The sequence below is a fragment of the Erpetoichthys calabaricus genome, chromosome 15, assembly GCF_900747795.2.
Source record: "Erpetoichthys calabaricus chromosome 15, fErpCal1.3, whole genome shotgun sequence".
In the NCBI taxonomy this organism is placed as follows: domain Eukaryota; kingdom Metazoa; phylum Chordata; class Cladistia; order Polypteriformes; family Polypteridae; genus Erpetoichthys; species Erpetoichthys calabaricus.
This window is the reverse complement of record NC_041408.2, coordinates 91,843,259-91,955,758: the sequence shown is the minus strand read 5'-3', so window position 1 is coordinate 91,955,758 and position 112,500 is coordinate 91,843,259. Positions and strand designations below refer to the sequence as shown.

At 43.1% G+C, this 112,500-nt stretch overlaps 2 protein-coding genes across 2 annotated transcripts in view; both read right to left on the bottom strand.

Moving 5' to 3' along the window:
- The window catches only part of LOC114665862 (myelin and lymphocyte protein-like), a 31,969-nt gene extending 29,495 nt beyond the window's left edge, over positions 1-2,474 (bottom strand). Inside the window, exon 1 of the mRNA XM_028820514.2 lies at positions 1,763-2,474. The gene's annotated coding sequence lies outside the window, so the exon portion shown is untranslated. The remainder of the gene's footprint in view (positions 1-1,762) is intronic.
- A 21,684-nt stretch (positions 2,475-24,158) lies between these two features.
- Positions 24,159-99,248, bottom strand: gclc (glutamate-cysteine ligase, catalytic subunit). Its single transcript, XM_028821113.2, has 16 exons — positions 98,866-99,248; positions 78,022-78,134; positions 75,658-75,840; positions 57,660-57,773; positions 56,217-56,275; positions 54,256-54,392; positions 51,922-51,996; positions 50,059-50,175; positions 46,125-46,263; positions 44,587-44,699; positions 43,248-43,340; positions 40,684-40,788; positions 37,313-37,394; positions 29,663-29,766; positions 27,796-27,916; positions 24,159-25,962 (listed from the first exon to the last, which is right to left on the bottom strand). The coding sequence occupies exons 1-16, from the start codon at positions 99,013-99,015 to the stop codon at positions 25,784-25,786; spliced, it is 1,884 nt and encodes a 627-aa protein (XP_028676946.1). The 5' UTR covers positions 99,016-99,248; the 3' UTR covers positions 24,159-25,783.
- Positions 99,249-112,500: the final 13,252 nt, after the last annotated feature.

Sequence of the window (112,500 nt, the reverse complement as noted above, 5' to 3'; positions counted from 1 at the left end):
AGCTAATTAAAAGAGCAGCAAACGTCATGGGACACACTCTGGACCCCCCGGAGGGAGTTGTGAAGGAGGGAATGAAAACAAAACTCCGTGCCATTATGAACAATACTGCACATCCTCTCTGGGACACGCTGAGGACTTTCAGCCAATGAATCGTGCAGTAATCGTGTGTCAAGAAACGTGAGTGGGGGGTCCTTCATGCCAACAGCAATACACCTGCAGAGTGCCTCGCTGCAAATGTGACAGACAAGTCAGAGCTTTTCTTTCTTTTTAATTTTCTTGCTTTACAGTCATTCTGACGTGTGTTCAGAGCAAAGTGTGTGTGTATATATTTATATATTTACTCACTTACTTACATATCTATGTATGTAGGTGTTTGTGTATTTAAAGAGCTACTGTGAAAAGACAAATGTCACCCTGGAGACAAGTCCTATCTATCTATTATGTAGTGTCTTTCATATCTGTCTATCTATTATATAGTGCCTTTCACCTACAGTATCTATTATAAAGTGTCTTTCATAACTATCTATTATATAGTGCCTTTCACCTACAGTATCTATTATAAAGTGTCTTTCATATCTGTCTATTATATAGTGTCTTTCACCTACAGTATCTATTATAAAGTGTCTTTCATATCTGTCTATTATATAGCGCCTTTCACCTACAGTATCTATTATAAAGTGTCTTTCATAACTATATTATATAGTGCCTTTCATCTATCTATCTATCTATAGCAGGGGTCCTCAATCCCAGTCCTGGAGGGCCGCAGTGGCTGCAGGTTTTTGTTCTAACCCAGTTGCTTAATTAGAAAGCAATTCTTGCCAATAATTTAATTTCATGACTTGTTAGTGCTGTAACTCTGCTATGTCAAGTAATTCTTATATCCTGGATTTTCTTTCCCTTTCTAAGGATTTCATCCAAATGATTTGAAGGCTAAAACAGAGGAGTAATTCTCAGTCCTTCACTTTTTCCTCTTCAATTTCCTTCCAAGTATTTAATTTAACCCAATAGTGCATGATAAATACACACAGGTGTAAATGGTAACAAGCTAAATGGAGAAATGCTGGTCTCTTTTGTCATTTGCATGTTACTGCTAATTAGGAGCAAATTAAAAGCCAAGAATATGGCTGTTTAAGACTAAAATAAGCAATAAGGGTTCACAATCTTAACAAGCGAGACAACTAAAGTGAAACAGAACTGTTACTTGCGCAATAAGGGCTTCTTATTAAGAAATTGGGTTGGAGCAAAAACCTGCAGCCACTGCGGCCCTCCAGGACTGGGATTGAGGACGCCTGTTCTATAGAGAGGAAAGACACCTACGTAATAGATAGAGAAGGTGATAAATTATATGATAGGTAAATAGGAAAAGCACTATATAATAGAAAAGTTGGTATATGATAGAGATAGATATTTAGTAAAAATACTATGTAATAGTTAGGGAAGGTGATAAAGTATTTGACAGATAGAAAAGACACCACATAATAGGTAATGTGTTATATGATAGAGATAGATAGAAATTCTAATAGTTTGAGAAGGTGCTGTATGCTAGGTAGACAACAAAGACATATAATAGAAAAGACGTTATAAATAGTTGGGTAGATAGGAACGACAATATGATAAACTGATAGGGAAGACACCATATAACACAGAAGAGTTTATACGAAGACAGAGGTATATATATTGACGGAAAAGACGCCATATAACCGAGAAGATGCGGCGGTACGTGACAGATGTGCAAGTCGCTCGCGTTTATGGCGTTACTCACTTGTGCTGTCGCTCCCTTTGCTTCTTCGTTCGAAATTTACAAACTTCAGACGGCACGGAAGCACTCGGGTGTCCGCTGTTTAAGCTTCGTGTCTTTAATTTTCTTTTCTTTTCCTTCCTTCTTTTTTATATTTTCGTTTTTACTTTTCTTTTTTTATTCGTCAGTGGGTGGGTCCGCTCCGCTCCGCCGCCCTCTCTGTGCCTTTTTTTTTTTATAAATTTGCGCTCCGAGGTGTTCTTCTGTTTTTTTCACTGGGCCGGATGCACCATGCAGGTTGTGTTTCTTCGTTTTATTTTTGTGTCTCTGCCCTGCTCTGTGTCTTTTTTTTTTTTTAATTATGCCTCAGACGTCCCCTCGCATTGCTTACTTGAACGTTTTCTTCGTCCACGAAGTGATTTGGAAGTAACTTTGGAGTCCAACACCTGTTTACTGAGCAGGTGTAATTCGACACGAAGCGGCCGACCAGGGAGGCGCCGACTGCAGTTGGATGTTTCACAAGACACCTGCCCACTCCCCGGGACCTGAGGAGGATCAGACTGAGGTGGCCTTCCGTGATCACTGAATTGAGGTGCTCCAGGTCATTTAGAAAAGTGTCGCAAAGCGCCTGCGCTCCTCTCTTGAGACTTTCACACTTGTGGCCCCGTTCAGGCAAGTGACACGGTCACTAAGTAAACGACCTGGGATGCGATGATTATTCGACGATGGTCAATTTTGTAAAACACACTGATGTCGGCTGCGACTGACTGTCCATTTTTAACGAGCGTAAACTAAAGCCGAATTATCACACAAAAGTCCTGAACCTTGCATGGCTTTACCTGCACGCACGTGAACGGCTTCATGTACCGTAGTTTCCAGAGGAGATCGGTTTACGACGAAGGGTTTCAGGAAACTGAATTTTTTGACAATGAGGGAACTGTATTATTAGAGATTCTCAACCCAGTTGACATAGTCTGGATTTGCATTATACCAAGTCGTAGATCGGTACATGTAATTTGCAGAGCACCATCTCTCCCTGAAAGAATGCGTTCTTGTGTTTCTCATCCACACTATCAAGACCACACCCCTCCGCTCCATCGAGCCACGCCCCTTAGTCTCGACATTCGCTAGGCCCCATTTTGACTGTGCCCTTCCCCACCCATGTTAAATAAATGCGGGTTAAAGTTCACCTGCAGTACCAGTAGTACCAGGGTGTTGTACCGTGTTAGCCATTATGAATGGAGAGAAAAGCCAAGCAAAATGACACCTTTTATTGGCTAACTAAAAAGATTACAATATGCAAGCTTTCGAGGCAACTCAGGCCCCTTCTTCAGGTAAGCATGTAATCAATGTTTACATCTTGCCTGAAGAAGGGGCCCGAGTTGCCTCGAAAGCTTGCATATTGTAATCTTTTTAGTTAGCCAATAAAAGGTGTCATTTTGCTTGGCTTTTCTCTACCTGCAATACCAGAGAGCGGGTCTATTCAATAAGGGCGCGCACAAAAAGGCGACCTCAATTGGGCGCGGCGAATAAAGGCAAACGCAACTATGTGCAATGCCACGTAGATATTTTATTATTGTCTAAATTATCTACGAACGCCTTTATTCGCCGCGCTCAATTGAGGTCGCCTTTTTGTGCGTGCCCTTATTGAAGGATACCCCAGAGAAGCATGGTGGTCTAAATCAGGGGTAGGCAAAGTCGGTCCTGGAGTGCCACAGTATGTGCAGGTTTTTGTTCCAACCCAGTTCCTTAACGAGAACTCAATTATTGCTGATGAAGCACATATTGCTTAAGTGACATTTTAATGCTTCATTTTAGTGGTCTTGCTTGTTAAGGTTCTCCAACCTTAATTGCTTATTTCAATCTTAAACTGCTGCATTCAGTGTTTTAATTGCTCCATAGCAATAAGATGTAAAAGACAAAGCAGCCAGCAGTTCTCCAGCTAGCTTTTTTCCAATTACATTTGTGTGTGTTCATCATGCACGGTTTGATTTAATAAAACACTTAATAGAAAAATGTGACAGACTGAAAATGATCTGTTTTAGGCTTCAAACCATTTGGATGATATCCTTGGAAAGGAAAAAAATCTACGATATAAAAGCCTTACATTGCACAGAGTAACAAGCCATAAAATTAAATAAGGTCTGAGATTGGCAATGATTGGTTTCTAATTAAGCAATTGGGTTGGAATGAAAACCTGTAGACACTGCGGCTCACCAGGACCGACATTGCCTACCCCTGTTTTACATCTTATTGCTAATAAGGAGCAATTAAAACACTGAATGCAGCAGTTTAAGATTGAAATAAGCAATTAAGGTTGGAGAACCTTAACAAGCGAGACCACTAAAATGAAGCATTAAAATGTCACTTAAGCAATATGTGCTTCATCAGCAATAATTGAGTTCTCGTTAAGGAACTGGGTTGGAACAAAAACCTGCACATACTGTGGCACTCCAGGACCGACGTTGCCTACCCCTGGTCTAAATCCCCACTTACCAGAAGATGGTAGTAACGCACCACAGAGTGTATAGATTTTATTCTAATTTGGGAGCGCAGGGTGTAAAATACCTTGGATTTGTAATCCGAATTCAAGGCTGGAGAATCACTCATTTGAATCGGGAGGATTGGCGAAACAGAGCAAACACCTCATTAGTAAACGAATGAATCGGAGACCCACACAGGCATTAGCGATTGCCGAGATTGTAGTACCTATAGCGCAGGTGTCGAACTCCAGGCCTGGAGGGCGCAGTGGCTGCAGGTTTTCATTCTAACCCTTTTCCTGATCAATGACCAGTTTTCACTGCCAATTCACTTTTTCCCCTTCATTTTAATTCATTCATTCATTCATTTTGTTTTTAAGGATTCAGTGCTCTGAATTGATTCGTTTCCTCATTAAATGACAGACAAACAGAAATGAGATGTGAAACGAGCCAACAGATGACCAGCTAAACTGGGGCTTCAGACTCCAACCAGTTTCTTAATGAGAACCCAATGCTTGCTGTTAATTAAACCCGTTATTTAATGATTCTTTCTCATTTCTAAAACTGATGATTTTATGTTTTTTTTCTAAGCACACCGTCAAGATGTTTTGATGACCTGAGAGATCAGACTTACTGAGACCTCCACCTTTCTCTGTTTTCAGATATTGTGTAATGGGCACTAGTGATGTGTCGTTCGCGAACGAGCCGGCTCTAAGAGCCGATGCCCGTCGAGCAGAGCCGAAGCCTCAGTCGCTCCTGCTCAGCTCTGCTGAAAATCCATTCGGCAGGGGCGGGACTTTACTTATATGGGCGCACAGAACATTGGCTCATAATGCCGGCTCGTTCACGAACAACACATCGGACTAGGATCGTACCATTATGTGAAAGAAGGAAGGGGGGCAGACGCTCCGAAGACAGCGAGTGTTGGTACAGGCCAGGTACACCGAGTGACACTGTCGCTCTGTGTACCTGTCGCTGCGACAGACGAGGAGCCAGATTTAAATGCAAGCGCATCGTGAAGAAAAAAAGACGAGTGAAGAAATGAGTGAAAGCCGAAAAAGAAGCAGCATCTGGCTGCATTTCAGTGATATTGGAGACTGCAAAGCTAAGTGCAGAATTTGTAATATGAAAATATCCGTTAGAGTAGGGTCAACAACAAACCTGCACAGACATATAAGAACCACCCACCCATCCGTGCAACTGGAGGACAGCGTGCCCTCTCTCCTGCCATCCACTGACCCTGGAAAAGAGCCAAGTACTTCTGCTGCAGCATCCACTGTCTTACCGAAAACTGCAGGTAGATAGATAGATACTTTATTAATCCCAATGGGAAATTCACATTCTTCAGCAGCAGCATACTGATACAATAAATAATATTAAATTAAAGAATGATAATAATACAGGTGAAAAAACAGACAATAACTATGTATAATGTTAAATATTAACGTTTACCCCCCCCCCCCCCCCCCGGGTGGAATTAAAGAGTTGCATAGTGTGGTGGAGGAACGATCTCCTCAATCTGTCAGTGGAGCAGGACAGTGACAGCAGTCTGTCACTGAAGCTGCTCTTCTGTCTGGAGATGATACTATTAAGTGGATGCAGTGGATTCTCCATGATTGACAGGAGTCTGCTCAGCGCCCTTCGCTCTGCCACAGATGTTAAACTGTCCAGCTCCATGCCAACAATAGAGCCTGCCTTCCTCACCAGTTTGTCCAGGCGTGAGGCGTCCCTCTTCTTTATGCTGCCTCCCCAGCACACCACTGCGTAGAAGAGGGCGCTCGCCACAACTGTCTGATAGAACATCTGCAGCATCTTATTGCAGATGTTGAAGGACGCCAGCCTTCTAAGGAAGTATAGTCGGCTCTGTCCTTTCTTGCACAGAGCATCAGTATTGGCAGTCCAGTCTAATTTATCATCCAGCTGCACTCCCAGGTATTTATAGGTCTGCACCCTCTGCACACAGTCACCTCTGATGATCACGGGGTCCATGAGGGGCCTGGTCCTCCTAAAATCCACCACCAGCTCCTTGGTTTTGCTGGTGTTCAGGTGTAGGTGGTTTGAGTCGCACCATTTAACAAAGTCATTGATTAGGTCCCTATACTCCTCCTCCAGCCCATTCCTGATGCAGGTATAACACGGTCTTCAGTTCAAACCAAAATAAGCACATTTATTCCAAAACAAATGACGCCAAACAAACAAATAAGTGTCGATGAGGAGCTGGCTAAAATGATAGCTAGCGACTTTCAACCATTTTCCATTGTGGAGGACAGAGGATTTACATCTTTTGTACAGGCCTTAAACCCCATGTATGTTCTCCCTAGCAGAAAAACTTTGTCCCAAACAATTATTCCATAACTATATATCTGAGGATGGAGTACAACACTGTGCTTTCAGAAACCACTGCTCTGGAAAAAAGGTAGCATTTAATGACAACGGCGCTGTGGATGAGGCATTTCAAAGAATAAGTGCAGCAGCAGCAAGATGCAACCCCAGCAGCCTGTCTGCTCCTCCATCAGAGGGCCAAGAGGAAGAAATTGGAGCAGGGCCGTGTTCACAGGAACCACAAGCTAATGCTGGGTGGAGGCTCTTTGACGAAAGAGCAACAGGAGACACTGCAAGGAGAAATCCCACAGCTTATGCTATGCTGGAGTTGAGGTCCTATCTTGAGGAGCCCCTCATCCAAAGAGCTGAAGACCCACTGAGCTGGTGGGAGGCCAAGGCTGCGGTCTACCCACGCCTGGTTAAGGTAATGGTAGGAAGACTTTGCATTGTCGCTACATCGGTTCCCTCAGAAAGAGTCTTCTCAAAAACAGGACAAATAATCACGGAGAGGAGAAATCGCATCAGCCCATCTAAGCTGAGGCATCTGGCATTTCTGAATGCCAACCTGGCCTAAAAACTTTTATTCAAAGAGTCATAGTGTTGTGTTGTTGTTGTTGAGTTTGGCCTTTATTTAATTTGTTTGCTGTGTTTGCTGTGGTTTTGTGTTAAGTTGTTCATTTAAAGCTTTTATTAAAATGTTAAACAATAGTAACTGTATTTTTTGTAATGAAAAAAAAATACATAAAATACGTAATGTCTGAAAACAATGAATAAGAAATTGCTTATACACAAACCATTCATAATTGCTTAATTAGGCTAAAATATAAGCATCCAAGTGATACTAAACGAAGAGCCATTCGGGAGCCGTAAGAGCCGGCTCTTTAAAGGGAGCCAATCCAAAAGAGCCGAAGCTTTGAAAAGAGCCGGAGTTCCCATCACTAATGGGCACAGCTGAGATGGTCGTGTGGCCGCTCGTTTCATGTCTCATTATTGTTTGGCTGCTAATTAAGGAAAAAGAAACAACTAAGGGGCCTGAGTCAAGTTAATTAAAAGAAGTAATTATCAGCAAAAACTGGTCACTAATTAAGAAGATGGTCAGAATGAAAACCTGCAGCCACTGCGGCCCTCCAGGACTGGAGTTCGACACCCCTGACCGATAGTGTTCAGGTTGGAAACTGATGAAGCGAAATCGTCGGGGCTAAAGACACACCCAAAGGTCTTCGCCTGAAATGAAGGCTCTAGGAGTCAGTGGATAGGCAAACAGAGTAATTAGCTTTATTGCAATAAAACACTAACGCGGACTCAACCCAGTTAGGCCAAACTGAGCTGAGCCCCGAACAGGCCAAAAATCACAATTTATATAATAATTTCTTATCATCCTGACCTCACTCGAAGCTGCTCATTTGCTGCTTTCCTCCCCGACTCCTTTTCTGCAGCTGGTCTAATTAACTTTTATTAGAACCACTAATATTTCTTGTTTTCTGTCAATTATCTTTATTTTTCTGCTTCGCTTATTTTTAGGTTGGCTGAGAGCCAACAGGTGTTTTCCCTTCTTCGTCCTTTCATTGTTACGCAGATGACACCCAGTTATATATTTCAACTTCACCATCTGCATCGCTTCCATCATCCTCACTTACTGATTGCCTTGCTGAGATCAAGTCTTGGTTATCTTCTAACTTCTTGCAGTTGAACTCTAATAAAACTGAGGTGCTTCTTATGGGCACGAAATCTGCAATAGCGAAGGTATCAAAGATCTCAGTATTAATAGACAACACATCTGTTACCTGTACAGATCAGATAAAAAGCCTTGGTGTGATCCTGGACAGTACGTTGTCTTTCCAGTCTCACATCAGTTCTGTTACTCGAGCAGCTTACTTTCACCTGCGAAACATTAATCGCTTGCATCCATTTTTGTCAAATCACTCTACTGCCATTTTAGTCAACAGTTTGGTCACCTCCCGCCTGGACTATTGCAACTCACTTCTCTTTGGTCTGCCTCAAAAATTACTACATAAACTTCAACTTGTTCAAAATTCGGCTGCTCGTATAATTACTAAAACACCCTATTCTGATCACATTACACCCGTTATTCAGCAGCTTCATTGGCTGCCAATAAAGTTTAGGGTCAACTACAAAATTTTAGTCCTTACATATAAGGCCATTCATAATCTTGCCCCCACATATCTCTCACAGCTCCTACAAGTCATTAAACCCTCTCGTATGCTCAGATCCTCTTTTTCCATTAACTTAAATAATCCACCAGCACGTCTTGTTACGATGGGATATCGCGCATTTAGTAGATCGGCACCTTCCTTATGGAACTCATTACCTGTTTATCTTAGGAATATGACTACCCTTCACCAATTTCAGGCTAATCTTAAAACTTATCTGTTCAAAATTGCTTATTCACTGTAACTGTTATTGGTGTTTTATCTGATGTTTTATTTGGATTTTAAATTTTCTAGTCATTGAATGTTTATTTTTTAACCTGATTGTACAGTGACCTTGAGGTTTTTGAAAGGCGCTTCAAATAAAATGTATTATTATTATTATTATTATTATTATCCTTGAGCTGTCTTTATCGCATCATCCTCCCTTGCTGGGTCCTCTAGCTCGGTTATATTGGTAGCTAGAGATAAGCTTTAGTTAAAAAGAAATATGGCATGTGCCTTTATTTAACCATTTGTTTAGCGGGCCTAACTTGTATTAATATTTGCACTAAGGTTTATCCTCTTTAATAAAACCCCTTTGTGCGTCCAGGTGTCCGTGTGTGTGTGTCTTCTGGTGAAGTGCGCATGCGCGGGGCATGGTGCGATGCGTGATATTACTGTCAGAGAAAGTTAGAGGCGTTTTACGGAAATACAAACCAGTATTACTTGGAGAGGAAATTAAAGGTACACAATACAGTGACGCATATTACAGCCACATACAAGCCAGTATTACTGTCAGAGGAGATTAAAGGCATATTACCGACACGCACGCCTGTATTACCGCCACAGAAAATTAAAGGTATATTACGGACATACAAGCCAGCAGACATACAAGACGGTATCCTTCAATAAGGGTGCGCACAAAAAGGCGAGCCTCAAAAGGGCGACCTCAATTGGGTGCAGCGAATAAAGGCGCACGTAAATAAAGATCTGCACCTTTGTTGCTTTCCACATATTCCAGAGCCATTTGAACTAAATTATCTACGAACGCCTTTGTTCACCGCGCTCAATTGAGGTCGCCCTTTTGAAGCTCGCCCTTTTGTGTGCGCCCTTATTGAATAGAGCTGTACAAGACAGTATTACTGTCACAGAAAATTAAAGACACACAATACACGGCGGCAGCCCACGAAGAACGGTCAGCTCAGCAAATAAACATCAACAACAGAAAGGCTGAAAGAAAGAAAAATACGACCAACAAAAAGAATGACGTCAAAGTCCCCTGCCATTTAATATAGACTGTTCCTACTAATGTTCATGCACTACTGTTCTAGCGCCCGTTATTGTAACGGGCTTAATGACTAGTGCTTATATATTTTTCTATATTTATTTATGCTAATAGGTTAGGTTTAGGTTTATTTGTCATATATACAGGGTAGGATTCAAAAGTAATGAGCCTCATTTTGTTCTGACGCGAACGTACCTCGCCGCGCACCCCACTTGCCAGCGACAGCGACGGTGGGTGTTGGCTTCACAACGCAATCAGCCTTGACGGGAACCCCTGTGCGGTAGTGCGTTACACAGCGGAATGGAAAGTTCGTTAGAGCAACGGTACGCGTTGAAGACGAAGACCATGCTCATTGCCTTCTTCGGAGTGAAGGGGATCATCCACTACGAGTTTGTCCCGCAAGGACAGACCGTGAATGCTGCTTACTACTTGGAAGTCCTGAAAAGGCTGAAAAGAAGCGTCGCGCGCAAGCGAAGGGACATCAAGGACAGCTGGAAGCTTCACCACGATAACGCGCCCAGCCACACCGCCTTCATCGTGAGCGCCTACCTGGCCCGGGTGAACGTTCCGGTGGTCCCCCAGCCTCCCTACAGTTCCGGACGTGTCGCCTTCTGACTTCTTCTTGTTTCCGCGTGTAAAATCAGCGCTGAAAGGAAAACGCTTCGACTCGATCGAGGACATCCAAGCAAATGTCAAGGCAGCCCTTGCAGCCATCCCGGAACAGGCCTACGTGGACGCCTTCGAGTCGTGGAAAAGCCGCCTACAAAAGTGTATTGATGCAGCAGGTGCCTATTTTGAAGACTATTAATTAGTTGTACCGATTTGCTCAATAAATTTGTCTTTTTGAACAAAGGCTCATTACTTTTGAATCCTACCCTGTAGGTTAACACAGGGTCAACATACAATGAAATGTGTATGACGAGAAAAACAAGTCACTCAGCCTCGATCTAATAAAGCTAAAAAAATAATTAAAAAAAATTACAAGTTAAAAATAGACAAGCCATATAAAATCAAATATGTACATTTAGAAGAAGTTATAGAGCAATATGAGTTGAATGAGCAGCAAGTACAAATGACAGTTATTGCCCAGATAATGTTTTATGAGTACAGTATGGTACAGTTTGTGTGTGAGTAGTGCAATGTAGATGTAATGTAAGTGTATGTAAGTGTTCAGGTGTTGCTGTTGAGGAGTCGAATGGCCTGGTGGTAAAAGCTGTTCTTAAGTCTTGTAGTCCGAGCAGCCAGACTCCTGTATTGTCTGCCAGACGGTAACAAGGAGAACAGCTGGCGTGCTGGATGGCTGTGGTCCTTTATGATGCTGCTTGTCTTACGTAAGCACCGATGGAGGTAAATGTCTTCAATGGCAGGGAGACTCTTGCCCGTGATGTGCTCTGCTGCCTTCACCACTCTCTGTAGTGATTTCCGGCTGCTGGCAGAGCAGCTCCCATACCAGACGGTAATGCAGCCCATCAGCAGACTCTCGACCACACTCCTGTAAAAGTTTGAGGTGATGTTGGCATTCATGCCAAACTTCCTCAGCCTCCTCAGGAAGTAGAGCCGCTAGGCGAGCTTTCTTGACCACAGTGTCTATGTGAAGGGTCCACGAGAGATCTTCGGTGATGTTTACTCCGAGGAACTTGAAGCTGTTAACCCTTTCAATTTCTACGCTGCTGATGTAGATGACCTGGTGTTCTCTGCCTTGTTGTTTCCGATAGTCCACGATCATCTCCTTGGTTTTGCTGACGTTAAGAGACAAGTTGTTATCCAGGCACCAATTACTCAATGCCAGCACCTCCTCTCTGTACGTCGTCTCATTGTTGTCAGTGATAAGGCCTATGATGGTTGTGTCGTTTGCAAACTTGATGATGGTGTTTGTGCCGTGTTTTGCAACACAGTCGTGGGTGAACAAGGAATACAAGAGGGGGCTAAGCACACAGCCCTGCGGCGCTCCTGTGTTTAAAATGAGTGACGAGGACGTGTGTTTGCCGACTCTCACCACCTTGGGGCCTGTTTGTGAGGAAAGAGAAAATCCATCTGCAGATGGTCGTCCCCAACCCAAGGTCGTCAAGCTTCAAGACGAGTTTTGAGGGGATGATGGTGTTGAATGCCGAGCTGTAATCTATGAACAGCATTCTGACATATGTATTTCCTCTTTCCAGGTGGGTGAGGGCAGTGTTTATTGTTAGCGCAATGGCATCCTCTGTCGATCTGTTTGCTCTGTAAGCAAATTGGAGAGGATCCAGTGTGTCGGGGAGGGAGGAGCAGATGTAACCTTTGACTAGTTGCTCGAAGCACTTCATAATGACCGATGTCAGTGCAACCAGGCGATAGTCATTCAGACAGGAGACCACTGGTTTCTTTGGGACAGGAATGATGGTGGATGCCTTGAAGGACGTGGGGACCACTGACTGCCTCAGGGAGAGATTGAAGATGTTGGTGAACACACCTGCTAGCTGGTCAGCACACGCCCTGAGGGCACGGCCTGGGATACCATCCGGTCCCGGAGCTTTGCGAGGATTGACCTTTTTGAAGGACCTTCGCACGTCAGACGTTTCAAGGATCACAGTGACAGACTCACTGCCCCCTTGAGGATATAGCACCTGTCCTTTGTTGGCTGCATCAAAACGAGCATAGAAAGTGTTGAGCTCGTCCGCAAGACATGCAGTGGGCTGAACACCGACTGTGTTTTTCTTTTTATAGTCAGTGATGCAGCACAGTCCATTGCACAGGCGCTTGGTGTCAGAGCTGTGGTAGCTTGACTCCACTTTGTCCCTGTAGTCCCATTTGGCCTTCTTGATGGACCTCCGGAGGTCATATCTGGCTGCTTTGTATGCACCAGAGTCCCCTGAGCCAAAGGCAGAGGTCCGCGCCTTGAGCTTAGCCCGAACCTCCCTATTTACAATTAATATTATTGGCATGGAGCTGGACAGTTTGACATCTGTGGCAGAGCAACGGGCGCTAAGCAGGCTCCTGTCAATTATGGAGAATCCACTGCATCCACTAAACAGGATCATCTCCAGACAGAGGAGCAGCTTCAGCGACAGACTGCTGTCACCGTCCTGCTCCACTGACAGACTGAGGACATCGGTCCTCCCCCAAACTATACGACTCTTCAATTCCACCTGGGGGGTAAACGTTAATATTATACAAAGTTATTGTCTGTTTTTACCTGCATGATTATCAATCTTTAATTTAATATTGTTTTTTGTATCAGTAAGGTGCTGCTGGAGTATGGGAATTTCCCCTTGGGATTAATAAAGTATCTACAGAGCATCCAGAAAGTATTCACAGCGCTTCATCACGTTTTCCACATTTTGTTATGTTACAGCCTTATTCCAAAATGGATTAAATTCATTTTTTTCCTCAGATTTCTACACACAACACCCCATAATGACAACGTGAAAAAAGTTTACTTGAGATTTATGCAAATTTATTAAAAATAAAAAAACGGAGAAATCCCATGTCCATAAGTATTCACAGCCTTTGCTCAATACTTTGTCGATGCACCTTTGGCAGCAATTCCAGCCTCAAGTCTTTTTGAATATGATGCCACAAGCTTGGCACACCTATCCTTGGCCAGTTTCGCCCATTCCTCTTTGCAGCACCTCTCAAGCTCCATCAGGTTGGATGGGAAGCGTCGGTGCACAGCCATTTTAAGATCTCTCAGAGATGTTCAATCGGATTCAAGTCTGGGCTCTGGCTGGGCCACTCAAGGACATTCACAGAGTTGTCCTGAAGCCACTCCTTTGATATCTTGGCTGTGTGCTTAGGGTCGTTGTCCTGCTGAAAGATGAACCGTCACCTCAGTCTGAGGTCAAGAGCGCTCTGGAGCAGGTTTTCATCCAGGATGTCTCTGTACATTGCTGCAGTCATCTTTCCCTTTATCCTGACTAGTCTCCCAGTTGCCCACAGCATGATGCTGCCACCACCATGCTTCACTGTAGGGATGGTATTGGCCTGGTGATGAACGGTGCCTGGTTTCCTCCAAACGTGACGCCTGGCATTCACACCAAAGAGTTCAATCTTTGTCTCATCAGACCAGAGAATTTTCTTTCTCATGGTCTGAGAGTCCTTCAGGTGCCTTTTGGCAAACTCCAGGTGGGCTGCCATATGCCTTTTAATATGGAGTGGCTTCCGTCTGGCCACTCTACCATACAGGCCTGATTGGTGGATTGCTGCAGAGATGGTTGTCCTTCTAGAAGGTTCTCCTCTCTCCACAGAGGACCTCTGGAGCTCTGACAGAGTGACCATCTGGTTCTTGGTCACCTCCTTGACTAAGGCTCTTCTCCCCCGATCACTCAGTTTAGATGGCCGGCCAGCTCTAGGAAGAGTCCTGGTGGTTTCGAACTTCTTCCAGTTACGGATGATGGAGGCCACTGTGCTCATTGGGACCTTCAAAGCAGCAGAAATTTTTCTGTAACCTTCCCCAGATTTGTGCCTCGAGACAATCCTGTCTCGGAGGTCTACAGACAATTCTTTTGACTTCATGCTTGGTTTGTGCTCTGACATGAACTGTCAACTGTGGGACCTTCTATAGACAGGTGTGTGCCTTTCCAAATCCGGTCCAGTCAACTGAATTTACCACAGGTGGACTCCAATGAAGCTGCAGAAACATCTCAAGGATGATCAGGGGACACAGGATGGATCTGAGCTCAATTTGGAGCTTCATGGCAAAGGCTATGAATACTTATGTACACGTGCTTTCTCAATTTTTTTATTTTTAATAAATTTGCAAAAATCTCGAGTAAACTTTTTTCACGTTGTCATTATGGGGTGTTGTGTGTAGAATTCTGAGGAAAAAAATGAATTTAATCCATTTTGGAATAAGGCTGTAACATAACAAAATGTGGAAAAAGTGATGTGCTGTGAATACTTTCCGGATGCACTGTATCTATCTATCTATCTATCTATTATATAGTGTCTTTCATATCTATCTATCTATCTATCCATTATATAGTGCCTTTCATATCTATTTATCTATTATATAGTGCCTTTCATATCTATCTATCTATCTATTATATAGTGCCTTTCATATCTATCTATCTATCCATTATATAGTGCCTTTCATATCTATCTATCTATCTATTATATAGTGCCTTTCATATCTATCTATCTATCTATTATATAGTGCCTTTCATATCTATCTATCTATCTATTATATAGTGCCTTTCATATCTATCTATCTATTATATAGTGCCTTTCATATCTATCTATCTATCTATCTATCCATTATATAGTGCCTTTCATATCTATCTATCTATCCATTATATAGTGCCTTTCATATCTATCTATTATATAGTGCCTTTCATATCTATCTATTATATAGTGCCTTTCATATCTATCTATCTATTATATAGTGCCTTTCATATCTATCTATCTATCTATTATATAGTGCCTTTCATATCTATCTATCTATCTATCTATTATATAGTGCCTTTCATATCTATCTATCTATTATATAGTGCCTTTCATATCTATCTATCTATCTATCTATCTATCTATCTATCTATCTATCTATCTATCTATCTATCTATCTATCCATTATATAGTGCCTTTCATATCTATCTATCTATCCATTATATAGTGCCTTTCATATCTATCTATCTATTATATAGTGCCTTTCATATCTATCTATCTATCCATTATATAGTGCCTTTCATATCTATCTATCTATCTATCTATCTATCTATCTATTATATAGTGCCTTTCATATCTATCTATCTATCTATTATATAGTGCCTTTCATATCTATCTATCTATCCATTATATAGTGCCTTTCATATCTATCTATCTATCTATCTATCTATCTATCTATCTATTATATAGTGCCTTTCATATCTATCTATCTATCCATTATATAGTGCCTTTCATATCTATCTATCTATCTATTTACCCAGGGTTTCTGGTTAGGATATATGCAAATGGAGGTTTTAGTGACAACATCGTCAATGCACTTGCTGATATATCCTGTGACAGAGTCTGTGAATTCATTGATGTTGCCATCAGCTGCATCCTCAAACATCTCCCAATCAGTTGTTTCAAAGCAGTCCTGTAAGACCCCCTCAGCTTCACTGTCCCATTTGTAGATGTCCCTGTAAACTGGTTTTTCCTGTTTAAGTCTTTGTTTATATGCAGGCAGCAGCAATATAGAGCAATGGTCTGCTTTTCCAAAAGCTGGTAGAGGGAGAGGTTTGTAGGAGTCCTTGAATAAGGTGTAACAATGATCCAGTGTTTGATCACCTCTTGTGGGGGGAGAGATGTGCTGATAGTATTTAAGGAGAACTTTCTTCATGTTTGCTCTGTTAAAGTCTCCCAACACAATAAATGCTGCTTCAGAGTTAGCGTTCTCTGGTCCACTGATAACATCATACAGTTCATCCATAGCCGAAGCGTTATCAGTTTGTGGGGGGATGTAAACAACTGAAAGGAGAACTGAACTCCCTCGGGAGGTAAAAGGGTCTAACTTTAATGGTCAGCAGCTCGAGAACCGGTGAGCAGTGCGTTTTTAAGACACACACATCCGTAGCCCACGAAGAGTTAACCATAAAGCACACACCCCCTCCCCTCGACTTGCCTGAGTCCTTCGTTCTGGCTCCCCGATAAACTGTGAACCCGTCTGGTGTGACTGCGCAGTCGGGTACGCTGGGCTCCAACCACGTCTCTGTGAACGCCAAAACGCAGCAGTTCGTGATGTCTTTCTGGTGCTTTATCCGTGTGCGCAGCTCATCTAATTTGTTGTCCAGAGACTGAACATTAGCGAGCAGGATGCTAGGCAGAGGAGGCTTATTGTTTCTCTGTCGGGTTCGGCACAGAACTCCGCCGCGTTTCCCTCTCTTTGTTTTTCTTCGGCGTCGCGCAAGTAAGCAAAAGACTGCAGGCAGTACAGTGTCCGCGATATCAAAAACTGTTGTAAAATCCGAACTGGCTGATGAACGTAATTCCAATAGTGTCTGCCGTGTGATAAAGTAGTACGCACAAACAGAGCGAGTAATAAGAAAATAAATAATAACTTTTTGCTGAGATGACTCGGAGCTCTCGTTGGTGCAGCCATCTTACTATTTTTATTTTCCATAAAACAGCCTAAGCCAGACATTTTTTTTCCTGCTGGTTCATATCGGTTTTGGGGATACCGTAAGGGTAATAAAGTGCAGTGTTGCAGTATATTGTTGTTGTATAAAGAAGTCCTTTATTGGGCTGGAGACGAGGCCGCGCTACCAACAGAACTTCAATTCCCAGCAGCCAGCAGGGGTGCGCAGGGGCCGACGGGAGATTGGCGCGCATTTTAGTCGGCTTTCAGAGGACACGTCCAGTCTGAGCGAAGCTGGCGCGCTTTTTGACAGTCGGTGTATTAGTGCGAATGTGGCACGAAAGTTGGCCTTTCTGCGTGGTCACTGGGGTGGCGTTTGTGTGTGCGTGCAGGCAGACTGCTTGTCAGTGTATAATGCAACTCCTCTCTTTAAACTATACAATTGAGTGGGAGCTCAGTATTCAGCCAGCTCGACCCCTGATTACCGCGGAGTATTTCGTGCAAGTGTCGTGCAGTGGACAGGACAGACTTCCGCACACAGCCGTTTTATCGGACGACTGGGGAGGACAAACCAGACACATGCCGAGAGAAGGGGCAGACCCCATCCATGCAACGGCTTGGTGTGGGGTTGTAACTTCTGTGCCACCTCACGGCTGAGGATATACCGATGACAAACGCCACCTTGTGATGTAAAGGACATTCTAAAATTGGGCCACGGCAGGTTTGCAGTGCTCTAGTAGTCTGAGCCCGAGATATCATATGAGTGAGGAGTCGACCGGCAGAAATCTAAATAATATCTAAATAAAAGTGGGCAACAAAGAGGAGCAGGATTGTCAGAACTAATATGAGGCCGACACCAACCAGGACCATGTGACAGGTCAGAATCTACCAATCAGGTGTCAGTTTCACTGTCCACGTCAACATCTGATGACCAATTGACATCGCCATCTCCGTCACTGCAGAGCTGCAGCACCACGCATCTCCACACTTTCTGGACAGAAGTTTTCGACAGTTGTGTACCACCTTGCGTTTTGGTGAGCCGCATTATGTTCATTACTTTTAATCTTTCCTTTTTATATTATTTAGTTATTCTCAAAGACAAAAGTTCTACCAAATGCTAAAGTTCTAAAATTACGTGAACGTGACCTGTGCCCACCTGTAAACGACCATTCAGAAACTGCTGCCGTGTCGTCTGCCGCTGCGGTCTGCAAATGGATACAGCTCTGAGAAAGGCTGACAATCTACCAGCAGATGGCGCCGATCTACAAAAATTAAACAAATAGCAAATTCACCCCACCTCACCTCACTGTGTGTAAAGCTGGGAAGAGGTGACCCCTAGGGGGCCTGGTGCTTTCTTCTGCGGCAGGACTCGCTGCGCCCCTCATCAGCCGCTCCACCTCGCGCTCCCAGCTGGTTTATTTCTGAGGCCTTCTCACCTCACTGTGCTCGCCCGTGGTCAGATGAGACCCACGCACCATAAAATTCCCCAGTTCGGTCAGCCGACCCAAAGCCAGGGTCCAAACCAGAGACTCGCCAGCAGGCAGGCAAACATAGCAGTGGAAGACCCCGACCCTCCCACCTGCTTTTATCGCCGGCTTATCCAGGTAGCCCCGCCCCTTCTGACAGTCCTCGGCTACCTGAAGTGCGTGTGCCCCGAAACCCTACCCCCCCCCCCTTCGTTACATTGTGTGCGTAGACTGCTGAGATATCGCACCGCCAGCTGAGGGGTCGCACTGCTGCTGTGCTCCGATGGCACTCGGGCGTCACTTGAAGTTTTGACAGTACACGCCCCGTGGTCGTCATCTCAGTTTGTTAGATAGAGAGGTAGGAAAGGCACTATATAATTGGTAGATATATATGAAAGTCAGTATATCAGATATCCATCCATTTTCCAACCCGCTGAATCCGAACACAGGGTGCCAACCCACCACAGGACACACACAAACACACCCACACACTAGGGCCAATTTAGAATCGCCAATCCACCTAACCGTGGACTGTGGGAGGAAACCGGAGTGCCCGGAGGAAACCCACACAGACACGGGGAGAACATGTAAACTCCGGGTCTCCTAACTGCGTGGCAGCAGCGCTACCCACTGCGCCACCGTGCCGCCCCTATATCAGATATGAAAGACCATATAAGTGGTAGATAGGAAAAGCACTATATAATAGACAGATATGATAGACACAATAAAACTGGTAAATAGAAATATATGAAGGACACTACGAGCAGAGTAGAAACAAAGAAAAGTTCTTTCTTATGTGCCGATGGAGCCGCGGACATGACAGCCTAATTTAAGCGTCTGATCGTATGTAGATGCGATCGCAGATCAAATGTAAATCAGACGCCCCCGGATTCTTTGGTAGCTTTTATAAGATTGTTTTTTCTGAGCTTTAATGATAATGTACATTTAGCTTAGTAGGGTGACGCAGTGGTTAGCCACTTGTATGCCACATGAACTGGCGATGCCGGTGTGCCAGTGGCTCTACAACGGGATGGCACCCTGTTCCTTTGCCATTATGGGCCGACTTAACCCCTGTGACTCTGAAGTGAATCGAGCCGATCCGAGCATGTGCTGTACGTTAAGTTTCGAGGTGTCGAATTCATTCCGGAGTTGAATTAAATGCTCTTTGAAGGAACAACCAGCAGATGGCAGCACAGCCTCAGTTTAGAACACGCGGCTGCGCACAGAGCAGTTTATGGCGAGTGCGGAGTTGGCTTCGTCGTGCGTCTTTCCTGTCACCAAACCCCCCCCACCTCTTCACGACTGCGCTCGTAAAGCTGAAGGTGGTAAAATGGTTTTTACATCCCAAAATCCACATGAAGGTTCTAGAGGGAACCATTCAGTATAAATCGATTTGTGAAACACCAGTAGGTTCCTGATTTTAAAAGGTCTCCTGCCCTCAGTTCAGGTTTTGTTGATCTGTTAGTACCCTGATTGATGGATTGACAAGTGTGAAGGGTACTCTATAATAGTTACACAGCCTTTTCTACGAGATCATTTTCTATTTTGTCTATATATTAAGCACTTTTTCAAAGTCCGAAGTAACCACTTCGTTTGCAAAGAATCCTTCCCAGAATGCACTGCTTCTTGGTCAAACAAGGACTCTACGAGGAACCACTAAACCCAGTAAAGTGGCATTACAGTCCCAGTGTCTGCAAAAGTGCATCCGTGTTAAGGTAAATTGGTGACTCCATGTGTGCCCAGCGTGACTGGATGTGCCAACTGCCCAATGCGTTCAAAAGTGACTCTCGGTAGCCTTACAAGCAACAGAATTCAGTGGATTTAAAAATTGAGTCCTGGAGGTCAAAAAAGATCCCAGAGCATCCTTTGGCGAATCAATTGTTATATATCAGTATAAGTGTGCATTTAAGTTCAGCTATTAATGTCTGATTGTGGGTTGACACCTAGTGATATGATTGGTAAAGCCTAGCACGTTTTGTTAGTTGTTGTTCTATAAAGACGAGAAACAAAAAGACGCGCGCTGTCTGCTTGTCCATTCTTATCAAAGGAAAAGAAAGGCTACGATAGTGTACTGCATTACAAATACTGTACATGACACCGTACAGTTTGTTTCCAATATCCTGGCATAATGGCCCAACATGGCTTTGCCATTCTGGCCGCTTAATCATCCCCTGCCCCTTATTGGCTCTCTCACCCCTCCAGCACCTCATCGCTAATGTGTGGTACACAGACTGGCACAAAACGGCTGCTGTTGCGTCAGTCAGGTGGATGCCGCACAAGGGTGGCGGCTGAAGCGGGCAAAAGGCAAATCTAAAACAGTGACATGAAAAAGTGCAGTGATATACACACAGACACACGAGTCCTTAAATGTCAGTGTTTTATTTTGGCTCAATGATAAACTTACCTACACTTGTTATTGCAGGTTTGATTTCGAAATGGCCTTGTTTGTACAAAGTGTTTTAATTCATCAATGCGACTTTTCCAGACGTCTCCTCCTCTTCCTCTGTATATTGCCCCATTGCTGCCATCTGCTGGAACCAAATTCCTCTTTTAAGAGCAGCGTGTCTGTCTGTCTGTCTGTCTCATGAAGGCTTCATCGCTCGTCAATCAATTCAAAGCCTAACAGGCCCGAGTGTCTCCATCTGTTTAACCCTTTCCTTCGATCGCTGACTAACCCTATTGGTGAGCCGCACTTCTGCTCACTTCCTTCTTTGAAACTCCCATTTCAGTGAATCGAGTCTATTCACTCATTTAATTCAATTTTAGAATCAGATGCTGGATCAGATGTAAAGTCCTTTTCCTCCAATTGCTTCACAAATGTATTACTTTCTACACTTTATATAAATTCATTATACATGTTGTGAAAGGGTGCTCCCGGACACAGGCAGGCAGACACATTTGAAGCCATTACCACACGTTTATTTATACAAAGTATTTACAAGTCTTAAGTGCACCACACAAATAAACCCCAACCATCACCCAAAGTCCTGGCTCTTCACTGAGCCGTCTCTTCTCTCTTCCAAACAACACTCAAGGCCTCTCCTGCCGCCTCCTCTGACCTCGTCCACCTCCTCACCCGACTCCAGCCTTGATTGCAGGGAGGCAGCTCCTTAAATAGGCAGGTGGCTGCGGACCACACCCGGCCACCTGCCACAATGCAACACAATGACAATTCATATTCCATTGTCCTATTTCAGATTTGTGTTTCAGAGACATGAGAACACTCTAGATGAGAACAGGCCATTCAGCCCAATAAAGCTCGCTAGTCCTCTCCACTTATTTCTTCCAAACAAACATCAAGTCGAGTTTTGAAAGTCCATAAAGTCTTACTGTCCACCACACTACTTGGTCGCTTATTCCAAGTGTCTGTCGTTCTTTGTGTAAATAGATAGATAGATAGATAGATAGATAGATAGATAGATAGATAGATAGATAGATACTTTATTAATCCCAATGGGAAATTCAAGAAAATCTTCCTTATGTTTGTGCAAAATTTCCTCTTAATAAGTTTCCAGCTGTGTCCCCGTGTCCTTGATGAGCTCATTTTAAAATAACAGTCTTGATCCATTGGACTAATTCCCTTCATCATTTTGCACCCTTCACTCAGGTCTCCTCTTCATCTTCTTTTGCTTAAACTCTTTTCATTTTTCCTCATCACTCATCCCCTGTAGCCCTCAATCAGCCTCGTCGCTCTTCTCTGGACCTTCTCTGGTGCTGTTATGTCCTTTTTGTAGCCTGGAGACCCAAACTGCACACAGGACTCCAGATGAGGCCTCACCAGTGTGTTATAAAGCTTGAGCAGAACCTCCTGTGACTTGTACTCCACACATCAAGGCGCTATATAACCTGACATTCTGTTAGCCTTCTTAATGGCTTGTCTGGAAGTTGATAGCTTAGAGTCCACTATGACTCCTAACTCCTTCTGTTAAGGTGGACTCTCTTTTTCCTGACCGCCCATGGTGTATTCCAGGGGTCTCCAATCACGGTCCTGAAGGGCCGCAGTGGCTGCAGGTTTTTGTTCTAACCCAGTTCTGCAGGAGAACCCAAAGACGTCAAGGCCACGTCCCGTCTGATGACTTGTCCCGCGTCTTCACTCACACAACCCCAGTGAGTCGGGCACAGAAGTCGGTGCTCTCCTGGGAAGGCCAGTCACCTTGTCCGACAAACCCAGCAAGTCCACGACTCTCCCCTCAAACAGATTTCGATTTTGTCTTTTATCGTAGTGGCGTGACAGCCGACAAACACTGAGCGCTCATCTAGGAGTACAACAAGGCAGTGACAAGAAATAAGGAACATGGGCGACACAGGCAGAGGAGAAGCCCACCTGTGTGAGGTCTCCTATTTTACACAGCAGAATGGGGGGGGGTTAGAGATTACAGCTCACAGTACCTGTTAACTCTTCGTACACCACTGGCTGTGTCAGGCAGCAGGTCACTTACTGGCTGTCACCCAGCTGTGCTGGGAGGTTGGCACTCCTTCGCTAAACGTCAACACACACACTTAAGAGATTTTCAGTCTTATAAAGTGACAGGGTCCGGCGATGAGAACAACTGCAGTCAGCGGTTCTGACATACCCTCCAACTTAGAAGTCACGTGATGTGATCGGCTTTGGTTGTTTCATGTTGGGTGATCTGATAACAAGGTAAAACACGGACAATCTCCCTGAGCAGGATCGATGAGCTTGTTGGACTGAATGACTTGATCTCGTCCTCAGGTCCGCTATGGATGCGGCCACACCACCCCCACTTCAGAAGAGCTCACCCACCTGAAGCTCAGCCTGTTCAGGCCCGGCCAGTACTTGGATGGGAGACCATTTAGGAACTCGATACTTGGGTGGCTGCTAGTGGAGGTGTTGGCAAGGCCAGCAGGGGTCGCCTATCCCATAGTCTGTGGTTCCCAATGCCCCCAATCCTGACTCTCTGTGGTCACTAAAGATCCCTTGGCATCCTTCTAGTTGGGTGTATCCTGATATCCCGGCTAAACTGCCCACCATGGCCGAGTCATTCTGGCCCCCTAATCATCCCTAAGTGGCTATCTATTGAATTGGACTCGCTACTCACTTAAAGCACTTTGAGTAGTGAGAAAAATGCCACACAAATGTAAACAATTATTATTAGGACTACTTTCCAGGTGTAGACCACCAAGGTGGGCACCACCAGCCCAACCTGACAGACTGGCATGGGACACAAGTTCAAGGCACACGTTATTTGATTTTATTCTTCTTTTTCTCGTGGGAAATGCCTTCCCCGTTTCCCACAAGCACAATCCAAATTTCTCTCCTTCTTCCTTCTCTCTTCTCCTCCTCGTCAAGCTTCATCTCCCACCTCCAGACTCTGGCTCTCAGACTAGGGGCTGCTGGCCCCTTTTATATGGCACCCAGAAGTGCTGCCTATAATGGCTCAGCAGCTACTACAGCACCCCCTGGTGGCGCCCACAGAACCCCACAGGGCTGTAAGCACACTCCAACTCCCATGGAGCCCTGCAGCACCGCTGCAACCCAGGGGGGGCTGCCACCTAGCGCTTCGAGGACAGGTAACGCTCTGGATACGCTCCCTCTCCCCGGTCGTCCCTGCCAGGCAGGGGCCACATGATGTCCTTCACCTTCATTTTAGCTGCTAGTCCCGGGGTCGCGTCGATCCCACTGAGATGTCAGTTAACGCGGTGACGGATAATAAAGCAGGAAACTGAAGTGACACAGAAGGCCTTCGTTTATTTCGACACCAACTGTAAATCTTTAAACAATGATTAGTTCAAGTTCATAACTGGCCTGCACAAGAAATCAATACTTAAAAAAAAATTAAAAAACAAAAAAAGCAGCTCTGCCAAATTTCTTGTTCTTCATAGACACCACAGCTAGCAAACAGGAAAACAGAAATGGAAACAAAACAAAAAGGAGGAATTCTGAGACAATCTCAACAACGAAAAGAATAATCAAGCAGACTGTCGACATTTTTCGATCAAAACTTCTAAACAAAAACATCAACATGTAATCACGTAACAGGATTAGAGCCGTAAAATGAAACAAAATAATTAAAAAGGCAAAAACAGAAACAGCTCCAAAACCCCTTCCAGATATCACAGGTAAAGCACGTTTCATAAAAACTGACTGCCCACCCCACTTACGGAACCCCCCCCCCCTTGCTTATAAAAGTCCACTTTGGCTCAGAAACAGGAAAACTCTGGAAGGCCTGGCCCACTTAACCCGCCTGCACTTCTCCTCTGTTATTATTACACGTGTCTGGCCTGGCAAGCGCCTTCAGATGGCGGGTTCGTCGCTGCCACGATCGAGACACGGAGGCCTCCCGCCAATTACAGCCTCCCAGGTGTTTATTTTTCCTTCCATGTCACTTCTTCATTATGTGAAACGTGCCCATCTGCCTGCACTTCTTTCCATGTTCATTTCCGACTGGCACGACGGCAGCACGAGTTACAACTCCGTAATCTTGAAGCCTCAACAGAAGGAGTCGGATGGTGTTCAGGGTACAATGTCAGGAAGAGGCCAAGTTTGGTGAAACTTCCAATTTCTACACCGCTAAACTATATTAAAAATAAAAAAATCACTCCAACGCCAACCGAGCTTTTTGCTATCTCAGGGATAAACGGTCAGTCGGCTTAAACGAGATCCCATTGGTGGGGGGCAAGCAGCTCCGATCATAAAACTAACTACGCAGAATTAGGCAACTTAACCGAAACGAGTTCAATCAACTAAGAACGCTAACACGCCGCACGACATTCGTCTCCAATGCGCTAAACGTGTTCGGCGATCTTCGTTTTTGGTTTTTTTTTCAAGTTTGCTACATCCATTCATACGTCTTTTCAAACTTTTTCACCATAAAATAAATAGCATTTGCTTCTTCTGAAGGATTCCTATCTCACCAAAGCTACCAACAGCTGTAGATTCGACAAATCGACAAGTGCTCAGGGTTAACACTGCATTTACACGCTCAGTCCTGCTTTATAACGTCACGAACAAACAGAAAGGGCTTCATTATCCAGATGAATACAAAAAATATATACAAAGATATTAGGCAATAGGAACTTTGCTATTAAAATAATTTGTCACTCATAAAAATCTGATATTATATACAAATTCGATAAGAAATCTCTGTCAAGTACTTGTCTTCAGTCATTTCAAGGGGGCACAGTGACTCTACCACAGCAGCTCCTTTTCCTTGTGCAACAAAACGTATTTGGTCTTGACACCATGCAAAAGGGGGGCACACATCACAGTAACTAAGAGACATTCCTACTTTAGTAGTTACGCAACTCAAAAAACACATTGCATCGGTCAAACGCAGTGCAAATGTCGACCTGATTAGGCTCGACTGACGGGCTCCCCGATAAGCTCCGGACACCGGCGTGTTCCCTTGGCGATCTCGTCACACGTCACGATGAAGTCGTAATTGATTCTGTCCGTCACGACGCTATCCTGCTTGTACTCAGGGTGCTTGGCAACAAACTCGCGCATCCAACGTGCCATCGTCATCAGCTCCCCTGAAACGAGAGTGCAAGAGAGTTTGTTAGCAAAGCAGTTTATGGGACTTCACTTCTTGAGGATTCTGCCGTCGTCGATAGCTAAAACTTGGCTCTGCTGACTAAACGGTGGATTTAAAGAACTTTACTAAACAAGTTCAAGCAACTTCACATGCTTCAACACACTTCATCCAGTCCAGGGCCACAGGATGCCAGGGCCTACCCAGGCTGCTTCAGGTGCAAAGTCGGGACAAAACCTGAACGGGGGATCAGCCCATCTCAGAAAATGCAAACAAATCTGAGCAAAACATCAAAATTCTCAAACCCACTTAATCTAATTCTGATCATAGGAGACCTGGGGGGGACCACCCAGGGAACATTCAAAGCAAATTAAGAAAGGGAATCTGCTATTCTTACAATGCAAATAAATCATAAAATACAGTGGACTCCAAAAGTATTCACTTTCTACACACTTCATTGTGTTGCAGATTTCTTTTTACATGGTGTCATGTATGTGCGCCAGAGGGTCACCTGCCAGGTTCGTCTACAGCAAGTAGTACCACCCCGGCACAAGAGGGGGCACTGTCGCTAACAGCCTGGTCTCCTCTTCCCCCCTCACAGCCTTGAGAATAAATCCATTTGGAGCAGTGAAGCCAATGAAGCCCCACCCATTGAGGGCAGTGAAGCCAATGAAGCCCCACCCCTTGAGTTGCAGTGAAGCCAAGGAAACCCTGACCGTTGAGGTGCAGAGAAGTCAAGGAAGCCCTGCCCCTTGAGAGCAGTGAAGCCTATGAAGCCCCACCCCTTGAGGGCAGTGAAGCCCCGCCTCTTGAGGTGCAGTGAAGTCAAGGAAGCCCAACCCCTGGGAGGCAGTGAAGCTAAGGAAGCCCCACTCCTTCCAGTCTGCATGATATAAAAGGAGGGGAACACTCCCAAGAGGCGGTGTCTCACTCCGATGTTGACCTAAGCCAGAAAGGCCCATTAGAAGTTCCAGAGAGGTTTAATTAAGTTTGATTTGATTGTATGGATTGTTATTTGCTCTTAATTAAAATTAATAAAATTAAAGTTCCAGAGAAAGACAACTATATTCTTTAAGGCGGCACATCATTTTAGTTTCATTTCTTGCTTTTTTTGTGTTTAATTATTAAACAGGGTTTTTGCCCGGTTGGCACCCCTGCCATTAGGCTTTGTCCTGGATCTTCATTCGTAGAGAAATTTTTGGTTCTCAATTTACGGTACACTCAACAACCCATGATGCCAAAGTGACGACATGTTTTCAGAAAGGGTTGCAAACGTACTAAAAATCCAAAGCTGAAATCTCTCAGTCACAGAAGTGGTCAGACCCTTTGCTGTGCCCACCCCCCCCAAATCATGGTCAGGTGCATCCCGTTTGCTTTAAATTGTCACTTGAAGGAGCAAAGCAAATGAAATTACTGTAAAGCTTATAAAAGCAGACTCTTTTGACATCAGCCCATTTACCAATCAGCGATCGGCCGATCCATCAGAGCTCCACTCCAATGACGTTCAGTTTTATTTGTACTTAGCGTTTCTTTTAAATTGGAGGAAGTTGATTTGTGTTTCCATGAATTAAGATGACGCTCTTAACACCTCCTCGTTTATCACTGTCTGTGAGGCTCAGCACGTTATGATCACCGGCGACTCAAAATTTACTCTCTAAGCTATCAGTGAGGGTGAGGAGGAGTTCATGAGTGGACCCTGCTCTAAACCGAAGGCTTGTCCAGGGTTGCCTTCCTTCCCTGCACTCAATGATGCTTCTATGACACTTAACCAGATTAAGTGGGTATGAGAATATCAGATATTTTTTTATAAAGCATAAAAAAATAATAGACTTACCTGAAGCTCTCATTTTAATAAGTTTAAGGTACTTTAAGATAGTACATCTGGTTTCTACATCCACTTCCATGTTTTCCAGGTAGCAGTTCAGGATTTTGATTAAACCATCAAAGACACCTTCCTGAAAAGAAGAAACAGCCCAGTTGAAACAAGCACCCTCTAGTGGCCACGGCTTACTAGAATTCAAAAGCACACCCACCTGAGACTAATAATAATTCTTTACATTTATAGAGCGCTACTCTCACTACTCCAAGCACTTCACACAGTGAGTGGGGAGCCATATCTACCACCACTAATTTGCAGCAGCCATTTTGTGCCAGTGTGCTCACCACACATGAACTGTTAAGTGGTGACGGGGTGAGAGAGAGAGAGAGAGAGAGAGAGAGAGAGAGAGAGAGAGAGAGAGAGAGAGAGAGAGAGAGACAGCCATTCAGAGACAGGGGGGATGACCAGGCTGTGGTGGGCAGTTTAGCCAGGACATCGGGACACACCCTGCTCTTTACAAAGGATGCCCAGGGATCTTATATGACCACAGAGGGGCAGGACCTTGGTTTTACGTCTCATCAGAAGGAAGGCGCCATTTTTACAGCATAGTGTCCCCATCACTGCAATGGTGGCATTGAGATACACATTCAGAGCACAGCCTCATCAACACCTCGTCCAGCTGCAACCCAAGCTTTTCCTAGATGGTCTCCCATTACAAGTACTACCAAAGAATGATTTCAACTCTAATGGAAATTATGATTAAAGCAGCATATATTTTTGATGTTTGTTACTTTTTTACTTGCACTGTCCTTGTATTCTGTTTAGAGTTTTAAATTAAACGTTATCTCATTTTTATGTATGTAAATTCATAGACTGCGGTGGGCTGGCGCCCTGCCCGGGGTTTGTTCCTGCCTTGCATCCTGTGCTGGCCTGGACTGGCTCCAGCAGGCCCCCATGACCCTGTGTTAGGATATAGCAGGTTGGACAATGAATGACTGACCACACTTATATTAAGTTAAAAAGTGTACTAAAAAGTAAAAAATAAGTCTGTCATACATCACTCGTAAAATAAAAGGTGGGCACTTTTTTAAGAAGTGTTTTTTGAATGTTGATTAATGAAAAGGGCCCACGGTTTTATTTTACGAGTGATGCATGACAGACTTATTTTTTACTTTTTAGTACACTTTTTAACTTAATATAAGTGTGGCATTTAAAAAGTATTTTTTATATATATATTTTCAACATTTTAGTCTTGGGTTTGTTTTAGTAAAATTTTGTATTGATATTTTAATACCTCCTTTAATATTTCTATCAGTTACTAGTGCCATCTATTGGTGAAATCTTGAACTATTCTTCATATGAAAATTTCATTTCTTAATTAACATGGATTAATTGATCAATTGGTGAAAGTGATTATTGATTCACGTATTGTCAACGGAAGTGAGTAAGTGTGCAAAATTTCAAGCCATTTGGACAATAGGAAGTGGGTTAAATATCGATTACAAGATTTGTACCAGACAACAAACAGGTGAAGTTAAAATAAGTGTGGTAACAATAATAAAAAGAAGTGACTTTTGTGATCAAGGTTTTATTCTATTTTTCATATTCAGCACTGACAATGTAGTGTAGGATTTCACGTAATGCTTCTGATTCAGGACAGCGTGTTATCACAGACACTTCTACTTTTCAAGTTTTCACATACTGAAAACACAAAACTCCACTCCATAGTTTGTGTGTTACCATTACACATAAATAAAGTGAGGCAGCACTAACTGACTGGACTGAGTCATCTGAATTATGGGTAGTGCCCACAACATTTAACAGACGGCATTAATGTGTTTGACGGTGACATTAAAAAAAAATTGCAGACTCCAATATTTACCTTCCCATTAATAATGGTGTCAATGCTCATCAGCGTATACTCCTCAGTATCACCGTCTAGGCCATTCTGAGCAGTCGCACATCCATCAGCCACTGGATTACAACCTACATTTGAGCCAAAATGAAGAAAGAAAGAGAAAAATACTGAAAAGTTTGATCTTAAACACAACACTTCTTGATAGATAGATAGATAGATAGATAGATAGATAGATAGATAGATTGATAGATAGATAGATAGATAGATAGATAGATAGATAGATAGATAGATAGATAGATAGATAGATAGATAGATAGATAGATAGATAGATAGATAGATAGACAGACAGACAGACTATTAATCCCAAGGAGAAATTCACAATAAACGTAAAGGTGTTTCATAGCTAAAATGTGTGGAGTGAGCACCACAGTAAATACTTTTCACACATCCTCGTTAATAAAACCCGTGTGTGCGTCCATGTGTGTGTGTCTTCTGGTGAAGTGCGCATGCACGGGGCACGGTGCGATGCTGCAATGCAGATGCTTCAAAGGCCGCCTGACGCGTCACACAAGACAGAGTGGGCGGGACCTATTTAAAATTGTGCGGCCGATCCAATCAGATTTTGGTAAATGAGGTAAGACCTAAAACATAAGGCACGAAAAATCCAATCGCAAGACAGAAAGGGCGGGACCTATTAAATATTGCGTGGCCGATGCAATCGGATTTCAGTAAATGAGGTAAGACCTAAAGCGCGGGGCATGGTGCAATGCTTCAAAGGCCGCCTGACGTGTCACACAAGACAGAGAGGGCGGGACCTATTAAATATCGCACGGCCGATCCAATCGGATTTTGGTAAATGAGGTAAGACCTAAAACATAAGGCACAAAAAATCCAATCGCAAGACAAAGAACTCTGATGTTAATACCATAAATGAAGAGGTGCTAAATATTTTGGAAGGAGATACTGTGATATTCCTCAGCTCAAACTCAATTGATGACTCAACTGAGGAAGATATGCAGAACTATCCTATTGAGTTTCTTAATGAGCTAACTCCAACAGGAATGCTGAGGCATAAACTGAACCTTAAAAAGGGATCAATAATTATGCTCCTTAGGAATATAAACACTAAAAGAGGATTGTGCAATGGAACCCGCCTCTTTGTTGAAGACTTGAAATGAAACATCATCATTGCTCAAGTAATAACAGGTTCAGCTGAAGGGGACATGGTCTTTATTCCCCGTATTGATTTGGCTCCATCCTCTACTAATCTATCCTTTACCTTAAGAAGGTGACAATTTCCAGTTACATTAGCCTTTGCCATAACATAAATAAAGCTCAGGGGCAAACCTTAGAAAAAGTTGGCATTTACTTTCCAGAACCAGTATTCAGCCACAGTCACTTATATGTTGCATTATCAAGAGTTAGACGTTTTTAAGATGTTGTTGTCAAGGTTGTAGATGGTCCTGAACAAGGCAAACTGTTGCCAGACTCAGACAGAATATTTACAAGAAATGTTGTCTATAATGAAATTTTATAGAAAAATTTCATGAGGTAAAAAAACAGAAAATTTTTCCTAAATATCTTCTTCAGATATTGTGTATTACAGATTGTTACAAAGTTTTACACTAAGGCAATATTAATTATACTTACTGTATTGTCATATACATTTCTATTTTATTTTTTATTATTTTACTTTGCACTACTGTTCTAGCGCCCGTTATTGTAACGGGCTTAATGTCTAGTTTTTAATAATTTTCTTATATAATATGCTACCGTGGCTGTCCGTTTGTCTGTCCAGGATTTTAAATCACCTGTAGCTTGCAAACCGTTTGATTAATTGACCTGAAATTTCGTACACATATACTACGTGACGTCTATGTCCGCTTTCGGGGTGAGAATTGACCTCCAAGGTTATTCCTCTATTTATTTTATTTTGAATCAACTCTCGACAGCAGCCAGCAGGGCGGCCATGTGGCGCATGCGTACAGGCGCCGTTCTCATCCCTATCACCTTCGCCGTCACTTCCCCTACCTCTTCATATCTTAAATTATTCTTGAGGCAGATTGAAGACTTAAGTCCCAGCTTAAGTGAAAAATTAAAGAAAATGTACTAAGTAATTGCAACACAAACACTGACTTAATCAATCAGTTTTAACGTGAAAAGATTCCCGATGAAAGAAGAGAAGAAGCAGGCCGCTAGGGTGGAGAAAAGAAGAGCTGCTCAGGAAGCAGCAAACGAATGGTAAACGTACAGAGAAGGAGGAGGAAAACTAGGAATGCTCAAGTCAAGTGGATTCACTGCATGTTACTGGTTTTGTATAACACGTTAGTCATCATGGTTTGGGTTCTTGTGTATGTTGAATATTGTTCCGTTTATTAATAAGAGCTGTCCGCCGCAGCTCTACCCACATAGCAGTGAAATAGGGCAAACTTTAAAAAAAAAAAAAAAAAAATGTAATAATTTGTATTCAGAAGAATTTATATTGATAGCTTTCGTATTTGAGGGCCTCATATAATACTCTACCGTGGCTGTTTGTTTGTCTGTCCAGGATTTTAAATCACCTGTAGCTCGCAAACCGTTTGAACTATTGACCTGAAAGTTGGTACACATATACTACGTGACGTCTACTATCCACTTTCGGGGTGATGATTGCTCTCCAAGGTTATTCCTCTATTTATTTTTATTTTATTTTATTTTATTGTAGAATCAGCTCTCAGTAGCAGCCAGCTAGGCGGCCATGCGGCGCCATGTGTTCTCATCCCTACCACCGTCGCCGTCACTTCCCCTACCTGTTCATATCTTAAATCATTCTTCAGGCAGAGTAAAGACTTAAGGGCCAGCTTAAGTAAAAAATTTAAGAAAACGTACTAAGTAATTGCAACATAAATACTGACTTAATCAGTTTTAATGCGAAAAGATGCTGACGAAAGAAAAGAAGAAGCGGGCCGCTAGGCTGGAGACATGAAGAGCTGCTCAGAAAGCAGCAAGCACATCAACCTCTGAGCACACAAATACTAAACGTACAGAGAAAGAGGAGGAAAACTAGGAATGCTCAAGTCAAGTGTATTTACTGTATGTTATTGTGCAGTGCGCCCATTACTGGTATTAATAATAATAATAACTTCATTTATATAGCATCCTATCATACATTTTTATACTAAGTTACAGTGTTTACATATAATTTTTGAGAATGGAAAAATAAAGTGACTTAAAGAATTGAATTCAAACACTATATACAAACACGGATTTGGGAAAATGAAAAATCTTTAAGGACGACCACTAAACAATCACATTTACCTTAAAAGGCAGCGACAGAAGACTTCGGGATACAAGGCCGCGTTCTCAATCTCAGTTCGATTGCTAGCTGCACATTTTTGTCCCCGCCTATTACCGCTGCTAATTAGTTCGCTCCGTTCTTAAGATTTTGAACTCTTAGGTTTCTTTCACTCTTAAAATAAAATCAGCACTCACAGACTTTCTTTATTTCTGTCTTTATAGGCGTGCTCACCATGCATGTCTGTCTGATTGTCTGTATCAAGCAAGTTGACTCCCAGTGGATTCATTTTGTTAAAATCTTGCATGCTTATTCTTCAAAAAAATTTGTCTTGAAAGTTTAACTTTTCTTGAAATATCTCTAAATAGAGTGTGCTGTACAAATGTTTGCAATTTCAAAATCTCCCACTGAAAAGCACCAGTGAATTTGCAAACAAAACAAAAAAAAATGTTTTTGGCGACTTCAACTACGGATTAGTTTAGTGTTTCAAAATTACCTTCGGAGAGGTCACTTCAAATTGTGTGTTTTGTATATTTTTACGTGTTCAATAGCGGCTCCCGACAACGAAACAGGTGCTCAATATGAGCTACTTAAAGGGTAGGGAAGGCAGGCACACGCAAGTTGTTCATATAACTGCACAATGCAATGGAATATCCCACCTAAAAATGAGGCTTTGTTTAATTGTTGCTTAGTGATGGCCAAGACAAAAAAATAATATGCAGAATATAGTTCTCATGTAATGAAACTTAACAGTCACCAATACCAGAAAGGAGTAAACAATGTATAATGACAGAAAATCAAAATTCTCACGTAACTTTTGTGGCGCAAAATTCATATTTTCCGTCGTTGTCCAGTTAATTGTTCAAACCATTCAAAAAGTATGCAGTTTTTGATAAAATATTATTCAAGTTTACTTCTGGAAAAAGCAGCATGCTTTATAGGCAGTACAATGCAGTCCCACAATGTTGTGCTTCTGAATTGAAGGCAAGACTCTTGACCAATCAAAGAGGAGGAGCGATGGGTCTTCAACTCAGTCGTTCACATGCGTGTGAAAGTTCCTTTCTCATTCACCAGAGTGTTTTCTGGAAGTTCTTTATCTACATAATAAAATGCTATGGTCAGAGAGAGTGTGTGTGTGTGTGTGTGTGTGGTCCCTCAGAGCAATCTGATTGGTTAGTCTGCCTTTGGCGAAATTTCCTTGCTACTAAATATTCCATGATCAACTGGCAGTGGTATTATAACAAAGTGGAAGTGACTGGGAACAGCAGCAACTCAGCCACGAAGTGGTAGGCCACGCCAAATCACAGAGAGGGGACAGTGCATGCTGAGGCGCCAACTTTCTGCAGAGTCGATAGCTACAGACCTCCAAAAGCGTAGAGAGAGAGCTTCATGGAATGGGTTACCATGGCCGAGCAGCTGCAGCCAAGCCTGACATCACCAAGTGAAATGCAAAGTGGTGGATGCAGTGGTGTATAGCCCACCAGCCGCCACTGGACTCTACAGCAGTGGAGACGTGTCGTCGGGAGTGACGAATCACGCAATCCGATGGACGCGTCTGGGTTTGGTGGTGGCCAGAAGAACAGTACTCACCTGACTGCATTGTGCCAAGTGTAACGTTTGGTGGAGGGGGGGATTATGGTGTGGGGTTGGGCTTGGATGGTTCCTTAGTTCTAGTGAAAGGAACTTAGAGCTTCAGCATACAAAGCCATTTTGGACAATTTCATGCTCCCAACTTTGTGGGAACAGTATAGGGATGGCAACATGACTGCGCTGGCACCAGTGCACAAAACAAGGTCTATAAAGAAATGGATGAGCGAGTTTGGTGTGGCTGCACAGAGCCCTGACCTCAACCCGATAGAACACCTTTGGGATGGATTCGAGCAGAGACTGCTAGCGAGCCAGGCCTTCTCATCCAACATCAGGGCCTGACCTCACAAATGTTCTCCTGGTCTCAAATTCCCATAAACACACTCCTACACCTTGTGAAAAGCCTTCCAAGAAGAGCTGAAGCTGTTAGAGCTGCAAAGGGTGGGCCGACTCCATATTAAAGCCTATGTCAATTGACTTGGACTCTTGCCATCTACAAAAGCCCGTTTGGGCAGCACTTTAAACTACAGCATGTGATATTGTGAAGTGCTCTTGAAAAGTCTGAATTTAAGGCACTCTAACAACACATTCTATTATTGTAAGAGACGACCAAGAGAGTGAAGGATGGGGGAAGGCAGGTTCATTAAGGCACTGCCTCCCCCAGAACGCTAGATGGCAGCTCCCCTGGATTACAGTGGTGCCCCGGATTCCCACAGGGCACCATGGGACTTGGAGTCCTATATCTCAGCCCTGTTGGGGGCTGTGAAAGTGGAGGAGCCATACGACATGAGGTTTCCACCTAACCTGGAAGTGCCTGCAGACCAGGTGGGCGGAAGAGCAGAAGCACTTCCTGGTTGGCCAATATAAAAGAGGACTTGAGCAACCTCACAAGGGAGGAGCCAGAGTCAGGTGGAAGAAGTTTGCTGAGAGGAGCGGAGGAGAAAGAAACGGAGGAAGAAAAACAGTTGTGTGCTGAGCCAATTGTTTACTTGTGGCTGTGGTGGTGGGAAACACTTGCTGAAGAGTTTGCCTAAAAAGAAATAAGCTCTTTCTGCTTTTAATTTGTGCCCTGTGCCTGTTGTGTTGGGTTTGTGGAGCAACAGTGTGGCAGTGCTAACATCCCAGCAAAGGGGATTACTCTCACTGGATGACTGAAGCAGGAGCAGGGCCTGCTGGGGACGAGGAAGGCCAGCGGGAAAGTTGAAAAGGGGGCCCAGCAGAGCAACGAGAGAACTGTGTTTTTGTGTATCGTGTCCGACGTGTGTTCTGAAAAGTCAATTGTGCCCTGGATCGTTTCCCATTAGGATGAGTGGACTGTCTCTTGCCTGCCTGTCGTGTGTATAGCGGTGGATTAGTCATCATGCATCTTCAAAACGAGCGCTCCTGCAAATCTCACCCCTCGCAGCTCAGGACTAACAGTAGGACTGGTTCACTCATTCACCATGGAAGTTGTTCTTGGGATTGTCATCTTCACACTAAACCATTTCATCTGCTTTTGTCGCATTGGACTGTATAAGGACATTGTCATGAGCGTTTATTGCTGGGGTTCATTGTTGTTTTAAAATTGAATCGCCGTGGGGGAAAGGGGAGTGTTGTCTGATTTTTGTTGCTGTTTGTATTGGGTTTTCCATCTAATATATTACTTTTTCATTTGTTGCTTTCGTGTCTCTGCCTGTGAGTGTGTGCGTGTCAGGCCAGGGCTGGGTGCGTCCCTGGAATCCCCACCGAAAAAAATGAAATAAATCTCCGTCGATAAGACGGTGTGAATCTTAGCTGGGTTTTAGTCCGCTACAACAGTGCCCTCTAGTGTCCACACTGTTGCAAAAAATATTTAAGAAACACAATTTAACAGACTCTTTGAAGTAACTAAAAAATACTCTACTACTTTCAAATGAGTTAAGTTGCTGAACACACCTGAATGTTACTCTGTCCTTACATTTTCTAACTCATTTTTTTCTGCCAATTAACCACAAGGGACAAATAAAATGTTACAATTGCTCCATTTGCACCTGCATTTCTTCCTCAGTAAAATATATATGGAAAGAAACAGGAAACATTAAAGGGCCGTGCACTGCGATGATGTCATTTGAAAAGGAAAATCCAGAGCATTAGAAATGGTAGAACGAGAGCAGTAAGAGGCCATGTAATGAAATAATTAACATTTAATTAGCTGTAGCAATGGTCTTTGCCTTTATTCAGTTTCCTCCATTTCCTTTCCCTTCTTGGTGTCCGTGGTGGCACTTAAGTGTGCTCTGCAGTGGACGTGTCATCACTTCTGAGGTATCCGTTTCCAGATGTTTGCTCTCCAAATTGATCTTCTGTCTCTTTTTCAGAGTGTGGCCGGCTGACCAGGGACAGTTGCAGTTTGGACTTCAAACCCCCCTAACCTGAGGTACATCTTTCTTTCTATGTGTTATGACGTTCAGCACTGGTTTGGATGAAGGTGGCACTTGTTTTTGTAGATTTCTCCACGTGTAGCCCACTGAGCTCATAAAGTGGAAATGTATTTAATAGAATAAAATGAATTGAGTTCATTAACGGCAAAAATCGGCTTCCTGTTTAGTAATTGGCTAAAGCAAAACACTGCCGCTGTGGCAGCGCTCCAGGAACTGAGTAATGTGCATTTAATCTCCGGACATCAATCATCAAAGGCAGAATGAAAACGCTCTTTGGCAAGCGCCATCTGTCCATTTTCTATTTAGCGTACAATGGAGATTAAGCGAGCTTACCAACCATAATTGTATTATCAGCGGGAATGCCGTTATTTGAATGAGGCAAAGAGACTGTGAGCATGTAATCAGTTAAGCACTTACCTTTAAAAATGTCCTTCCTAAAGTAAAACAGGCCTTCATGTACTGCATTTCGCTTCTGGGCGACTTTCATATTTTCATCAACCTAACGAGATATAAATGCACAGTTCATAAAACTTCAAATGCATATTCAGAATACACTACAGCTTGATTTCCATGTATTCTTTGGCAAGTGCTATTGATCTTCAGTCAACTTGACGCACATTAAACGTGACTTGCACTCTCAGCGACTGAATTAATGCAACAAGCTGTACTGATCAAAACTGACCAAAAACGTTTAACAGTCCATTCTGAGCAGAACAGGTGCCTTCCGATAACCTGAAAAATGAAACCTTCACTTCTGTTGAACTGCGACTGTTGTTTTTTTGTACACTCCAGTTATGATTATAAGGTCGATAATAAGTGCATAACTACAGAAGAGCCTTACTTGCTTTTCTCACTTTGTCACTGGACCTTAGGGAAGCATACATTCCCAACTGTAGTAACATATAGCGCCTTGACCTACACTTTATAAATGTCAGCCATAACTGGGGTCTTCAGCCACTAAGGTACCACCTGTGGCGGCCCCGGCTAGGACGCCTCTTTTGTTTATGGTCCGGGGGAACAGGCATAGACTGAAGAGTACCTCCCGCAGGACGCTAGATGGCAGCCCCCATGGGTGGCAGTGGTGCCTCAGATTCCCGCAGGGCTCCATGGGAGTTCTCTACAACCCTGTTGGGATCCGGGGGTGCCACCAGGGGGCGTTGCACTGGTTCCTGAGCTCATGTGGGTGGTTCTTCCGCCACACCCGGAATTGGGTCAAAGACCTGGAGCACATCCGGGTGGGCTATAAAAGGAGCCAGCAGCCACCACTCTGGGAGCCAGGGTCGGAAGGAGGGAGACAAAGCTTTCCAGAGAGAAGTGGAGGAGAAAGAATGAGAGAACAGAAGACAAAGTACTGTGTGCTACCATGCTTGTGGGAAACGGGAAAGGCGTTGCCCACAGGTGAAGAAAAAGAGAAATAAAACATTTATTTGTTTTAATCAGTGTGCCTCCTGTGTCTGTCTGTGTCGGGTTGAGCGGTAGTATAGTGCCTTTGTCACACACCTTATCCATAGTTCTATTTCTTCTCAGCCTCCATTATGCACTTGTGTCTTTCAGCTTACCAGACTCAGGGGCTGTTAGCCACGGTGTGCCCAACAGGCAGCTGGCACTTTGGCCCATCACTCTTACAATGCCATGTTACCCAACACTACACTATATGGAGGCCCCTCTACTGGGAATGTCTTCTCTTCCCTCAACTGAGCGGAAAATGAGCTCTCAATTTCCAGGTAGGATACGACAGGCAGAACAGCAGTGAAGGCAAACGGTTCTTCTGCTCGGTGTCCTCTAAGTGTAACACTAGAAGCTGAAAGTACTGAACCTGTACTACTCTGCAACCGTCCACCCCAGGTGGTGCAATTCTTCATTAAAGAGCCTCTCATGAGGAAGACTCCCTGCAGCTTTTGTCATTTTCAGATATACAGAAGAATGACACTGGGTTTGGTTTTTATATCTGCTATCTATTAGGCAGGCCCATCCTGAGTGTGCCGAGTCGTGTCTCCCTTATTTGCTCGTAAAACCACTCAGTAAATAAATTAGGCAAATTAAACGATTTAGATGGATTTCTCATCATACTTTTTAGCTGAATACATCAACAATCAATACCTTAACCAAATCAAATAAGAAAACTAAGTTAAAACACAAACTGTTCAGCCTTAACCAAGTCAAGCAATTCCAGTAACGTCAGTTCAGCTGTCCAGTCCGCACAACAAAGTCCTCCAGTAGGCGCACTTCCATCACCAGAAAGGCGCAAATTATGAAAACTTCTAAATTTTCATCCACATATCAATTGCAAACATTAAAACTATGAAGCACCTACAGTGGGTATAAAAAAAGAACCCCCCCCCCTTCGAAATATTCCTTTTTTTTGCTTTACAGCCTTAAATGAAAACACACTGAAACCAATATTTCTTCCCAGCTTTACTTACTCAATGCACCCTATAACATCCAAGTGAAAGATATTACAGCTACAGTTCAGAAAAATTCTAAAAAATATCAAAAACAAGACCTACTGAGATTAATAAAGGATCACCCCCCCCCAATATCAATGTCATTTTGTTGACCCACCTTTTGCTTTAATGACTGCCTTGAGTCTGTTGATTCTTCTCTATCAGCTTTGCACACCTAGATTGAGCCCACTCAATATTTGCCCCCCGTTCTTCTTTACAGTTTTAACTGTTCAAGTTCGGTCAAATTGGATGGTGAGTGTTGGTGGTCTGCTATCTTTGGTATTGAGGCCAAATAGTTCGATTGTGGTCTCATCTGACCATAAGACCTTTTTCCACTTGGCATCAGAATCTTCAAGGTGCATTCTGGCAAAGCTCAAACGAGCCTTAATGTGGCCTTTCTTGAGAAGTGGCCTTTTCCTTGAGACCCTCCCAAACAAGCCACAATTGTGGAGCGCTTGTGAAATTGTTGTCACATGCACACCATTAATGACCACTCTTTGCCATCAAATCCTGTAACTCCTTCAAAGTGGCCATTGCCCTCTCGGTAGCCTCTCTTACCAGTTTCCTCTTTGCGAATCTTCCATCCAGTTTGGAGGGTCCTAGTAGTACCAAACACTTCTTTATGATGGACTTTACCGTGCTCCTTGGGATTGATAAAGCCTTTGAGATGTTTTTGTCTCCATCTCCTGCCTTATGTCTCTCCACAACTCTATCTCGTAGATCTTTTGAAAGTGGCTTGCCACCCATAGTCAGTTGTTTGCTGTGAATGAATGCGCCAGGAACAGCTTCACTAATCACACTCATTACAACTGATCACAGGCGGAAGGAAGCCAGTAACTGCAATGGGAATGGTGGGCAATTACACCTGACTGAGTTTAGGAGGGGGGTCCTTTATTAATCTCCGTGTTTCTCGTTTTTTATTTTTTTAAATTCTTCTTAACTGCAGCTGTGATATCTTTCACTTGGATGTTAGAGATTGCATTAAGTAAGTAAAACTGGAAAAAATATTGGTTTGTGTGTTTTCATTTAACATTGTAAAGCAAAAAAAAAAAGGGAATATTTCAAAGGGGGGGGGGGGATTCTTTTCTGTACCTACTGTATACAAATATTAACCCTAAACATAAAGAAAACAATGTATATAAAAAGCTCTGCTTAGCAACTACAGTATCATTACCAAATAAAGTTCCCCAAGCAAATGAAAATTATTAATTAAAACAGACAAATACTGAAGCATAATTCACAGATGTGTAAATTGTGTTTAATTAAAATCATTCACCCCCCCACCCAACTGAAGCCATACAGGTAATACACGAATGCATTTTCATTAGGCTGGGGTCGTCTCACCTTTGACAGAGGAATTAGAAAGTCAAGTTTATATGAAAGAATCACTCGGGTGAGCAGAACAACAAACACGACGTACGCCGAGTTTTCAAAGTCCGTCAGCTGCACCTGCACAAAGAATTAAAACATCAATGATCTTCTCCAGGACGCGCCATGTGAAACCCTCAAACTGCAATGCATAACTCCACACGTGACTAGAGTTTGGTTAATCAGGCAAATAATTCACATTCACTTGTGCTGTAGTTTCATGAATGGCAAAGTCTTAAGCAGATCTTTAATACTGAAGGCTCACAGCTCCACCGGATGAGAAATGACAAGTTATTGTGAAGATGACGATGTACACACACTCGGCGATTGATAAGAGTCGTGTTGTTTTTCTTTTATTTATTATGTGGCAGAAGACTACAAAACTTTGTTCAAAGTTGTCTACCTGTTTTATACAGCAGGGAAAAATAAGTATTGAACACGTCAGTAAATACTAGGGGGCTTTGCTTGCCAACACCTAAAACCCTGCCAAGCACTACGCGCCGTTGTGAAGAGGGGGGCCGAACGCACCCCAAAGAGATGCGGTCGATCCTCCAAACCCCCTCTTTAACGGTGATACAATGGGAATCAAATAACAGTTGTTTTTTTTTTTACCTCCTCTTTGCTCGATCAGCTGCTGGCTTGCTGCTGCTCCTGTGCGGCGTGATTTGCATCTGTGGCACGTGTGGCACGTTGAATGATTTAAAGTCACCGCCTTGTCTCTCTTCTCCCCCAGACATCCACAAACACTATGCAATCTCTTTTCGCTGTTTCTGTTTGTTTGCACTAATCCGATCTTTACTCTCAATTTTTTGAGACTTTCGAATTTTCCTACTTCCATTATCTCTAACCTGCTCTGCATGTGTATCACGGGACTTGCTTACAAAGGTTGTAAGTATGACGTGACTTGACCGTCTCGCGGGATGTTAAAGTGTCTCTCTGTCTCTCTTCAAAAGATCACGTCTAGTTGCAGGAAAAAAGTCTCGTCCCAAGTTTTTTTTTTTTTATAATAGAGAGATATTTCTAATGGGGCTATTTGATTGAAATTTTCACTAGATGTCGGTAAAACCCAAGTAATCGACACATATAAAGAAATCACAACATACAAGTCCATATATTATGTGTAATAAAGTGGAATGACACAGGGAATAAGCATTGAACACATGAAGAAAAGGAGGTGCAAAAAGGCCTGGAAAGCCACGAAAGCAGCTGACATCTGTCAATCCTGATAGCCCCCCCATCAGTGCCAATGAATATCAGCTGCTTTAGTCCTAATTGATGGCCTGTCATTACCCAGGGGTCACACAAGAAGCATCTCATGATGGGTAAAAGCAAAGAGTTCTCTCAAGACCGTTGTAAACATACTGATGGCATTGGTGACAAACGTGTTTCTAAATCTCTGAATGTGCCAGTGAATACTGTTAGGGCCAGAAGTGGAAAGAACATCATTTCACCATAAACTGGCCACGCTGCTCCTTGCAAGATTTCTGAGTCAAAAGAATAATCAGAAGAGTTGTCCAAGAGCCACGGACCACTCATGGAGAGCTTCAGAAAGACCTGCAATTAGCAGAAAACAGTAAGTAGTCCACTCCACCGCCATGGCCTCTATGCATACTCACCATGCAAGACTCCACTGCTGAAGAACAAGCACGTTGAAGCTCGTTGAAAGTTTGCTGAACAACATTTGCACAAGCCAATGAAATACTGGGAGAAGAGAGTCTGGTCAGATGAGAGCAAAATTGAACTCTTTGGATGTCATTGCACACGCCATGTTTGGAGGAGAAATGGCACTGCACATCACCCCAAAAACACCACACCAACAGTGAAGTTTGGAGGTGGGAACAACATGGTGTGGGGCTGGCAGACTTCATAGAATTGAAGGAAGGATGACTGGAGAAAGGTAGCAGGACATTCTTGATAAGAATCTGCTGCCATCTTCCAAGGATGCTGAAGATGAAACGAGGGTGGGGGGACATTTCAGCAAGACCAGGATCCCAAACACACAGCCAAGGAAACTCTCGGTTGGTTTCAGAGAATAAAGAAAATAAAGAAGCTGCTAGAATGGCCGAGTCAATCACCCAACTTGAATCCAATTGAAAATCTATGGAAAGAACTGAAGATCAGAGTTCATAGAAGAGGCCCCCGGAACCTTCCAGATCTGAAGACAGTTTGAGTAGAAGAATGGGCCAAAATCACACCTGAGCAATGCATGTGACTCGTTTCTCCATACAGGAGGCGCCTTGAAGCCGTCATCACCAACAAAGGCTTTTCTACTAAGGATTCAATAAATGTCAGTAAGCGTGTTCAATACTTATTCCCTGTGTCATTCCACTTTATTTATGGACCTATTTGTTTGGATTTCTTTGTATGTGTGGATTACTTGTGTTGTTACTGACATCGGGTGAAAACTTCATATCAACAGCCCCATTAAACAAAAACATTGACATGTTCCAATACTTATTCTCCCCACTACAAATTCTCTTTAACAAACACAGTCATCACTACAGGACCCTGACACAAAACAAAACACGAAATGAACAAACCTCCATTGGGCGAAACTCGACTCTCCATCCAATGTCCGAGTTGGGAGGGGGCGGCTTAAACCTCATCGTCTGCCAGTTGGTGGACTGAATGTTCTGAAAGATTAATAATTTTTGTGAGTAACTAATGTCTTACACTCTGCTTATCCTGACATCTGCTGGATATTATGATCCATTATCATACAGTCACATGGAAAAGTTTGGGAATCCCTCTCAGCCTGCATAATAATTGATTCTACTTTCAACAAAAAAGATAACAGTGGTACGTCTTTCATTTCTTAGGAACATCGGAGTACTGATGAGTTTTCCAAACAAAGATTTTTAGTGAAGCACTATGTAGTCTGAAGAGTGACAGCATGGGATCCTCAAAGCAACTCTCCAAAGATCTGAAAACAAAGATTGTTGAGTCTCCTGGTTTAGGGGAAGGCTACAAAAAGCCATCTCAGAGGTTTAAACTGTCAGTTTCTGTAACTGTAAGGAATGGAATCAGGAAATGGAAGGCCACAGGCACAGTTGCTGTTAAACCCAGCATGTCTGGCAGGCCAAGAAAAATACAGGAGCGGCATATGAGCAGGATTGTGAGAATGGTGACAGACAACCCACAGATCACCTCCAAAGACCTGCAAGAACATCTGGCTGCAGATGGTGTAATTGTACATCGTTCTGCAATTCAACGCAATTTGCACAAAGAACATCTGTATGGCAGGGTGATGAGAAAGAAGCCCTTTCTGCACTGACACCACAAACAGGGTCGCTTGTTGTATGCCAGTGCTCATTTAAACAAGCCAGGTTCATTTGGGAACAAAGTGCTTTGGACGGATGAGACACAAATTGAGTTATTTTATTATTATATTATAATTTATTATTTCCCATTGGGATTAATAAAGTATCTATCTATCTATCTATCTATCTATCTAGAACAAAAAGCACTTTGCTAGGCAGAATAAGAACAACGCATTCCAAGAAAAACAACCGAGAAGTGAAACGAAACAACACCTTTTATTGGCTAACTTGCCTGAACAAATGGGCCTGTGTCACCTTGAAAGCCTGCATATTGTAATCTGTTCAGTTAGCCAATTAGAGGGTGTCATTTTGTTTCATTTCTCTTCAACCTACTTTTCAAATATTTCATAAAATTATAAAGTCCAGAAAAACGCTCAAACGTTTACAGGTACCATTTTCACCAGCAGTAATTGGGCATTATAAAGTCACATCAAGTGTGTACCCTGAAGATGATGTCTTGTCTCGGGTGCCCAAACGTTTGCTCACAATTGTCTGTCATTGGGCTCTTCAGCCCTTTAAAACTGTCCACAGTGCCAATAAACAGAGGGCAGAACTTTACCTCAAAATGGTCCGATTCATTTGCATCATCAAGATTAATTTTTTCCTCAAAGAGCTGCAGAGGATCTCGTATAAAAAGATGTGCAATATGCTGCGCCAAAAGTTTATCAATTCCTAAAAAGGGAAGAAAATAAGCAAATGACACATAAAAAAGGAAAATTCTGCAGTTAAAAAAGGGCTACAGCTTTCTTTTTAACCACTGCAGAGATTCATACAGAAACGGCCTAAACCAGTTCTGGCAGCAGGGCCGTCTTAACAGCATTATAGACCCCCGGGGCAAAGCAGTGCACTGGGGCCCCTACCTACACAACTACTGACAGGAATAAAAATGTAAATGGTCGATAGAATGAAACATATATTTATTGTATTGGTACTTCCAACAAAATCCATGTTTAAACATTTAAAAACATGCTGTGCAGCAAAGATGAATCAACACCAACTTCTGAACAATACAACAAGAGCCTTGAAAAACACAAACATTTCAACATATAAATGATACTCAATTGGTAAACCATACAGACGGAGATGGCACAGTATGAAATTACTATGAATTATTTTATCATTAATCAAGAGTTTGGGAAATTTCTTTGCAGAGAATTGAGTTGAAGCGATGTTAACATATGCTTTTATATGATGTCGTGCGTTAGACCCATACACAGACAGGCCCATGAGGTGGTACAGGTGACTGTGATACTAAACCAGAGGCGAATGGCAATGTCCACTTGTAACACAATAACAAAAATTTATAGTTTTAGTATATAGTATACCAGCTATGTTACACGGGCTGGAGACGGTGGCACAGGAGACAGAGCTGGAGGTGGCAGAGTTAAAGATACTAAGATTTGCATTGGGCGTGACGAGGATGGACAGGATTAGAAATGAGGACATTAGAGGGTCAGCTCAAGTCGGATGGTTCGGAGACAAAGTCAGAGAGGCAAGATTGCGTTGGTTTGGACATGTGCAGAGGAAAGATGATGAGTATAATGAGAGAAGGGTGCTAAGGATAGAGCTTCCAGGTAAGAGGAAAAGAGGAAGGCCTAAGAGAAGGTTTACGGATGTGGTGAGAGAGGACATGCGGGTGATGGGGGCGACAGAGCAAGATGACAAGGACAAGAAGATATGGAAGAAGATGATCCGCTGTGGCAACCCCTAACGGGAGCAGCCGAAATAAGAAGAAGATAGTACTGTATTTATTTATTGACAGCAAGTCACAACATACACAAATTAGCATGGGGGTCCCTGGCAACTGCCCAGTGTGTCCATGCGTTAAGAGAGCCCTGTCCTATAAGGAAGTAACCAACTGTTAATGGGGCATCAGTGCACTGCAGGGCCCACACACACACACACACACACACACACACACATAGAGTGAGGCCCATTTATAATCAGCAAAACACATGTTAAGAACAACTTTGAAAATACAGAATGAAACTGGGGCACTTGAAGGAAAACCCACACACACTTGGTGGGAACCGCAAAGGAACAGCAAATATTTTTCACTGAGCAGTTACAAAAAATAAGGTTGACAACTTAACATACCAGCGTCCAAAAGTTGTTTATTAATTTCTTCATCAATTGTCAGGTCAATATCATTGTATTTTTCACCACATACAGAGAGATAACTGTCAATGGAGTCATATCTTGACTTGTTTATTTGATATTTGCTGTTTTTTAAGGGCTATAATATAAAAAAAAAAAAAAATAAAAAGAATACATTTTAAAAGCATACACTGCACTGTTTAGGAAAGAGAAAAAGAGAAAGAAATTCCACAAGTTCTATCATGCAGCAAAATATACAACAGGAAAGGTGAAACAAGTCACGTCACATTTTAAAGGGACCCATTTTAGAATGTTAAAAATTCACATTTCAAACACAGCTTATCAGATACACACTCAGTGCATTACAGCTTAACAGTCTGTGCAAGAATTCAGGCTCGTGTGAGAGTAACAACTATAGTGGAGGTGTTATACCAGTTATTCGATCCATTCATCCATTTTCTAAACCTGGGCTTCTTCAGGGCTCTGGTGAAACAGGTCATTTCCCTCCAGAGAGTTACGTGGCACCGTTTCTCACAACCTCTCTCACCTTTCGCTGTCAGAGCAGAAAGTCCCAGACTTGAAGACTACTGAAGCCCATGCCTCCATATTGGGAGACTTGCCTCTTCTACTTTAGATTCCATGTAAGAATTGTTGACCCTAGAAGTTGGTGTTTATTTGGGAACACACGCCTGGCAGGGACACCACTGACCATAGCGGTCACCTTGGGTTTAGTTTTTGTTTCTTGGAACAATAGACGTGCTGATTAAGCCAGGATTACCACATAAGGAACCTCAACCCCCTCATCCTGTCCTATTGAATCTTTATTACAATATACATCCATTTAAAGGCTACTCATCCCAACAGTATTGGCCATTTTTTGGTAAATTTGATTTTCACAACACTTGTTTATCTGCACAATGTACATGGACAGCTGGTGGTATAAATTTTGTGGATTTAATATTAGCTTCAAAAAGAACATCGATTTATGTGTGTGTGTGTGTGTATGTGTGTGTGTGTGTGTGTGTGTGTGCGTGAGCCACCAATGATCAGCCTTTATACTGAGCCCCCACATTCACACACGTCTCGACTGGCATCAGATCAATGCTCCTATGTGAGATCCTCATCGGCCAAAATAAAGCAGTACATCACCCGCGAGCTTGGTGGCCAAGTGCCACCCGGAAAGATCTGCCTACGCTGAATGGAATCACACAAGTGGAAGTGCAAGTGTCTTTGAAATTAAACCGCTGTTTGCTTACACCTACTGCATGGTAAAGAAATAAGGGACAACAGAACAGAACAGAACATGCTACTCGTTTGACTTTGGCATTTATTAATTACAACTGAGCTGTCAAATGAGGTTCTATTCAATAAGGACGCGCACAACAAGGCGACCTTTAAAAGGGCGACCTCAATTGAGTGCCAAATAAAGGCGCCCATAAATATAGGCGACCTTCAAAAGGGCGACCTCAATTGAGCGCCGAATAAATGCGCGCGTAAATAAAGGAGCATTGCACATAATCTACAGCTTCAAGTGTAACTTGCTTTCACCTTTTTATACATTCAGTCATTGCCTTAATCTAATTTTCTGTAATTTTGAAAACAACGAAATATAGAGAGCTTTAGAAATAGTTCGTTAGAAGTAGTTCGTTAGAAGTTCATGCATTAATTAACTGGATGTTTTAATATTCTTGCTTTCACCTTTTTATACGTTCAATCATTGCCTTTATCTAATAAATTTTCTGTAATAATTTTGTTACGTTTGCCTTTATTCGCTGCGCCCTTTTGAAGCTCGCCTTTATTTACGCCCGCCTTTATTCGGCGCTCAATTGAGGTCACCCTTTTGAAGATCGCTTTTATTTATGTGCGCTTTTATTCGCCGCACCCAACTGAGGTCGCCCTTTTGAAGGTCGCCTTTTTGAAGGTCGCCCTTATTGACGGATACGTCAAATGATCACGTGGAAATTATGCTCTGACAGATTATTAAATTGTATATTTCATCTACTCATGTATTAAGTATGAGTAGACTCATACTTAACCCTCATACTAACCCTAACCCTAAGTTGACTAGCATGATAAACAAACAGAAAGAAAACTGTCTAAAACAGTGATGTCAATTAATCCAACTTTTTTTTTTTGTTCGGTAAAATGAAACTAATAAAAAAGTGACAAAAAACACAAATTTTGCTAAAACTAAATAAAAAATATGTATATTAGAACATAGAACAATCTAAATAAGAACAGGCCATTCAGCCCAACAAAGCTTGCCAGTCCAATCCACTTACAGTAATTTTTCTAAAAAAACACAAAGTCGAGTTTTGAAAGCTCCTAAAGTCTTACTGTCCACCACACTACTTGGTCGCTTATTCTAAGTGTCTACAATCTTTATATATAATACGCTACTGTGATGGTCCGTTTGTTTGTGCAGGACTTTAAATCACCCGTAGCTACTGACCTGAAATTTGGTACTCATATACTACGTGATGTCTACTGTCTGCTTTTGGGGTGATGACTGACCTCCAAAGTTGTTCTTCTTTTTATTTCTATTTTATTTCATTGTAGAATCAACTTTCAGCAGCGGCCAGCCATGCGGCGCATGTGTATATGGCACCGTTCTCATCCCTACCACCTTCGCTGTCACTTCCCCTACCTCTTCATATGTTAAATCATTCTTGAGGCAGATTGAAGACTTAAGTGCCAGCTTAAGCGAAAAATTAAGGAAAACATACTAAGTAACTGCAATACAAAAACTGACTTAATCAGTTTTAACGCGAAAAGATTCCCAACGAAAGAAGTGAAGAAGCAGGCCGCTAGGGTGGAGGAAAGAAGAGCTGCTCAGGAAGCAGCAAGCACATCAACCTCTGAGCAGACGAATGCTAAATATACAGAGAAAGAGCATGAACACTAGGAATGCTCAAGTCAAGTGTATTTACTGTATGTTATCGTGCAGTGCACCGTTACTGGTCCATATATATATATATATATATCTATATATCTATATAAATAAAAGCCAAATACCACTGACTCACTCATTACGAAATCTCCCAAACCACGAGGACTTGAAATTTGGAATGTAAGTTACCCTTGGCCCATAGATGCTCGCTAGGCAACGGTTTTAAAAATTTCATGGTCCAAGCGCATTCCGTCTGTATGTCTGTCCGCTTTTCATAAGAGAATTACTTAACGGATTTAGGTCTGGTTGTTTCCTATAATTTGCTTGAACTTTCCGGTTGATTTTGCGACTTCTTTCATTACGCTAAGTACCAGAGTTTGCTTGCAGTACCGATGTATTTATGCAAATCCAACAGAGTGGCTGTGGGCCTTCCTCATTCACTCGCCAGCCTCTGTTTGAGTCGCTCCACCTCTCGCCACGTGTTGGAACGCACCTTGCCTCCACTTAGCTAGCCATACCTGTTTGTTCAGCAGACATTATCATCTATAGATTGTTAAGGAGTGACGTTTGACGTTTTTAAGAGAGAGATCAGAGTTATGTGTGTTTTAGAGGGTAGCTGCTGATTGCCACAGATATCACTGTCATGTGCTTTTCTCCCCACACAGGGAACGCTCTCCCGTTACAGCTGAACATGATCAGATATAGTGCCAACGTCTAATGATTTTTAAAGTTTGTCCGGTTTCATTACTATGTGGGCAAAGCCACGGGGTACAGCTAGTAAAAGATCAAACTAAAAAATCTTAAAACTAAAATTTTATTGCCCAGAGGCAGATAATGTTTAGGTTTGTTTCCAAAAAGAGAAAGAATCACACCAAGAATTATTTGTGAAAGACGTGAAGTAGCCATTACAGTCACCACAGCTGTGGCTTCTCTTAATCTCAAATTACTGAAAAGCCATTGCAAAAATGAAATGTAACCAAAAGGTAATCAGGTGAATTGATGTTCGGACTGATAGTACAAATCAGAAGTAAAGAGTGAACATACTTCTAGACCCCTTTCTTCTCTTGTACGGTCATCAACGGAAGCTGATATCACCCCCCAGCGGCAGTCGATGTCGGAAATGTAGCCTCTGTAGAACGGAGATGCAGCACTGAGAGCCATCTGTAAACCAAAAGATAAGCAAAAATGTCAGAAATGCAAACTTCTACTCTTTTAGGTGTGGGACCAACAAGGATCACTCCAAAAGCTAGGGCTGCAATGCTCCAAGGGGTCCCATAGACCTGCTGGGTAACATCCAAGGCCTAAAGGCCTCCCTTGCATTGGTGTTATTGTTCACGAGTCCACCCTACGGAGAACACTGAACAACAATGGTGTGCATGGCAGGGCGGCAAGGAGAAAGCCATAACTCTCCAAGAGGTACACTGTTGCCCGTCTAAACAAAACGATCATATGGATAAGCCTGAAGGAAGGATGTGCTGTGGACAGACAAGTCCAAAATACAACTTTATGGCTTGAAAGAGAAGCATTGTAGTTGGCAAAAGGCAAATGCTGCATTCCAAAATAAGAACCTTACCCATCTGTGAAACCTGCTGGTGACAGTGCCACGGTTTGGGCCTGTTTTGTTGCCTCTGGAGCAGGCCAACTCGATGAATTCTGAATTGTAAAAGCAAATTCTACATGAAAATGTCAAAAGTGGGTCCAGCCACAAGACAAATAATGGTTAAAGCAGGGGTCTCAAACTCCAGTCCTGGGGGGCCGCAGGTTTTCATTCTAACCCCTTTTCTTATTTAGTGACCCGTTTCTGTCCCCTGAATTTCTTCCTCATTCCTCTGAATTTCATTTCTGTCCTTAAATGGCACCCAAGCAGAAATGAAATGTGAAGTGAGTGAGCTAACAGAAGACCACCTAAGTCAGGGCCTCAAACTCCAACCAATTTCACTCCAACCAGCTGCTTAATTAGGCGCCGATTCCTGTTGTTAATTAAACTCGTTCTTTAATTCCGTGGCTTTTTGTTGCTCTCATTGTGCAATAGCAGAAATTTCTGAAATTATTGATTTTCTCTTTTCTAAGAGCTCTGGTAAAATGTTTGGGGGTCTTGAGCAAATCAATATTCCAGAGACCTCCACCCTCTTTATTTTCAAATATTGTATGATGGACACCAGTTGTTTTGGCTCATTTTGTGTCTCATTATTGTTTGGCTGCTAATTAAGGAGAAAAGAAAACAATGAAGGGGTCCGAGTCTTCAAGATCAAGTCAATTACAATTATTTCACAAGAACTTAATTAGCAGCACAAACAGGGTACTCATTAAGAAAAGGGTTAGAATGAAAACCTGCAGCCACTGTGGCCCTCCAGGACTGGAGTTTGAGACCCCTGGTTAAAGCAGGTTTGACAATGGTCGAGCCAAAGTCCAGGCCTTAAAATCCTATAGAAATCTTGTAGAAGCAGCTCATGCATGGAAGCCCACCAACATCCCTGAGTTGAAGCCGTTCTGCTAGACTAAACTTCCTCCAAGCTGACATGCAGGCCTGATCAAACGCTACCTGAAATGCCTACCTGACGTTATTGCTGCACAAGGGGCAGTGGTTGGGGGGAGCACACCAGTTACTGAAAAGCAAAACTCCCCACACGTTTTCACACAGGATTTGTGTCTCCTCTGTATTTGTGTCGTTTGTTTATCTAGTGTAAGGAGTTCTGTAAAAACCTGTTCACATTTTAAGTTACATTTATGGAGAAACAGAATAAAACACTAAAGGGTTCACAAAGTTTCTATTTTCATGCAAAGTCCAACGAAATGAAAGGAATCAGTGTCCGCGTCCTGCCCAACATGCAAAGCGCAGCACCACAGACCTGCCATATTTACATCTGTTGTTCTCTTTAAAGTTAAAGCAAGGCTAAAAATACTTACCACAATAGGACATATTGTAGCCAGCTGGTCATACAGATATCGAGCTTCACTGATGCTACATGCCTGAAATGTCACCTGTTAAAACAAAAGAAATGCAAATATGAAATACACCTCATGGTAACAGCATGGTACGAAGTCAGGCCTGGTCAAGACTTGAAATGCAGCCTAATTGAAGCCATCCAGGACAAGAATGGGGCATCAGACACCCTGGTGAGAAGTACATTGGCAATTCTGATTCAGGTGGTCAAGTCTGTGTAACGTTAATAGGAGTATCTACTGTCACATTGTTATAGGCAGTGTGGTGTAGCGGTTAAGGCTTTGGACTTCAGACACTGAGGTGAGGTTGTGGGTTCAAATCCCACTGCTGACACCACTGTGTGACCCTGACCTGCCTGTGCTCCAATTGGAAAAATCAAAAGAAATGGAACCAGTTGTATCATAATGTGGGATAAAGGCGTCAGCCAAATAAGTAAATGTACAATACAAGACGTCGTATGAAGCCACGGAAGTAGATCTTCTGGGGATACGAAAGTAAAGGACAAGGCAGTGGGGGACTTTACTTAAAAGTAGGAGTCTGCCATGCTAGTAAATGACAGGGGGTAGGATCCTTTGATTAGGCAGCAAGGCCTCCTCTCTGTGGATTGGTGACATCTGGAGTCCCAGGTGGCATTCATGATCCAGAAGTGGTCAAGAAGCTCATTTCAGTCATTCAGCTTGGAGCTGGGAGAGATGTGTGACGGTAAGATTAGATTAATCTCTCTATTATAAAAAAAAAATCTTTCCAGCGACGAGACGTGATCTTTGGAAGAGAGACACTTTCACATCCTGTGTCATGCTTACAACCTTTGGATACACATGCAGAGCAGGTTAGAGATAATGGAAGTAGGAAAATTCAAAAATCTCAAAAAAACGAGAGGAAAGATCGCAAATGCGCAAACAAACGGAAAACATTACTCGGTGAAATAACGGAACAGGGAAAAGAGATCGAATAGTGTTTGAGAATGTCTGGGGGAGAAGAGAGACAAGGCAGTGAGACAAAAGGACAGCTGCTGTACAGGCTTTTAAATGTTCGAAGCGCCACACAAGATGCAGATCACATGGCACGGCGGCAGCAGCAAGCCAGCAGCTGATCGAGCAAATAGGAGGTAAATGTATTTGTTTCCCAATGTATCACCATTTAAGAGGGGTTTCGGGGGAGCGACCGCGTCTCCTTGGGGTGCGTTCAGCCCCTCTCTTCACAATGGCATGTAGCGCTGGTGGTGGGGAAGGGGTTGGCAAGTGAAGCCCCCTAGTATTCAAGATAATAATTTTATCACAATTAATTTTTATCACAACTCATAGTGCTTTATACAGAAAGTGCGGAGCAAATCAAACACCAGCAATGTGCAGCATCCACTTGGGTGATATGATGCAATGGCAGCCATTGTTGTGCCAGTACGTTCACCAGACATTAGCTATTAGGCGGTCAAGGGGTGACAGAGGTAGTTAGCCAATTAGGGACAGGGGATGATTTGGGGCCAGAATGACCAGGCTGTGGACATCAGGAGACATCCTACTCTTTATGAAGGATGCCCAGGGATCTTCTAGGACCACAGAAAGTCAGGACCTCAGTTTTTGCATCTCGTCAGAAGTTACAGCACAGTGGCCCCGTCACGGCACTGAAGCACTGGGATCCACATTCAGACCCGAAGTGCCCCCTGCTGGCCTCACCAACACCTCTTCCAGCAGCCACCCAAGTTTTTCCTAGATGATCTCCCATCCAAGTACTGGCCGGGCCTCAACACGCACAGCTGCAGGTAGGTGACCTCTTCTGAAGTGCAGGTGGTGTGGCTGCTGGTTTAGCCACAGGAGGGGGTGGAAAATGGTATGGTAGGAGGTTTGGGGTCACTAGTGAGTAAGAGTCCAAGGGACCACATGGGTGGGTCTGGGACAAATCCTGTGCAAGATAATAATGAAACCACCCATTTGTAGTTTTTGCACTATTGGCCCGTAAAGAAAAAAAGGTCAGAGGCACAACTTTGGGATGTGTAGCCCTCATCGTGTGGCACGCCTGACACAGTCACAACATTTGTCACTTTAACCTTTTTATCTTTCTTCAGCATGGGTGTAATCTTTAAAGGATTTTTTCTTTTGCAAATACAGCTTGACACAGTCCCCTCAACTAACTCCTCTGGTCCCTCTCTGGCTCAGGATCAGAGCAGGAATGCCATCTACTGGAGAAAGTCCCATCAGAACACGATACAAATGAGCAAACATGCGTCTCTTTCCATATTTAAGTAGAAAACAGAGACTGAAAACAAACGTAGTCAAACTTTATCCACAGTTGGAATATACCTGAAGGCAGCAGTTCCCCATTCCGAATCCCATGGCATCCATATATATGTGGTCTGGTAAAGCTGCTCTGGTGGCTTCGACATCATTAAAAGGGAATCTCTCAATAAAAGGACTTGGCGTATTTTTATCTTTAAAGACTATAAAAGAAAAAAGGAGAAACAGAATTAGTAGCTACAAGCTGTTAAGTGCTTACCGTATATACTCGTGGAGAAGTTGGGACTTGATTTTACAGTATAATTTCTTGTATTTTATAATGTCAGTCATATAAGTCGAATGTGGAAAACTCACGCTACTGGTCCAAGAGGTTATGATATGCTAACACCCACCTGAGAGAGTAACCACAGAGCACACAGCCTTGTTTATCTACGTATTGTGCCTACGTGACCACATGGTAATACCCGAACTATTCTGAAGTGACGTTTGTACTGTTTTGTGTTTATTGTACCTCACACCCTCATACACCTTTATCGTAAGAGCATCCCTTATCTACGATGGAGCGTTCGATCAGAAGAAAATATAAAGCTGGTTTTCAATTAAAAGGCGTTGAAGTGGTGAAAGAAATTGGTAACTGCGTTCCTGCAGCAAAATTCGATGCGTCTGAGAAACTGATGTGAGACTGGAGGAGGCAAAAAGATGTAAAAAAAATTAAGTGTTGTATTTTTGAACGGGCGTATAAGTCGGGGTCTGATTTTATGATCGATTTTTCGGGTCTTGTATATACGGTATATGGATTTTTCATTTAATGATCAAATCTGCATGGCATTACGGTTAAAAGCATCTGCCACAAAAATAAGCACATGCTTCAAGTATGCAAATGCGTCTGAAACGGCTAATAAATGAGATCAACTCTAACCAAGTAATAAACTGAACTCGTCTACTCAACTCGGTGGTTAGTGCTGCCGCACAGCTCCAGCACCCAGGATTCAAACCCCAACCTCAGTGATATTTAAGAGACGTTCTTCCAAAGTCTTGACAGGTGTCACTCACACGTACTTTTGACTGCCAACATTCCCCCCCAGTGTCTGTATGTGGCTGTGAATACACCCTGTGATTGACCGGCCCCCCCCAGTGTTGGGTTCTGATTTTGTCAGTACAGACTCCGGACCCTGAAACTCTCGAACTGGAATTAAAAACCTCCAGTGATGGGGTGGAGTCAGTTTCAATACACATTTAAAAAATAGTTTGGGGTGTTAATTTCATTTGTAAAATATGTAAAGAACCAGCAGGACGCTTTGCCTAAATTTCACCAGAATGGTTCCTTTTGGCCTTTAGCCACAGCTTTCAGTTTCTAGGTTCAGCATTTACTGCAATCTGCATTGCTGGCACTGCCAAGCCTTTTTAATTTACTTTAAAAACTGAATATTAGAATACAAAGGTGCCATGTGGACTTTGCTACTGCCTATATGAGAGAGAAGTTGGGAGTATCTGCTGATTACTGATTATAGCGCATCACCGCACCCACCACCTGGCAAACCACCCGGATTGAGATCTGAGTGCAGCGGGTGACACCTCAGCACCACATTCAACACTGGGAGGTTTTTTTTTTTTTTTTTTCAGTGGCTAGAGTGCCAGTCCTGACACCAACCCCCAAGTTTGCCCAACAGAGTGGAGTCACTTCTGGTGTTTAACAGATTCGGACTGGCAGCACAGACCCCTAGCCTCAGAGCCGCCACTACTGCCTGTATGCCACTCCATAAACACCAGTCTCTGAATGTCCTGTTGGTTAACAAAACTTTTTAGGTTCATGAATTAAAAAAAAAAAAACAGAGGTTATTTTTTTATAAGTGTTACTTCACAAATGTTTTTGAAGGCAAACATGTACACATCCTTGTGGGGATCAGACTGAACTGTGTGTTTTCTTTATCAGGTTTTAGACAACTAAAAATGAAAATTTGCATTCTGACAGTTCAATACACAATGCCGTTCAGCATAGCAACACTTCGCTTGCCCCAACTACTTACTTGGCACATTTATCGCTACCTTCTCTCCTCTTCGGTGTCGAATATTTCTGGTCAAAGTGCTACAGAGTTGAAAAAAAAAAAAAGGACAAGTTATAGGATTTAAAATACTGTAATGTCACCAAGTAACCTTACCTAAAGCCCCTAACATTGACAATGTTATCTGACTAAAATATACCTTTGAATGTATTTTATTATTTTTAAAGCTGCAAATCATGAAATCAAATGAGGAAAACAATTCCAAACTACAGTAATCCCTCGCTATATCGCGCTTCGCCTTTCGCGGCTTCACTCCATCGTGGATTTTATATGTATGCATATTTAAATATATATCGCGGATTTTTTGCTGGTTCGCGGATTTCTGCGGACAATAGGTCTTTTAATTTCTGGTACATGCTTCCTCAGTTGGTTTGCCCAGTTGATTTCATACAAGGGACGCTATTGGCAGATGGCTGAGAAGCTACCCAACTTACTTTTCTCTGTCTCTCTTGCGCTGACTTTCTCTGATCCTGACGTAGGGGGATTGAGCAGGGGGGCTGTTAGCACACCTAGACGATACGGACGCTCGTCTAAAAATGCTGAAAGATTATCTTCACGTTGCTATCTTTTGTGCAGCTGCTTCCTGAAACGACATGCTGCACGGTGCTTCGCATACTTAAAAGCTCGAAGGGCACGTATTGATTTTTGCTTGAAAAACAAACTCTGTCTCTCTCTCTCTCTTTGTCTGCTCCTGACGGAGGGGGTGTGAGCTGCCGCCTTCAACAGCTTTGTGCCGCGGTGCTTCGCATACTTAAGCCAAACAGCCCTATTGATTTGTTTGCTTTTCTCTATCTATGTGACATTATCCGCTCCTGACGCGCACTCCTTTGAAGAGGAAGATATGTTTTTCATTCTTTTAATTGTGAGACAGAACTGTCATCTCTGTCTTGTCATGGAGCACAGTTTAAACTTTTGAAAAAGAGACAAATGTTTGTTTGCAGTGTTTGAATAACGTTCCTGTCTCTCTACAACCTCCTGTGTTTCTGCGCAAATCTGTGACCCAAGCATGACAATATAAAAATAACCATATAAACATATGGTTTCTACTTCGCGGATTTTCTTATTTCGCGGGTGGCTCTGGAACGCAACCCCCGCGATGGAGGAGGGATTACTGTACTGTTCAAAAGTAATAATGGGATGGCGCAGTAGAGCTTTGTACATTAGGTGACCGAAAACACCCAAAATGAGGGGTAGGGTGTCAATGGGATGAAAACGCCCACAACTGACCAGCATGTGGATGAGGGTCCAACTAAGAGACTCCAAAGCGGTTTCAAATGCTGAAAAGCAAGGTTAACAAATGGACGGATGAATGGATGTTTAAAACATATCACTGAACAGAATTTATTTTGAGTATTTCTATATATAAGACACAGAAACATCAGGATGAGAACACATTGTGTAACTTACCAAAATCTGGGATGCTTATGAATTGCTTCATCAGGAAAAAAGAAGGATTTCGATGCTCCTTTTTCAATGGGTTTTGGTTCAAATTTTGGAAAAGTGAAGCCGGGACAACCCAATCTGGGGAGAGAAAAAATAAGATAAAATTAGATAGATAGATAGATAGATAGATAGATAGATAGATAGATAGATGGATAGATGGATAGATGGATAGATGGATAGATGGATAGATAGATGGATAGATGGATAGATGGATAGATAGATGGATAGATAGATAGATATGAAAGGCACTATATAACAGAGAGACAGACAGACAGACAGACAGACAGATAGATAGATATGAAAGGCACTATATGACAGACAGACAGACAGACAATATAAACATGGAAACATTTTTGGAATCGCTGAAGATGAATGTTGTCCAAGACCTGCAGAGATTTTTCTTTGACTTCCTCCGCGGTACAAAAACGCTTTCCCTTGAGTTCTTTTTTCATTTGTAGGAACAAGTAAAAGTCGTACGGAGCAAAGATCTGGTAAGAAGGGAAGGTGGCAAGAACTCCAAGACACACAAGTCAAGTTAGAAATCTCTTCAATAATTCGCCAACGATCTTCATAAATTGTACTGCAAACTTTTTCAAGATTTTTGTCATTCTTAATTGTGGAAGGTTGACCAGATCTCAGTGGGTCTTCGAGTGATATTTCCCCTCGGTTAAAACGCGAAAACCACTTGTAGACCTGTGTTTTACTTCACGCTTCCTGTTTAAAAGCAGTTTCAAGCATCACTACAGTTTCCACGGCCGTTTTCCCTAAGAGAAAGCAAAATTGAACGAAGACTCGCTGTTCTTTATGATCACCCATCACAAAAATTGCAGAACACGTTTAATAAGCACCAAGAAAAACCAACACGGAATGAACGACGTATGAACAACACAGGCAGACTGCCACAGAATACTGTAAGTGTGCCACACCTAGCGGCAAAATTCACAACTAAGTCGAGATTGTGCACCAGATACAGATTCTGGTTATTTTTTTTTGGGGGGGGGGGAGGGCTCTCCCCCCCCCCCGTATTGTGTCTTATTCTTTAAGCTTTCTATATCCTGCATTTATCTGTTTAGTGTTTTATGCAGAAAATATTTGTATTCAATGTTACACACAGCCTTCTGAGACTCTGTGAGGCGCCCTGAGCATGGGAATGGCGCCATATAAATAAAGATACAGTACTATTATTATTCTTATTCTTATTATTAAAGAGGAATGCTCTGCCTACAAGCTTGTCTCTTAATTTAACCCTGACTATTGGTCATATCAGTGGGACTTCACTTTCAATAGGACTTCACTCGATCTGTGAATTTTGATTTTGACGGATTCAACGACATGGCCGCCGACAGGTCATCTACCTCACAGTGGATGTTATCCTGTTATCTTATTAAAAACAGATGATCTAACAATGAATGCAGACCTTTCTACCATATAGGCCAACAGAGTAAAACTTTAATACAGTAATCCCTCGCTATATCGCGCTTCGACTTTCGCGGCTTCACTCTATCGCAGATTTTATATGTAAGCATATTTAAATATATATCATAGATTTTTCGCTGGTTCGTGGGTTTCAGTGGACAATGGGTCTTTTAATTCTGGTACATGCTTCCTCAGTTGGTTTGGCCAGCTGATTTCATACAAGGGACGCTATTAGCAGATGGCTAAGAAGCTGCCCAACCAGAACACGTATTACGTATTAAATAAAACTCCTCAGATATATTGTGAGCACGGGGGCTGTTCGCACCCCTAGAGGATACGGGCGCGCCTCAAAAAACGCTGAAAGACTACCTTCACATTGCTCCCTTCCTTGCTGGGCTTACTTGTGGTTACTTTGTTGCGCAATATTCTTCCCGCACGGTGCTTCACATACTTAAAAGCTCAAACAGCACGTATTGATTTTTGATTGTTTGCTTTTCTCTCTCTCTCTCTTGCTCTGACATTCTCTGCTCCTGACGGAGGGGGAGTGAGCAGAGGGTCTGTTCGCACCCCTAGAGGATAAGGACGCTCATCTAAAAAATGCTGAAAGACTACCTTCACATTGCTCCCTCCCTTGCAGCTGCTTTGTGTCAAGCGACATGCTTCCCGCACGGTGCTTCGCATACTTAAAAGCCCAAAAAGCACCTATTGATTTCTGTTTGTTTGCTTTTCTCTCTCTCTCTCTGACATTCTCTGCTCCTGACGCGCACTCCTTTGAAGAGGAAGATATGTTTGCATTCTTTTAATTGTGAGACGGAACTGTCATCTCTGTCTTGTCGTGGAGCACAGTTTAAACTTTTGAAAAAGAAACAAATGTTTGTTTGCAGCGTTTGAATAAAGTTCCTGTCTCTCTACAACCTCCTGTGTTTCTGTGCTAATCTGTGACCGAAGCATGACAATATAAAAATAACCATATAAACATATGGTTTCTACTTCGCGGATTTTCACCTTTCGCGGGGGGTTCTGGAACGCAACCCCCGCGATCGAGGAGGGATCACTGTAGTAGGAAAAATAGAGAAATAAATAGAACAAAAAAAAGGGAAGAGAATCCGCTTCCTCAATTTAAATGCTTATTCTAAAATGTTATTGATTTGGTCCTGCCAGATTTTTAAGAAGTTTTGCACAGATTCTCTAAGTGAGAGTTTGATTTTTTCCAATTTCAATAATATAACATCAGTTGCCACTGACTTAGGTTGTGGTGGGTTAGGATTCTTCCAGTTAAGAGAGATAAGTCTACGTGCCAATAGCGTAGTAAAGGCCATTCCAAGTTTGTTTGTCCTTCTCCACATTAAGCCCCTCTGTGTGCCCACCAAACACAGCTATTAGTGGATTAGGAGGGATGGTGACCCCAAGGCTGTCTGAAAGGCATTTAAAGATTTTGGTCCAGCAGGATGTTAATTTGGTAAACACACAGAACATGCGGCCCAGTGAGGCTGGAGCTCGATTGTAACGTTCTTGCAATGGAAACGTTTTGGACAATTTTAAACGAGATACAAGATTTTAAGTTGAATAACTGAATGCTTTGTGCATGTGGGGCTTGAGTGAATTCTGTGCCAGTGACTGCCTTCCACTCCCATTTCTGAAATGTTGAGTGAGAGATCCTTTACCCACTGTCTCTGGGATTTTTGAAAAGGAGGGACTTTAAAAAGTTTTTATATATTATAGAAATGCTGTCTGAGTTCTCAAGACTGATCAATATCATTAAAATTATTACAATTTTTATGTTTGGTATATTAAAAATAGCAGCGGCTCCAGCACGGACCGCTGCGGGACCCCACTCTTACCAGTGTCCTATTCTGAAAAGGTCCCTCGCACCATAACGCCCTGTTTCCTGTGTTTGAGCCAACTGTGTACCCACCTACAGTCCACGCCTTAGATTTCCATTTATTTAAGTCTAACGCCCAGCCTCTAATGTGAGACCCTCGTATGCACCTCTCTGATTGTCTGCTTTGGTTGCCACCTCCTAGAATTCCACCATATTAGTGAAACACGACCTGCCCCTTCTGAACCCACCCCTGCCGACTGATCACTAGAACTCCTGTTCTTGACATGTGTGGCTCACCTCTTTCTTAACAACTCCTTTCATTGATTTACCTGGGATGCACATTAAGATTGTTGGCCTACAGTTACGTGGATCGGCCAAGTCTCCCTTTTTATATAACCGAGAGAGGCAGAGGATTACGTTAGGCGTCACCTTTGATTTTGGGGTTGGATCACAGGATCACCTACTGTGAAATATTATCTACATATAACTAAATAGTCTACAAACTCTGGAAGGACCACTGCATGAAAGCATATCAGTTTTGACCTGAAAATAAAATTGGAGCCATTAAAAAGAGTGGGGGAAAAAATAGCACACTAACTGAGAGCAACGAAACACAGAACAAGTAGGTTAATTAATTTAAATCTTCAGAGATGAGAGTATTCTTAGCTGCTGGATTCACTAGCAGTTATCAAGCGATGGAAATAACGTAAAACCTACTTAATCTTCTTCTTCTTTCGGCTGCTCCCATTAGGGGTCACCACAGCGGATCATCTCTTTCCATATCTTCCTGTCCTCATCATCTTGCTCTGTCACCCCCATCACCTGCAAGTCCTCTCTCATCACATCCATAAACCTTCTCTTCAGCCTTCCTCTTCTCCTCTTGCCTGGCAGCTCTATCCCTATCACCCTTCTCCCAATATACCCAGCATCTCTCCTCTGCACATGTCCAAACCAACACAATTACAGATACAAAATACTAAACACAAAACGATAAATGGCACACACACACTCAGAACGCAGTCCAGTTGCATAGATGCAGATGATGGGGGTGCCGATCGATAGATCGATAGATAGTTACTTTATTAATCCCAAGGGGAAATTCACATACTCCAGCAGCAGTATACTGATAAAGAAACAATATTAAATTAAAGAGTGATAAAAAATGCAGGTAAAACAGACAATAACTGTATAATGTTAACGTTTATCCCCCTGGGTGGAACTGAATGTGATGCCGATGTGGTTGATGGTCATGTGGTAATGACGTTGATGTGTGGTGTGCCAGTCGTGTGAGTGCGACGGTCATGTGGTGCGACGTACCCAGCAACTACATAATAAATAATCTCTTAACCTCATTCTGTTCCATTCCATCTGAACTAGCATGGGTTTTGAGATGTCACCCATCACATGGCAGCACTCGGGTCCTAATCTGGGATCCTGAGGTGGTCTGTCATGTGGTGGGTGCGGCAGTGTGCTGCATCAGCGCCTGCTCCTAACCTCCTCCTCCTCCTCTTCTTCTTAAACCAGCAGGCAGTAAGAGGGCAGCTGCACCCAAAGCTTACCTATGATGACCACACTCTCGCAGAGCTCTACACAGAAATGATATTTTATTTTTATTTTACTTACCCACCATAATTTGTAGTGGTGGCCAAGAAAAATGTATCCGACATTTTAATGGAGAAATCGCATATCAAAACTTTCAAACTGAATACGACTCGGTGGTACAACAGCAAGACAACAGCAAACAACGTGAAAAATAGCCATGGAAAAAAGAAAAACTCACATAACTCGTGTTACATAATCCAAACGTCTTATCAATTGTTATGCCCAGAACGCACAAAATCCTTGCATTTTTTTTGCTAAAATAAATAATACTTCACGAAAATTAAGCAAAAATGCTAAACTTTAAAGACGTCTTTGCTGGAATAGTGTCCTTCTGAACCTGCACTTCAGCGTCGCTGAACCCGTGGCGCACCTCGCCATACTGTACACGAGTGGAGTTAACCAGTCAAGGTGCGTCGTCCATTCCGTGGCTGCCAAGCTGTGCCGAGTTTTTAAGCTCCACTTACTTAAGCTGTGTTGCTTTTTGTGCCAATTCAGTTCATCCTGCTGCTGTCCCTCTTCCTCCTCCCTTCTCTTGTCCATTAGTAGTGTTCCTCACATGAGGTCACAACTCCTGCCACTCCTTGCTGTAAACTAACCAATACAATCTTTTAAAGATGGTGGAGTCCACACCCCATAATGCAATGCAGTGCGACATTTGGCTCATTCCCTACAGAAATTGCCCTCTGAAAGCGAAATCCTTACCCGGGAGAGCAGATCAACAGAAGTGGCATCACATACTCGGCCAAAAAAAAAAATGGTCAAATATCAAATGGGGCGTTTTCTGCAGTTTTGCTCACATATTTTAGGTGGCTGAAAATTCAATGCATTGAAATCCTTAAAGGAAGAAGAGGAAGGAAAAAGAAACTTCAGTAGGAGCTTTGAAGCGTCGCACTGTAAGTCATTTTCAAATGGCTGTTAACACAAAATATTTCAGGCTCTTTTGTTCTGCGTGCGTACTGACAACTTTGTTTGAAATGAGAGCCAGAAATAAACAAGAGAGTCTTTCAGAGCCAAATGTTTAGGTAGCAGATAATTGTAGACTACTTTATATTTGGTAGATTTTTATTGTATTTATATATTTCATCTGTGGTGGGTTGGCACCCTGCCCAGGATTGGTTCCTGCCTTGTGCCCTGTGTTGGCTGGGATTGGCTCCAGCAGACCCCCGTGACCCTGTAGTTAGGAATATAGTGGGTTGGAAAATGGATGGATGGATATATTTCATAACTTGAAGCCAAAAAGGATGTACAGGATGTTAAAGCTTTACTAGAAACAAAGACACTGTGACTGGCAGAGGTTTGTGGTGATTGAGATGTGCAGTGGGACAATGGGGGGCCGACAGGGAGAGATCAGTGGACGTCGCTAGGAGGCGCACCGCTCACAGGGCGCAGAGACGGGCGCCGTGCGGCTGATTAAAAGAGGAAGCTGCCTTTACAAAATGGAATGAGAATTAAACAGAGCACATCATGGAAGTGTAAGAACTTAAAACAGAAAAAAATAGTTAATCTCAAGAGCACAGCAACAAGCCCTTTGTGTCCTTCAAGTAAGCAGTGCAATTAAAGCTTATAATGTACTACTGTGGGTTTACTAGAAAGAAAATTATATACCAGCAGTAAGACAGATGTATAAACATACTTACAGTCCATTAACATCAGCCGTAAACTCCTAAAATACTGCAGGGAGAGCTAAACGTCACACAGTGACCCGCAGGATGTCCAGAAAGGCGCATTTGCTGCCCCTGGACTTACTTATTGTTACTTATTCATTACCATCTAATTTAATTGGTTTTACTTTTCTTGGAGCTATCTCCCAGACATCTTAGATTAGATATTATTTTAATTATCCCCAAGGGGAAATTAAAATTTTACAGAAGCGCCAAAAAAAATAAATCAATAAATAAATAGAACAACCACGAAAACATAAAAACCTCCAGATTAGATAACAGAGAGCTGCTACTGTCACTAACAGGCCTGTAGGTGGCAGCAGGATGAGGTCACAGTTGCCACTGGTTTATATTTAAAAAGTCGTTCAAATTTGGAGGGAGCAGATCCACAAATGGAGCGACGCCTGGTAAATCTTGGAAAGCACTTTGAATTACTTTCTTCATATTATAATAATGTGCTATAGAAATAAATGTTGTTAATAATAATAAGAGATAACAATACGTTTATAGAGTGCTCAAGGTGCTTGTTTCCAGACTTGCAAAACAGTTTTTATTCACATCAATACCAGTGGAATTTCATGATACTCAATACCAATGCTGCACATCCCCTCTCTGACACATGAACACTGAGGACTTTCAGCCAATGAATCGTTTAGCAAACCGGGGCTCAGCAAATGTCCAGGCACCCCCTGGCCCCAGCAGGTTTGAGCGTCTATGCGCCAAACCCGTGACCCTGCAGCAAACCAAGGTGGCTGCCCTCTAGTGTTCTGGGGAAGACAGTGTCCAAAACAAGCTCTCTCCTTCCATTATCGAGGCGTGTATGTATATATATATATATATATATATATATATATATATATATATTACTCTGTGTCACCCCCATCACCTGCATGTCCTCTCTCACCACATCCATAAAGCTTCTCTTAGGCTTTCCTCTTTTCCTCTTTCCTGGCAGCTCTACCTTTAAAATCCTTCTCCCAATATACCTAGCATCTCTCCTGTGCACATGTCCAAACCGGCGCCATCTCACCTCTCTGACTTTGTCTCCCAACCATCCAACTTGAGCTGACCCTCTAATGTCCTCATTTCTAATCCTGTCCATACTCGTCACACCCAATGCAAATCTTAGCATCTTTAACTCTGCAAGCTCCAGCTCTGCCTCCTGTGCCACCGTCTCCAGCCCATAACACACAGCTGGTCTCACTACTGTCCTGTAGACCTTCCCTTTCACTCTTGCCGATACCCGTCTGTCACAAATCACTCCTGACACTCTTCTCCAGCCACTCCACCCTGCCTGCACTCTCTTTTTCACTTCTCTTCCACAATTCCCATTACTCTGTACTGTTGATCCCAAATATTTAAACTCGTCCACCTTCCTGCATTCTCACCATTCCACTGACCTCCCTTTCATTTACACACATGTATTCTGTCTTGGTACAGACCTTCATTCCTCTTCTCTCCTCTCCTCTCATATCTCCACCTCTCCAGGGTCTCCTCAACCTGCTCCCTACTCTCACTACAGATCACAATGTCATCAGCAAACATCACAGTCCATGGAGACACCTGTCTAATCTCATCTGTCAACCTGTCCATCACCATTGCAAACAAGAAAGGGCTCAGAACCGATCCCTGATGTAATCCCACCTCCATGTTGAATGCATCCACCACTCCTACCACAGACCTCACCACTGTCACACTTCCCTCGTACATATCCTGTACAATTCTTACATACTTCTCTGCCACTCCCGATTTACTCATACAATACCAAATATATGTGGGTGTGTGTGTGTGTGTATATATTGTGGACCACCAGGTCACATATAGCCACCCTAACCCAACACAGACAGGCAGAGACAACAATTGCCACACAACACATGTCTTATTTATAGTGTGGAGCCCTTCTACCTCATTCCGTATAGCAGTAAGCACAAGAAACAGTCCTTTCCTTCCTTCCTTCTTTCCTTTCTCTACCGCCTACACTCCTTTCCCAGCAAGCTTCGCCCAGCTCCTCCCGACTCTGGCTCCTTGAATTGAGTGAAGTGGCCCCTTTATAGTGCACCCAGAAGTGCTCCTAGATTTTCTTCTGGCAACACCTCTGGGTGTGGCAGAAGTGCTGCAGCCCAGGGTCAGGAACTGTCCAGACGCCCCCTGGCAGTGGCCACAGGCCCCAGCAGGGTTGAGCTTCTAAGCACCAAACCCGTTGCCCTCTAGCGCACTCTCCCCTGGTCCTTCAATCACAGAGGCATCCCAGCCGTCCGCCACAATATATTATATATATATATATATATATATATATATATATTATATATATATACTAGCAAAATACCTGCGCTTCGCAGCGGAGAAGTAGCGTGTTAAAGAGGTTATGAAAAAAAAAAGGAAACATTTTAAAAATAACGCAACATGATTGTCAATGTAATTGTGTTGTCATTGTTATGAGTGTTGCTGTCTTTTATATATATAAAATACACACACACACACACACATAAACATATATATACATATATATACATATCTACATATACACATATCTACATATATATATATATATACATATACACATCCACATATATATACATATATATACACATATCAACATATATATACACACATACATAAACACACACATATACATATACACATTAGACTACTAAGCACTGTTGTAAGTCGCTCTGGATAAGAGCGTCTGCTAAATGATGTAAATGTAAATGTAAATGTACACATACATACATACACACATACATTCATACATACACACACACACACATATATATATATATATATATATATACACAGACACATATATATACATAAATATTTACATATCTACATATATATATATACACATATATATACATATCTACGTATATATATATATATATATATATATATATATATATATATATATATATATATATATATATCTATAGACATACATACATAGATAGATTGACACATATATATATATCTACATATATATATATGTAATTGTGTTGTCATTGTTATGAGTGTTGCTGTCATATATATATATATATATATAGCAAAATACCCGCGCTTCGCAGCGGAGAAGTAGTGTGTTAAAGAGGTTATGTAAACATATATATATACATATACACATACATACATTCACATATATATATATATATATATATATATATATATATACTACGAATGCTGTCAAATAAACGAACCACACGCCGTGGCGCAACGTTAGGGGCATCGCCTCTGGCACTGATGTCCGAGGTTCGATTCCCAAGAGGGAGTGCAGTGGAGTGTGTACGCCTGATGAGCCCAGAATAAGGGCGAAACACGTGTCGCGTACTCTTTGAATTTATTTGACAGTAAACTATTTCAACCATTCTATGATCTGCTCCTCACAAACTGAGGGCACCGTGGCGGATGCTAGCAGATTGCTGGCCAACCACAAGCGTTACCTGGTAGGTAACCACCCATACAATCAGATTGTGACACAGACTACGAATGCCGTGAATATATATATATATATACTGTATATATACATATCTACTTATTGGCTCCTGTATTTAGGATATAGCGGGTTGGATAATGGATGGATGGACATCTGTATGCATAGCCCTATTTGCCTGTTTTCATTCTTTTTCTTTCTTCAGTAATATTTCAGTAAACCCGGAGCTTGTCAGTTCAAATCCTGGTACTGACACCACTGTGTGACCCTGAGGAAGTCACTTCACCTGCCTGTGCTGCAAAAAACAAAAGTAATGTAACAAATTGTACCTCAGATGTTGCAAGTTGCTGGAATAAAGGCATAAGTAAAATAGATAAATATGTATTATACACATAGGAACTATTCATTTATTTTCAGTTAAGTCATCTGCAGCAAACCTTTATAAATGAGGGTTTCTCCTTTTTAGATAGCGCAAACTGTTTCTTCTTCATTGACGTTTTCTCTTGGAGAGGTTTTTTCATTTCATTGAAAATTAAAGTAGCAGCTGCCAAAATATGTAGCTTTCTTATTAATTTTTCAACATTGTGTAAAATAAATTTATAAAGTAACATAAAAGTTTTAAATACTGGTTATCCTTTTACACTAAAATATTACTAAAAAAAAAGTAAAATGGATACGTTCTTTTTCTTTAAGGAGATTAAATATTACTGAAGAAAGAAAAAAAAAATTAAACAGCCAAATGGGGCTATGCATACGAACTTAAAAGGTTTAAATAAAACAGAAATATATATTTTATTTTTACTTGCTTAACTTGTGGAGGGTGTATCCTGTAGCAAAGCCCTAACTTTTTTCGTGAAAGCCCGTTTCAGTAAATAAGTGTTAAAAACAGGTGTAAAGATATTGACAATAAGCTACGCAAACCCAGGAAGACATGGAATCGTTTAAATCAAGTATCATTACATCTTCCTTTCTTAAAGAGAAGTAAGGCAGTACTTACAAGCTTACATATTTAAATATAGACATACATACATATATATATATATATATATCTATATCCGAAGCCGTGCAAGCACACTCTTGAGAATGCAACGTATAGTTGTACAGGAGAAAAGCAATCTTGCCTGAAATCAATGGCAACCTTTTGTAGGTCTATGAACTTAATTTAAACTTTAGGTTTACACGGTGCTTTCTGTCTGAAGTACCTGCACTCATGAATATGTCTGTATGTGTCAGTCGGTCAAATCCCCGCGCTTCGCACCGGCGAAGTACCGCTTTTAAATTTTTATTAAGAAGAAAAGAAAACCTTTTTAAATTGAGGGAAAATATACTAATAACAGTTTGTTAAGGATCTGTTTTTTTGTGAAGCTGCCTTCACTCGAGTGATCACTTCGACCTGACTTGGTGGCCAACTATAAGCGTTACCTGGTAGGTAACCACCCATACAATCAGATTGTGAATCAGACTACGAATGCCGTGAATGTAATTACCCTGATCTACATGTTGTGAAATAAACGAACCACACGCCGTGGCGCGGAATGTAATTACCCCGATCTACATGTTGTCAAATAAACGAACCACACGCCGTGGCGCAATTTTAGGGGCTTTGCCTGTAGCGCTGACGTCCGAGGTTCGATTCCCGTAAGGGAGTGAAGTGAGTGGCTGGTTACCTACCAGGTAACGCTTATGGTTGTCCAGCAAGTGAGGTAACATCAGCCACGGTGCCTTCAGTTGTGAGAAGCACATCATAGAATGGTTGAAAATAGTTTACTGTCAAATAATGCAAAGAGTACGCGACACGTCTTTCCCCCTTATTCTTGGCTCATCAGGCGTACACACTCACTGCACTTGCTTACGGTAATCGAACCTCGGACGTCAGCGCTAGAGGGGTTAGCAGCGGTGAAGTATTGCTTTTAAATTTTAATTAAGAAGAAAAGAAAACCTCAGAGGTTCGATTCCCGTAAGGGAGTGAAGTGAGTGGCTGGTTACCTACCAGGTAACGCTTATGGTTGGCCAGCAAGTGAGGTAACATCAGCCACAGTGCCTTCAGTTGTGAGAAGAAGATCATAGAATGACTGAAAATAGTTTACTGTCAAATAATGCAAAGAGTATGCGACACGTCTTTCCCCCTTATTCTTGGCTCATCAGGCGTACACACTCACTGCACTCGCTTACGGTAATCGAACCTCGGACGTCAGCGCTAGAGGGCCTTCACAGCGGTGAAGTATTGCTTTTAAATTTTAATTAAGAAGAAAAGAAAACCTTTTTAAATTAAGTCTTAAAAAGAGGTGTAAAGATATTGACAATAAGCTATGCAAACCCACCAAGAAATGCAATCGTTTAAATCAAGGCGCGAGTCGAAAAACACCATCCCATAATATTAGTTAACAATTAACACATTTCTATATGTATTGTAAGCATACAATACAACTGATAATATGTTGCGCTTATTTATCTGGTGTACCGACATTTTTGCGCGTTTAACGTCTGAAATCTAACGTGGTTTGTGCCCTTCAGAATGAAAACAGTTTGCATTTACCTTTTTAGTAAAAGGCGAGCTTTTAAGCCTGAGAAATCACCCCGTAAATGCGTTTAATTGCACATGTGTCAATATGTATGCTTACACAGTATTAAAAGACAGTGAACAACGTCATTTACCTTTGTTCCCGCGTTTGATAAAAGGCGAGCTTTAAGCCTGAGAAATCACCCCGTAAATGCACACGTTTAATTGCACATGTGTTAATATGTATGCTTACACAGTATTAAAAGACACTCAAAAATTAACGTCATTTACCTTCATTCCCGCGTTTGTCTCGTGCTGTAAATCTCTTCCTTGTTTTTAGTTCACGTGATTACGTAGGAGGCGTGATGACGCGATACGTGACTCCGCCTCCTCCATTAGAGTATATGGACAAAAAACAGGTTCCAGTTATGACCATTACGCGTAGAATTTCGAAATGAAACCTGCCTAACTTTTGTAAGTAAGCTGTAAGGAATGAGCCTGCCAAATTTCAGCCTTCCACCTACACGGGAAGTTCGAGAATTAGTGATGAGTGAGTCAGTCAGTCAGTCAGTCAGTGAGTCAGTGAGTCAGTGAGGGCTTTGCCTTTTATTAATATGTATAGATATATATATATATATATATATATATATATATATATATATATACATACAGTGGTGTGAAAAACTATTTGCCCCCTTCCTGATTTCTTATCCTTTTGCATGTTTGTCACACAAAATGTTTCTGATCATCAAACACATTTAACCATTAGTCAAATATAACACAAGTAAACACAAAATGCAGTTTGTAAATGGTGGTTTTTATTATTTAGGGAGAAAAAAAAATCCAAACCTACATGGCCCTGTGTGAAAAAGTAATTGCCCCCTGAACCTAATAACTGGTTGGGCCACCCTTAGCAGCAATAACTGCAATCAAGCGTTTGCGATAACTTGCAATGAGTCTTTTACAGCGCTCTGGAGGAATTTTGGCCCACTCATCTTTGCAAAATTGTTGTAATTCAGCTTTATTTGAGGGTTTTCTAGCATGAACCGCCTTTTTAAGGTCATGCCATAGCATCTCAATTGGATTCAGGTCAGGACTTTGACTAGGCCACTCCAAAGTCTTCATTTTGTTTTTCTTCAGCCATTCAGAGGTGGATTTGCTGGTGTGTTTTGGGTCATTGTCCTGTTGCAGCACCCAAGATCGCTTCAGCTTGAGTTGACGAACAGATGGCCGGACATTCTCCTTCAGGATTTTTTGGTAGACAGTAGAATTCATGGTTCCATCTATCACAGCAAGCCTTCCAGGTCCTGAAGCAGCAAAACAACCCCAGACCATCACACTACCACCACCATATTTTACTGTTGGTATGATGTTCTTTTTCTGAAATGCTGTGTTCCTTTTACGCCAGATGTAACGGGACATTTGCCTTCCAAAAAGTTCAACTTTTGACTCATCAGTCCACAAGGTATTTTCCCAAAAGTCTTGGCAATCATTGAGATGTTTCTTAGCAAAATTGAGACGAGCCCTAATGTTCTTTTTGCTTAACAGTGGTTTGCGTCTTGGAAATCTGCCATGCAGGCCGTTTTTGCCCAGTCTCTTTCTTATGGTGGAGTCGTGAACACTGACCTTAATTGAGGCAAGTGAGGCCTGCAGTTCTTTAGACGTTGTCCTGGGGTCTTTTGTGACCTCTCGGATGAGTCGTCTCTGCGCTCTTGGGGTAATTTTGGTCGGCCGGCCACTCCTGGGAAGGTTCACCACTGTTCCATGTTTTTGCCATTTGTGGATAATGGCTCTCACTGTGGTTCGCTGGATTCCCAAAGCTTTAGAAATGGCTTTATAACCTTTACCAGACTGATAGATCTCAATTACTTCTGTTCTCATTTGTTCCTGAATTTCTTTGGATCTTGGCATGATGTCTAGCTTTTGAGGTGCTTTTGGTCTACTTCTCTGTGTCAGGCAGCTCCTATTTAAGTGATTTCTTGATTGAAACAGGTGTGGCAGTAATCAGGCCTGGGGGAGGCTACGGAAATTGAACTCAGGTGTGATACACCACAGTTAGGTTATTTTTTAACAAGGGGGCAATTACTTTTTCACACAGGGCCATGTAGGTTTGGATTTTTTTTCTCCCTAAATAATAAAAACCATCATTTAAAAACTGCATTTTGTGTTTACTTGTGTTATATTTGACTAATGGTTAAATGTGTTTGATGATCAGAAACATTTTGTGTGACAAACATGCAAAAGAATAAGAAATCAGGAAGGGGGCAAATAGTTTTTCACACCACTGTGTATATATATATATATATATATATATATATATATATATATATATATATATATATATAATATAATATAATATAATATAATATAATATAATACAATATAATATAATATAATATAATAATATAATACAATACAATATAATATATATATATATATATATATATATATATATATATATATATATATATATATATATATACACACACACACACACACACACACACACACAAGGTGTTTATGCATTTATTTAAAGAGCTTCTGTAAAAAGCCAAATTTCCCCCTGGAGACAAATAAACGTCTATAACTTAAGTGAACAACAGTATACCTTCATCTGTAATTGGATACATGAAAACTAAAAGTAAGAACAGCTTAAAAATACCAGTAAAACCATCAAGTAGATACCCGATATCAAAATACAATGCTGACCTTGACTTTTAATGAGTGACAGACATGGGGATTCTACTTGTGTTTTGCCAAATGCCGTATTAGGGTTCGTTTCCACCCTTAATGTGTACGCAGCACACATTTGCTCGTTTAGTAAGAACGCCCTGTAGGTGGAGGGAGGGCAGCCATCAGTGCGTCCCATGCAAAGTTTGAACGGGAAGGGCGCAGGTTCTGTATACTCGTAGTGTTGCGGTGCTCATGGTTTCTCACGGTTTACGGCAGCTCACTCTCCCTCTCTCTGTGACTTGGCAGGTTTGTCCCTTTTTAAAATTGTCCCCTAAAGCCACTGATTTGCATGATGGAATGCCAGCGCACACTGTGGGTGATTTAAACTGATTTCATCACAAGCACCTCCAGCAGTGTGTAGACGCCTTCCACAATACATGGGCAGAGCAGCTTATCATTCATAATCAACAAGCTATTCTTCAAGCTTAAATCCAATCCCTCATATTGATGGTATCATAAATCATCAAAGTTAAATGACAATGTAAACTTAAGACACTGCAGAGTCCTCCCTCACACTCATTTTGCCTTTGTGGGAGACTCCCTTTCATAACAACTAGGGAGTAACTCTGTGATGCCTTGTAGGTTATTTCTCCAGGGACAAAGCCTTTAATACAGGATGTCCTTAGGGTTTAAAAATAAAAAAATAAACAGCTTTTGCCACAGTTCCAAGAAGTTATTTAGAACGGGAGGCGAGACTCCTGCTGGCGTTTGAACGTTGAAGGGGAGTGTCAGTCAGTCGGTACCAATACTCTCCTATGTGGAGCACAAGTACTGCACAAGCCGACTGAACTTCCCATTGAGATATTGAAGATGAAACCGCTGGAAATGTGAAAAGTAAAAGTTCATCAGGCTAAGGAAGTCTTGTGTATTAGAGTTTAAACATCCTTGGAGGGACTGAGAAAACCTGACATCATGATGGCTTTGAAGACTTGTAGTTAATGTTGAAATAGCCGGAAAACACAACTTTTTAAGCTTCTTTGATCACTGACCTTACTGGAAGCTTTGTTTGGCACAAGAACAAAGAAAAAGGCCCGGCTTATCACAGCGGATTAGTTCATGTAGCAATTAATAGCAGACTACTTTTGTGGTTTTACTGTATATACAGTGCATCCGGAAAGTATTCATAGCGCATCACTTTTTCCACATTTTGTTATGTTACAGCCTTATTCCAAAATGAATTAAATTCATTTTTTTCTTCAGAATTCTACACACAACACCCCATAATGACAATGTGAAAAAAGTTTACTTGAGATTTTTGCAAATTTATTAAAAATAAAAAAACTGAGAAAGCACATGTCCATAAGTATTCACAGCCTTTGCCGTGAAGCTCAAAATTGAGCTCAGGTGCATCCTGTTTCCCCTGATCATCCTTGAGATGTTTCTGCAGCTTCATTGGAGTCCACCTCTGGTAAATTCAGTTGACTGGACATGATTTGGAAAGGCACACACCTGTCTATATAAGGTCCCACAGTTGACAGTTCATGTCAGAGCACAAACCAAGCATGAAGTCAAAGGAATTGTCTGTAGACCTCCAAGACAGGATTGTTTCGAGGTACAAATCTGGGGAAGGTTACAGAAAAATTTCTGCTGCTTTGAAGGTCCCAATGAGCACTGTGGCCTCCATCATCCATAAGTGGAAGAAGTTCGAAACCATCAGGACTCTATCAACAAGCCATCTAAACTGAGCGATCGGGGGAGAAGGGCCTTAGTCAGGGAGGTGACCAAGAACCCAATGGTCACTCTGTTAGAGCTCCAGAGGTCCTCTGTGGAGAGAGGAGAACCTTCCAGAAGGACAACCATCTCTGCAGCAATCCACCAATCAGGCCTGTATGGTAGAGTAGCCAGACGGAAGCCACTCCTTAGTAAAAGGCACATGGCAGCCCACCTGGAGTTTACCAAAAGGCACCTGAAGGACTCTCAGACCATGAGAAAGAAAATTCTCTGGTCTGATGAGACAAAGATTGAACTCTTTGGTGTGAATGCCAGGCGTCACGTTTGGAGGAAACCTGGCACAGCTCATCACCAGGCCAATACCATCCCTACAGTGAAGCATGGTGGTGGCAGCATCATGCTGTGGGGATGGGAAACTAGTCAGGATAAAGGGAAAGATGACTGCAGCAATGTACAGAGACATCCTGGATGAAAACCTGCTCCAGAGCGCTCTTGACCTCAGACTGGGGCGACGGTTCATCTTTCAGCAGGATAACAACCCTAAGCACACAGCCAAGATATCAAAGGAGTGGCTTCAGGACAACTCTGTGAATGTTCTTGAGTGGCCCAGCCAGAGCCCACACTTGAATCCGATTGAACATCTCTGGAGAGATCTTAAAATGGCTGTGCACCGACGCTTCCCATCCAACCTGATGGAGCTTGAGAGGTGCTGCAAAGAGGAATGGGCGAAACTGGCCAAGGATAGGTGTGCCAAGCTTGTGGCATCATATTCAAAAAGACTTGAGGCTGTAATTGCTGCCAAAGGTGCATCGACAAAGTATTGAGCAAAGGCTGTGAATACTTATGGACATGGGATTTCTCAGTTTTTTTATTTTTAATAAATTTGCAAAAACCTCAAGTAAACTTTTTTCATGTTGTTATTATGAGGTGTTGTGTGTAGAATTCTGAGGAAAAATGAATTTAATCCATTTTGGAATAAGGCTGTAACATAACAAAAGGTAGAAAAAGTGATGCGCTGTGAATACTTTCCGGACACACTGTATGTATATATATATATATATATATATATATTAGTAGATGTATAATGAAAATAAGGTGAATTAAATGGAATTGATAAAAGCAAAAACGTGTACCTGGGGAATGATGTGATAGTGATGACAGTCTCAGAGTCTTTGAGCACAGAGGACGCTTCTCTCCTTCGCTTCTTCATGTTGGCTTCCACAGTGTTAAAGTCAGACATCGCTCCTCCATAAGGCTGCCCTGGAGTGCCTTCAATCATATAGCTGGCATATTCCGGCCTCCAGAGTGTGGGATGGCTGAAAGGAAAAAGAGCGCTCTACTTGAGATAATGAGAATTAGTACATTAATTACACAATTCTTTTTATTTCGTCTGCTTCTCCCAATGCACTGCTTAAAGGCAGCTCAGCAGCAATTAAAACCAAAAGCTCAGAGAACAGCAAATACAGTAAGCACTCACTATATTAAAAGTTTATAAATCAAGTCACAGATTCCCCTAATTACTTACTATAAAATTTCCAGACACAGATTACCAAAGTGAAGTATCATTTCATTTAGTGAATGTCTACTGAAGGCCTGGTGGATGACACAGCATCAAACGAAAACTCCTCTCAGAGACTTTAAGGCAAAGCCCACCTCATTTTAATGAAAAGCCACTATTCTACTAAGAACTGCCTGATCCCTTGGGGGTCCTTCATAAAAGAAGTGCTGCACATACAAAAAAAAAACAGACATGCTGGGAGCCTCAAACCTCCAGATGACCACCAAATCCGAGTCTCAACTCAGTTGCTGCCCGTGTGGAGTTTGCATGATCTTCTCGTGTCTGTGTTTATTCTCTGGGTGCTTCCAAACTTCCTAACCTCATCCCAAAGATAAGCATGTCAGGTCAATTCACATCTGTAAATTAAGTGACGAAGGGGCTGCATGTGACTATGCCTTGACATGGATTTGTGTCCCACCCATTGTTGGTTTGTGCCTGACGCAGCAGAGACAGAAACCAGCACCTGCATGGTTGTACAATTTTAGCATTACTTAAATTTGCTGTAACTGGTTTCAATGGATATTAGCATGATTTTTAAATAAAATCTTAAATCAATCTCTCTGTTCACTCACAAGCCCATTGCAACCTGACAGAACTTCAGCAGTTTTGCAAAGAAGAATGGAGGAAACAAGGCAGACAGACCTGTGCCCACAGACTTAAGACTGTCATGGCTGCCATCTAATAAATGCTGACTTTAAGGGGGTGAATAATTAAGCAATCCGTTTTTTTTGTTTTATATACAAATTTCTCCAGAACATTATGCAGAGAGGGCAGCATGGTGGTGCAGTGGTACCGCTGCTGCCTTATGTTAAGGAGCTCAGGGTTTGTGTCCAGCGTCCTCCTTGCGTGGCATTTGCATGTATTTCATCCTGGTGCTCCCACTGCCCAAAGACATGCAGATCAGATGAACTGGTGACGCCAAATTGGCCCAAGTGTACGTTTGGGTGTGCGTGTGTGTGTGTGTGTGTGTTTGCAATGCGTTGGACTGGCACCTTGTCCTGTTGGTGCCTTGCACCCCATGCTGGCTAGAAGAGCCTCCAGCACCAAGACGCTGGTCTGGGGTACATGGGTTAGAACAGGACATGACACGACATGACACTTGCTAGAGATCTCTTTTCATTTGATGTTAAAGAGTCTATTTTTTGTCTATCAGCGTCCAAAAAGCCAAATTAAATCCACTGGGATTCAATGTTGTATGATAATAAAATGTGAAAACTCCCAAGGGGATGAACACTGTTTGTAGGCCCTGCAATAGTAAGAATGACAAGCTCATTGAGATACTGGATGGAATAAAACCAAAACCTTCCCAGGGCTGAACTTGAGAACCACTGGGATAGAATTTAACAGATTGGGGGGCTGAAATCTATATTATTATTATTATTATTATATTGCCTTTTTATTTCACCTTGAATGTATTTGGCCACATCTATATGGCACATTACTCCACTGTGCAATGTATCTGAACTTCTAAAGTGGCACAGTAGGGCGTTTATTACAGAAAGGTCAGTCAGTCATTTTCTAACCCGCTTATTCCTCTAATAGAGCCACGGGGGTCTGCTGGAGCATATCTGACCTAGGATAGGACGCAAGGCAGGAACAAACCCTGGACAGGACGCCAGCCCATCGCAGGGCACACACACGGGCCAATTTAGCTTTGCCAATTTATCTAACCTGCACGTCTTTGGACTGTGGGAGGAGACCGGAGCACCAGGAGAAAACCCATCCAGACACGGGGAGAACAAGCCAACTCCACACAGGGAGAGCCCGGGATGCAAACCCTGGACTCTTCATTAAAGAGCGACGCTACAACACATGGTGCTGCACAAACTAACGACTGTTGTCAATCCGTATGCCCTTTACTTCTCCCAAAAAAAAAAAAAAATTCACACCAGATGGATAAAAGTGTTTGTTGCTTAAACAGCTGAAACATACAACTTACTTTGGATTGGTCTTCTCGCCTTTGTCTTGCAGAATATCTAAAACCTCCACTCCACTGAGCAAAACTTGTGCTTTTTGCTCCTTGTGATCCACGTGCACCAACATGTACTCAACCTGAAAGACCAAAATGATAATCAAGAACTGCAATACGTGTCCTTCATCACAGCACACCACATGGGATTCATCCATCCATCCATTTACAAACCCGCTGAATCCAAACACAAGGTCACGGGTGTCTGCTGGAGCCAATCCCAGCCAACACAGGGCACAAGGCAGGAACCAATCCCGGGCAGGGTGCCAACCCACCGCAGGACACACACAAACACACCCACACACCAAGCACACACTAGGGCCAATTTAGAATCGCTAATCCACCTAACCTGCATGTCTTTGGACTGTGACAGCAAACCGGAGCGCCTGGAGGAAACCCACGCAGACACGGGGAGAACATGCAAACTCCACGCAGGGAGGACTCAGGAAGCAAACGCGGGTCTCCTAACTGCGAGGCAGCAGCGCTACCACTGTGCCACCATGCCGCCCGTCATGGGTGTCCCCTGGAGCCAATTCCAGCCAACACGGGGTGCAAGGCAAGAACCAATCCCGGGCAGGGTGCCAACCCACCGCAGGACACACACAAACACACCCACACGCCAAGCACACACTAGGGCCAATTTAGAATCGCCAATCCACCTAACCTGCATGTCTTTGGACTGTGAGAGCAAACCAGAGCGCCTGGAGAAAACCCACGCAGACACGGGGAGAACATGCAAACTCCACGCACAGAGGACTCAGGAAGCGAACGCGGGTCTCCTAACTGCGAGGCAGCAGCGCTACCACTGCGCCACCATGCCACCCGTCATGGGTGTCCCCTGGAGCCAATTCCAGCCAACACGGGGTGCAAGGCAAGAACCAATCCCGGGCAGGGCGCCAACCCACTGCAGACCACATGGGATAAGCTACAAATACAAAATAAAATGTAGTTTTATGGGTGGAGTGATTCTTAAAGCGCAAAACTATTGTGACAACCTGCACCATACTGTTAGCATATCACCTCGTATTGTTCGCTTAATCTTATTTATTCAAAACTAGCTGTCCCCCTGTGGCTCCACCCATGTAGTAGTGAAATGGGACAAACTTTAAAAATCAATGAAAAAAACATTGAAAAAATAATAATTTGTATTGAGAAGAATTTATATTGATAGCTTTTGTATCCGAGGGCTTCTTGATATACAATATTTTTGGTTTTGCTATCAGGGGTGAGAATGAAGCTGGGATCTCCTTGCCAAAAATGGAAAAAGTTGGCAAGGTATCTCTGGTCATGCGGAAGGTAGGAAGGTACACTCTGACGTCAAACATTGCGACTGTATCTGATCGTGTTCAGGGAGAGCGTCCCCCGTGTGGGGAGAAGAGCATGTGACCGTGATATCTCTGCCAATCAGCAGCTACCCTTTAAAACACACGTAGCTCTGATCTCTCTCTCAAAAACGTCAAATGTTACTCCTTAACAATCTGTAGATGATAATGTCTGCTGAACATACAAATGGGTATCGCTAGCTAAGTGGAGGCAACACGTGGTGAGAGGTAGAGCGACTTAACTTTATACATAAAATATATGTTGTTGTACCTTGCATAACTGAATAACCCTTATGGCACAATAACATTTATGGTCACTACAGTATTTGGATTTAATAATCTTCATGTGGGAAAAGGCTGACTCGCATAAATAAGTAGAGCCGAATAATGCAGTCAAGGAGGTACCCTCATGTTTGGGTACTTTTCCTCTGTGAGTAAGTTCCAAAACTGTCCAAGAGCCCCAGACTTCAGCTGAATGTCATTCTGTAGTGTCAAAATCTCATCCTCCACTGTAGAGGAGTTTTAGGTTAAACAGTGTTGCAATTTTTGATGCGAGTGACTCACCCTCAGCATATTCCCTAAATGGATAGCACTTAAATGTAGCGATTGGCTCAAGTAAAGCTGAGTCTTGAAACCGTCTGTCAAAGTCTGACAGGCAATTTTCAATCATGCTGTCAAATGGCGCATTGCGTACCCAGATCTGACGCGAGGTTTTGGATGTTCCCCAAATACAAGGCGCTGCAGCTTTAAGGACAGATGTTGCATTTTTCGTTTGAAAGCATTAACTGAGCTTTTGAATTCAGCCGAGTGAAAAATGACGGCTATCCGATTAACTGCAATTTTAGTTTCCTCTCCTTCCTCTTTCTCAGATCGCTTTTCGGAAGGAAGTCAGTTTCGTAGTTTTTATGAACAGTTCGAAAGTGCCTTTCCACATTTTCCTTCTTTGGAATATCAATGATAGATTGACAGATCAGACAAACGCACTTCGATTGTGACATTGTGAGAAAAAAAAAATCCTCTTCCAATTCCACATCCAGCCCATACCCCCCGAACAATTATTTTTTAAATCCCTTCTTTAGTCGATATAAATTGGAAGGCTAACTAGATCACTGCCGGAGTTTTGCAGTAGCTCGCACGTTTGATCGTGCGTGTGGGATGACCAGTGTGTTAGAAGAAAAAAGATCTCAGACTGGCCGCCCTGTATGTCAATCAAGTGGCAAATGCCACAGGAAGGATATATGATAGGCTAACGTTTAAAAATAAATTTTTTTGAATGCAACGCAACCTACCTGCACTACCTTTGTGATCAACGCATTGGGCACCCCTGATGTAGAGATAAGATAACCATCACTAGAGAAAGTCCTGTGTGGTTTTTTTGACATGCATTGTCTGTAAGATAGGCCACTGATGTAGTCAGCTGTGTTAGTCCACATATCTGGTCATAAAACTCTTGTCTCTGTTCAGGCCATTTTGTGAAGTATTGAATGTAAGCATAAGTTTGTATTCCCATTCTCTCCGCTCCTGTTGGGTACTGAAATTACCCATAAGCACAGTGACCCTCAGATCCTTTATGCTGTGGCCATTACTGTTAAAGTGTGCTGCCATCGGAAGATCAACACTGATCTGATTAATATGAAATCTATGTGAGTTCATTCGCTGGTGCAGTGTCTGACCATTATAGTTAATCATAATGAGGTCCTATTTGTGAGTCCTGTCTGTCTCTCTGGCTATAAAAAGCCCCCTTGGTAAGGAGCATAGTGTTTGTTGGACAATCCCTGGAAAGATGAAGACAAAGGAGCATCTGCTGATGTGACAAATCAAATGCAGTCTGAATGTCCCGTCACATGCTGCTGGGTCCCTCATCAGACACAGTGGAAGGCTCATCACAGCACCAGGACTCTTACTAGAGCAGGCTGTCCGTCCGTCCCTCCAAACTAAGCATCAGAGCGAGACATCAACGGGTCAGAGACACCACTCAAACTCAGAAGTCTGCGATGCTCTTTGGCTGAAACTGGAATGAAGATGTAGGGGGTCCACAATTTAAATAGCTCTCCATAAAACAGGCCTCTACGGGAGGAGAGCAAGAAAGAAGCCATTCCTAAAGAAGGTCCACATAAAAGCAGGTAATGCAGAACACGTGTTGCGTACTCTTTGCATTATTTGACAGTAAACTATGCAACATTGCATGATCTGCTTCTCGCAACTGAAAGAGGGCACCGTGGCAGATGTTTGCCGAATGGCAGACCAGCCACAACCGTTACCTGGTACGTAACCATCCACACAATTCAGGTCATCAAGACTCAGTCTACGAATGCAATGAATGTAATAATATATATATATATATATATATATATATATATATATATATATATATATGAGTTAAAAAAAAAAGTTCTACAACAATTATAATAAGTGTATAAGTTTAATAAGTCGCTGTGCTCTTTGCAAATATATTTTATAAATCTGCCCTTTTCTACTCACATGTACAGTTGACACAGAGCCAGATTTAGCACAGGGGGTTAACTGCTAGGCAAGCATTATAAGACAAGACAGATAGACAAGTGGGAACTGGGCAGTCAGACGGAGGACCATTGTATACTATTTTTGTGTGTCAAAGTCAGCATGAAACTGTATCCTTCTTTGCCTTGTTTGGAATTGCATGAGTCACCTAAGTGGGGGTCTGCACGTGAAGAAAAGAGTATAAAGCCTTGGCACATTGCCCGGCCCACCTTTGAAGTCGACGGACGGATGGGAGATAACGTCATCCGATCCTGAAAATTCTTCCACTGCCTGGCAAAAATGGCAGACTCAACACATCGGGCCCCCCACTCCTGAACTGAGATTTTGCCATTGGCTTCCTTCGTCTGTTATGCAGCATAAGCAGTCATTAAAGAAAGCCAAGTTATTTCTCCTATGTAATTTCTTACCGCCGTATCACTAAGGGAGAGGTATCACCTTTTTATATTAAATCTATATAGATTCGGGTTATGTAACACACTGCAATTACAAAAGAACTCAATCCCAAGGAGCTAACGCTCTCTGCTGGATAAAACAATACAGGTAGCGTAGTCGTTAAGTTTATATATTGTCAGGCATGTGTGTACAGGACTCCCCTGACACCTCGACTGAGGTAAGCACTACCACTCCGGGGTGAGAGTGGCCTCTGTCGCTAATGGTATCCTCTCCTTTTACCACAACCCAGAGAAGACCCCCAAGTGAGGGCACTCATACCCGGCAATGGCATCCAGAGTAAGCCCCGCCCCTTCCAGTCTCTTCACCATAAAAGGTGGTGTCACATTGCCTGAGTCCAATAAGAGCAATAAACGCGCAAAGTCCTATTGGCTGATTTAGAATCCGTGCGTTTTCTGTTGTGACATTAAAATGAGTTCATCAAGAACACGGGGACACAGCTGGAAACTTATGAAAGAGTGAATTTCACACAAACATTAGGAAGATTTTCTTTACATAGAGAACAACAGACACTTGGAATAAACGACCAAGTAGTGTGGACAGGAGGACTTTAGGGACCTTCAAAACTCAAGGAATTAAGGGGATAGGACTGGTGAGCATTGTTTTGGGTTGAATGGCCTGTTCTCATATACATTGTTATAATAATGTACTTAATAATAATAATACAGTTTATTTATATAGTGCCTTTCCCATGGTCAAGATGCTTAAATGAAAGTATAAGAAATGAATGATGAACTTTTACTTTTACTCATGTACCTTTTCTGAGTACTTCTTTCAACTCTGAAACTTTCTAAATCCACTGTATTCTGTGCCTCCATCCATTTATAAACCTGCTTAATTCAAGCTGAGTGTTGCAGAGCAGAAACTAAAGATGTGCATGGTTTCCACTCCTACAGGGACAGGGATGTCACCAGAACCTGCCAAGGTGACACAGCAAACCAAAATGAACCCTCAAAGTTTTGGAGAGAATGCAAGAGTAGAACAACGTACCCATTTTGTTTATGTTTACAATTAAAGCGGGGCTTATTGGGTGGTACCCCAACATTTCCTTCTGTACCCGACTGAATCCTTGCCAGCGGTCACAATATGCAAAACTTCACCTTTGCATGCTATGAATATAATGTACTTTATTTATCGAGATTTGATTGTCTCATACAGATATAAAACTTCAACTCCCAGCAGTCCCTGCAGTGGCTCTGATTGGTCATCTGCTGAGGGTGCAGGGGATGCTGGGGACAAGGAGGCTGGCATGAGACGCTCTGAAACCCATCCATGGACCCCCTTGGGGTCAACGGACCTCAGGTTAAGAACCCCTGCTACAGAGGGATAAAGCTAATGTCACACACATCGAAAATATAGGGAAGGGTTATAGAGAGACAACTTAAGAAAGAGACCACCATGGGAAGGAAGAGTAATTTGTTTTAATGCCAGGGAGAGAAACAACTGATGAAGTCTTTGCATTGAGACACCTGATAGAGAAGTTTAGAGAAAAAACAGAAAGGTTTGCATGTGGTGGTGACTGATTTGGAGAAGGTGCCACGTCAAGGGGTCTGATGGTGCAGGAGAGGGATGTGAGGATTGTCCAGGGTATGTCTGAGCGAGTGAGGACTTAAGTTTAAAGCAGTGCTGGGGTTTGAGGAGGACTGCACCAGGGATCTTCTTCAAGTCCTTACCTCTTTGATCTGGTTATGGATGTGAGGAATCATGGGATAAAAGACCAATCCTCCTAGTGCAGGCTATTTTCTAATATTGTGTTGTGTAGCACCAAAAAAGAGGAAGTGGACAGGAAGTTTCTCTTTGGAAGACAGAGGATTGAAGATAAAAAGGAAGAAGAGGACAAAATATCTGAGGTTTAATGATGACCAGGATTTAGATGTTAGCCTGCAGGGAGAGCAAATGAAAAGAGTGGAGAAGTTGAAAATATCGAGGATCAGTGGTAGCCCAAGATGGAAAAATGAGATGCAGAGATAACCCACAGAGTGCATTTTAGATGGACCAACTGGAAAAACGTGTATTGGGTGGTCAAGGCAAAGGTTAAAGGTCAGGTTTTTAAGACTGTGGTAAGACCAGCAATGGTGTATGGAGCTGAGACATGGACAGGAAAAGGAGCAAAGGAGAAGTTAGGAATATTGGAATGGATGTAAAGAGTTACAAAAAAAAAGGACAGAATAAGAAACAAGACCATTAGAGGTACAACAAAGTGGAAGAAGATAACTAAGAATACAGGAAAGGAGGGTTGAAGGGGTATGGATGTATGATGAAGAGACACAAAAGAGTGATAGGAATGGAAGTCCAGGAGAAGATAAAGCAAAGGAGGCCAAAGCGGAGGTTGATGGACAAAGTCAAAGAAGATCTGATGGTAAAGGGCCTGACTGAGGAGGAGGTGCAGAACCGAGCTGCATGGAGAAGGCCGATCAACCACATCAATGCCACACAGAAGCAGGAAAAGAGGAAAAGGAAGAAGAGGACCAAGACCAGGATCCCTATAAGAACTGGAAATAGCTCTAGGAATAAAAGAGTTCTTAAACTTGCTACTTTACTTTACCCTCGGAAACCTGCATGTGGAGCCTCATGGCAACCAAACTGGAATTTAGAGAAATGAGGACGGCGTCTGTCTGACAGAATGGAGTCGGCCTTCTTTCTTGTTAACAGGAATTCAGCACCTGCCCCCTTTAAACTCTCTTCATGGGCCTGATCTTGGGGATGCCAGACATTTTATATTCTACATCTGTACAGAATTTTAATATAACTGGAAAATCAAATATGCTGTGTTGGGGTTAGGGTTAACTTGGGGCTAGAAGCCACCTGCATGCTGGTTGTCCCCCTGTTCTTCAGTTTCTCCGAGTTTGCTCCTCTTTCTCCACCTTTAAATTTCAACTCAAAGCTTTCCTCTTTGACAAACTTTAACCTTCTGTGTGATTTTATTTTTCTCTGTATGTGAAGCACCCTTGGGTTTGTGAAAGGTGCTTTATGAATTCAACTTACTTGATGATCCCTTCTCTACGGTATATTTGGTGGTTGGTAGGCTGAGGACCAGACAATCAATCAATGAATCAATCAATCAATAAATGCGATATTAAAGGACTGCACAAGAAAAGTAAAAACTGTTCTACAATGTTTTAATGCCATTATCTGTCAATCAATATATTAAGGAAGGAACATTTGAAACTCTTTGTGGGTAATGGAGAGGAAGCTGGCATGTTTAAAGGTGGGGGGGAATGAAATCCGAATGCCCCATTTCTTCCACTTCACCAAACTCCTTCTCTTCACTTTGTTTTTGCAATCCCATAATCCACTGCCTGCGGTGGGTTGGCACCCTGCCCAGGATTGGTTCCCTGCCTTGTGCCCTGTGTTGGCTGGGATTGGCTCCAGCAGACCCCCGTGACCCTGTGTTCGGATTCAGCGGGTTGGAAAATGGATGGATGGATGGATAATCCACTGCTGGAATGTGGGATTAATCTGTAAAAACAAGGTGCTCGTCATGTTTGAATTCCAAGCGGACTAAATCACTGAATATCTGACGAGGTCTATTAATAAAAGTCAGCAATCCTAGAAAAATGTGCCCTGCACCATTCAACACCCAACAAAATATATATTTAAAAAAAAAACAAAAAAAAAAAAACGCTACACTCCTCGATAAGCAAGTAAACCCATCTATTCAAACAGAAGGATGAGAAAAACAAACATTGAGTCAGTACAGTGACACCAGGAGCCTTTCATGATTCTTCAGTGAAGCCAGCCGTAGGCCAAGGCCATGAGACACCATTAATACATCTGAGGGGCTTCGATTTTCCCCCTTTCTGCTTATCATTATGACGGGTCACATGCTTCATTAGGCTTATTGAGCGACTGGACAGGGTATATATTACACTTCAAAAGGGAACCTTTGTCCTTTTAAGAGCCATTTCCTTTGCCCAGTTTCATATCGCTGCATACGTATCACAGGACCCCAAACTCCCCTCCAAACACCCTCAGCCTGCTATAGTCCAGCATGGGTTTTCAGTTCTGCTGCAGGACAGATTTGGTTTCTACAGGACGTGCTGTGCAACCACACCACCTGCGCCTCAGACCTGAAGCTCAGTCTGTTCAGGCCTGGCTAGCACGTGAGTGGGAGATCATCTAGGAAAAGCTTGGGTTGCTGCTGGAAGAGGTGCTGGTGAGGCCAGCAGGGGGTGCTCGCTCACCCTGTGGTCTGAATGTGGATCCCAATACCCCCAAGTGCAGCAACGGGGACACTGTGATGTAAATATGGCGCTGTTGTTCAGATGAGACATAAAACCAACGTCCCGACTCTCTGTGGTCATAAAACATCCCTGGGCATCCTTTGAAAAGAGTGGGGTGTGTCCTGGTGTCCAGGCTCCCTGTGATGTCCCTGTGGTCTGAATGACAATCCAACCCCTGGTGCTGCAAAAATGGCGCCGTCTGAGGTTATGACTCTCTGTTGTCATTAAAAAATCTCTCAGCATCCTTCAAAAAAGAGTAGCGTTTATCCCAATGTAATGGCTAAAATAGCCCATCAAGACCCCCTTATCATCCCCCGTCTCAAACTGGCTAACTCTCTGGAGATTTATCCTATAGTCCCTTGTGAAGTACAAATCCGAGTTTGGTTCTGCAACATATTAAATCATGGCCTACCCCAAAGGACGGAAAGCGTGCCAGTCCATTACAAACCTGTAGCCAAATATGACACTGTGCCCGCCACTGGAGATGGATTAACATTAACAACAGATTCATTAAATGGAATCTTCTTTGTTTACTCCTTTCGTGGATTTTAAATTATTACATTAAGCTGCGCATTGCCATCAACTTGCTGCTCCTTTGTTACCTACAAGCCTACATTGATCCATTTCCTTCTAATGAGCTCAGCCACATAACCTCGCTCACCGGTTCGCCAAAGCCTTTCTTTGAAACTTAAGCCAACTATTTCATCACAGATATTCTTTTTCCTTGGAACAGGCAAAGTTCTTCGTGGAGTTAAGCCTTATTTGCCCAATCATGTCTTCCTTTGTGTTGATTCAGCTGTCTCCCAGGTACTCGTTAATCCACGCGATTACATAACCATCTGCACACAACACAATGAAACTGACACGTCTACAGTGTAACCCCTTCATTTCACAAGCCCACCGTGTGCTGTTAGTAAATCAACTGCTAATATAATTACATTAAAGTCTGAAAAAGTTATGGGCCACGTCTCTTGAACGTGGTCATAGAAAGTCAAGTCAGGTCATTTACCGGTATTTAAAAATAAAAACAAGCTGACCCAAAGTGCTTTGCAGTTGAAAAGAATTAAATAATAAATTCTACATACTAGCAAAAATTAATAAATAAAATCACATAGTAGAATATAAAATATATAAATAAAATACCCTGAAAACATACATACAAGAAGAAAATAAAATTAAAATTAAATTAAAACATAACACAATAAAATAATAGATTAAAAAAAATCAAGAGTGGTCTCCCTTCGACTTTCTCGTATACTCAGATATGGGGATGGATATTGAAGAAGTAAACCACAAGACAATCATTCAATTTTTATATTACATACATTAAAGGACCATCAGCAACAAATCAAATGAAGTTAATAATATATTGAACAATGATTATAAAAGTAAAAAAATTGCCATGAAAATTTTATTTTGGTGAACAATTCAGGTAAATTACCACGTTCAGTAAGCAGAAGTGGGTCAAAATTGCAACAGACTTTAGTAATGTGTGTAATGTAATACTTGGATACAAAATTTCATTTACGTAAAGCAAAAATGTTCTCAAGTATGCATGGACTACCATTTGAACGTCAAGCGGAAAAGTGCGATTATCTTGAAAAAATGCAAAGCGACAAAAAAATGCTTAGAAAGTGGTGCTTTACCATAACATGATGTGAGATTATCAGATTTTTAATATTTTCCCGGAAACATTTCAAGTAAAGTACCACTTACGGTTAGCGTAAATAGCCCAAAAGTTGAAAGAAATCTAAGTTTTGTACCTAATACTTGTATGCAAAATTTGGTTCACCGAAGTGAAAGTGTACTCGAGTTATGTTTATACACACAGACATAATTCCAAAAATGGTATTTTGGACTCGGGGAGGTCTAAAATGTAGAGATTCATCAAAATCTTGAAATCAAATTTTTGGATGGTTACAATACTGTCCCTACGAGAAACTGAATCGGACTCAGGGAGGTCTGAAACGACAATTACAATACTTTCCCTATACGAGAAAGTAAAAATAAAAACGTTGAGATTCATCAAAATCTCTAAATTGAATTTTTATAGGATTCCAATACTTTCCCTGTGCTTCATATACGAGAAAGTCAGGTAGGTCTAAAACGTCGAGATTCATCAAAATCTCAACATTAAATCTTTGGTGGATTCCAATACTTTTCCTATACTTCATATACGAGAAAGTCAGGGAGGTCTAAAACATTGAGATTCAACAAAATCTCGACATCAACTTTTTGGACGATTTCAATACTTTCCCTATACGAGAAAGTAAAAATGGTATTTTCGGACTCAGGTAGGTCTAAAACTTTGAGATTCATCAAAATATCGACATCGTATGTGCGTCTTGGGAACTGCAGGTCTGACATTGTGGTCAGCAACACAGGAGTGCCGCAGGGGACTGTACTTTCTCCGGTCCTGTTCAGCCTATATACATCGGACTTCCAATACAACTCGGAGTCCTGCCACATGCAAAAGTTCACTGACGACACTGCTATCATGGGCTGCATCAGGAGTGGGCAGGAGGAGGAGTTTAGGAACCTCATCAAGGACTTTGTTAAATGGTGCGACTCAAACTACCTACACCTGAATACCAGCAAAACCAAGGAGCTGGTGGTGGATTTTAGGAGGCCCAGGCCACTCCTGGACCCCGTGATCATCAGAGGTGACTGTGTGCAGAGGGTACAGACCTATAAATATCTGGGAGTGCAGCTGGATGATAAATTGGACTGGACTGCCAATACTGATTCTTTGTGCAAGAGAGGACAGAGCCAACTATACTTCCTTAGAAGACTGGCGTCCTTCAACATCTGCAATAAGATGCTGCAGATGTTCTATCAGACGGTTGTGGCGAGCGCCCTCTTCTACGCGGTGGTGTGCTGGGGATGCAGCATAAAGAAGAAGGACGCCTCACGCCTGGACAAACTGGTGAGGAAAGCAGGCTCTATTGTAGGCATGGAGCTGGACAGTTTGACATCTGTGGCGGAGCGACGGGAGCTGAGCAGACTCCTGTCAATCATGGAGAATCCACTGCATCCACTGAACAGGATCATTTCCAGACAGAGGAGCAGCTTCAGCGACAGACTGCTGTCACCATCCTGCTCCACTGACAGACTGAGGAGATCGTTCCTCCCCCAAACTATGCGACTCTTCAATTCTACCCGGGCGGGTAAGCGTTAACATTATTCCAAGTTATTGTCTGTTTTTACCTGCATTTTTATTACACTTTAATTTAATATTGTTTTTTATCAGTATGCTGCTGCTGGAGTATGTGAATTTCCCCTTCGGATTAATAAAGTATCTATCTATCTATCGAATCTTTGTAGGATTCCAATACTTTCCCTATATTTCATATACGAGAAAGTCAAGGAGGTCTAAAACGTTGAGATTCAACAAAATCTCAACATTGAATCTTTGGATTACAATACTTTGCCTATGTAAAAAGCAGAGGGCAAGAGTTATTAAAGTGAAATTAAAAGTAACATATTAGTGGACTAACAAAAACCCTAGGAGAACCTCCAACTGAAATGAAAGCAAGAGAAAACAAGGTGGCCTCTACTTTAATTTCGATTTAAACTCATCAATAGCACGGCAGGACTTGATGTTGAGCAGAAGACTATTCCAAAGTGTGGGGGCAGCGACATAGAAAGCCCGGTCGGTCGCCTTTGGTTTTGAGACGTGAATGAGGGGAGCTGTTGTGACGATGACCTAATGACCGACGGGGCAGAACACGGAAATGGCAGATCTGAAAAGTACGGAGGGGCAAACCCATTAAGTGCTTTAAAAAAATAGCAAAATTTTAAAATCATTTAAAATGAAAGCCAAAAATGTTTTTTTGGCTATAATTAAACTCACAAATATACATGGCCTTGCACATGCGCTCTCACAAAATGCTCCGTTTGATATACTACAGCTGAGAGGAGCAGACAGTAGTGTGCCTATAAAAAGTATTCACATTCTATTGTTATCCACCACTGAATCCTAGCTAACGTAATTTGGCTTTCTTGACACTGGTCAACAGAACAAGACTCTGTAATGTCAAACCGAAGACAGATCTGGTCTAAATTCATTACAAAAGGGGCACAAAATAATTAACAGGACAAGTCCCCCCCTCCACCACTACCACCTTCGAGTGAGTATCAACTAGCTGGCAGCCATGACGGCCTTGAGTTTGTGTGCACAGGACTCTCAGCTCTCTCTCAGCTCTGCCATTCCTCCCACCCACCCATTCTTCTTTGTAAAACTGCTCCAGCTCTGTCAGGTTGCGTGGGGACTGTGAGCGAACAGACGCTTTTTCAAGGCCAGCCGCAAATTCTCAATTTCTTCCACGACACGTGCACTCGGATTTATTTTGTTTCCCAAAGACAAGGGCCACTACAGACAGGCTAACCAGACTTGCCATGCTCTTCAGCACTGGATTTACACCAATCAGTCACAAACATTCAAACCACTGCCGGGTGAGCGAACGCGGATGATCTCATTACGATGGTATGTACCAAGGGGTGGCATATGCGTGGTGGCAAGTGAACAGTCCGATCTTGAAGGTGAGGTGTTGGAAGCAGGAAAAACGGGCAAGCGCGAGGATCTGAGCGACTCCGACAACAGACGAATTATGATTGCTTGATGGCTGGCTTGAAGCATCTCCAAAAAATGGCAGGTTTTGTTGGGTGTTCCCGCTATGCCACGGATACTCAAAGTCCGGCCCATCAAATGATTTTAATTGGCCAGCCAATCTGATATGTGTGGCACAGCAACGACGTCTAACTGGACCAGTTGTGGGGTCAGTCAGTAAGCTACCGCTGCTATGTATTTTATTATTAGAGGACACTGGGGGCAATGGGAGATGGCAGCAAGTGTAGAAAGGTAGATGGTGAAAACAGACATTTCAGTCCCCAATGGACAGATGAGTTGGCCTTCATTTTACCATCCCATTTCAACGCCAGTCCTCTCGGTTTAATTTGTCAGACCACCATTTCAGTTAACAAGACTGTACTGCTGCCTCATCAACAGATGTAATGCGTTTTTCTGCTTTCTGTCGGGTTTGCTTGTATGGGTAGCCCATACAGACTGATTGACAGCAGCACCCCAGAAGGTGGGACATCCAGTTTCTTTTTTTTGGGGGGGGGGGGGGGAATTTGCATAAACCACACCGTTTTTTGTTTTTTTTGTTTTTTTTTTTTAAAGAGGAGGAGAGGACAGCCATGGAGAAAATGAAAAAACCTGACTAAACAGATCAGCATCTGCCCGGGCCATGAGAAGAGATCCTATATCTCCAAAAGACCCGTCCGTTAGGTGGAAGTTGGCGATTTTCTCCTAAATTGTGAATGTGGCATTCCGTTATTTCCAGAGGACCTTGCGGAGCTCACGACGGACATATTTTTCATTACCATGGCGCAGACTGACTGTAGAATGTTTTACAGTTAAGACTTTCACAGTTTGGGGTCGGCCGCCAATTCTACATTTCATTCACCTGCTCCCAACAGTTTGGCTGGAACTCTGGACTTGTGTGTGAACTTCGGAAGGGGACCTGGGGGAGTGATATTTCCACTGTGTATATTTTTTTACTTGCACGTATAAGGGTTATTTTGGGTTGGGGGGGGGCACAGATGAAAGGGATTATTGTTGTTGTTCTCCCCTCCTCATGTCGTTTCTTTTATATAATAATACATTTCTCAGTGCTTATGGATATTGTCCTCTTGCTATTTGTTTCCTCTCATAGTGTTTTAGGTAGGTATACCCCGCGGCTCAAACTTTAAAAATCAATAAAAAATTTTTTCTAAATTTAATAATTTTTATCTCCCTCTCAAAAACTTAAAACGTTACTCTCCAACGATCTGTAGAGGATAATGTCTGCTGAACAAACAGGTATCACTAGCTAAGCGGAGGCAAGGTGCGCTCCAACACGTGGCGAGAGGTAGAGCGACTCAAATGGAGGCTGGCGTGTGAGTGTGGAGAACTCAGTCTGGCTCCCTACTCCTGAGGTCCTGCCTCCCCCTCCCCTCGGCCCACTGCCTGTCTCTTGGATTTGCCTGAATAAATTGCTGCCGCAAATGAACTATAATACATAGCGCGATGAGAAAAGTCACAAAATCAAAAAAAAAAAAACAATCTAAATACATTAAATAGTTCTCTCATGAAAAGCGGTCTCTTGACATACAATATTTTTGGTTATGTTATCAGGGATGAGAATGTAGATGTGACCTCTTTGGCAAAATTGTAAAAAGTTGGCAAAATTCAGCTCTGACTGGAGAGCGTCCCCCACGTGGGGAGAAGAGCACGTGGCCGTGATATCTCTGACAATGAGCAACTACACTCTAAAACACACGTAGCTCTGATCTTTCTCTCAAAAACGTCAGACGTTACTCCATAAAAATCTCTGGATGATAATGTCTGCTGAACAAACAGTTGTGGCTAGCTAAGTGGAGGCAAGGTGCACTCCAACATGTGGCGAGAGGTACAGCAACTCAAACGGAGACTGGCGCTTCAGTGAGGAGGGCCCTGCCTGGCTCCCTACTCCTGAGGTCCCACCTCCCCCTTTCCTCGGCCCGCCGCCTCTCTCTCAGATTCGTGTGAATAAATCGGTGCCGCAAGCAAACTATGATACTTACTATGATGAGAAAAGTCGCAAAATCAATCAGAATGTATTGCCTCAAGGGTTTATATCTGTACTCACTAGCCTCCTTAAGAACTCGAGGGTAAATATTATCTGGTCCTGGTGATTTGTTTGATTTCAGCCTATTTAATCTGAGCAGCTCTTCTCTCTCTATTTCCAAATCCCTCAGTTCCTTCTTAGTAGTCCCTGTTACTGCTCTGAGGTTATCCACTTGCTCACTTGTGAAGACCTCAGAAAAATGTAAGTTTAGGGCGTCTGCTATTTCACTGTTGGTATCTTTTAATTCCCCTTTGCTATTCCTGATGCACTCCTTGACTGTTCTGTTCTACTAAAATACTGAAAGAAAATTTTCCCACTCTATGTAATGTTAGAAGCTCTGTGAATCTGACTGCCCTTTCTAGGATGGAGGCACTTGCTTATCAGTCTTGTTAAGAATTTCAAAACACGCTTTGAAATTTGCAAAATACTGAATGAATTGCTTTGATTTGTAAGAAACCCTTTCGCAGTCACAGCATGAGGCTGAAGTGCTGCTGAAGACAAGACTTTATTGCCAAGTATAGATGAGACATCATTCCAACTAGAGATGACTCAGTTACAGAGTAACAGCGAGGTCAAAGCTAAAGTCAACAAGGAAGAGCTGTGTGCATTTCAGGAGCAGTCAGTGCAGAACACTTGCAAAGTACATTTTGATCAAGATTGGATCTGCGTACATCTGCAAGTTGGGACTTTCAACAATGAATATCATTAATGGATCAGAGGTGCAACAGACTCACTGACGAGCATCGTAAAGTGTGTGTGTGCAGCCTGGCTGGACTGGACCTCCCACAAGCCTGTCGTTAGCAAACTTACCATTGGGGCAGACACGGTTACCCCTCCACTAACAAGTTGTAGACAGATTATATATACATATATACACACACACACACTCATTTACGTTATATAATAGAAAGGTGTATATATATACACCTCCATATATTCACCAGTCATCCAGGAGGGACTCAGAGTAGAGCCGCTGCTCCTCCGCATCGAGGGGAGTCAGATGAGGTGGCTCGGGCATCTGATCAGGATGCCTCCTGGACGCCTTCCAGGCACGTCCAACCGGGAGGAGGCCCTGGGGAAGACCCAGGGCACGCTGGAGGGACTATGTCTCCCGCTGGCCTGGAATGCTTGGGATTCTCCCGGAAGAGCTAGAAGAAGTCGCCGGGGAGAGGGAAGTCTGGGTATCTCTGCTCAAGCTGCTGCCCCACGAGCCGACCTCCGATAAGCGGAAGAGGATGGATGGATGGATGGATGAACTGCTAGTTGTGCTTGGTCGATTTGTGACCTAACCGCTGATTTTGTCTCGTTCTCAGGTATTTTAAGTGCTGACTTGTTGTCCTTGACTGACATTTGCTTTTTACGGTGCTGGCTCCGGGTCACCAGAGCCCTGAAATTGACTAAGTAAGTAAAAAATAAATTAATTAAAAGGTGGGTGCCTAATGGGTGATAACATAACATTCTTCTACTTGAGTTGAGGTGTTGGGGGTGACAGAACCCACCCTAGGACCCCTAGACAGACCAGCGGGCCACCGACACACACACGGCTGACAAAGTCCCCAGATGAGGCCAGCAAGAATATTTCTGGTGGTGTGGAGGAAAACTCAAACGTACACCCAAACACCACATAAAGACGAGGGCAAGACTGGACCCCAGACCACTGAATCTGTGACCTAGCAGTGCTACCCACTGTGCCAACTCTAATCCATGCCAGCAACATTAGAAAATGCCAGCTGGCATTAGAAGAAAAAAAAAAACAAAAAAAAACACTTCAGTCTCTTTACAAATCCCAGCGGAAAAATGACAGAAGTTATTTTGAAGCAGTTGCTATCCCTCCACATTAGAGGTTGTGGTTCGTGTAACCATACTGGAGTGGTCTTCGAGTGTGACCCGACCTCACACAGTTAACAGATATCAGCCAGCCCAGCCAGCTTGTCCGTACATCCGCTCTTCAATAAAACTGCAAACCAAATGAAAATGTGTGGCGCAGTCGTGTGCACTGCTGGCATCAAAACTCCAGAGTCCTGGGTTCAAATCTCAGCCCCCTCACTGTCGTTACCGACTTTATTTTTTTCCACCCCTAGGGACTCCGGTTCCCTTCCCACATTCCGAAGTCTGGCAAATGTGCCATACCGTGCAGATTTCTGTCTTGCCCTTGCAGCTGCCGTGTTAAGCTTTTGACCGCCACACCCTACTACTTATTCGGTACTTGGGACCCCCCACCCCCAGTTTCCCCAAACAGGCGGTCATTTTCCTTCTGATTAGCAGGACTTTTTCATTTCTCTTATTCTCAAGTCACAGAAGCACAGTGGTTTCATTTTTAGAATACATTTCGAAACAATGCATTTTTGCAATATATCACATTTTTGATCTTATCCTGTGAATTTATGTTTTTTTCTCATGGCTGCATGTCATTGTTCCAACCAAATGAGCTTTTAACTGAACTCTTCATTTAACTAAGTAAGCTGTTATTACCCAGAGTCTTTTTTTTTAGTGTCAATCCAAAAATGACTTCACTGGGTTTGCTAAAGTTGAGCTGGTATGCATTAATAGATATAACGCTGGGATCATTTCATATTTTTTTAAATTGTGTAGCGATTTTCAACATCATTCCGTTCCACTTTTTCTCCTTTTGTTCTGGTTATTTAAGCCACGACGTTAACAATGACTTTGCTAGCAGTTCCGAAACTGAAGCCTTTTGGCATTGAGTGTTGTTCTTCACTCTTTGTTAATTGTCATGACAGAAGTAGACAATTAACGGAGCAAAGTCCACAGTAAAAAAAAGGTCAAATAAACAGGATAACAGAAAAAGTGACAAAACATTTTTAAATTTCTTTTAACTTTGAAATAGAAAGTAAAAGAAGAAGATGAAGACAATAAAGCTATCAGTTAGTGGTAAACCGATTGTGAAACGGGGGCATTATGATGATGTAGGTGGTAGCAACGAGGAGACCGGGGTTCAAGTCCCACATCTTTCTCCGGGTCCATCTGGCTTTACTCCACAGTCCAAAGACCATGGACTCACAATGCTAATCTGTCCCCTGCTATGTGTGTGTTCACCCTGCAAATGGACTGCCACCCCCGTCCAGGGACTGTCCCTGCCTTGCTTCATACACTTGCGAGGATTGACGACCCTGCCATAGTTCAACAATTAATTAACGGATGTCCATGAATGTCAGTCAGTCAGTCATTGTCCAACCTGCTATATCCTAACACAGGGTCACAGGGGTCTGCTGGAGCCAATCCCAGCCAGCACAGGGTGCAAGGCAGGAACAAATCCCGGGCAGGGCGCACACACACACACACACACCAAGGATAATTTAGGATCACCAATGCACCTAACCTGCATGTCTTTGGACTGTGGGAGGAAACCCACACAGACACGGGGAGAACATGCAAACTCCACGCATGGGAGGACCCAGGAAGCAAACCCAGGTCTCCTTACTGCGAGGCAGCAGTGCTACCACTGCGCCGCCCGTCCATGAATGTAAATAGACATATTAGTAATGCAATGTAAAAGTCACCCGGTTAAGGCTTTGGACTGCAATCCCTTAAGCTGTGGGTTCTGATCCAACTCCTGACACCATGTGAGCAGAGCAGGTCACTTCACCTGCCTGTGCTCCAACTCGAAAAAACAAAAGAGAAACGGAACCAACTGCGTCTCACAATTGTTTCAAGCAGGGGCGGACTGCCCATTAGGGCATTTGGGCAATGCCCGGTGGTGCCGCGGACTCTGGTCTGGTCATGGGCCGGCCGTTTTGTGAAATAAATTTTATGTACTGGTTACTGTTTGACATTAAAATTAGTATTCTAAACTACTAAACATTATCTGTCCAGTACTGCGATTTATATAGTCCTATAATATACCATATTACGACATCAAGTTGTTTTAGTTGTCAGTACACAATGTTGCAGCGAAAAATTTGTTCAAAACTTTCTTTTGCCAATTTCTGTTTCGATACCGCTGCATTTCGGTTAGCATATACATTATTGCAATTATTTTATGTCATATCTAGTACTTCAATTCTTCGATACTAATAATTAGTTTAGATTATGTATCCATCCATTATCCAACCCGCTATAGCCTAACTATAGGGTCACGGGGGTCAGCTGGAGCCAATCCCAGCCAACAGAGCACAAGGCAGGAAACAAACCCCGGGCAGGGCGCCAGCCCACCACAGTTAGATTATGTATTACGCATTTTATTGTTCTCTGGTCGTCCACGTGAGCGATAATTAGTGTTTTTTCTGCTGCGATTATTAGTATGATGAAATAAAGTTATAAAGAACAGCATAGGAATTTTTCATATTAGAACAGAACATTTAGATAGATAGATACTTTATTAATCCCAAGGGGAAATTCACAATATATATAATTTATAGTTTATCGTTAAGTTAATGGAACATTTCAATTGTGAGGTTTTCATTATAACTTCGGTTATCATTTATTCCATTGTAAATGAGCAGCTACTAGCCTACTAGGGTACTGGCACTTGGACATGACATTGACATTTGACATGTACTGTAAGCCATGTTACTAAATTTTTATTTTTCATTCAATTTTATTTCTAAGCATGTCGTCAAATTTTAAGTTGTTTCTAAACTGAGGTGTACAGATTAAGTTTGGCAACAGTTTAGATAGAGTTCATATCATAGGCTCATAGCACTTAGCGAGCTGCATACTCTTCACAAATTTTAAGAAAATGACAATGAATAATGGGCCGGGTGGGCCAACGTCGTCACCTCACTCGTTGAAGGATACCCGGGCCGGTTTTGAGACCCAGTCCGCTCCTGGTTGCAAGTCACCTTGGATAAGCCAAAGGCATCAGCAAAATAATAGGCAAATCATAAAAATAAGACCAAGAAGGTATTGTTGGTCTCTACTTATGTCGATCAGTTTATACTTTGTTTTTTTGTGTGTTTAAAAAAATATGTGTATTAATTCTGGGTTTAGTAATTTGTAGAATGTATACTTGGGTTTTACCTGAGAGCTTGTTACAGCACACTGTGAAAAGCTCTATATATAAAAATAAACAGATTTGAACAAAAAGGTTTAGAAAACAGATATACAGTAATATTTGTGACACATCCTGTAAGTCCTCTCTATAAATGAAACGGATTGTTATTACTGGAAATAGAGCACCAGCCCTTCGCCTTGTAATATTACATTTCATACAAATGAAACGAGACAGCCTGGTTGCAAGGTGGGGAGAGCCCAAAGCCGACCGCTGTGGCTCTCGGCTTCTACTGCACCAAATTAAATACAACAGAATTGTTCTCAGTGTTGGACTGTCATCCCCGGTACAGGTGCGCAAACTCCAAACGTCAAGGCGCCTGCAGTCCCTCTTGAGAAGTTTGCTTCGTTAGCATTCTGCACCGACAAAACGCGCATCGCGTCACTTTGACGAAACGCATAATAAACCAGGCAGTCACGGGGTTCTCGTCCCCTGTGGCACCCGGTTCAAATCGAGGCCCAGTGATCGCATTTGCGCGTTCGGCTCAGTTCCTGCATCCCCCCCTTCCGCAAGCAGCAGCCTCGGCTCTCACTCGCCGGCGTCTAGCGGTTCTCGCGGGGGGTCGCACAGTCACGTGCGGACGTAAACAAGTCAACCTGCCCCCCACTGCCCTCTCCGGGTTCGCGTTATTCACTTACCTCGTCGCCCCACTTCAGTACGTCTTTCTGTCGGTCTTTCACTTTGTTGTAGATGTTCAAGAACTGCAGGATGCCGTGTTTGCGGACATGATCGGCGTGCTTCTTGGTCTCTTCCCAGCTCAATGGCGATCCCAGCGTGAGCAACCCCATTGCGGCGACAAAGCTGACAGATTCAAGCGCTGGAGTTCAAATACGCGGGGACTTCGCATGTGAGGGATGCTCTTGTCACACAGCAGAAGCTTCTATGCAGATTACCGCCGGCAGGGTGTTATAAAGTGTCGCTGCCCACACCTCCAAGCCGCCCAGATCCGTCGCGCTTCCCTCTGTGTGTTAAATCCGATTCCTCGAGTTTCTTGTTCTGAGCGCGGTGAGCGGAGCATGTCACGTGACTGACGCTCAGGGGTTGGAGTGGGCGGGCTTCGTCCGCGGTGACGTCACAGCGTGACTCAGCGCTTCTCGAGCCTCAAACGTCTCAATGAAATTCTTTGCAGCCGCAGCGCGGAGGTGGGTCGTGGAGGCGTGGTTTTTTATTTAGATTTCTTTATTTTTTTTAAATGAATTATTTTCACCATGACAAAGCAACTTTAATTGTGAAATCCTTTATTGTAAATTGAAATGTGTCACAGTGATCGAGGGAACGAGGTGCCCGTAGTAACACTGGGGTCCAAGACTAAAGAAGATCGCTCTCCCGTTCTACATAACGTATCCGATGCAGACGTTGTGGTCTTCCACTTGTCTCTTTTCCTTCCTTGCCATTCTAAAAATCTCCTTGTAACTGAGGTTGTTCCCAAACAGTGTCACAGTAGTTGCCACTGACGATGTCTCTCTGCCTTCCTCTTCCTCTCTTTTCATTTATGTTACCCAGCAATTCAACCAGGGGTGTAGCACAGAACTCTGAGCCTAAGAGATAAGGGGGCTCTGTGTGCCCCTTCCTCGCAATCCATGTCTGTTACATGTACTTTTAATTCCAGGCTCCAAGGCCATCCCATGAGTGGTGGCTCTGAGGCTAAGGATCTGTGCTGGCATCCCAAAGGTTGCTGGTTCAAATCCCCGTCCCTGCCAAACGAGATGCTACTCTGATGGGCCCTTGAGCAAGGCCCTTAACCTTCAATTGCTCCATGAGCGCTGCACAATGGCTGACCCCAAGGGGTATGCGAAAAGATACATTTCACTGCATGTTGTCCTGTATAACTATATATGCGACAAATAAATAAAGAATTATTATTAGAGCCACCCAGTGATTACAAAGTGGGCCCAGGGTAATCATTACGCCCCCCCTATGACTTGTTCTTGAAAACTCAGACCTCTTAATTGATTCTTTTTCCATAATTAGCTGCCAAACAACAGTGAGGTACAAAATGAGCCAAAACATGAGCAGCAAACTGTGACCATCATACAATATCTGAAAATAAAGAAAGGTGAGGGTCTCAGGAAATGCCAGGACCATCTTAAAAGCATTGTAGGCCCCCAGGCAAAGCAGCTACTCAGCAAGTCACAACATACATAGATTAGCATGGAGCCCCCTATGCTCATGGGGTCCCCGGGCGGGCAACTGCCCAGCGTGCCCATGCGTTGAGTGTATGAAAGGTGCTACATAAATAAAACTTATTATGATTATTATTGTTAAGATGGCCCTGCCCACCACGATGCCAATGAATGCAAGCCTACAGCTCTGACGATGTGTCCGAAATATTTTGTCTCTCCTTAATCTGACTTAGTAAATGTCTTTTCATCTGATCTCTTTTAAACCCTCCTTTATCTGTCCACGACATTTTTAGCATTCTTCTGAAAAGCCACCTCTCACAGCTCTCTAGCCTCCCTTCCATGGTTTTGCTCATAGTCCACATTTCACAGCCGAGCATTAAGGGAGGCCAAACCTTAGAAGGTTCATCTCTGTTTTCATTGTTCTGTGTTGCTTTATGTGCTGGCGTTCTAACTACATAACAATGGTTTTTGCCGTAGCAATTCTCTGGATTTTCCACTGGATCATTTCTTCAATGGTGGCCCAGCGCTAGAACTACTGCCTCATTAAGGAGCCCAGGGTTTGTGTCCCCGAAGGCTCCTGGGACAACGTGGCTTTAGAAAAGGCCAGCTTGTGACCCTAACTGGGGTGGAGTGCTGGCTCTGAGGCTAAGGGTCTGCGTTGGTATCTGGAAGGTTGCCAGTTCAAGTCCCATTACTGCCAGAAGGGATCCTCCCAAGTTACACCCTGTGGACCACCAGGGGGCGTACGGCTCCCCCAAACCCCAACATATACCGGCTGAGACACAAGGCTTACCAGACAACACACCTTTATTTAAGTGGGGAAGCGTTTTTCTTTTCACTCCCCACTTCACAGCACAGTACAAAGCACCACATTTTATAATACACAGTCCTGTTCTTCCTCTCTCTGTCTCTCCAACTCCACTCCTCTTCCCGACTCTGACTCTCCAACAAGTGGTGAGGTGGCTCCTTTTATAGGGCACCCGGAAGTGCTTCAGGTGTGTCTTGACCTTCTTCCGGCTGCACTTCCACCACACCACAAAGGGCTCAGCTGTACCTGCAGCACATCCTGGCGGTGCCCACAGAACCCAACAGGGCTGCTCCAAACTACAACTCCCAGCATGCCCTGCAGCGATCTGAGGTGCTGTGGCAACCCAGGGGTCTCCACTCTAGCATCTCGGGGAACATAATGTCCCAAATATGGTCTCTCTCTTGGTCCTTCCACCCAAATGGCATCCTGGCCATCCATCACAACCCTTAACCTGTGCTGTATAATGGCTGACCCTGTGTTCTGACCCCATCGTAGGTCACGCGAAAAGACAATTTCCTCTCAGGGATTAATACAGTATAGCAAATGAAAAAATCATCTTGGGTCAACATGCCACTCAGTGAACAGAAGCAGTCCATATGCATAACATTTTCAAATTGAACTTGGAACTTGCATTTGGCACCATTTTGTCTGTTGTACACAACATAGTAACTGTCTTCCTGCACTTCAATGTTGGTCCCTTCTCCTCACATCTTCTACACGCTCATATGGGAGGAAACATCACACACACGTAAGAAGAACCCAGGCAGTGACCTCCTGACCGTCGGTTTAAAATATAAATACGTGCTTAGCTGCCTACTGTGTGTGTGTGTGTGTGTGTGTGTCTGTGATTGTGTGTGTGGGAGTGTGTGTGTGTGCGCGTGCGTGTATTTGTGCATGTGAGTGTGTGGGAGTGTGTGTGTGAGTGTGTATATGATTGTGTGTGTGTGTGTGTGCGCGTGCGTGCGTGTATTTGTGCATGTGAGTGTGTGGGAGTGTGTGTGGAAGTGGGAGTGTGTGTGTGAGTGTGTATATGATTGTGTGTGTGTGTGTTTTCAGAGAGCCCTGTGCAGAGTCAACCCACGGAAAGCTGCAGGTCCCAACAACATACAGTGGGGCAAAAAAGTATTTAGTCAGCCACCAATTGTGCAAGTTCTCCCACTTACAAAGATGAGAGAGGCCTCTAATTTTCATCATAGGTGTACCTCAACTATGAGAGACAAAATGAGAAAAAAAAATCCAGAAAATCAAATTGTCTGATTTTAAAGAATTTATTTGCAAATTATGGTGGAAAATAAGTATTTGGGCACATACAAACAAGCAAGATTTCTGGCTCTCACAGACCTGTAACTTCTTCTGTAAGAGGCTCCTCTGTCCTCCACTCGTTACCTGTATTAATGGCACCTGTTTGAACTCGTTATCAATATAAAAGACACCTGTCCACAACCTCAAACAGTCACACTCCAAACTCCACTATGGCCAAGACCAAAGAGCTGTCAAAGGACACCAGAAACAAAATTGTAGACCTGCACCAGGCTGGGAAGACTGAATCTGCAATAGGTAAGCAGCTTGGTGTGAAGAAATCAACTGTGGGAGCAATTATTAGAAAATGGAAGACATTCAAGACCACTGATAATCTCCCTCGATCTGGGGCTCCATGCAAGATCTCACCCCATGGGGTCAAAATGATCACAGGAACGGTGAGCAAAAATCCCAGAACCACACGGGGGGACCTAGTGAATGACCTGCAGAGAGCTGGGACCAAAGTAACGAAGGCTACCATCAGTAACACACTACGTCGCCAGGGACTCTCATCCTGCAGTGCCAGACGTGTCCCCCTGCTTAAGCCAGTACATGTGCAGGCCCATCTGAAGTTTGCTAGAGAGCATTTGGATGATCCAGAAGACGATTGGGAGAATGTCATATGGTCAGATGAAACCAAAATAGAACTTTTTGGTAAAAACTCTACTCGTCGTGTTTGGAGGAGAAAAAATGCTGAGTTGCATCCAAAGAACACCATACCTACTGTAAAGCATGGGGGTGGAAACATCATGCTTTGGGGCTGTTTTTCTGCAAAGGGACCAGGACGACTGATCCGTGTAAAGGAAAGAATGAATGGTTCCATGTATCGTCAGATTTTGAGTGAAAACCTCCTTCCATCAGCAAGGGCATTGAAGATGAAACGGGGCTGGGTCATTCAGCATGACAATGATCCCAAACACACTGCCCGGGTAACGAAGGAGTGGCTTCATAAGAAGCATTTCAAGGACCTGGAGTGGCCTAGCCAGTCTCCAGATCTCAACCCCATAGAAAATCTTTGGAGGGAGTTGAAAGTCCGTGTTGCCCATTGACAGCCCCAAAACATCACTGCTCTAGAGGAGATCTGCATGGAGGAATGGGCCAAAATACCAGCAACAGTGTGTGAAAACCTTGTGAAGACTTACAGAAAACATTTGACCTCTGTCATTGCCAACAAAGGGTATATAACAAAGTATTGAGATGAACTTTTGTTATTGACCAAATACTTTTTTTCCACCATAATTTGCAAATAAATTCTTCAAAAATCAGACAATGTGATTTTCTGAATTTTTTTTTTCTCATTTTGTCTCTCATAGTTGAGGTCTACCTAGGATGAAAATTACAGGCCTCTCATCTTTTTAAGTGGGAGGACTTGCACAATTGGTGGCTGACTAAATACTTTTTTGCCCCACTGTACCTGGGTGTGTACTCAGAGACTGTGCTGACCAACTTACAGCTGTTCTCACAGACATCTACAACATCTCCATAAGACAAGCCATTGTTCCTCAGTGCTTCAAAGTCACTACCATTATTCCACTGCCAAAGAAATCACCAACACCATCACTGAACGACTGTCGCCCCGTAGCACTCAGACCCATCATGATGAAGTGCTTTGAAGGGTTGGTCAAAAATCACATCACATCCAGACTGCCTGCTACATTTGATCAGCTTCAATTTGCATACCACCCAAATCACTCCACTGATGATGCCATAGCAACTGCACTCCATCTGACACTGGCTCATCTGGAAAATAAGAACAGTCATGTGAAGACGCTTTTTATTGACTTCAATACTGTCATCCCACAACACCTGGTAAAGAACCTGGAGCCACTAGGCATCAGCACGCCTCTGTGTAACTGGTTATTAGACCTCCTCACAGACAGACCCCAGACAGTACGTCTTCTCTGAGACTCCCATCATGAACACTGGGGTTCCCCAGGACTGTGTTCTAAGCCCCCTACTGTTCACCTTGTTGACTCACGACTGCTGTGCCAATTACAACTCGAATCACATAAAATTCACAGACGACACAACAGTAGTGGGCCTCATCAGTAATGACAATGACTTCGCATACAGAGAGGAAGTCAATCAACTCATTGCCTGGTGTGGCAAAAACAACCTGGCACTGAATGCCAACAAAACAAAAGAGATCATCGTTGACTTCAGGAGAAAGCACATGCCACACCGGCCACTTACAATTCATGGAAGCAGTGTGGAGTCAGTGAGAAGCACCAAGTTTCTGGGAGTGCACATCACAGATGACTTGACATGGACCACAAATACCACTTCTCTTGTCAAGAGGGCACAACAGTGACTTCATTTTCTCCGAAAGCTGACAAGAGCAAACCTCCCCTCTCCTGTCCTTACAACTTTCTACAGAGGCACTATAGAAAGTATACTGACCAGCAGCATCTCAGTTTGGTATGGTGGCTGCACTGTCGCTGAACAGAAGATACTTCAAAGAGTGGTGAGGACAGCAGAGAAAATCATCGGGTCCTCACTCCCATCTGTTCAAGAATTACACTACTCACGTTGCCAGAGCAGATCCATTAAGATCATAAAAGATCCCACACACCTGGCACATGCGCTGTTTGAACTTCAGCCCTCTGGAAAACGTCCCTTCAGTATGCACTGCAGAGCGACCAGAATTAACAGGCCATCAGAATACTAAACTCTGTTAAATAACCCTTGACCTTTTACTCTCTTACTTACTGTGCACTTTATTACCACAAATAGGTCTTAAGTTTATATTAAATTGTATTTTAATATTGTACAATATTACATTGTATATATTGTATATACTGTGGTGGGTTGGCACCCTGCCCGGGATTGGTTCCTGCCTTGTGCCCTGTGTTGGCTGGGATTGGCTCTAGCAGACCCACGTGACCCTGTGTTCGGATTCAGCGGGTTGGAAAATGGATGGATGGATGGATATTGTATATATTATGTATAAATAAGGTATCCATATAGTGCAATATCACAATCACTGTGAAACGATGTGCAATATTTTCTTTCATATTTTATTTCACCCACTGACTCGCTTACATTTATATATATCTTTTGTTTTTATTGTTTGTACTGTGCTGCCTTGTGCTGTCTTACACTTTCTTACATACTTTCTGTGTAAGAACTGAAATGTTTGTAATGTCTTTATGTTGTCTTGCGTGAACTTGTCTTTTATGTCTACACATTGAGCCTGGAGAAACACAATTTCATTCAGCTATGCATGCGTTGTTGTACTGTTGTATGGTAAGAATGACAATAAAGTTCACTTACTTACTTACTACTTACTTACTGTGGGAGTGTGTGTATGAGTGTGTGTATGTATGTGTGTGTTTACATACAGTTAGGTCCATTAATATTTGGACAGAGACAACTTTTTTTCTCATTTTGGTTCTGTACATTACCACAATGAATTTTAAATGAAACAACTCCGATGCAGTTGAAGTGCAGACTTTCAGCTTTAATTCAGTCGGGTGAACAAAACGATTGCATAAAAATGTGAGGCAACTAAAGCATTTTTTGAACACAATCCCTTCATTTCAGGGGCTCAAAAGTAATTGGACAAATTAAAGAACTGGAAATCAAATGTTCATTTCTAATACTTGGTTGAAAACCCTGTGCTGGCAGTGACAGCCTGAAGTCTTGAACTCCTGGACATCACCAGATGTTGGGTTTCCTCCTTTTTAATGCTCTGCCAGGCCTTTACTGCAGCGGCTTTAAGTTGCTGTTTGTTTGTGGGCCTTTCTGTCCGAAGTTTAGTCTTCAACAAGTGAAATGCCTGCTCAGTTGGGTTAAGATCAGGTGACTGACTTGGCCATTCAAGAATTTTCCACTTCTTTGCTTTAATAAACTCCTGGGTTCCTTTGGCTGTATGTTTCGGGTTATTGTCCATCTGTATCATGAATCAATTTGACTGTATTTAGCAGACAGTATGTCTCTGAACACCTCAGAATTCATTCGGCTGCTTCTGTCCTGTGTCACATCATCAATAAACACGAGTGTCCCAGTGCCACTGGCAGCCATCACACTGCCTCCCTCCACCGTGTTTTACAGATGATGTGCTATGCTTTGGATAATGAGCTGTTCCACGCCTTCTCCATACTTTTTTCTTGCCATCATTCTGGTAGAGGTTGATCTTGGTTTCATCTGTCCAAAGAATGTTTTCCAGAACTGTGTTGGCTTTTTTAGATGTTCTTTAGCAAAGTCCAATCTAGCCTTTCAATTCTTGAGGCTTATGAGTGGCTTGCACCTTGCAGTGCACCCTCTGGATTTACTTTCATGCAGTCTTCTCTTTATGGTAGACTTGGATATCGAGACGCCCACCTACCCCCTGGAGAGTGTTGTTCACTTGCTTGGCTGTTGTGAAGGGGTTTCTCTTCACCATGGAAATGATTCTGCGATCATCCACCACTGTTGTCTTCCGTGGACATCCAGGTCTTTTTGCGTTGCTGAGTTCACCAGTGCTTGCTTTCTTTCTCAGGATGGACCAAACTGTAGATTTTGCCACTCGTAATATTGTAGCAATTTCTCCGATGGGTTTTTTCTGTTTTTGCAGCTTAAGGATGGCTTCTTTCACCTGCATGGAGAGCTCCTTTGACCGCATGTTGTCTGTTCACAGCAAAATCTTCCACATGCAAGCACCACACCTCAAGTCAACTCCAGGCCTTTTATCTGCTTAATTGATAAGGACATAACGACGGACTTGCCCACACCTGCTCATGAAATAGCCAAAGAGTCAATTGTCCAATTACTTTTGAGCCCCTGAAATGAAGGAATTGTGTTCAAAAAATGCTTTAGTTGCCTCACATTTTTATGCAATCGTTTTGTTCACCCCACTGAATTAAAGCTGAAAGTCTGCACTTCAACTGCACCTGAGTTGTTTCATTTAAAATTCATTGTGGTGATGTACAGAACCAAAATGAGAAAAAAGTGGTCTCTGTCCAAATATTTATGGACCTAACTGTATGTGTGAGTGTGTAGGAGTGTGTGTGTGTGTGTGTGTGTGTATGAGTGAGTGTGGATGTGTCTGTGTGTATGTGAGTGTGTGTATGTATGCGTGTGTGTGTGTGTGTCATCAAACAAAGACCATAAACACCGTGTACCTGCAAACACTTGACCTGAGGACATGAAGGACTGTTTAAAAAACAAAACTAAAAAAAGAGCCTTCCTATGACAGCCCAGTGGTTTAAGTCCCTGACAGCCACATTCACCTCCCAGTCTCACCATTATTACAGCGCCTCACTGGGACTGGGATGGAGCTTTTTATCTTTGGCCAAATTACTTTTTCTTTCTTTTCAATACATTTGGTGGAGATGGTATTGAGGTCTGCGGTGGGCTGGCGACATGCCCGGGGTTTGTTTCCTGCCTTGCACCCTCTGTTGGCTGGGATTGGCTCCAGCAGACCCCCGTGACCCTGTAGTTAGGATATAGCGGGATGGATGAATTATTAATCTGGACGAATACACCGACCCTGTGACAGATTATGTCAGATCCCGTATGGACTCGTGTGTCTGTGCCCACCTGCACTGCTCACTCTTCGCCTAACCAGAAGCCCAAGGTGATGATCTCTGTTTGGCTGACTTCAGATGACACAGAGCACTACAAGAGCTTCAGGTACAAATTATGGAGGGCGATCAAAGCAGCAACGGCTAATTATGGAAGCAGGCTGGGAAATGCAATTTAAGTTGACGGTGGAAAGGTCTGCACAGACTACAAAATCTCGCCAGCTGCACCCACAGACTCCACTGCCTCGCTCCTGGATGAGCTGAATGACTTCTTTGCTCGTGTTGAGCCTCGTGGCTCAGACTTGGTGGGTGTCGTGATGTCTCCAGCCCTACCAGTCCTGCAAGTGATGGAGGCCCATGCAAGTAAAGTCTTTAAAAATGTTAAAAATCCTGAAAAGCTACATACCCAGATGGCATCCTGCCCAGTGTCCCGAAGATATGCATCACCCAGCTCTTACGGGTGTGCACTGACATCTTCTACCCGTCCCTGCCTTAGAGTGTTTCTAAGAAAACCACAATTGTGCCTGTGAGAAAGAAATCTGCTGTTCCCAGCCCGAATAACTATTAGCTCATCACTTTAACCTCCATGGTGATGAAGAAGTGTCCAGTGAAACTACTCATGATCCACCCTGCCGCCCTGGATCTGCTACAGTTTCCATCTCCTGTGCCACTGGCACACTCCTCTGGGACATCTAAAAAAAGGAAAAACACCAATGTCAGGATGCTGTCCATGGACTGTAGCTCTGCTCCCCCCCAGCCTGGTGTTGAAGGTCAGAGTCTTTGGTCTGAGCAGCTCCACCTGTGGCTGCGTCTTCGGACCCCCAGTCAGTGAGGATTGGCTGTGGAAACTCCTCCATGCTGTTCACCAACGTTGGCTTTCCGTAAGACCGCTGCCTGAGCCCACTGCTCTCCCGTCTGTTCATCGATGATGGCACAGCAAAGCATGAGGGCAGTAGCATCATTCACGTGACCGGCCTCATCAACGACAATGATGAGCCCGCCAACAGGAGGGACTGTATGGTGCCATAACAACAACTTCTCCCTGAATGTCAACGGAACAAAAGGAGGGTCATTGTTGTCTTCAGAAAGAACAAAGGCAGCCACGGTCCTCTCCACGTCAGCTGCTCTCTCGTCCAGACAGTTAGCCACTTCGGGGTCCTGGGTATACAGATCACCGACTGACTCACATGGTTCATCACTCAAAGCGGCTCTTTGTCCTGAGGATGCTGAAGAGCTTCAAAATACTTGTGAACGTTTTATCACGGCACTATTGAAAGTGTCCTGAGCGGACGCATCACGGTGTGGTTTGGTAATTTGACTTGCCAGGTGTGGCACCCGGCCGGGGTCCGCTATATGTTCAGGGGGAGCAGCCATGGACTGTGCAATACCTCCCCCTGGACCCCTGGGTTGGAGCGGTGCCTCGGTTTCCCGCAGGGCTCCATGGGAATTGGAGTTGCGTGCAGCCCTGTTGGGTCCCTGCAGCTGGGACTCCTGAGCCCTTATGGGCAGTGTATTCACCTCACCTGGGTGGACTATAAAAGGGGCCAGCAGCCAGCACTCAAAGGCCAGAGTCGGGAGGAGGAGGACGAGGTTGTGTAGGAGGATTGGCGGAGGAAGAAGAAGAGTGCGGTGAGCTTTATTTTGTGTGGTGTTTTGGGACTGTGTTGTGCCTGTGGGGGTCACGGGGAAGACGTGCCCCTCAGGTGAAGAAAAATAAAAAGTTTCTTTGTTTTTATACGTGTCTGTGGTGTGAGTCTGTGTCGGGTCAGACGCCTATATAGCGCCTTGTTACACAGGATATCCCACACACTCCTCCAAAGGACTGTCCGTACTGTGACGATGATGCAGGTCCTGCTCCAATGCCCCCTCTTCCAGATTGGGAGCCTCTCGAACCCGACACCGGACCGTCGATAGTTATGACCGAATGAGTTGACAGATGGAGCAAGAGGATGGTGTCAGAAGTGTCCTGTGCTTCTGTTAAAAAGAATCAAAACAAAACAGTGTCCAAATAAACAGCACAGGGCTCCAAAAAATCCATAAATTAATAATTTATAAAAAAAAGTGAATAGTAGGGGATAAAAACACAGCAAATAAATCCATTCAAAGCGAGGCCTTTAAGCGAAACCTAAAAACTCATCTTTTTAGAAAGTCATTTTGTTAAAGTATTTTATAGACTCTTCTGTTCTTTTTTTTATTTTATTATTCTATTTTTACTCTGCAGCACTTTGGGATTGCTAAAATATAAAGTGCAATATAAATAAAATTTATTATTATTATTATTATTATAAAAATGCAGTCACTGGCTCCTTCAGATTCCAGCCCACCTCCTTCTTCGTCTTCCCAGCTCATCCATAACTCGGACAGCCGGCGGAGACTCGCTAGCCAAGATCTTCATCCTCCGACCCCCCGTCTTGGCTGCCTCCTCACTGGTCCGAGGTCGGCACTCCTCCCATCAGCCTTCACGCACCTGCAGTCGTACCTCGGATCCCTGGGGAAGTCATTCGCTATGCTCACCCCACCAACCCTCGAGCTCCACAACCTACACTCCTTCACGAGGCCCCCTGTTCGTGCTGCCTTCCCCTCTAGGTGGCCGGATCGTCCTCACCGAGACTTCTCTTCATATCTCTTTTAATCCTCTGTCACACACGTGCGATTAGGAAGAAGCTGAATGGACCAAGTTGGAGGTAATTGCCCTCCAGGCCAGGGGGTGGCAGGGTACGCTAAATCGACTTCTGTTGTCTCTGCAGACCAAATACGGGAAAACCTGCCTGAGTCAACATCAAGAGCGTCACTTCCGGTTCTGGTGGCCAGACTGACGTCACTCCTGGTTCTGTCACTCAGACTGACATCACTTCTGGTTCTGGTGGCCAGACTAACATCACTTCTGGTTCTGGTGGCCAGACTGACGTCACTCCCGGTACTGGCGCCCAGACTGACGTCACTTCCGGTTCTGGTGGCCAGACTGATGTCACTCCTGGTTCTGTCACTCAGACTGACGTCACTCCCGGTACTGGCGCCCAGACTGACGTCACTTCTGGTTCTGGTGGCCAGACTGATGTCACTCCTGGTTCTGTCACTCAGACTGACGTCACTTCCGGTTTTGGTGGCCAGACTGACGTCACTTTCAGTTCTGTCACTCAGGCTGACGTCACTTCTGGTTATAATAATAATAATAATAATTCTTTGCATTTATATAGCGCTTTTCTCACTACTCAAAGCGCTCAGCAATTGTAGGTTAAGGACCTTGCTGAAGGGCCCAACAGAGCAGAGTCCCTATTGGCATTTACGGGATTCGAACCGGCAACCTTCCAATTGCCAGTGCAGATCCCTAGCCTCAGAGCCACCACTCCACTCAGACTGACGTCACTTCCGGTTCTGGCGGCCAAACTGATGTAACGTCCAGTTCTGGTGGCCAGACTGACATCACTCCCGGTACTGGAGCCCAGACTGACGTAACATCTGGTTCTGTCACTCAGACTGACGTCACTTCTGGTTCTGGTGGCCAGACTGACGTCACTTCTGGTTCTATTACTCAGACTGACGTAACTTCTGGTTCTGCCACTCAGACTGACACCACTTCCGTTTCAGGCTCTCAATGACATCACTTCCAGTTTTTGCCTTTTAAGCCGCCATCTTGTCACTACTAATTCACTTCAGTCAACAAAAGCACTTGTACGCTAATTTGAATACCCTTACTTCCCCCTTTCGTGTGTTGAGACTCATTCCTTCATTTTCCCCATTAACTTGCACTCACGCTTCATCCTTTAATACGTGAGGACGTGGCTCAGGTGTGGCGATTTGCCGCTCCCGACATCAATTACAGACACGGACGATTCCTCACCTGTGCACTTCAGTGTGGAGATGCCCACGCCGCATCACACCTGGCACCGCTCCAGCCACACTGCCACGCCCCCTCCTGATATTATTTATTTTAAAAGGCAGTGAGCCGCGGACCTCACTTTACCACACGTATAGCTTCTAAAATCACGGGGGCTGACCTTCCACAGCTTGGTACCATCTCCTCCACCGGAGAGCTGAATCCATCATCTCAGATGACAGCCACCCAGCTCATCCCCAGGTTTCACTTCTACCTTCTGGGAAGCACAACCAGAGCCTCGCCACTCTCTTCACCCGCTTGGGGGACACCGGTCACCTGATTCTACCTGCCCTGCACTGTGTGATGTACCCACCTGCTGGTTTATGTGGAATTGTGCTGGATGTTTCTATTTTTTCTTCTATTATTTACTGGATTTCTGCTGTTTATTTATGTGTTCATTTATTTATCTTTTACAACTCTTATTTATTTATACATCTCCGCCACTGTGGCACAAGAACTTCACTCTGCTCTTGCAGCGTCCGTGACCATAATGCTCTCTAATCTAATCTAATCTGTCAAGTCTCTTTATGGAGTTCTCTCCTGATGAGGTGTCACCTGTTGCATGGCTACACTCGGGTCCCAATCTGGGTGGGTCGTCGTGTGGTCTGTGTGCTCCCAACATATCCTTTTGTGGAACTCTGAAGCTTAAACACAACCGTGGT

Bases quoted from the DNA above. Each gene is read 5' to 3' on its own strand.
- gclc (XM_028821113.2), bottom strand. From the start codon at position 99,015: ATGGGGTTGCTCACGCTGGGATCGCCATTGAGCTGGGAAGAGACCAAG. The intron at 50,176-51,921 runs GTAAGTATTTTT...TTTGGTTTACAG, and splicing joins CTACAATATGTCCTATTGTG to ATGGCTCTCAGTGCTGCATC. The intron at 43,341-44,586 runs GTAAAGTTCTGC...TTAATCTTTCAG, and splicing joins ATGAATCGGACCATTTTGAG to AACATTCAGTCCACCAACTG.